The 138,411-nt window shown below is 41.2% G+C and overlaps 13 protein-coding genes, 3 long non-coding RNA genes and 1 other non-coding gene across 33 annotated transcripts in view; 9 read left to right on the top strand and 8 right to left on the bottom strand.

The window, feature by feature from the left end:
* Positions 1 to 904: 904 nt before the first annotated feature.
* unc119a2 (unc-119 lipid binding chaperone a2) lies at positions 905 to 21,371 on the bottom strand. Its single transcript, XM_010750068.3, has 5 exons — positions 20,773 to 21,371; positions 3,909 to 4,022; positions 3,114 to 3,213; positions 2,757 to 2,929; positions 905 to 1,793 (listed from the first exon to the last, which is right to left on the bottom strand). Exons 1-5 carry the CDS (start codon positions 21,029 to 21,031, stop codon positions 1,681 to 1,683), a joined length of 759 nt encoding a protein of 252 aa, XP_010748370.1. The 5' UTR covers positions 21,032 to 21,371; the 3' UTR covers positions 905 to 1,680.
* A 1,734-nt stretch (positions 21,372 to 23,105) lies between these two features.
* On the top strand, positions 23,106 to 27,502 carry LOC104934409 (beta-crystallin A1). Of its 3 annotated transcripts, XM_027273666.1 has the most exons (7): positions 23,115 to 23,136; positions 24,209 to 24,229; positions 25,842 to 25,903; positions 26,009 to 26,127; positions 26,284 to 26,425; positions 26,526 to 26,668; positions 26,845 to 27,502. In XM_027273666.1, exons 1-7 carry the CDS (start codon positions 23,115 to 23,117, stop codon positions 26,990 to 26,992), a joined length of 657 nt encoding a protein of 218 aa, XP_027129467.1. In that variant the 3' UTR covers positions 26,993 to 27,502. The 3 variants fall into 3 exon arrangements, with proteins under 3 accessions (XP_027129468.1, XP_027129467.1, XP_010748371.1); XM_027273667.1 differs by lacking the exon at positions 24,209 to 24,229 and having other exon boundaries at positions 23,106 to 23,136; XM_010750069.2 differs by lacking the exons at positions 23,115 to 23,136; positions 24,209 to 24,229 and adding an exon at positions 25,449 to 25,476.
* Positions 27,503 to 28,593: 1,091 nt separating this feature from the next.
* On the top strand, positions 28,594 to 49,701 carry LOC104934412 (Golgi SNAP receptor complex member 1). Of its 2 annotated transcripts, none has more exons than XM_010750070.3 (9): positions 28,594 to 28,719; positions 29,255 to 29,375; positions 29,836 to 29,911; positions 30,296 to 30,403; positions 30,971 to 31,062; positions 34,376 to 34,450; positions 48,700 to 48,729; positions 48,889 to 48,971; positions 49,255 to 49,701. In XM_010750070.3, the coding sequence occupies exons 1-9, from the start codon at positions 28,677 to 28,679 to the stop codon at positions 49,377 to 49,379; spliced, it is 753 nt and encodes a 250-aa protein (XP_010748372.1). In that variant the 5' UTR covers positions 28,594 to 28,676; the 3' UTR covers positions 49,380 to 49,701. The 2 variants fall into 2 exon arrangements, with proteins under 2 accessions (XP_010748372.1, XP_027129356.1); XM_027273555.1 differs by lacking the exon at positions 28,594 to 28,719 and adding an exon at positions 28,936 to 29,031.
* Positions 36,353 to 38,226, bottom strand: LOC109141652 (uncharacterized transmembrane protein DDB_G0289901-like). Of its 2 annotated transcripts, XM_019272887.2 has the most exons (7): positions 38,069 to 38,226; positions 37,779 to 37,886; positions 37,554 to 37,685; positions 37,311 to 37,409; positions 36,883 to 36,981; positions 36,681 to 36,782; positions 36,353 to 36,536 (listed from the first exon to the last, which is right to left on the bottom strand). In XM_019272887.2, coding segments are annotated over exons 2-7 (522 nt in total). In that variant the 5' UTR covers positions 37,867 to 37,886; positions 38,069 to 38,226; the 3' UTR covers positions 36,353 to 36,534. The 2 variants fall into 2 exon arrangements, with proteins under 2 accessions (XP_019128432.1, XP_019128433.1); XM_019272888.2 differs by lacking the exon at positions 37,311 to 37,409.
* LOC104934411 (uncharacterized) lies at positions 40,917 to 42,140 on the bottom strand. The gene is made up of 5 exons (XR_797526.3): positions 41,986 to 42,140; positions 41,665 to 41,764; positions 41,475 to 41,582; positions 41,244 to 41,345; positions 40,917 to 41,122 (listed from the first exon to the last, which is right to left on the bottom strand). It is a non-coding gene; the product is annotated as an uncharacterized LOC104934411 (long non-coding RNA).
* Positions 43,745 to 48,693, bottom strand: LOC104934410 (uncharacterized). Of its 2 annotated transcripts, none has more exons than XR_797524.3 (4): positions 46,324 to 48,693; positions 46,149 to 46,250; positions 45,948 to 46,049; positions 43,745 to 45,788 (listed from the first exon to the last, which is right to left on the bottom strand). It is a non-coding gene; the product is annotated as an uncharacterized LOC104934410 (long non-coding RNA). The 2 variants fall into 2 exon arrangements; XR_797525.3 differs by having other exon boundaries at positions 45,948 to 46,052.
* An 8-nt stretch (positions 49,702 to 49,709) lies between the features above and the next one.
* Positions 49,710 to 52,435, bottom strand: LOC109141651 (trafficking regulator of GLUT4 1-like). The gene is made up of 3 exons (XM_019272885.2): positions 51,018 to 52,435; positions 50,650 to 50,776; positions 49,710 to 50,554 (listed from the first exon to the last, which is right to left on the bottom strand). Exons 1-3 carry the CDS (start codon positions 51,417 to 51,419, stop codon positions 50,535 to 50,537), a joined length of 549 nt encoding a protein of 182 aa, XP_019128430.1. The 5' UTR covers positions 51,420 to 52,435; the 3' UTR covers positions 49,710 to 50,534.
* A 2,952-nt stretch (positions 52,436 to 55,387) lies between these two features.
* LOC109141647 (uncharacterized) lies at positions 55,388 to 62,225 on the bottom strand. Its single transcript, XR_002042798.2, has 2 exons — positions 61,934 to 62,225; positions 55,388 to 55,862 (listed from the first exon to the last, which is right to left on the bottom strand). It is a non-coding gene; the product is annotated as an uncharacterized LOC109141647 (long non-coding RNA).
* Positions 62,226 to 68,662: 6,437 nt separating this feature from the next.
* trnaw-cca (transfer RNA tryptophan (anticodon CCA)) lies at positions 68,663 to 68,734 on the top strand. The gene has a single exon. It is a non-coding gene; the product is annotated as a tRNA-Trp (tRNA).
* A 333-nt stretch (positions 68,735 to 69,067) lies between these two features.
* Positions 69,068 to 70,977, top strand: liat1 (ligand of ATE1). Of its 2 annotated transcripts, none has more exons than XM_027273239.1 (3): positions 69,068 to 69,241; positions 69,334 to 69,521; positions 70,510 to 70,977. In XM_027273239.1, exons 2-3 carry the CDS (start codon positions 69,410 to 69,412, stop codon positions 70,902 to 70,904), a joined length of 507 nt encoding a protein of 168 aa, XP_027129040.1. In that variant the 5' UTR covers positions 69,068 to 69,241; positions 69,334 to 69,409; the 3' UTR covers positions 70,905 to 70,977. The 2 variants fall into 2 exon arrangements, with proteins under 2 accessions (XP_027129040.1, XP_010748373.1); XM_010750071.3 differs by having other exon boundaries at positions 69,069 to 69,213.
* A 512-nt stretch (positions 70,978 to 71,489) lies between these two features.
* aifm5 (apoptosis inducing factor mitochondria associated 5) lies at positions 71,490 to 83,164 on the bottom strand. Of its 2 annotated transcripts, none has more exons than XM_027273238.1 (19): positions 82,581 to 83,164; positions 82,256 to 82,346; positions 81,280 to 81,389; positions 80,762 to 80,871; positions 80,600 to 80,644; positions 79,936 to 80,017; positions 79,394 to 79,506; positions 79,233 to 79,301; positions 78,992 to 79,083; positions 78,349 to 78,479; positions 77,925 to 78,040; positions 77,770 to 77,841; positions 77,608 to 77,671; positions 75,733 to 75,809; positions 75,308 to 75,425; positions 74,840 to 74,938; positions 74,658 to 74,733; positions 74,435 to 74,539; positions 71,490 to 73,738 (listed from the first exon to the last, which is right to left on the bottom strand). In XM_027273238.1, exons 1-19 carry the CDS (start codon positions 82,597 to 82,599, stop codon positions 73,705 to 73,707), a joined length of 1,623 nt encoding a protein of 540 aa, XP_027129039.1. In that variant the 5' UTR covers positions 82,600 to 83,164; the 3' UTR covers positions 71,490 to 73,704. The 2 variants fall into 2 exon arrangements, with proteins under 2 accessions (XP_027129039.1, XP_027129038.1); XM_027273237.1 differs by having other exon boundaries at positions 79,215 to 79,301.
* Positions 83,165 to 84,302: 1,138 nt separating this feature from the next.
* On the top strand, positions 84,303 to 87,825 carry LOC104934415 (TLC domain-containing protein 2). 2 transcript variants are annotated; one of them, XM_010750072.3, is made up of 5 exons: positions 84,303 to 84,737; positions 84,822 to 84,904; positions 85,108 to 85,190; positions 86,761 to 86,966; positions 87,403 to 87,825. In XM_010750072.3, the coding sequence occupies exons 1-5, from the start codon at positions 84,559 to 84,561 to the stop codon at positions 87,599 to 87,601; spliced, it is 750 nt and encodes a 249-aa protein (XP_010748374.1). In that variant the 5' UTR covers positions 84,303 to 84,558; the 3' UTR covers positions 87,602 to 87,825. The 2 variants fall into 2 exon arrangements, with proteins under 2 accessions (XP_010748374.1, XP_010748375.1); XM_010750073.3 differs by having other exon boundaries at positions 84,885 to 84,904.
* Positions 87,826 to 87,962: 137 nt separating this feature from the next.
* On the bottom strand, positions 87,963 to 94,355 carry LOC104934422 (F-box only protein 40). Of its 5 annotated transcripts, none has more exons than XM_019272896.2 (7): positions 94,301 to 94,355; positions 92,745 to 92,795; positions 91,167 to 92,354; positions 89,651 to 89,937; positions 89,388 to 89,519; positions 88,794 to 89,136; positions 87,963 to 88,398 (listed from the first exon to the last, which is right to left on the bottom strand). In XM_019272896.2, exons 2-7 carry the CDS (start codon positions 92,745 to 92,747, stop codon positions 88,180 to 88,182), a joined length of 2,172 nt encoding a protein of 723 aa, XP_019128441.1. In that variant the 5' UTR covers positions 92,748 to 92,795; positions 94,301 to 94,355; the 3' UTR covers positions 87,963 to 88,179. The 5 variants fall into 5 exon arrangements, with proteins under 5 accessions (XP_019128441.1, XP_019128440.1, XP_019128442.1 ...); XM_019272895.2 differs by lacking the exon at positions 94,301 to 94,355 and adding an exon at positions 92,957 to 93,042; XM_019272898.2 differs by lacking the exon at positions 94,301 to 94,355 and adding an exon at positions 92,957 to 93,042 and having other exon boundaries at positions 87,964 to 88,398; positions 91,167 to 92,324.
* Positions 93,533 to 99,953, top strand: LOC104934424 (F-box only protein 40). Its single transcript, XM_019272900.2, has 9 exons — positions 93,533 to 93,608; positions 94,180 to 94,216; positions 94,331 to 94,889; positions 95,206 to 95,675; positions 95,951 to 96,124; positions 97,128 to 97,369; positions 97,549 to 97,680; positions 98,593 to 98,914; positions 99,043 to 99,953. Exons 2-9 carry the CDS (start codon positions 94,214 to 94,216, stop codon positions 99,259 to 99,261), a joined length of 2,121 nt encoding a protein of 706 aa, XP_019128445.2. The 5' UTR covers positions 93,533 to 93,608; positions 94,180 to 94,213; the 3' UTR covers positions 99,262 to 99,953.
* A 1,012-nt stretch (positions 99,954 to 100,965) lies between these two features.
* On the top strand, positions 100,966 to 107,189 carry LOC104934425 (coiled-coil domain-containing protein 92). Of its 2 annotated transcripts, none has more exons than XM_019272872.2 (4): positions 100,966 to 101,254; positions 101,797 to 101,945; positions 102,088 to 102,135; positions 105,869 to 107,189. In XM_019272872.2, exons 2-4 carry the CDS (start codon positions 101,816 to 101,818, stop codon positions 106,591 to 106,593), a joined length of 903 nt encoding a protein of 300 aa, XP_019128417.2. In that variant the 5' UTR covers positions 100,966 to 101,254; positions 101,797 to 101,815; the 3' UTR covers positions 106,594 to 107,189. The 2 variants fall into 2 exon arrangements, with proteins under 2 accessions (XP_019128417.2, XP_019128418.1); XM_019272873.2 differs by having other exon boundaries at positions 100,968 to 101,392; positions 105,869 to 107,188.
* Positions 107,190 to 108,175: 986 nt separating this feature from the next.
* LOC104934426 (clustered mitochondria protein homolog) lies at positions 108,176 to 126,529 on the top strand. Of its 2 annotated transcripts, XM_019272867.2 has the most exons (30): positions 108,187 to 108,863; positions 109,097 to 109,173; positions 110,507 to 111,924; positions 112,355 to 112,515; positions 112,611 to 112,782; positions 113,203 to 113,343; positions 113,436 to 113,566; positions 113,659 to 113,813; positions 114,867 to 114,992; positions 115,084 to 115,231; positions 115,371 to 115,463; positions 115,575 to 115,793; positions 115,983 to 116,158; positions 116,243 to 116,551; positions 116,682 to 116,785; positions 117,338 to 117,439; positions 117,547 to 117,647; positions 117,780 to 117,932; positions 118,079 to 118,141; positions 118,242 to 118,489; positions 118,587 to 118,671; positions 118,968 to 119,121; positions 123,204 to 123,343; positions 123,533 to 123,613; positions 123,701 to 123,826; positions 124,230 to 124,351; positions 124,482 to 124,575; positions 124,675 to 124,809; positions 124,896 to 124,969; positions 125,121 to 126,529. In XM_019272867.2, exons 3-30 carry the CDS (start codon positions 110,550 to 110,552, stop codon positions 125,230 to 125,232), a joined length of 5,100 nt encoding a protein of 1,699 aa, XP_019128412.1. In that variant the 5' UTR covers positions 108,187 to 108,863; positions 109,097 to 109,173; positions 110,507 to 110,549; the 3' UTR covers positions 125,233 to 126,529. The 2 variants fall into 2 exon arrangements, 1 of the variants encoding a protein (XP_019128412.1); XR_003461426.1 differs by lacking the exons at positions 123,533 to 123,613; positions 123,701 to 123,826; positions 124,230 to 124,351; ... (2 more) ...; positions 124,896 to 124,969; positions 125,121 to 126,529 and having other exon boundaries at positions 108,176 to 108,863; positions 118,587 to 118,663; positions 123,204 to 123,306.
* Positions 126,530 to 126,742: 213 nt separating this feature from the next.
* The window catches only part of LOC104934416 (lissencephaly-1 homolog B), a 12,815-nt gene continuing 1,146 nt past the window's right edge, over positions 126,743 to 138,411 (top strand). The window contains exons 1-9 of one of the 3 annotated variants that reach the window (XM_027273497.1): positions 126,743 to 126,921; positions 129,237 to 129,326; positions 134,428 to 134,698; positions 136,120 to 136,204; positions 136,308 to 136,382; positions 136,478 to 136,684; positions 137,338 to 137,506; positions 137,643 to 137,745; positions 137,926 to 138,154. In XM_027273497.1, coding sequence (XP_027129298.1) covers positions 134,667 to 134,698; positions 136,120 to 136,204; positions 136,308 to 136,382; positions 136,478 to 136,684; positions 137,338 to 137,506; positions 137,643 to 137,745; positions 137,926 to 138,154 — 900 coding nt within the window. In that variant the 5' untranslated portion in view covers positions 126,743 to 126,921; positions 129,237 to 129,326; positions 134,428 to 134,666. Of the gene's footprint in view, positions 126,922 to 126,973; positions 127,115 to 129,236; positions 129,327 to 134,427; positions 134,699 to 136,119; positions 136,205 to 136,307; positions 136,383 to 136,477; positions 136,685 to 137,337; positions 137,507 to 137,642; positions 137,746 to 137,925; positions 138,155 to 138,411 lie in introns of those variants that run through there. The other 2 variants (XM_010750074.3, XM_019272884.2) reach the window with 2 other exon arrangements.

Consider the following 138,411-nt stretch of genomic DNA (forward strand, 5'->3'; position numbering starts at 1 on the left):
AAATCAAGTTTTCCTTTTCTTCTCTTATTTTTTCCAAACCAAAATTTTAACTCGGACACATGTGATAGGTACAACTTAAAGTTTTGAACAACTTTTTTATCACCTAAACGAAGCAACATGAGGCTGGAAAAGTACACTTGGTACCAAGATGACGAAGTACGTTTATGGTTGTATCAGATGAGCTCACCTTTACAAGTTTCTAAGTTGTTGTCTTTGTAGAGATGTGCTTTAAACAAAGACAACATGCAACACATATGCCCTACAGGTTAATACAGGCCTCACCACTCAGGAAGTAAATAATGAACAAAGAAATAAAGAAAACAGGAAAATGGTCTGATCTACGGAAGCCCTAAAGGGTCATACATACATACATTTTATTCCACACTTTTTCCTGTGATAACGAGATCATTTTCCTCCATTTTCCTGTGATAACGAGAAAATTAATTCGAGATCTCGAGAAAACAAAACGATAGTCTAGTGTATTTAATCATTGCAGGAAACATCATTTAGTGTAGCAATGTCAACTGCGGTCAAGTGAGCAGACGTTCGTCTTTTCCTGATTTCAAGTGCGCCCGTATTACAGAATGTATGGCAAATGCATGTAGTCCATAATACGGAGTGAGCAAACCTATTACGCCACTGTAAAATCCCTTTGATCCATAATTTCTGAAAAAAAGGCCAGTATAAAGCATATTTACTGTATCATTTTGGAGAAATTCAGCCTCAAAGTTCATTATTTTAAATTGAAAAGGGCATTATGTACAATATTTACTCTACTGTAAAATCTTTTTGATCCATAATTTCGGACAAAGGTTGATACACTTTGGCTAATCCTAACTCCAGTCCTGAGAGTCTGTTTTGTTTTCTCGAGATCTCGAATTAATGATCTCGTTATCACGGGAAAATGGAGGAAATTACCTCGTTATCACAGGAAAACGGATGAAATAAAATGTATGTATGTATGACTCGTTAGGGCTTCCGTACTGATTAACTCAAAATGACTAAACTGCCTACTGTGCTAACAGGTTTTGGAAATCTATTCTGCAAACCAGATCACCACATCACTAACATTTAATTATTATATTTTTACCAGACCAGTAATTATTCAAACTGAGACGGACAAAAAGTACAGAAACACACACACACTCTATAAAAGACACACACACACACACACACACACACACACACACGCTCACTAAATCTGAGAAATAATAACAGTTTTTTAAGTCCTAAAAACACATTTTCAAATGCAGGATGTGTTCCTAAAACCTAACATGTCCAGGAATAAAAAAACAAAAAAAATTTCTGGCATTATTTGAAGACATGATTTTCTTTTTTTTTCACTTTATAATTTGAGTTGCTGGTTTATCATGTTACAAACACACTTACAACGGCGCCACACCAACCCGTGAACCGTGTCTGTGTTTGTGTGTACCGTATGTGCGTTTCTTTTTGGCTTTGACAAACTTATAAATGATTACACACACAGACACACACACAGATTACAACTGACACCTGACACATCTGAACGGGTGTTTTGTTGGGTGGTGTCCTCACAGCTGGAGAAAGAGATAGAGAAAGAGAGAAATAAAGAGTGTGCTGGATGTTAACCACACCAGTGTGCTCTGATCGTCCCTCCGGTCCGTACATCCACCTGGCTCTAGGGTCAGTGTGCCGTCTCTACGTCCCACCGTTGTATGAGTAATCTGCCTTGTTGTGCATCACCAGCTTATTGTCCACAAAGTAGAAGCTGTCGGACTGTGTCTCATACGGGTGCAGGATCATCTCTCTGACTGTGAGAAGACACAAAACATCACCGCTGTTAGAGCACTAGTTCTGGGGTGGTCAGGCATCTCCCAAGAGGTCTTAGGATTATAACGGGTGAATAGACAAGAGAGAATAACTCCACACATACCTTTTATATTTGATTTTATGGCTATGTTAGTGGCTCCAGGCTGAAATAGCTTGATAACCATTGGTCAGATTGCCATGAAGGTTTGTTCATACAGTCTGGTCTAATGACTTCCTTCTAGTGCCACCATGAGATTGACATTTTTAGTTTTGAGCGAAATATCACAACAACCTTAGGACGGATTGACATGAAATTTGTCTCACAAATTGAAGTCTCCCTGTGATCACTGCTGATTCCATAACTTTTCATGTAGCGCCATCATCAGGTCAAACTTTCACTTTGCCTAGTACTTTGGTTCATGACTAAATACCAATGACAGTAAAAAGAACTGACAGCGCACGAGTGATGTGACCCACAGGTTTTCAAAGCGCTGTTTTGAAGCTAAAGATATGCGGTGCTGGCTGCCACCATGTTGCCTCTTCTGCCTCCAGGCTAATCTAAATATCAGCAAAGACGTGGTTCATCAGTGGACCTGAGGCAGGCTGAATGACGCCTGGGTACTCAAACAAACAACCTGTAAGCGGTCACACTGTTAATTATGTGTTTTATTTATTTATTTTAAATGAAGTCTTAGTTCTGAAGAAAAGATGTCTAATTTTCTCAGTTTCTAGCATCGGTTTGATGGTTTGTCAAACATGCAATTTACTGTACTGAGCATTTTCATTATTTTTGACTTTTTTTTGTCTACACCATTAATTGAATTGAAAAATAATCAGCAGATTACTTTGTGATAGCAAATTAGGAGTATGCAAAAATAACTTCTATGAAACAGAGGAGTATACGAGCATGCTTCCACAAGTCCTCTAGTGCGTGTGTGTGTGTGTGTATGTGTGTGTGGACTTACTGCTGTTCTCAGACAGAGGTGGGAATTCATAGATGTGTTCACACGTGTTCTTGCTGCTGGGCATGCAGAAGCCAAACTCAAAGTCAAAACTCTTCAGCAGCTTCTCTCTGAAATAATGTCTCTCGATCATCCTGAAGTTTTCTATTGGCATGTCTCCAACCGTGAACTCAACACTGGAAAGACGAAATCGAACAGACAGACAGACAGACAGACAGACAGACAGACAGAGACAGACAGACAGACAGACAGGAAAGGTCAGTAAGAGGAACTCACACGCACCAAAACAAAGAGAAAGAGAGAGAGAGAGACAGAGAAACTTCATCCATGTAAATAAAATTCACACACGTTCTCACTTACGTGGCTCCAACTTGCCGCAGTCGGAGGAAAGCGGGGGTGAACTGATAACGGACAAATCGTCCAGCGTTTGGGTCAACATCCTTCTTCTCCCCTGCTTTGTCTAATGTGATGATCAGTTTGTATGGGACAAGACAGAATACATTGAAATAATATATTTTTAGAGATGGAAATGTTCCCTTTCTCAACAAATATAATATCAAACTATCCAGAAAACTAGAACAGTTTTATTTTCCAGTTCATGTCTACTACAAAGAAATTCAAAAAAATATTATATTTCTTTGGTATAGAATACAAAAACACAGTTTTTTTCCTGACAGATCTTTTATTCATAAGACTAAATTAGTACAATTAAAAGTATGTTACTCAGGCTATGACCTAGACTTCCTGAAGAAAACTGAGTTTAAAATACCTCAACTGCCTCCATGAGCTGCTTGTCACAGCTGCAGGTCCAACAGCTGACGCTGATGGTAAGAGGACCAAACTACAGTAACAATAAACTACCAGCATGCAACTGCTTATAACAACAATACAGTTATTACATTGAATTATAGTATAAACCATTGATCAAATGCTAAAAGAGACTGTTAAAGAGTAACTGATACTTTAGTGTTGTTTCACTGCTTGTTAGAGTGATTAAGCAGTTTTTACATAAAGCTTCTTTTAAGGATGATTCTGCAGGTTAATAAATTTTTTTTTTAATCTTAGTGTGTGCAGCCAACATGTATGAAGCAGCTTTATATATATTTATATTTATTTATATATGTTTGTGTTGAAAGGTTAAATGAAGTGACTCACCTGTGGATGGAGGCTTGGTGATTTCAAACAGCACAGTGCCAGTCTCCATGTCTCTGATCTTGAACCTGGTGAAGTCAATGTTGTAAATGTTCTCGTCCGGGCTGCACAGATAATCTGTGAGGGAAAGTGAAAGAGGGTAGAGAGATTAGATATAAAGTTCATGTAACATCATAAATCAAACCTCAGTACTTTTTGAAGCTGGACAGACTTTTTTTTAAAAAAACGTATTCTTTGTTTAGATATTTTCTGCTCACATTTAGAATATACTATATCATGGCTAAGTTTTTCATTTTAACACTGAGCTCTATATGAGCATGCGATCCATGCATCTTTAGATTCGTTTTGAAATTAAATCTACGAAATCTGTTTCCTTGATTAATTTTGGAAATTATGCCTCTATAAACTTCTTGTCACAATTTAACAACTTTTCCACTGACAAATAACCTTTCTGAACTGTGTATTTATTTCTTCTGTATCTGAGTGTCTATTGTCAGTAGTTCCCAAACTGGCATCTGAATTGGGAAGCACTGCTCTTTGATTTGCTGAATATTTTAACTTATTTATAATAAACTTTTGTTTGAGGTTCATATAAAGAAAAAGTATTAATGCTGATGCTCATCTCACTGTTGTTAAGAAAAAGAATGATTGTATTATCAAAGATGTTGAGCACTGAGCAGTTTGGCATATTTTGTTGTAAGAAAAAACTTGTTAGTAATCTAAGAGACAGGTTCAGTTACATTCTTACAATATTAAAATCTAGTATATATGTGTATTATCTCTCTTAATTAAAGAGATAGAGATTATATTACTGAAAATATGACTGGAAATAAATAAAAAACAATAAAAAACAATACATTCAAATAAATACCAATATCAGTTCAATCCTGTTTAATGCAGTTTCAAATCATTTTCAACCTTGACCATTTTAAGTGAATTCCTGACATGAATTAATGACAAACTGTGTTAGAGGAGGCACACACACACACACACACACACACACACACACACACACAGGAAGAAAGAGAAGCTAAGAGAAACAGTTATTTTTATTTCTCTAATCCTTCTTGTCTTCACCAGGCAGTGTCACTGCTTGTTAGCGTTCCACAGCAGAGCAGACACTTCCTGTTTCCTGCCTGATCCAATGATACCACTGACTGGCAGGTGTAACTGCAACATCTCTCCAACATCTCCACTGAAGCTCCTTCAGACCACACCAGCTCATGAAGTTGGTGGTTGATAAATGAATTAAAAATGAATTTGGGATAACATTATTTCAGGTGTGTGAGAGTGAATGACAAAAACACAAAGTGTGTGTGATAACATGCCGTGTCTATTAGCTCAGTGTTCATTTGATGAGAAGTTTTTTCTGAATGTTCTCACACAGTGTGTGCGCTGACAGTAAGACAACCACATCTGTCTGCTCAGAGACGACAGCTGAGACATGGGCGCCTATCAGTACAGAGGGGATAATTTAATCGCTAATGACGGCAGCTCTGACTGGCCAATAAACCCACCAGCTGTTCTTTATGACACAGTGACAGCAGCAGCAGCTTCCCACTAAAAATATGACATGATATTTCCAGATGTTACCATCAGCACCCAGCTGTGAATTTACTGCATGTCTTTTTTTCAATGTTAAATTGAAGTTAGAGAGCTGATTTTTTATTGTCATGATTCATGATGTATTTTACTTAGTATGATATCACACTCAAGGGGAAAGGTCTGACTTGAAATTAGCTGCTGATCATGCATAACACCTGGACAGTACCAGGGGCCACATCCATATATTTATCTAGGTTTATGACTAAATATGCACAAAGATATGCATTTGTTTTTGTCAGATTTGTGCTAATGAATGAATTTATTTGAAAAAATATATGTGTGGAACCTTTGTGGAAGTTTTTAAAGCAAAGAAGACTCGCCAGAGCAGCTGTGTGGATTCACAGCGCTTGTATGATTAACTCATCACATGTACTTGTGAACCATGTTTGATGGTGACATCTCAGCCATAATTAATTAACACCAGGAAAATGATCAAGGATTCATTAATAACTAAGGACAAAATGAAAGCATCATTAACCCGACAGGGGCATAAAATGACATAAAATTCCAATGCGAATAAAAAGAATGATAAAATTGGTCAGAGAATGTGAGTGTGAATGGATAAGAGGTTACAGATAATAGATGGATGGAAATTGAAATGAATAAATGAATAAATATTTAGATCATAAATATTTCATCAAACTAATCAAATCATTTGAGTTTCAATGAACACAGACTCAGGAAATTATGTGATGTCTAGACATAAATCGGGTGTTGATGTACACCAATCATTGCAGGTCATCACTGGAAACTACAGAAACATGGTGGTATTTTAACAATCTCTATCAACCAAAATGACCAGAATAATAAATAAATAAATAATTAGACATTAGAAAACATTTCAATAAGTCATCTGAAGTTCCTTCCTGTATGTGAAATGTGACTAATATGTGGGTCAGGTCTGAGTCTGAGACCTCAGCCTCCACCTGCTTCAGCCGGCTGTTTTTTTTAACTTCCTGTGTGGTGTTTATTTCTACATTTGTTCCCCCTGGAGGATCAATTACAACACTCCCTGCATGTTATTTTTCATGTTTATGTGCTCATGCTGGAGCATGCCCAATGTAGAACCATAGCCTGAAGCCACAGCGTGTTGTCAGCACCCTTTACTGTATGAGCTGAGTGTTCCTGACAGAGCTGATCTGATTCATTGTGACACTCCAATGCCTTTGCTCCTCTGTCAGTCTGGATGCTGAGGTCAGCTCTTCTGAACACATCAACACATGAACAATCACACACATACACAAACGAAAGAAAGAAAGAAAGAAAGAAAGAAAGAAAGAAAGAAAGAAAGAAAGAAAGAAAGAAATATACCTTCAGCAGTCACATAATCTTAATTAATAACATACAAATCTATACCTGCAAGGAGTGGGATCAAATAATAACAGTTCTGCATTTGTGTGTGTGCAGAGGGTATGTGTGTAATATACTGTACCACAGCTGGTGTTGTGCTCGTTCTTTTACCAACCTAGTGCTAATAGTCACCTTTGAGCCCTTCTAATGAAGTCCCATGAGGACAATGAGTTTGAATGAGTTTGTGTGTGTGTGTGTGTGTGTGTGTGTGTGTGTGTGTGTGTGTGTGTGTGTGTGTGTGTGTGTGTGTGGTCGTCTGTGTGTCTGGGTCTATTTGTGTGTGTGCTGGCCCTAAATTCCTTTAGCCCCTCACAAATAGACCATCTTGTTGATAGTATTACAGGCTCATTACGGACAACTCTAGACTCTATTGCACCTCTGAAAAAGAAGACAATTAAACAAAGGAGGCTAGCACCATGGTATAGCCAGCAGACTCATAAATTAAAGCAAGAGGCACGTAAATCTGAACGCAAATGGCGTGCCACTAAACTGGAAGAATCTCATCTAGTCTGGCAAGATAATCTCAAAACATACAGGAAGGCTCTCCGTAATGCCAGAGCAGCCTATTACTCTTCTTTAATTGAGGAGAATAAGAACAACCCCAGGTTTCTCTTCAGCACTGTAGCCAGGCTAACAGAGAATCACAGCTCTACTGAACCATCTATTCCTTTAGGTCTAAGTAGCAATGACTTCATGAGCTTCTTTAATGATAAGATTATAACTATTAGAGACAAAATCCATCACCTCTTGCCCTCAACAGACATTGATCTGCATTCTGATACAGCAAGTTTTGAAACAGCTGTAAAACCTGATATGTATTTAGACTGTTTTTCCCCCATCGACCTTCATCAAATAACTTTAATCATTTCTGCAGCTAAGCCGTCATCCTGTCTCTTAGACTCCATCCCAACCAGGTTGCTCAAGGATGTTTTACCTGTAGTTAGTAATTCGTTATTGGATATGATTAATCTGTCTTTATTATCAGGATATGTACCACAGTCCTTTAAGGTAGCTGTAATTAAACCTCTTCTTAAAAAGCCCACTCTAGACCCAGAGGTCTTAGCCAACTACAGACCGATATCAAACCTTCCCTTTCTGTCTAAGATACTTGAGAAAGCTGTAGCTAATCAGCTGTGTGACTTTCTCCATAACAATAGTCTATTTGAGGATTTTCAGTCAGGATTTAGAGTGCATCATAGCACAGAGACCGCATTAGTCAAAGTTACAAATGACCTCCTAATGGCATCAGACAAAGGACTCATCTCTGTACTTGTCCTGTTAGATCTTAGTGCTGCATTTGACACCATTGACCATCAAATTCTTTTACAGAGACTGGAACATCGAATTGGCATCAAAGGAACCGCCCTAAGCTGGTTTAAATCGTATTTTTTAGATCGATCTCAGTTTGTTCACGTCAATGATGAATCCTCCATGCAGACCAAAGTTTGTCATGGAGTCCCACAAGGTTCTGTACTTGGACCACTTCTATTCAGTTTATATATGCTTCCTTTAGGGAACATTATTAGGAATCACTCTATCAATTTTCATTGTTATGCTGACGACACCCAATTATATTTATCGATCAAGCCTGATGCAACCAATCAGTTAACTAAACTCCAAGCATGCCTTAAGGATATAAAAAGTTGGATGACCTACAATTTTTTGATGTTAAATTCAGACAAAACTGAAGTTCTTGTAATTGGACCCAAACACCTCAGAAACTCTCTTTCTAGAGACTTAGTTACTTTAGATGGGATCACCCTGGCCTCCAGCTCCACTGTAAAGAATCTTGGAGTTGTTTTTGATCAGGATTTGTCCTTTAACGTCCACATAAAACAAATTTCGAGGACTGCATTCTTCCACTTACGTAACATCGCTAAAATCAGACGCATTGTCTCTCAAGCGGATGCAGAAAAACTAGTCCACGCATTTGTTACTTCAAGGCTGGACTATTGTAACTCTTTGTTATCAGGCTGCTCTAATAAGTCTCTTAGGACTTTGCAGTTAATTCAGAATGCTGCTGCATGTGTTCTGACAGGAACCAAGATCAGAGATCACATCTCTCCAATTTTGGCTTCCTTGCATTGGCTACCTATTAAATCTAGAATAGAATTTAAAATTCTTCTCCTTACTTACAAAGCTCTTCATGGTCAGGCACCATCATATCTAAAAGAGCTCATAATACCTTACTACCCCTCTAGAACACTGTGCTCTCAGGATGCTGGGTTCCTTGTGGTTCCTATAGTCTCCAAAAGTAGATTGGGAGCCAGAGCTTTCAGCTATCAGGCTCCTCTTCTGTGGAACAAACTACCATTCTGGGTTCAGGAGGCAGACATGGTCAACACTTTTAAGAATAGACTTAAGACTTTCCTTTTTGATAAAGGCTATAGTTAGGGCTGGCTCACGTCATCTCTTAGTTATGCTGGTATATGACTAGACTGCTGGGGGACTCCCCCCTCCCTTCTCTCTCTCTCTCTCTCTCTCTCGTAGTCACATCTCCCTTTACTTAAAATTCTACTCACACCTTCTCTCTTTCTCTCTCTCTTTCTCTCCCTCTCTCTCTTTCTCTCTCTCTCTCTCACCATCACCACCACCATCAGTAAACGTACATGTCTCATTAATGCATGTTACTAACTAAACTTCTTCGCCAGAGTTTCTGTGCTCTGTCGTCCAGCAGGTTCTCATGGATCGTGGCTGCTGCTGTGGTCCTGCATGACGTTCACTACATATATTACTACTGTCATTATTGTTACCATATCTCCATTACAGTTTATAGTTAGTTAATGTTTTGCTGCTGCTGTTCTCTATCTCCAGAGGTTTCTGCCTGTTAAAAGGAAGTTTTTCCTCACCACTGTCGCCAAGTGCTGGCTCATGGTGGAACTGTTGGGTCTCTGTAAATAATATTATAAAGAGTACGGTCTAATTACAGATTCTCCTACTAGTGACGAGGAAAATGATAACCCTGTGTTGGCTCAGACCTCTACCTCCCACCCTTCAACAATGGCAAGAGAGACTAAAGAATGTGTATTTGATGGAAAAGAGAACTGCAAAACTTCATGTACAAATGGATTTGTTTTTGGTTTTGTGGGCCCCTGTCATTTCCCACTTTGGATGGCCAGACAGTTAATTTGGTAACAGCTAGTCCTAAGAAGCTATTTCTGTATTGTGTTTTTTTGTTGTTTTGTGGAGGTCTCCTGCGGAGGGTACTTTCTCACCCTTATTCTGGTATTAGTTTGGTGGGATGTCCATCAAATCAAATCAAATCAAATCAATTTTATTTGTATAGCCCAAAGTCACAAAGTACATTTGCCTCAGAGGGCTTTACAATCTGTACAGGGAGTGACACCCTCTGTCCTTAGACCCTCGGTTCGAGTGAGGAAAAAACTTGCCACAAAAACCCTTTTAACAGGGAAAAATGTGGAAGAAACCAGGAAGAGCCACAGAGGAGGATCCCTCTCCCAGGACGGACAGACGTGCAATGGATGTCACGTGCAGGACAAATCAACACAAACATAATGTACAATGACTGATAAAATGACAATGAATTATAATGAATGATAAAAAATTACAGTACAGATATGGTAGTAAAATGACAGTAGTATATATGTAGTGGGCCATGCAGGATCACAGCAGCAGCCACGATCCACGAGAACCTGCTGGACGACAGAGCACAGAAACTCCGGGGAAGTTTGGTTAGTAACATGCATTAATGAGACATGTCCACAGATGGAGAGATATGGAGAGATATGGAGAGATATAGAGATATATATAATCTGTGTAGTTTGTCTTGATTTGGGATTGTAGGTTTGCTGAGACACTAATTGTTCCCGGGTTGTTTTGTTTTGTTTTGTTTTTAGTGTAATGTTTTGTGTTGTTCTTTATATACATAATTTTAAATAAAAGAATGTTCAAGAAAAAAAAAGAGTACAGTCTAGACTGCTCTGTATGAAAAGTGTCATGAGATAAGTTTTGTTATGATATGGTGCTGTATGAATAAAATTGAATTGAATTGAATTAAATTACATGCAGTCCATTACCTCAGGTCACACACACAAACTCACACACACACAGCCCTCTGAGGTTAACTTGCTGATAGAAGCTAATGAAGCCACGAACAGACTCCAGTTTATCACTGTCAGCTCTCCTGCTGGGCTGTGATATTGAACACATCCAGAGAGAACAAGTCTGTCTGTCTGTGTTTTTGTATTCTATACCAATTTTTATTTTATTTTATTTTTATTTCTTTGTAGTAGACATGAACTGGAAAATAAAACTGTTCTAGTTTTCTGGATAGTTTGATATTATATTTGTTGAGAAAGGGAACATTTCCATCTCTAAAAATATATTATTTCAATGTATTCTGTCTTGTCCCATACAAACTGATCATCACGTTAGACAAAGCAGGGGAGAAGAAGGATGTTGAACCAAACGCTGGACGATTTGTCCGTTATCAGTTCACCCCCGCTTTCCTCCGACTGCGGCAAGTTGGAGCCACGTAAGTTTTGTTTTGGTGCGTGTGAGTTCCTCTTACTGACCTTTCCTGTCTGTCTGTCTGTCTGTCTGTCTGTCTGTCTGTCCGTCTGACAGTGAAGTGTCTGACTAGAAACAGTTAACACTGAGCTGTGAGGGTTAACAGATCCAGAAAGCTCCAAAAACAGGAAGCTGCAAACCACTTCTTCTTCTTCAAACTTCATCAGCAGTTTTTAAAGAGTCATGTCCTCATCACTGAATTACATACATACTTATTACATCATATTTGTTTGTTTAAAGCATTTTTGATTTCTTCATAGTTTTACAGACATGTGTTTGTAATCATTTTATTTTCATTAGATAAAATGAATACAGACAAAGTTTTGATCAGATGCACCGGTCTGTGTGCAAGAACTTTCCAAGTCAGTGTGTGAATGAACACTCCTCCACTACTTTTTTTAAATAGAGGAATGGATCATCATAGAAGTGTCACAGGATGCAAAACATGGTTGTAGTTTATTATGATCGGGTATCTTGCATATTTTTGTTTGAATTGTTTTTTCGTGTGATGGACAATATTGATTTATTGCTGTGCGCCACAAAGGCGATTATTTTGTGTTTTGGTTTGCTGTGTGACAGACTTTCTACCCGCTCAAATGTAAACTGACACTTGTTGCTGCAGATGGGCACACCTGAACCTCATTACAGCCGTGATTACAATCACCGGTTGCTCCTCCCAGGCTTTTTAAAGAAACCACCAGATACCTGCTGAACGCTGCACGGAGCACGGGTTGCTGTCGCCTTCTCCTCTCTTACTCTCCTGTTGCTGGATCGGACCGGCCCCACCGTCACCCCCACGGAGCTGTCTCCCTGGCTTGGTGAAATGATCTTCGGATTATTGATCAACGCTCACAATCCTCTACAAAAAGGAAAGTAGCCTACTCAAACCTCCTCACTGTGTGTGGTTTTTCCTGTGAGCGTGTGGGTGCTGAGTCTCGTTGTTGTGTTAAGGGCATCGGACCTAGAAGGCAGAGGGCGGCGTGTTTAACTGATGGGCATTCACACAACATATTAAAGGGAAGTGTATGAATTAACGGCCAGATCGGCCGCTTGAATTTGCCGGCAGCGAGTCAAGCTGGGTGCTGATTTCCACTCTCTCTCTGGCAGCGGCAGACGGCGGCGGCGCGGGAATCCTGGCACTGGATTTGCGGAACGGACTGAAGAGTAGAGAGCCTGCTGGAGCGGCTCGCTCTCCCGGCTGGTAACCAGGGCGATCGAGGAAACCGCGGGGCGGCACGACAACACTTACTGGAACGGACTCTCTGGTATCTTGCCTGCAGAGTTCAGTAACTGCCTGACACTGGACAGCATTTTCTTGCCTTCATTGTTTTATCCTTTTTATAAAAGAGCAATTGCATTTTAACTTGATTATTTAAATAAAAGTATATTTTAACTCTTTCGTTCTCATTGTGTTGGTGTGGCCCGGGAATCCGAACTTAAATTAAAGAGTAACATCTTTTTTTAATCTGGTACAGAAGCAACACACACTTATATGGTAGTTGCCATTGGGAGGGGTTGAGTCCACCATTCCTACCAGGATTCAAACTGCATCTCAAAGAATGATACACAGAAAGGAATGATGCATACACGAAATATAGCATTACTGTTTTTTTATTTTATCGCACTGAGCCTCCCTGTTTTAAGTTAGGGCCAATGCACAAAGAGCATTTCCTACAGCTGATAGTTCACATTGAACCACAGGAGCAGCCACAATGAAGAGTTGCATGTGACAGGCTTTACATCTCCAACTCTTCAGCAAGGTATCCAACTTTGTCCTGATTTTGTGAAACTGCCCACACCACGTGCAGCGTGATTGTTGATCATTTGGCGGCACTGTAAACTGATTTACCAGCTGCTGCTCTGTTTTTCTGACAAAGTAGCTGCTCAGTGAGTCTTTGCTGTATTATTATACTGCGTTTCAACTGAAATCTGAAGGATTACAACTTCAAAGTGAAATCAAAGAGCAACTCACACAGACAGAGAACGCGACATTCTGTACACCACATATCAGAAGAGTTATGTTTTTATGCTCTTCTCCTGTCATCTTTCAGCTGACATCTTTCTGCACATGCGGCAGAAATCACCAGTTTACAAGCAGACTAGGTCAGGTCCACAGTTCAGCACATACTGTACCACATGACCTAGATTCAGCCAAAATAAACAGTTCTCAGCTCGTTTTAGCAGTTCACCCAGATAACGCTGGGACAGGACAGATCTTAGGATCCTTTCAGTATGATGCTTTAAGATCACTGCCACATGAAACAATATTAAAGGCTTATAAACACAACATGCATGCTGGCACAAATTACAGCTGACACTAATAATGGGATTTAGTTAGTCTATCCCACTTGCGCTGTGGGCTGGTGGGTCCATCCTCACTAGAAGTTTCCACAGTTGCTAGTTTTCACAATACTGCAAGTAGGACTCACATTTTTAATCATGACTACATCTGGGTTGTGTCACATTTAAATAAACCTGATCATGTGCAAAAGTCACATTAGTCATGTGACAGAGATAAGCATGGGACTGCGGTAGAGATGAGAACATTTAAGACAGTAGTCCTACTGTATAAGATCGATTGGGATTGATGCGTGTGACTGTTCTGGGAAAGAGGAGCCAAGAACCTCAGAACAGGTCTGTTCATCAGTACAAGCAATTAAAGAAAACTTGTCTCCACAAAGGGAACAATGCTCAAATGACTCTAGTGACTATATGAATGAATCTTTAACACTGAACCTTCACTGTTGTCACTGGCTGAATGTGGCTTTCAGCAGCAGAGCTCTTTTCACTGCTGTCTGAAAGCTCTGTTGGCATAACACACTGTATGTTGCAGTTTATTGAAAGACATTTGATACAATATGTCATTTAGTATGTCTATAATCAACATTATAGACATACATGGGGGGAGTTGGGTTAAGCAGCAATGGGAAGGAAGATGGGGTTGAAATCGGGGTAATGTTTTCTATACACGGTGACTGCCTAACATTCAGTTTATATGAAACGTGACAAATTGCCATAATTACTTTACAACTTTTTAATTAGTGTGTGATCCAGCTGTAGTATTTGCAAAACATCCTGCAGATGAATCCTGAAGCCTGATATTATGATTGGATGCTTATTACAAGAAGACTTGTCAGGGTTTGGTAAGCTAACTGACGATCACTCCCAAGACGGACTGGGCCTCCACTGGTTAACAGATGCACCCTTTTTGGTTTAAAATGCCGGCATAGATATTTTTTTTGACTGGTTTGTGGGTGTGTGATTGCCACAGTGTGCCCCCGTACGATGGATGGATGCCACTATCAAAGCCAAGTTACGCCAGTAACCAAAGTTTGTAAAATGTCCTATTGACGCTGATTAATCGTTCACCTCTAATTAACACTCAAAATGTTGTATTCATCATTTAGAAATGACTTTAGTCACCATGTCCTCATCTCATCTAATAAATATGCTAAGGTGTTAATATGATGCAAATGAGTATAATGTATAAGCATTCATGGTTACTGGATTTTGTGACATTCAGTTTAGATGAAACTTGTGTGACTCACTATAAAACAGGCTTGATGCGTAATGATTTCCTCTTCTGAGCAGTCTGTAAACTTTGATGAAGTTTGACAGCATGCATTTGTAGAGCAGTAACACATCGCTGCCTTACTGACCTGGATTCACCTGTTGATGACCACAGAGTCATGGCAACATGGCTGTGATAAAAATGTGGATGCGTTTTAAAAGGCTGATGGAGGTTTATTGTCGGACGCCGGATAGGAATACAGCTTACAGCAGTTTGCTTTTATTCAATCAGTCACATATAAAAGCAGCCTCTGAATTTTTTTTTTGTCTTTCTATAATGATAATATCTGTGTTGGAACCAAATTAAATGGCCCATTCGTATCATCTTGACAAGCAAATAACCCCTGGTTTCATTTCCTGTACTCCATTTAACTTCACAGTACAGAGTAACTACATCAGATCTGCACCAGCACGCTGTTAAAGGAGTACAGACTGACAGCCCTGAGCTTATTTTAAGTTATTTGCGTTCTGAATGCTTAACAGACCTTGTGGGTTTATTCTCACAGATCATCACTCGGTCATTTAGATTTAACACTGAAGACCTCACAGGTGACAGACTCACATAGTCATGTTTGCATGAGTACTTCTGACACACACAAAAACGTACCTCTTCTAAAGATACTCAGGAAATGTCATTTAAAGCTGTGGAACTACATCAGTGACCTCTCAGAGACACCAAAGTGAGCTCAACACTGACCAAAGTTCTGATCATGGGCTAAATTTCTTTAGCTTTTTTGTCATCTATTTTGGTCCCAACAGAAGCAATGTAAAAGAAACTGCTTATATAGACTGTGGCGACAAATACACTTGTTTCTTATTGGTTTGGACGTGCCTTTTAAAACACTTGAGATAAGACTTCTCTGAACCGTAGCAATAAATTGGATGCTATAAATTAAACTTGCTCAAGCTAACACATCAGTCCTCGGCCTCAACCATTATTTCCATATGTCAGAACAATTGATCACTCATGTGTGATGTAGCTGAATTTGAATTGTGTAGAATGCAAAAGAAATGATAAAATGCAAAAGACCCTGGATGCAGTCGACTAGTCATTTTTGCTTAGAAAGGTTCCTCACTGAATATTTGCGTAGCCGCCTTGACAAGAGCTGTTTGACTTCTCTAAAGGTTAAGAAAAAGAGCTTCGGTGCTTCCTTTCTTATCTCCTTTAGCAAAGGATACAACAGACCATTCCAATGACATCCTACTATTCCATATGGCAGCAACATAAAAATCAATGCATCATTTGAACATTCCAGTGTTCTTTGGAGGATCTTTGGGCATTGACAACCAGACATTAAAAAAGGCTGCATTTAATGAAAAACAGTCTGATATAGACTCACAGAACAGAAAGAGCACATAGGTACAAGTAAGAGAGAACATGCAAATATGGACAGACGTGTCCATATATACAGTTGTCAAATAAAAAGTTTGAACATGAAGTTGCTCTGTGAATCTCAGATGCACGTTTCCTCTATGAAACCTGCTGTGTGTCCTCACTCTGCTGTATTCTTATAAACTCTGATGAAATGATCGTGGCTCGTTCCTTTTCATCTCCTGCAGTTCTCTGTATTCATTCTGTTGACAGTGAAGCTGCTTTAGTGTTCAGGTTTTCAGGTCTGCTGTAGTGAAAAAACTTTCTCAAGCTGCTAGAAAATGTTATTCATAACAACACAGCCAAATTAACATATAAAACCTGATGGATTTCCAGCATTCTTGGAAGTTACTGTTGATTATCAAGGATTAACCTTTTGCTATGACAGATGGTCAATATTCCTTCAAAAACATAATGATTCTAATTTTCAGGTGATCATCATTAAGATCATTAAGATTAGATGAGATTAGATTAGATTCAACTTTATCGTCATTACACACGTACAAGTACAGGGTAACGAAATGCAGTTAGCATCTAACTAGAAGTGCAAACAAGCAGTAGAATATAAAGTGAGTATATGCAGAGTATTAATATATATATATATATATGTGTGTGTTTGATGTACAAATTTTTACAGTATATACAGTGTTGTTATGTTCAGGTAGTGCAAAAAAAAAAGTGCAACAAGTATACAGATGTATTGTACAGAATGTGCAGGTGTGGTGTACAGATTTTTACAGTATTTACAAATTAAGTAAGCATAGCGATGCAAACTATGTTCTATTTCTGCCACATCTGTAAATAGAGAACTCTAAATGTGTTACACTGAACCTTTAATCGACTGATTGTTGCAGCTCTAAATCTGAGGCTTGCAGTGAGAATTGTTTGTCACATTTTATAGCCTTCTAGAAAACAGTATATAAACAAAAATATTTCGACATGATGAAGAAAAACAGCTGATCCTCTCATCAAAGAATTTAGAATCAGTGAATATTTGGCATTTTTCACAATTTTTCTACTCATCTACTGATGAATTGACTTCATCTCTAAACAAAACAATTGATCCACTGGGAACAATAATCATACTGAAACAAACTGTTAGTTGCATCCCTGAAAGAGACAAGTGTCTGTAGGGGAGCCTCTCTGCAGCTCTCTCACAGAGGGATGTGATGGTTTCCACGTTGATACCACAGATTAAGATTCAGTTCTGAACAAGTTTGGATCAGATCAATCAGTCTGTGCACGTCTTTATCAATCTCTGCAGCTTGTTTTGATTACCAGATCGATGGTACACAAAATGATTACTGGCAACATTAAAAGTATCTGTTGCCACAAGTGAAAGATAATATTCAATAATATTCATAAGTATGTTTTCATTATTGAAGAAAGCTAAGAATGAGCCTTTTATATCTACAGAGAGCGACTCCTCTTTCATGGAGTGCACACAAAGCAAACACTGGCTCTAGATAGGAGCTTTTGTGTTTTTCACAACCACGATAGGCTCTCCAATATGCTTGGAAGGGAATATGAGGCGAGAGTGTTACAATTACTAACTAGACCACTAGATGCCACTAAATCCTACACTACACTGGACCTTTAACAAGAGCTGTCAGGGCAAGAGAGCTTCCCGCCTAAAAAAAAAAAAAAAAGATATGCAAATATTAGCTAAGTTGGACTGAACAGTTTCCATTTCCTGTCTGCTGGAAGCCACACGTGCATAACCATCTAAAGTCTCACTACAATTAAATGGAGCTGAATACTACGCACTGGACCTTTAAGATATTTGACTGAATTAAATCAAACAAAAAGTTTCCTTTTTTGATTAGAAGAAAAAAGAAAAAAAATGACTCAGGGTTGTCGAGTCTGGCTGTGCTAAGTATTGTCAATTGTGTATCAAGCCACTTAGAGAATCAATTTCAGCCCCTTGAGAATGTGCAGCAGTCGGAGGTAAAAACAGACAAGCCACAAAGCAGCTTCAGTGTCTTCTCAAGAGAGAGATCACTGGCTGTTTCCAGCTTTGTGTGACCACCTGAAACTGTATTAAACAAGTGAGTGTATGTGTGTACTTATGTCCATCTCTGTCTATGTGACAGCACACTGTTAAACGGGAGACAGTCAAGAGCAAAGGAAGAAGGGAAAGTAGAGGAGGAAGTGTGTGGGAGAACAGAGATGCACACCCCGCTGCCTGTAACCACGGGGACATGCTTCACATTGCCGTAGTGATTCAAGCGTGTATCCATGTTGCTGTGGTGATTCACACGTGCCTCCTCTTGCCTCCAGCGATGACGCTGCGAGGTAGGAAAGTGAGAATTTCCAAGACCATAATAGGGTCCAGCGTGGGAGACAGAGTCACAATGTTCCCACACACGCGTGGCTGTGCAGCTGGACCATGATTCCTCACTCAGGGGGGATCACCAACAACAAACTCACAGATAAAATCACAAAGATAGACACTCACATGCACAACACATAGTTGCAGATATTCTTCTGGTCCAAACAACTGACTAGTCAAAGGACAATTAAAAGAAATGACCAAACTACCAGGAAGGAAAGACAACAAAGAATGTTCCCAGAGCTCTTCCTCTTCTCAGTAAGCTGTGAATACTTTGGACTGGACAAGCAAGATCTCATTCCTCATCACAACATAAACTTCCTGTATTATCTATTATTTTATTAACAACATGAACAACACGGAGCAAAAGGAGAAGACAATAAAAGATATGATTTGAGCGGACGCATCTTTGCTGTACGACTAGCTTCAAGAGACTCCTGCGTGTGTTCAGTCAAGCTGTTCACAAAAGATGCACTACCATCAGTAACTCTGACACAGTGTTTGCATGTTATTACACTCAGTATGCATCGTAACAGCCGACGTAACTGTGTTGTGTAAGTTTGGTATTACACTGGCCTTTAAATAGTCAAGGGCCCTGCGAGGCCACCTGTTAGCTAACTGCTGGTGTAAGACCTGAGGTGTTGATAGATGTAGGTGTTCTTGTGCAGATAAAGAGCTTCTTGGCTATCTCTCCCTCTGTTTCTCTGGAGGAGGCTTATAAGAGATTTAGAGGTGTGATATAATTAAAAAGCATTAAGTAATGTGCTCTGTAATCAGCAGCTTTTTCATTAGGACATTATGAATAAGCAAAGTGGGCTATTCCAAGCTTGTTTTCAACAGCAATAATGGTAATCAGTATGTCACAAGTGGCAGAAAATACCCTTTTTATCAAATGAGTTTGTTTATGAGTGAAGCAGCTCTACTTGTGTTTACAGAGAGTACACCAAGACTAAACATCACTTTGTGAGACACATACTGTTCCTGTCGGACTGAGGTGTACACTAAATGTTTGTAACACTAGCAGAGCAGTGCTTCAGAAGAAGTTTGAATCTGCTAATCTTTTCTCTGACATAAAGCATAAAAGAATACAGTGGTGCAATGTGAAACAACATGTAGTCAAGTACTGTATTTCAATACCCAACAACACAATATAATAGAGTTCTAATGAGCTCCAGCTCCAAGCCGTAACTGCAGCAGTAACAATAACGCAATAATATAATATAACAATCACAGAGGCGGTTTGTTTGCATTCATGTGTATGCAGGGACACATGTGTTCTTTTGCTTGGGTCGTGTATGTGATGACTTTTATTGTGACACTGTGGTATTGCTACTTTAACTTACAGGCCCAGTGTGTGTGTGTGTAGGATTTAGTAGCATTTAGCCGTATAGTTACTGATTGCAACCACCTCGTCTCAACCATTCCTTCTTAGCATGGAATGAAATGCACGAAAGGAGCCAGTTTCAACCAAAGGAACAGTTTATGGAGCCAGTGTTTATTTGTCCATTCTGGGCTACCGTAGAACAACATGGTGGACTTCATGGAAGGAGACCTGCAGCACCTGTGGAATATGACCGTTTTGTTATGGATCGTGGCTGCTGCTGTGGTCCTGCATGACGTTCACTACATATATTACTACTGTCATTATTGTTACCATATCTCCATTACAGTTTATAGTTAGTTTATGATTTGCTGCTGCTGTTCTCTGTCTCCAGAGGTTTCTGCCTGTTAAAAGGAAGTTTCTCCTCACCACTGTCGCCAAGTGCTGGCTCATGGTGGAATTGTTGAGTCTCTGTAAATAATATTACACTCTGTATACTCTGTATGGAAAGTGTCATGAGATAACTTTAGTTATGATATGGCGCTATATGAATAAAACTGAACTGAATTTTGTCAGTGACTCAGCTCTGCGCTGAACTAAATGTGAACTTGTGAAGCATAAACAGGCTGTTCTCTGCACCTTCCCTGTCAAATAAAGTCACCTTGAAAGGAAGACGTGAAAGGAAGCTTGTACATAAGGGGACACGGTAATGACGTGATACAGGACTCATTCAGCACCTTTGTCCACCTTCATCACTCAACAACCGACACAGCAGCAGTGAACTTACTCTCTGTGATCTTCTGCAAGCCCAGCACATCCTCCGGAGTGATCACCGCGCTGGCGAGCAGGTCCTCCTCCGTGGTCACCGGGACTCCCACGTCGGTCGAGTTGCAGCCTTTCTTCACTTTCATCGCCGCCAGTTGCTTCGGGCTGCCGTTACCGCTGCCGTCTGTGCCCCCGGTGTCTCTGTCTGGATTATTACCGGCAGGCTTCTCAGCGCTTGATGGGTCCTGACTGTTGCCTCTGCTGGTACAAGAATAGCTCATTCTCCGCTCCGCCTCCCCCTCTCCTAACCCAGGGCTTCCAAGATACAAAACAGTTGCCTCCCTCCCGCTCCCCCTCCCTCCCTCCTTCACTGAATGATGCACAGTTGCTGTCTGTTATCAGCTGCTTAATTCAAATCCGCTCCGTCTGGATGGGGCTGCAGTCTGTCCTCCGCAGACAGGGCTGCGCGCAAATGGCCTCAATACGCGGAGAGGAGAGCGCGGTCTTTTCTGCGTAGCTGCCCCCCTGAGACGTTATTTCGGTTGTGGCAAGTGAAGCTGGAAGTCGGTGGAAATGATCTGCCTGGCTTGAAATTGAAAAAGAGGCGGCAGATGGTCGTTGCTGTCAGTAAGGAGGAGGGGGGGAAAAGGGGGGGGGGGCGTCTCAGCGGCGGCCCCTCAACAGCGCCCCTCCATCCTTTGGAGGAAAGAGGTCTTTTTGGCTTCATGTAATGAGTTTATTGGAAAACAAATTAATGATTACTTTGAAATTAACAACTCAAACATCAGCTTCTATACGGTGGGAAGCATTTAAAGCATTCCTGAGAGAACAGATGAAAGTTTCACAAGCTCTAAACTAATCTTGGAGATTGGAGATGGAAAAAATTGAGATCTGTAAATGAAGCAACCAAAAGCTTGCTGAAACTGAAGCAGTCTTTGAGCAAGGGGAAAAGGCTAGTAAGCTCTTGGCCTGGCGTATTAAGCAGAAACCAAACGAGCAATAAACACAATGCAACTAGTGACCCTAAAGAAATGAATAAAGCTTTCATGGGTTTTATAGAAATGTAAACAGCACAGTTGATTCAGTCTCAGCTTTGGAAAGACAAAAAGAATTTTTAGAATCTTTAAACATCATACTCGTTGAACAGGAATCCCGGGATGCCCTAGAAATTGATATTACTACTGAAGAATTGTCTGTGGCTATAAGCTGTATGAAAGAGGAGAAACCCCTGGGCCCGACGGGACTCCCATTGAAATTTTAAAAACTTTTTGAGACACACTAATACCACCTATGCTTGAAATATATAAAAAGGCTCTAGATACTGGGTCTCTTCCTCTCTAAATATGGTAGTAATCGCATTATTATTAAAACCTGTGATAATGTCTCTGTTGGATTCGATTTCTTTATGCTGATCCCCAGGCTGTAGTCTTAACAAATGGACTGTCATCAGCTTCACCTTTTAAATTACACAGGGGAACGAGGCAAGGCTGGCTTTGAGGTGCACAGTTGTTATTGGACAGTTGGCCAAAAAACAGAAGAAATATCTTAAAGTTACAAAGATAGATGTACACAAGTTCATGTGTATCCACCAGGTGTAATGAACTGAAGGAAACTTGACAAAATTTGGGCTCCACTGCATCATGAGTGTGAACATGCCCCCCTGCAGAGCAATGAGCTGATGTCTCCACCTGTGGGAAAGGCTGGATGACTTGGAGTTTTTCTGAGGTCTTCCACACACCAAACATACAGTAGATTAATGCTGCACCGTACAGTGCCAGAAGAATAAAGTCATATCATGTGTGTATACTGTATAAACAGACTTCATCAGATCAGGTGGAGAATCTGAGTAGAAAACAGGAAGAATGGAAACAACTCGGTGAGCTTTTAATTCCATTTCTGTCTCTGTTTCACTCTCCACTGATGCATGTAAAATATGTGTATGACTCAGTGGACAGCTCAGTCACACATGACTGTCCATTACAGCTCTGCAATGCCACAACAACAAAGCACCAATTAAGACACAGGCATAATAATATTAGTATATATAAGTTTATGGAGACATCAGGTCCATCAACATCTTCAAGGAGCCATTCTAAATCAGCTAAATTAATGTTTCCCAAATGGCTTTGCACTGATTGACCCCAGAAAGCTTGAGTGGTTGTTAAGAGCACGATGATTACCTCAATTAATCATGATGAAAGACCTCGAGAGTTCATGTGGAAATGTTGCACCCTAGAGGCGGTGTGCATTTACTGCAAACCCAGTACCTAATCTAGACTTTGGTTAGTCCTTTCCTGTGCAGTAAAAGAATAAATAAGAATGAATTCTGTTACCATACTGTAGCTGTGAGGGGTACCGCTGACCATGAGTGTGCAGTTTCATTCAGGTAGGATGAGAAGTGACTGTAGCTTTTACTTAATATAATATATTATATAATATCACCTGCCAAAGATGTTACAGGTTCTCCTGGCTCAGAAGTGGCACAAACATTCAACAGGGAGGAAGGGCCATGAAATTATTTAGAAACTTAGAATTAAAAAAATAACATTTAAAGTCTGCGTTTTGTAAACACTTTGCAACAGATTTGTAGTTTTAGCTTATTTTGTCCAGGTTTGTTCATCAGTGTGTGTCTGTGAGAGATACTATATGAGCAACAGAGAGGTCTGTGAAACACGTATAGAAGAAAGTGAGGTTCTGTTGTGTGTGACAGCTGTGTGTGCATACTGAGACTCGGCTATATGGTCACTGTGGGCTCTTCATATCGGCCTGCTGAGTTTGCTCGTCCCTTTGTCACGTCTGAGTTGCTGCTGCTACCATCAGCAGAAACACACACACACACACACACACACACACACACACACACACGGACGCACATGAAACGCAAACATATATGCCTCTCCTGATTCCCTTTCTGATCTGAACAAATCCAGTTTGATCAGGAATGAGCTCACAAACATATTTTTTATTGAGACATTTATCTGTTTCGTTTGTGATACATAAAACAATGTGTCTTTTGCAGCAGACACATTCAGGGAATTACATGCGCACACACACACACACATGCACACACACACACGCATAGAGTCTGGGCAATGTGCTGACCTCAGTAAGCCATTCCTAAATGTTTTTTGTTCAGTGCAGCTAGAGGAGAGAGCAGGGCACAGGCTCAGCTGCTTTCTCTGTTTTGTTCACTCTGTGCTTGATTACTTAAATGACTAAAATTATGTAAAACACACTTTTTAATACATTAGAGAACAATGCTTTAAAATGGCTACAACTGTAAACTTCAAAAAAATATAATTAGCACATAATTTTCCCTCTGTACTAATAATCTATTGGAGCTGCCAATTCCAGCTCATCAGTCGATGCCAAAGCGCCAGCGGTCCTGCCAAAGAGGTCTTTCATTTGGTGCCATTACCCCCTGCTAACCTTCATTGTTGATTTATTCACTTGTACAGGTTTTCCAAAAATAGCAACAGGTACGTTCATTCATAACTCACATCCAAATCACAACAACAACAGTGCCATGGTTTTAACTGTGTTTGTGATCACAGAGAGGGTCAATCATCTCTGTTCTCCCACTACACTCTCATGATACACAGCACTTTTATGACAGACCACTTACTCTATTTCCAACAATATTGTTCCTCTACACAGATTGCTGCATTTTTTAAATGATCAATAAAACAGCATGATTAGATTTACAACACAGCCACCTTGTTCCTATTTCAAATCTAGTGTTAATGTCATTGATCTGGTTTGCCTAGCCATCATTAAACTTGATCTTCAAGTTTCAGGAAATTAGATTACTGTTGAGATGAAATGAATCAACACAGGGTGGAGACCAACAATTGATGATGTCTGGAACACATGGTGCATATATTTTAAGTAGAGACACTGGAAGTCAGTCAGAGTTGAGGGTATTAAGACAAACTCACTCAATACAAATAAAACTTCTATCCTGGCACAGTCACCAGCGTACTGCAAAATACAACAAGGAGTAAAAGAAATATGTTCATTACAGACTGATGATCTTTAGAATTCCTTATAGAATTCCATGTTAATGGGTGGTTGAATACATATAATTAATTAATAGTTCAAAGAAGATATAACTTTGACTTACTGACTAATGATTGGTTATAATTGTGTATAGGTATATATTATTATTATTTCAACAAATGTCAGGAATGTCTTTCTAAGGGTGGCTTTGAGAGAATCAAATGTAACTAAGTTAATATAACCATCAATAGTTTCTCATCTCATAAATCTTAAAATTGCTTGAATACATACTGTGAGTGTGATTACTACAAAAGCTTTCAACAATCTTACATAAGATTAAAATGAAATCAGTTCTTTTAAAATAAATCAAATCAGCAACATAAAGTGTTTCACACTTATCTGCAGTTTCACATATAAGCCTATTTGATCAGAGATCTGGTGGAGAAAGCTGTTTTGTCCCAAACATATACATTTACCACAGAAGCATAGGTAATGCAGTATAGCCAGCCGTGTGCCCTCTTTGTATTTGCATGAATCGTTGTGTGTCTGTGTTAACCCCTCTGTGGCTCACACAACAAAACAATGGAGTCCAAAGCAAAATGCTGACATGAGTCCAGGCGTGCCTGCCCCCTGGCCCCTGGCACCCAGGGGTGTATATATAGTGCCATGCACACTGACTCTGCAGACCATTCAGTGGAACACTGCGACACACAGCTCACCAGTTTAGGTAGGTCAAACTAGTTACAAATACAGTACAGTTTCCCAATCTATGGACATGATGTAGTAAGACTCTAATGCTCAATGCTGGTTTTTGCTGCCTTACCTTTACTGCAAATAAAACAGTCATTTTAAAACAAAGAAGAAAAGGAAGAAAAGAAAATAGGAGGCTTGAGCTTATAGGCTAATACAGTGTGTATGTATATAGTGTGTATATACTATACAGTGCCAAGATAAAATGCCACCCAGTGTATCAGAAAGGATGAAGAATGGTTTGTTATTCAGATATGGGAGAGAAGACAGTGTGACATAATATACAGGTTTGTTCTTGTTTTCTTCCACCCCCACCGTGACTGTGTGTGTATTTCCCCACAGGTACTACTGAAAAAAACAACAAAATGGCTCAGATGAATCCTATGCCCATGGGACCATGGAAGGTAAGCATGTACCCTATATTGTTAAGACAGCATTACCCATCAGCATATTTAGTGTTTCCTTTGTTATGTGTCTGTTTGGACACTCATCCTTTTCGTGTTTTACAGATCACTGTGTACGATCAGGAGTACTTCCAGGGCAGGCGTATGGAGTTCACCGCCTGCTGCCAGAACATCATGGAGTGTGGCATGGAGAACATCCGTTCCCTGAAGGTTGAGTGTGGCGCGTATGTATCCTCAGAGCTTTTCTTCATTTTTTGAAAGGCTAAAGCTGATTAAAAAAATAAAATGTATTAGCTTCTCTTTAGAGTCTGAGACCCTTATACAGAGACTGCCGATTATGTACTCTGACTGACTTTATTATTTTCACTTTCTGTTTGTAGCTGGGTGGGCTACGAGCACTCCAGCTTCTGTGGCCAGCAGTTTGTCCTGGAGAAGGGAGACTACCCCCGTTTTGAGGCCTACAGTGGCAGCAACTCTTACCGCATTGAGAGGATGATCTCCTTCAGGCCCATCTGCTGTGCTGTAGGTTTAATATGCAACACAGTAACATCTGAACTTAGTTCACCTTAGGCTGAGATTCATCTCAAGTTGTGCTAAACCTCCTTTCTCCTCCTTTCTACAGAGCCACAAGGAGTCCCGCATGACCATCTTCGAGATGGAGAACATGATGGGTCGTCAGTTCGAGCTGTGTGACGATTACCCCTCTCTGCAGGCCATGGGATGGATGTGCAACGAGGTTGGATCCATGCACGTTCAGTGTGGAGCGTAAGTCCATCATTGTGATGTTTGATGTACACCAAAGCTTTACACACCTTCAACTGATCCTGAGCAACAGCTAAAAACACAGTGTTTGGAAATAGTGCACCTTCAGCTACTGAAATCAGCATTTGTTTACTCCGTTATTAAAGTGTATGAACTTCCTGCACTTTCTATTCCTGCAGCTTTGTGTGCTACCAGTACCCTGGATACCGTGGCTACCAGTACATCATGGAGTGTGACTGTCGCGGAGGAGAGTACAAGTGTTACCGCGAGTTTGGCTCCCACTCCCAGACTCCTCAGATTCAGTCCATCAGGAGGATCCAGCACTAAGAGGGGCGCTTCCTTCACACTTTCTTATCTCCTCCTCCACCCCCTCCTCCCCTCCCTGCTCCTGCACTTCCATCCCTCCTTTTCTTCCTCTTCTCCCCCAACCTCCATCTCCCAGGCTCCACTGGTCCGGCTAGTCTAAGTAGGATCCTGGGCTGGAGTTCTGGTGCTTACTGGTGTCGGTTGTTCACAGCACTTTTTTTTTAAGAAACATCACAAAAGAAAGGAAAGATGTAAGAAAGACAGAAAAAAGGAATGACAGAATTGAGAGAAGAAGCTAAATCAGTGTGAAAGAGAGGCCTCAGCTGCCGAGGTTGGCAGCAGAACGGTGAAAACTCCTCAAAGTTTTTGCTCTTTTTCATCACCACCATTGATGGCATCATCAGTATCATCATCATCGCCAAAGTCTTCTACATCAACACCATCGCCAGTCTTGCTATTACTGTGATACCCATGACTGCTTATGTTCAAGACAATGAATAAAGAGAATGAGCAAAGAAACAGAGAGCTTTACAATACGAGTGACATGTACCTCAATCACACCTGTGTCTCGTCTTCATCCATTGACATTTTGACATCACTGGTGAGAAGCAAACAGTTCAAATTATAATATTTATTATTTATTTTTGGGTTAAATATTCACACAAACTTCATTTGGGCCAGTTTCAACTGTGTTGTTACACTGTATGTGTGCTGAAAAGTAAACCACCTAAATCATCAGTTTCAAATTAATAAATTATTAGAGTTCAAGTTTCTGAAATACCGGCTAAAACTAAGTTTTAATAGGAATAAATTAAGATTGATAAATGAGCTAAAACTAAGAGAGATTAAAAGAGTCCTGAGCTCATATCTAAATCATCTTGAATCAATATGTAACAGGCTGACACAAGCTGTATGTACTGTATCAAAGTTATGTGGCTTTCTTGCAAAGTTTCAGTTTTTATCAGATATATTGTAGCTGCACAATGAATTTACTTTGACTGACTGAAAAATGAAATGCTGTAATAGTGGACAGTAAAGTAGAATAAAGTAAAGTAAAGTCAAGTCAAGTGTAGCAGCTGTTTGAGCCACTTCTCTGTACCTGAGTAGTTCCATTTAATGCTGCTAAGTGTCCTTCAGATATACTTTACAGATCAGGATTTTACATAAAAAACAACGTGATGAACTTTATCATTATCAGTTCAACTACAGGAGTGCCACCTGCTTCATTAAAATAGTGCTTTCACACTAATGCATTGTAATAGCCTATAAATAGCTATAACACTGTGATGAGTCATTCTGCCTAATGACTGAGTGCTTCTACGTTTGATGTTTTAGGTAAATTCAGCTGATAATATGTCAAATGTGAAATTTTGCTCCATAACTTCTAACGGGGTGTTTTGTGTTGGCATACACTAAAGAGGAGCCATCACCATGGAGCTACAGTACATCAGGGAACACTTGACAAGCCTTTGTGCAGCTCTGAGTGTGTTTCAATCATTGAGCAATAAGCCTGTTACTGCTCTGCTATCGTGTTTCACTCTGGACCCTCGGGATCATAATAATGATAATAATGAGCGCACGTGCCCGCCGAGAGCTATTGATCCGCTTCAGTCAGTGATGGCCTCCGCCGCCGGAAACCACTAGAGGCCGCTGTGACTCCAATGACAATCGCGACAGTTGTTTCGTCTTGACGACTGATGATGACATGTCAACAACAAACATGGCAGCCAGCAGCAACTATTGGGAAGGTAAACGCTGTTACACCGTCTCATTAAAGCCCCTGCGCGCGTCTGCGTGTGTTAGGCTCCTCCACTGACTCGTAACACGTCACACGGCGCGTTCATACACTTTATGTCCGCGGGGACGAGCTATATTTAGCACAGGCTAATCTGTTAGCCTGTTAGCATTTGAACACCAGGAAAAGTTGTGAGCAGTTATCAGTTATTAATGTTCCGCTCCTCTTCCAGGGGACTCAGCTGTCTGGAAACGTGTGTTTCCAGCCCACACTGACTGTACAGCTGCTAAAGCTGGGAAGACAAAATAAACACAATTATTAAAAAGTGAGAATTTCCCTCAACTAGTATTAATTCATATCTGGGCCAGATACACAGAAAAATCAGTCTTTCATGATGTGACGTCGATGTGATGCTGTACACACACACACACACACACACACAAACAGATGCTGTCATTAGTTTCCAGTATTATTCTTGGACAGATATAAGAATATCTGTTTTGATCATGAAATATTGGACCTGAGAATTTCTCTGTTGCTTCGCTCAGATTTGCGGAAACAGGCCAGACAGCTGGAGAACGAGCTGGACCTGAAGCTGGTGTCCTTCAGTAAACTCTGCACCAGCTACAGCAGCAGCAGCAGCCGGGACCAGAGGGCAAGAGACAGCAGGTCACGTATATAGAATTTAGATATGTATATTTGTGTACAGGTATATGTCTATAAGCTTCACTGGCTCGAATCTGTTTAAGAATTTATTTGTGGTTTCAGAATCTGTGGGAAGTAAATTTAATAGCAGTGCTTTATTGAATTTACTGTATTACTATTGCTGTCTACCATAAACACATAGTTTTATAATGAATAAAGCATTATTTTACATTTCTATGAAACACAATAGTAGTAATAGTAATATAATATTTTGTATTTTCCAACAATAGGGTGTTTAATTTATTCACCAGAATCTAGGCCACATTATAACATGAACACAGAGTTCACTATGCTGAGCACAGCCACTCAGATACATAATTTTTTTTTATCCTTTAGAAATGTAGAAAATGAAATTGTGTTGCACTAGTCTCTACACTTTTTGACATTAAGCTTTTTTATCCTTTCCCTCCCATCCTTAAATCAGGTCTGATTCTGGTGGATCGTCTCAAGACAATATGCTTGTTGCCATGACTACAGAGCTGGAGCAGCTCTTGGCCAATGTAAGTCAAGATTCACATAAATATGGTCGTTGATAGCTGTAATTGAAGGGATTTTAAGATTCCCTTCATGATCACTGTTGAAGCCTCAAGCTCAGGTGGTGGAGATGGTGTGATGAAAAAGTATAAACTGACCTGTAATTCACTCAGGAAGAAAGTGAACAGCCAATCAAAGCTCATCTTGTCATCTTGTATTTGCTTGGAGATCATCATCAAGAGAATATCTTGCAGCTTGTTCAGACTGTTAGAATTCCAGTGTATGCTCACGATAATACTAAAAAAAACTTAATGAAAACTATCATTTTGCTAAGTTATTCAAATTCTGAAAAGTTGTTTTAACATGAGTTATTTCGTGATGTCAGTGCTATCTTCTTTTCTTTTTTGCAGCTCACAGCAGTCAACAACAGAATGGCAGAATACACAAACACTCCGGGAACTTCATCTCAACATGCAGCATTGATGCACACCTTACAGAGACATAGAGACATTTTACAGGTACATAGAATTAATTCAGGTGCACTGGTTAACACTGTTGTCTCACAGCCTAAAGGTTCCCGGTTCATACCCCAGCTGGGCTTTTCTGTGTGGAGTTTACATGTTCCCCCCGTGTCTGTGTGGATTCTCCCTGGGTACTCCAGCTTCCTCAAACAGTCCGAAGACATGAACCTGAACAGGTTAATTAGTGACTCTAAGTTGTCTGTAAGTGTGAATGTGAATGTGAGTGTGAATGGTTGTTTGTCTCTTTGTGTCCTGTGATGAACTGGTGACTTGTCCAGGGTGTCCCCCGCGTCTTACCCAAAGTCAGCTGGGATAGACTCCAGCTCCACTGTGACCCTGATGAAGATAAGAGGTTATAGATGATGGACGTATATAATTAATTCACTTTCTTGTATTATTTCTCATACTGTGTTTCAGCTCCACATGTATGTTGTTTTAAGCATGTTTCATATATTGAAGAGACATTTATGAATTTATAACGTTTTGTCTTTATGAATCCCTCTATTGTCATTATGACAGTATGATCAGGTCTTGCTGATTCTTATTTTATGTTTTGTCCTGTAGGACTATACTCATGAGTTCCATAAAACCAAGAGCAACTTCTTGAGCTTGCGAGAGCGAGAGGACCTGCTGGGCTCCGTTCACAGAGACATTGAGTAAGCACTGTCATTTTTTACAAGAAAAGTTATTTTCTCCATTCAACAGTTTGGGTGACTTTTGCAAGACATGCATGTACAAAATAAGAACTGTTGACAATTCAAATGTACAGCTCCCTCACAGTATAACACCTGTCCTACAAGAAAGGGAGCCCTATTTCTCCTTCTAACCTATAATGCTATAAGTGGATTAGTCCTCCATCACATCTTTTGATGTTATTTGGGGTTAGATCTTTTCCCCATCAAGATACCCTTCTTTGAATAAACCTTAATCTTATGTTTAAGACCCATGCTCTGCTAACATTTGTGTGTCTGGCCTCTGATAATTTCACCTCCTGGGGAAAAAAAGATTGCATTTTATTTATTTATTGGCACAGCCAAACTTTCTTTGCTTCAGTCCTTCCATCCTTTCTCTATTCAGTTTCCTACATTGTAACCCCATCTCTCCCTCTTCATCTGTGGACCTTTGCTGTGTTATCCTTAACCAGTAGGGGGCAGAAATGTCCAGTCTGTTGCTGAATTCCTCCACCCTTTGATGGTCTTCATTCCTTCTATCATGTTTCATCCTTTAATAAGAGGCACCTCTTCTTATTAGCCAATCTCCTTCTCTCTCTCTCTCTCCATCGGCCTCTCTCTCTTTCTCTGGGGATATCTTTCCTAAGTGCCTTCTACAGTAAATCAAACCGCAAGGCTTTCATTCAACCAAAGCTGAGGGATAGTGCTTACATCTGGCCTGCCTGAAACACAGAAATGCTTTATCAGGGGAAGAGATGGAGAGCAAAACAGTCAGACAGAGAGCCAGAAGAATGCATTGTCCTGATCTCACATGTTGACACAAAGGATGAGAGTGGATTGTAATTATTCTCATAGAGATGAGAGGTGTGGATTCAGTGGAGGGGGGGGGGGCAGAAGGGGTAATGGTTGATGAATTGATTATCAGTCCAAATAGGGAAGGGATGGTGTAAATAAAAGATGGAGGACATAGCTGTCGGTAAAGCAGAGCTAATCACTTAAAAGCCTTAACGCAGGAAGTACATAATCAGCATCCAGGCATCAGTTAATAAGAGGCAGTCAAACTCCATACTCCTTTGATTGCAACAAAGACTTGTTTTGGGTGGAGGCTTCTTCTGTTTCTGTTTCTTCTTTTCTATTGGCTAGAACTGTTTTTGACAAAACAGTGAATTTATTGTGATATTTTTAGAAAATAGATCCTTCATTTGGGATGTGATGTGAAGACAGCTTTGGAGTGAGTTAGAAGTTGCAGACTAAATTGAGTGATTGATTCAGTGATTACTGTTTTTACAATGTTCTTATACATAAGGGTCTATGAAAAATTTGTTAATCTGTCGTCGGCTGTACATTGTTTACTTCTGTGTAGCGTTGTCATTATGAGCTAATGCTGAAATACAGCCGCAAAGCCCAGCTACTATGGCTGTAGACTCTTAGCTATTAGCTATTATTCTTAGTCTTAGTCATTTCCTGCCTGTGTTTCCTTAAAACACTCATAAATATTGTGTTTTAAATCTGATTGCCACAAGGCCTTATGATATCCTCCACACTATGCACTTGAACATATAAAAATGATGATCACCTCTTTCATTGAATTTTGAGTGTTTTAATCAACCTTGTTACATCTGTTGTGTTCCCGGTCAAAAGTGACCGCCATAGGAAATGAATGGGTATCCAGAATATATACATTCATCAGACCAAAAACATCCCCATACACACCACCCCAACTCACTCACTCACTCACTCACTCACTCACTCACTCACTCACTCACTCACACACACATTTCAGACTGAGCAATGTATTTTGCGGGTACACATCTCTTTCCCGTGCTTATGTGCCTATCCCCCACGTGAACCAACTTTCTGATGAAACATGTTGATACAACATATCTGTATCATATCTTCACACAGACTGAACAGGTGTCTGTTATGTGAACCCACACAGACCCCATATATATAGCTTGATGTTTGCCTTGCATTCCTTTTACTCTGAGCACAATGAGTAGGCGACTGACCAAGCAGTTCTCTGTCAAAGAGGTTCTGGTCCAGGTTAGTGGACATGATGAAGAGGGCACTGAAATCGAACCAGAGATAGAGGAGGATGTCTCAAAAGTGGAAGACAACACAGTTTTTGATCCAGACTTTGAGGAGACTGAGCAGGCACCTGAAGAACAGGCACCTGAGAAGACATTCCAGTTCAAGAGTGGACACTTGCTCTGGTCTTCATCCCCCCAGGACAGAAGAAGTAGAGTGAGAGTGGAAAACATCATAAAGTTGACGCCAGGGCCAACACGGTATGCAACATCTTGTGTGGATGACATCAAGTCCAGCTTCCAGCTCTTTTTACCAGAGTCCATTGAGGGAATTATACTGGAGAGTGTGTTTGGGGACACCTTGAGAGAAATTGACCTAGTAGGCCTCCAAGCCTACATAGGTCTGTTGATTTTAGCAGGAATATATCGCTCAAACAATGACACAACAAAAAGTCTGTGGGATGCAGAGTCTGGCAGGCTTATATTCCATCCTATACTATGTCCTTACAGCAGTATATCCATATCCTTTCAAGAATTATTTGATTTGATAACAGAGATACATGATCCGTCTGCTGATGAAATGACAAACTGGCTGCCATCAGGAACATTTGGGACAGGTGGGTGGAGGGACTAACAATTGGTCGCTGTTCCTTCAAGGTGTACATTCCAAGCAAACCAGGGAAATATGGAATAAATATCTGGAATATGCAGGTATACATGAGGAAACCCAGTACTGGAAAGACCGAAAAAAACCAGGGCATGCGTGTTGTGCTGGACATGACAACCAGTCTTCAAGGGCATAATATCACATGTGACAACTTCTTCACATCATATGCTCTTGGTCAGGAGCTGCTGAAAAGAAAGCTCACCATGGTAGGGACAATGAGGAAGAACAAGCCTGAACTTCCCCCTGCACTGGTATCGACCAGAGGAAGAGAGGCACTCTCATCAAAATTTGCTTCACTGACACACACACTCTTGTGTCATATGTTCCCAAGAAGAATAGAAATGTCATCCTGATGAGCATGCTACACAAAGACAGTGGACTGAAACAGTGGACAGTTTCAGTCCAGTCTGATGAGACAAATGTCATTTTACCTTAAGAGCAGTTACAGTAAAACAGACTGGTCAATTTTGACCGGGAACACTAAAGTAAGGGGCGGGAGGTGAACACAACCGGAGGGTTAAAGAAAGGCAAGAAATGTATCCTGTTCCTATTTGTCAATCCAATTCCAGATCATTTGATGTTTCTCTTGTGTTTTCTCATTCAGGTCCTACAAGAGCAGCTCAGGAGTGAATAACAGGAGGACTGAGCTCTTCCTGAAGGAACATGAACATCTCAGAAAGTAAGAGATTTCTTTAAAAATCTCTTATCACTTAAGAACAGAATGGTAGAACTTAATATTTTAGTTTTCACTCTCTGAAAGGGAGGACCCTGTTTACAGTTTGTTCTGTTTGAGTATGAAATTTAAGCTTCATGACATAGTGGCCTGAACAATTTCCACAATGTATATGTACACTACACAGCCCTAATCGAGTTATAGCTTCTATGTATTATTCTATTATATTCTATTATATCCTTTGTTATCTGAGTCCATTATGACAATGACTCCTCTGAAATCAGTGCACTGAAGGCAGAAGCAGCAGACTAACAGTGATTTACATAAATTCATGAACCTACAAGTTCTGAGAAAGCTCATTATCTAATACCTGTAATTAAACACTTTAGCAAAGAAAGTTTTTCTAGTGGGCAGTGTGGTGTAAAACATGACTATAGACATACTTCACACGCCAGTATTTGTACCTGATTATGTGTACATGCACATATGCAGGTAAGTGGATAACTGGACATGCTATTAATCATGTAACCTCGTGGCTGAATATATTTCTGATGCACTTTCTCGTGACTGCACTCAAACAGAGGATTTTTTTAAAACACAGAACAAAGGAGCAGTAAAACAAAATGTGGTGAGAAAAACATGTCAAAGCTGCTCTACATGAGGGATAGACATTAACACCGAAACATACCCATGTCATATGGTTTGATGATGGTGGTTAACACTCATTAACATCACGTTTCTTATGGCTGATAATCTATTTCTTCAGCAGTTTCACATGAGAACATTCAAACAGAGACAGAACAGAACAAATTGCAATTGATTGCAACAACGTGTTCCCAGTGAGTAGTGGAACCGATGAGCAAACTTGGTCATCAAGAGTCCAAAATATTGTAGTGGAGATGTTCCGATCAAATTCTTTTTGGTCCTGATCCAGAACCTAACATTAGGAGTCTGCCGATAGCACAGCTGGTCTGATATGAGTTGAATCAGAATACTCATGGAATAAAAGTTATTAACAACACCTGAACTGATCTGATGTCTGCTTTAGTGAATCTTTAGAGTCACTCATATCAGAGTCACTCTTTTTTTTTTTTTTTTTTTTTTTTTTTTTTTACTTTTACTGGTATATGAGAACTACAGAGCCCAGTCAATGTTAAGGATAGCAAAGCTAGCAGGGTGAGGTGAACATAGTTAGACCAAAGAGGTCTGTTTTTGTTTGTTTGTTTGTTTTAGCCTGGATTGGCTCAGGACATCTCTAGTCTTTGAATGTCTTAAGTTCTTGAGCCATCATGAACCTCCAAAACAAGCTCAGTGTTCCCCTTTCTTCAAAAATATATTCCTCCCTTTGGTAATCATGTTGGCAGTGACACAGGAGAGGACACCACGCTTCTAGTGATGTATCTTGGTGTTGATCTTGATGTTTAGTTAGGTTGAGATCCTTTTACTGTGAAGGTCACAACATAGTATGATTAACAGGTAGAAAGTCTACCACAGGCTGGATGATCTCTCTCAGGTATTGGATACATATAAGGAAAGTTTTACAGGCATTTCCCAGAGAATAAACCCTCATTACTTTGGTGATTCTGACTTTTCATCTTATGTAATCATATGCCATAATATTTGTTTTTTTAAACAAGTACCTGTAAAGTTTTCCCAGCAGCCTCAGTTGACTGTCACATTCACTGGCAGCGAGGTAACATTTGGACCGTCGGTGTAATTAAATACAATCCCTGAAACTGATTTCTTCTGCACGTGTCATTCATAAATAATTGTTTCCCCCATCTATACCTGTGTTTTATTATTAGGATTTATAACTAATTCACACCACAGTAATTATTCTTGAATACTCAGTTGTTATTGTTCAGAGGTGAAACTGTCCAAAATAGTTCAATAAAGACAATAAAACAGTTATCTCCAAAAAACTTTAATCGAGACAATCAGACAGACAAGTTTGAAAAAGTGCTTTTAAAAAAACTTTTTTTGAACATTAATCTGATCAATCAACATGTCCACAGATTTGAATGAATTAGCATTTATTTCTTTATGTTAGGACGTACTGTGCTGTGGTCAATGGTCTTTTGTTCTGCGATTTCTGGGGGGAAGAAGTGGAGACAAAGTGACGACAAATACACAAGAATGTTTTAGATAATGCCAACAGAAAGTTTAAAATGATGCATATATGCTTTCAAATAATGCAAGCCCACCTATGTGAACACATCCAAACTGTCTTACTCACATTGACTAATGTTAATATTGTTCCCTGCACCAATCCCTCCAGCATTGGACCCGAGCACTGTGTTTGTTGCATTGCCAATATTAATTTCTACTCCCTTTCCTCCTGTTTGTTTACAATGTAAAATACATAAAATCACATCACATTAGTCAGAAATCATGAAAGCTATAAGAACCTTTCCAGCCATATAAATTACAGGACTTACCATTCACATTGCAGTTGTTTCCTACACCAATGCCTCCTGCATTGTCTCCAGCTGTCATGTTACCTATGTTGCCAATGGCTATTTTGACTCCCTCACCTCCTGTTGACATACAGAGAATAATAAAAAAAAATCAGTGCTTATCAAAATACATCCATCAATATTTGCTGCAGTGCTGTGATAATTCCCAGAGTTCTAATATTGGCCAGAACAGTATTAACTTACTGCAGAAATATCCGTTTCGGTATTATATATCAAAGATACATTTGAGGTCATTTAAATAAGTGATGCCTTCATTATGTCCCAGCAGATCTTTAAATATCCGTATCAGTGTGCTATCTAAACACACCACCATCTCAGCCCCTTGTCTTTTTTGACTGCACTGAACACATCAGTAACAAAACAGAAATCATGTGAGACAGGTGATTCACCCATTATATTGCAGTTGTTCCCTGCACCAATGTCTCCTGTGTTGGATCCAGTATTCATGGTGCATATGTTACCAATACTGAGTTTGACACCTTTTCTGCCTGTTGAAATACAATGAATAATGAATAAATATAATCATACTTGCATCGTAAGTCTACAGGTTCTAATTTTATTACATGAGTAACCTATCAGAAACCATTAAAGCGCTCCTTTTTATGAACTCTAATATGAGATATAGTACTCACCACTGACATTGCAGTTGTTATTTGCACCGATGTCTCCTATGTTTTCTCCAATGGCCATATTAGTTATGTTACCAATATTGACTTCATTTCTTGTCGGTATTCCCTGAAGGAGTGGATCCAGAGCTGCCTTGTCTTTGTGTGTTACAGGATTATCATGTCAACATAAGCATATAATAATCATAATCATATCATCAACAACAACCTGTGTGCATAGGTTGAACTCACCGCTAATACTGATGGCATTATCTGCGCCAATCTTCCCTGAGTTGTCCCCGACAATGATCTTCTCGGTGTTACCAATTCTGTGTGCCATTGTTCCTGCTGAGATAAAAACTGTAACAAAAATAAAACATAGTTATGAAATCAGTGTTCAGACAAAAAGACAACATTGGCTAAGGATCGGCTGAATGTCTGAGATGTAAAAAAGATTTCAAACATAAAAACCTGTGTAGAAAGACAGAGTAATTGAAGCTGATTAACCAGAGATACAGACATGCATGCACTCATTATCTTACCTCTGTTCACAAATTTGTCTGTGCTTGTTGATATGACGAGAGAAGACTCGTGAGACTTGTAAGCTTTGTGATTGTCCCACACGTGTATAGATGATTTTGGGTGGGTGACTTTCTTGTAGTCAGCAGGAGGTTTTTACGGTCGGCTCAAATCTTCCCACAGAGTCTAAAGAGGAAATTTTGTCAGCTGAGTTTCATTCTGAGAACTGATTACTGAGCGAAAACATGTTAAATATGAGCATCAATATCAGTCATTTTGTGTTTGACTAACCAAAGACAACTTTTTAGCTTCAACTGCATGACTCTGTGAATTTGAAATGGTGCCATTATAACCAGAAAGAACTGTGCACATTATCATCTCATTAGATCGAGTAACTACATTTCAAACACACACAGACACAAGAAATGTTAAATGACATTCAGAAGATGCTTGAAATGTTTGCATGAATTGTCGGGCTCTTTCCACCTTCAGTGAAGATACGATCACCCAGTATATTAATATATTATTATAACATTAACATTAATATTTTTGAAGATCAGCACCAGGAAATGTTATGTAAAAAAAGTGTGTTTTACATACAGTGTATGCTAAGATGAGATTTATTTGTAATACATAACTGACATTGATTTTATGCCATTTTCTAAACATTTTCTGTACTGTGATACAGACTGTATCATATGTGCAATATATTATTTATATTGTGATATTTATTTGAATCTTACACTTAACATTTTCACTCCATCAGTTTTATATCCTCTATCTTTTAGGTCCTCTATGAAACATTTATCTGTACCTATTTATCTTCCATACCAGTAAATTTAACTGCGCAGTTCAAAGTTTAAAGACACTGAATATATTGACATAATCTCTTGTTTCATTTGCAAATGTTGGAGGTCATCTGAAGCACCGAGCACAGATATAAAGCTTCTTTGACCGACAGTCTCACTTACAGCAGCAGCTGTCTATTAGAAAAACAATCTGCCACGGAAGAGTTTGTTTTCTCTTTGCTGTATCTTTGCAACATAGAGCAAAGTCATATTCATTTCGACATTCGCTCACACTTGGCCTGTGTTCCCCAAAGTGAGGCTGAGCAATGAGAGCTGTTAGACAGGCTGCCAGAGGTATGGAGCAGGATGATATGACCCAACATTAAAATCTTAAAAGTATTTAACGATGGGGACTTTGAAAACAGCAACGTGCAGACAGCCCCATGAGAGAGATGCATACAAAAGCAGGCCTGTATCAAAAGACTTTTTTGTTTTGTTTTTTGCTAAGTTAAGTTTTTTGCTAATGCGTAGTCAAGACTTCAACTGTTCATCTTCTTCTACCTTTATTTCGTGTTTGCAGGATAAATTGTATAAAAATGAATGTACTTCTTAAGCGCCTTTATCTCTTGCAATGCATACCCCTTTTTATTCTGAAATGTTGGCACTCAAAGAAATGAGTTGTCCTGCACTGCCTAACTCCTTACATTACTACTGGGCTGCTGTTGTGCGGTCTGTTTTGCACTGGTGTTACACTGACAATCAACCTCCACCATGGCTCCAGATTGAGCTTGCCTAATGAAATGACTCTGTTGGCTCTTTTGTCCCTCCCTCTTACATCAGCTTCATTACGACACTCCAGTAACAGTGTTGTAAGGAACTGTCTCAAGATCTGGACTCAGTTGAAACGTCATTTTGGATTCCAGGCAGTTCCTCTTTTATCCCCTGTGCACTCTAACCCTCGGTTTCCTCCTTTTATTACTGATGAGGATTTCACAACCTGGGAGAACTGTGGAAGTGCACCTCTTAAACATCTCTAGATTGAAGCAGTATTGGCATCTGGCACATTCAGTGCAGCAGAAAACCCACTTCTTTAGATACTTAGAAGTCAGACTTTATTTGGCTTCCATAGCTTCCCTGCTGTCAATCCCTCTACAATAACTGAAACCATTTTAAATATTGACCCTTACCTCAAAGGTACCATTTCAGTGCTGTACAACACACTCCTGATACATCAGTGCTCAAATTCTAATACTTTACGCACTGCCTGGTGTGAGGAACTTAAGATAGAGATAAAACCGGATGTATGGCAGTCTGCTCTATGTGCATGTTGCCCAGTAGGTGGTCTTACCATACTCTTCTTCATTTTAGAAGTCTGTGTTTGACTCACTGTCCTGTAATTTTTAAAATGTATTTATTTATTTTCTTACTTCTTACGGTTATTTTTATTTGGTCATGGGTTTGTGAGTCCATATGTGTATCGCTAATTTTGCTCTCCTGTTTTTGGCAACTCGACTGCCTCTGTTTGCATTTACTTCATTTCGTTTAATAGACTTTTGAATCTTGTTTACCATGACATATGTTTGAGACCCTATGTCTAGAGCTCTTTTTCTTGTTGAAAATTCAGTAAATAAATCATATATAAAAAAACAAAAACATTTCAAACACGGCTATTTAAATCTCTGTAATACTTATAGATCTCAAATCCTGCTTGCAATTTCTTTATGACATTTATGATCCTTCTTATATTCCTATCCATTGCTGAGCTACTGCTTAAACAAACATGATTTGTATCCAACTGTACAATGAGTTTAGACCTATTAGAAAAATGCCATTTTCTTTTCTATTCAATTTCACAAACAACAAGAGTCTGCAGTGGTGGTCTTTGGATTATGGGAGGAAGCCGGAGTACCCGGTGAGCACTCACACAGACACAGGGAGAACATACAAACTCCACACAGAAAGAACCAGCTGAGGTTCAAACCAGGAGCCTGGATTGCTGTGAGCAGACGGTGCTAAACACTGCACCACAGTGTCACCCCAAATAAAAAAAAATAAAAAAAGTAAATATATCCAGACAAGACAGTAGAGCAGATGGACTCTTTTTATTTCTACTTTCTTTACATTAAGTCTTTACTAACCATTAAATCAGGAATTTAACATTTGTTTTTACTTACTACTAACAACAACAACTACTACTACTACTAAGACATTTCAATTGTATGAGAATAATGGTCACCGCTTAATAATCTTAAGAGTGGTCTTTTTGTCCATCTGTTGGAGGGCTGTTTCCTAAAAGGGAGAGAAACAAAGTGAGAACGAACAAATAAAAGGACTGATGTGAAAATGTACATGATATTTTCTCATGTCTGATACTGTGGGTTATGCAGCAAATCAGTCTTTGACTTCTTACCTTAGCTGAGCTTAATGCGATTGCCTGCACCAATTGATCCTGAGTTATTACCAACTTTAATATTGGTAGTGTTGCCAAGATGTGTTCCATCATCCAGTCCTCCTGTTGAAATATTAAAATTTAACAACAGTAACTCAGATTTCTACCTTAGAGGTGCTAATATCTAAATCATGAGAAATTAATCAGAAATAAATTGTTCACATGGTCCCAGCAATATCAGGAATAACTCACCGGTTACATCATAGCTGTTCTTTGCTCCAATCAATCCTGTGTCTGCATTTGTCCCTGTAACATCAATGTGAGCGGTGTTGCTCAGAGCAACATTTTTCCCAAGGCCACCTGTAAGAGTAGTGATGAGAGAAAGATTTAATGAAACTTTCAATACAACCTGACAGAAAAGTACAGTCGCGCTCATATTTACCTTCAACTGCAACTTCATTTTCAGCACCAACCTTCCCTTCGTTGTCTCCAATGTTAACATCATCGGTGTTGGCAATGTCTGACATTGTTCCTGTGAAAATCTGGACAGACAAAGAATCATGAGAGCACCATAAAAAAGGTTCAGACAAAATGTTATAAACTTGTTTCTCTGGATTATTTTACATAAGCACAAAGCCTAAGAGAGTCTGTCTTAACCTTGACATAAAAAGCACAATAACAGATAAGATTGAAGTACATTTGTTGTATTTAAAAGAGCCAGACATGAGACAAAGAAACAGTGCTCATGTGGACTTTGTCTTACCACTGGTCTCAGTAGTTTATCCTGTGTTAGGAAGTGAACTTGCTGAATTGAGGAGAATTGGTGCTTTTATAACTGCAAGTTCACGTCTTTGGGGGTTTAAGAGGAGGAACAGGTGTTTTGTTTGTTCAGCAAAAATCTTCATTCCCACACAGTCTAAAGGGGATCTGTGTCTTGCTGTGCTGCATCAGCTAAGCTTAATTTCAAGAACTTGAAATTGTTTTCAGAAATCATCACGTGTCTATAAAGGGGACAATGAACTAGTGTTACATTACTTATTACAAAGTCAGTGTGGAGCATGGACCCTCATAAGACTACCTCATATTGTGGGAATAATTACCTTCACACATGTTGTATTGTTCTTAACAGTATCCACAAAATGAACAGTTGTCATGAAGTTCACAGCAAACAATTCATCGCGTTTACATCCTTTAACAAAATATGTTTAGTCATGTGACTCTTGTATCTCTTATCTGTGTAAGTTGGCCCAATATTTTCTAGACCTGCTGGTTTATTTGTGATATTTCATAGCATGTCCTGATTTTCATTTGACATGTAACATTCAAACACAGTTATGACAGTCATGTTAAAAAAAGTTCCACACTGAAAACATAAAAGCACTGTGAGTCATGAGTTTGAGCTCTGACATTAACCTGACTGTTTGAGATGAAGCTTTAGTTTCAGTTTGACTTTTAGTGGTTATGAACTAAAGCCTGTGAATCAGCAATGTGGTGTCTGGGATTTTATTCTGTTTAAAGAATCGTAACGTTCAGAGGAACAAATAAATCGTGATTTACTGTTCAAGTTCCATATTGAGGTGACATTTTGTGACATTGAGGGGCATTCTTGCTGCTCTGTGCTTTTCCCTGCAGTTTCTTTTTCCTTTCTAGAGTATTAATGTATACACTTGTTTTAAAGTGAATCCAGTAATCAGTGTGTGTTTTTGTGAAGGTTACATTACACCGGTGAACACATTTTTTGTTGAGTTAGGTCTGACAGCTGTTTTGAACTCATTTTTGGATGCGGAATCAAAAACTGATCTCAGTTTTTCTTTATCACGTCAAGTTTATGAACTATAAGATCCCTGTTTTCTTAAAAAATATGAAAAATACTGCACTTAACAGATATGTGCTTGTTTGTTGAATCCTCATGAATTTCAAAATCTGCATCATTGCTGTCACTGCGTTCTTCAACATCACTCAGATCTTCTAGATGAGGTAGTTGTTCAAAAACTGGCACTGGAATTCAGCTGAATGAGGCATTGGTCTTATAGCTGACGGTAGATTAGGAGATTCTGTTTTACTTTTATTGTTCTTGTTAAATCCTGATGTTTTCACTAAACAAAAGTCTGTGCAATGATCTTTTTGCTCTCGCCAAACCATGGGGATACCAAATGCCAACTTTTCACGTGTCCCTTTGGTCCACTTCCGTAAACTCTCGACACACTGCTTGCACACTTTGTGAGGGGCCCATGGCTTGTCTTGATCATAGAGTTTTACTTTAAAATATGCAAAATATGCTTGTTTGACAAATGCACTGATGTTTGCCCTCTGACTTGGAATGGTGAAACTAGCACAGATATAGCAAAAGTAGTCAGGGTTGTTTAGGCATTTACGACAAGAAGTAGCAGGAGCAGACATGATCTGGAACAAAGGAAATATATACCTATGGAAATCAAACACTAAGATGGAATAGTTCCAAGCTTTGAAAACTACAAAAACAGCATCAAACCAAATAGAACAACGGTATGCCCGTGGTTACAAGGTTAAGAGAAAAGCCAGCGCAAATCCTCTTCATTCTACTATGCCAGCTTTCTGTGTGCAGATGTTGATAGTACTGACCTATTGGGAGCTGCACACACATCTCACCGCACTGTCGCAATTGTGACTGAACAAACAAGTTGCCACGTAGCTGTAGATGAGTCCAATCGTAATCAGCTGGCAAGTCTTACTACAGCTGATCAGTAGAATTTTGCTTATCTGGAGGGTAAACTGAGGAGAAAAAACTTGACGCAATTTTGGAAACAGCATGCCAATTTTAGTTTTAATCAGGAGAACAACAGATCAACAGAGTGAGACAATATTACGTTCTTTAGACTACTAGATCATTGGGCAGCAGTAGCTCAGTCAAGATAGAGAGGCTGTAGAGACTTGGCTTGGGAATCAGAGGGTGGCTGGTTCAAGTCCAGTATGGAGGGTGGAGTTGTAGGTGCCACTTCACCTCCTGGGCACTCTTGAGCAAGGTCCCGACAGCCTAACTGCTCCCAGGGCGCCGCTGCCCATCACTGCACATTTGCATGTCAATGAGCCCTTTATGTGTGTGTGGTTATATTTCGGGTGAAACATATGTAAAAACTTAAAATATCTATTCTATTCTATTCTGTTCTATTCAATAGCTTCAGAGCACCAATCACAGCTCTGTCCATAGATTTGGATATAGCCCCACCTTGCTGCCACTCAGTCATAATACACCAATTGGCTAGTCTGATAATGACGCTGTCATTTCCTTTCACTTTTTTATTAATTTAATATAATTCAATTTAATTCTATTCAAATCTCTGTAATACGTGAATATGGTGGCAGTGATTCACAGGTCTCAAATGTATGATGTTCTCCTAATCCTCCTAATAATCCTACTACTACTTAAATAAACATGATGTATCCAACTCTACAATAAGTCTAGGCCTATTAGAAAAATACCATTTTCTATTCTATTCCACAAGCTACAGCCATATTAGCAGCTCTGTCAGGCTGTTCGGCTGACAGTGGCGATTTGAGCTGAATGCGACCATTAGCATGTTAACATGTTCACAGTGACATTGCTGATATTTAGTAGTTGTAATGTTAACCATGATTGTACATGTTAACATTTATAGATAAAACCACGATGGGAACCCTCATCCAGGAAGTCAGTGAATCACACAAGTCAGTTAACTTCACCCTCCGGGTTCATGAATGTCAGCATTGCATAGCAATACATCATGATTAGTGTTGAGATATTTGGACTTAAAGGGGACATATTATTATATTATTCCACAAGTTCACACAGTTCTCAGGTGTCTTAATGACATGTCTGTGAAATTCTTTGGTCAAAATTCCCCATGGATCAAACACAGCAGCTCTCTCTGTACCCCGTCTGTAACTCTCAGTGCCCAGACAGCAGGTTTCAGTGTCTGCTCTAATGAACTGCTGGCTCATTCCGCCCGGAACCTGAGTTTGGTGTCAGGCTACCATGAGATCATGAGGTGAGATGGAGCACTGAGATAAATATGGTTCTGGTTCTAGTCTATTAGTGATGTCACTAGGGGCTCAAAATCTGACATGCCTGTTTTAAAAACAAGCCACAAGATTCAGATGCCATTTAGTTCATTAAGAATGTATCAACCATGTGTGTTAGATGTTTGTTCACAGAGGGCAGCATGGTGGCGCAGCAGTTAGCTGTCATTTCTTCAAACCCCAGCTGGGGCCTTTCTGTGTGGAGTTTGTGGGTTCTCTCCGTGTCCCACAGATTAATTGGTCACTCCAGCCCCCCGCCACTCTGATTTGAATTAGCAGTTAATAGATGGAGGTTCTTATAGAATGACATCCTTGTTGGAGTTGAACTTAGATAGTGAGCTGAGCTGATCTATCTGGGGCCAGTGGTACCAAGGGGCCAAAAGTCAAATCAGTGAAAAGAAATAAAGCAAAGACATTTTAACACAGCATATTGACTTTATTTTCATTTGTATTTGATACATAATCTGAAGAATCTTCATCTTTACTGATGTCAAAGAATAAAATGTAACATTTGTTATCACCAGTGAATTCCTAAGAGAGAAAATATTTGAGAAAAATGGAGAGTAAGAAAAGACAACAAATTATAAATAATTTATTATTAACAAACACAGACATAACACATGGTATATGCACACCCACACACATTCAACAGTGTCCAATGAGAGCAGTAAATTCGTGATTCTTTCTTACCTCAGCTGATGTTAATACGGTTCAATGAACCAATCGATCCTGAGTTGTTACCAACTGTAACATTACTGATGTTGCCAACATTGGACTTTGCTGGGATTCGTCCTGCTGAGATACCAGGAACATGAGAGATTAAAAGCAGTTCCTCATGCTCAGATATGACAATGACCTCTGAACATCACAGTCACAAGAGAGATAACCCACCTGTCACAGTGTAGTTGTTTTTTCCTCCAATGCATCCTTGGTTTGTTCCAGAAACATGAATGTTGGTGATGTTACCCACAGAAACATTTTTTCCAGTATCACCTGTCAGAGATGATGGTCTCATAAAACTCTCCAGGTGATCCCACAGGAAGTTACACTTCAGAGTTAGACTTACCTTTGACATTGTACTTGTTTTCAGCGCCTACCTTCCCATCATTGCAACTGATTAAAATGTTAAACACCGGTCGTGCTGAAATATGGAGAAAAAAAAGTGATGAAAGAAAAAATGCTGTGCTGTTAAATTCCATGTTCACACTCTGGCTGTCTGTTTGGCTGTCTGTCTGGCTGACTGGCTGGCTGGCTGGCTGGCTGGCTCTAATGTTATTGATCAGGACTGTTGAACATGATCACTGCGGACACCACGTCCGGTTAATGAGTAACATGTCAATGTAAACAAAAGCAGGACAGTGTGCTTGACCTGAACATGATGCAGGTGTGATCATCATTTCAAAGATCTTTTATTGATTCACTTTATGCCCTCATTTCCACTGAAACTAAAAGAGGGTGACAGTGTTACATCAGATTACAGATTACATCAGCGCATTTTTAATGCTCAAATCAAGAACTGATGATGAATAACACACTCAAAGAGGATTTTCATAAATAGGTCATGTGACTGCTACTCCCACCATGTAAGAAGGAGAGCTACCACAGGTCCTTCATTCGAGCAGCTGGCACACTCTTTAACACCATTTTGCTAAATCAACTAATTATAATTAATAAACATTTAGATATGAAAAATGAGTCATGATGTGCCTACATGAGGATTTCATGTCAGTACTTTATAATATAAATAAGAAATGACTAGTGAAAAGATTGAATTGTTGCATATTTGAATGTCAGTAAAGCATTTTGTAGCTTTGATGATGTTTTCCAGTTTTCACTGCATGACAAATAATTTCAGCAGTACACTCAGTATATGTCAACATATATAAATACAGTACATCAGTTAAGTGCTATCACCTCTTCGAAGCGCCGTTTAAAGACTCATATTTATTTCTTGGTGGTGGTTGTTTGCATCATGCTGAGATTCAGCTCAGTGGTTTGAACGTTAAAGCTGTTTAATGTGAGTGTGTTCTGAGAAACCAGTTTCACCATTTCTGTTTAAAATGAAGGAATTTGTGTATTTAATTATTCATGTGTACTTAGTTTGCTAATTATTTGAGTGACTACATGCTAATACGTGTAATGGCAGACAGGCCTGGTTCATGTCACAGTGAACCATTAGCTCTGTGACTTACTGTAAATAACCAAAGCCCTAACTAATTGTATATCAGCCTCTCAGCCACAACGAACCAGAAGTGTTTCCCTCAAATGGATCCTGCAAGTCTCAAAACATGCATGTCTCTCCAGCTCCAGCCGGCATCTCATTTGCAGCACACACAGCTGGCCTCACTTTGAAGTATGCACAAAAATATAATGTTGTATTCTTGCATAAAGCTGCATTTCATTTTTTGTGAGTTTTTTGTGGTGTTGCTCATTTGATAAAGTTTAGCTTTGCTCACTTGTGAAGTTTTTAAAATAAAATTGAGCAAACGTTCGAGCAAACATGGAGTCTGCTGTCATCTGCAGCACATGTAGCCTGTTTACTGTTGAAGCTTTAAACTGTTGCAATTATGTGATCATCAGGCCAAATAGGCCCATCCAAAATGTGTTCACAAACCAGTGATTAATCTACTTTGTGAGGTTTTCTAAGTACTGAAGAAGTTTCATGTAATAAGGTAGTAATTAAGTAAAGAAAGAAGAACATAAAGAAAAGCATGAAGCTGCCTCGCCCGTGGACTTTGTCAGCTAATGAAGAACTGAGAGAAAAAGCAGAGGACAGCAGTAGATAGATGGTGGGAGAGGTGGACGGATAGATGGAGGAAGTATAAAGCTTAGTATTGATTTCTGGTCTCCAGTGGAGTCTGCCAGGATGCACACTGCTGCCCTTATATGCTCTGCTCAGCTCCGGACTGAACACTTCATTTTTCTGTCCGTCACTTATCTTATCAGCTAATGGCAGCTGATGTACAGCTCGTCCGTGTGCTCTCAGGCTCAGCATCATACATCTGCGTGTCTGTTCTTCACCTAAAACAAATAACACAAGCATCAGTTTACCATCCTGAGATTTCTACCTCTGTGTTCAGAGTGGTTATATTAGAGATTAATTGGCTTGTGATATGATGGGATTTTGACCAATCAGATTCGGAATCTCCCCCCCAAAAAAGCCTCCTCCATTAACCAGCACTCTCTCCAGTCTCACAGGAATCATGGGAAGTGCTCCTTTTATGATTATAGACCCAAAGAGCTGTGTGGTTTCATGGCACAGGCTCCTGCACTGTACTGTACTTCATGACTCTTAATCCAGGAGAAACATATCCTGTATGTTTGAAATGTTTTTAACAGAGGTGCATGATGGGATGGATGAAGGATTCCAGGCTGACTCTGTAAATCAAAGTGTTTCAGTTGACTTCATCCGACCTCCCTCTTTTTTTTTTCCATTTCACAGCTCAGATAGTCTTATTGACAACGCAATAAGGTAAGCTTTATTGCTCTGTTCACTCTCACTCACTCATATCTATCTCTCTCTCACATACACACTTCCAAACATTCAAACCAACTTGGTGTGGAGCTGTGTAGAGAGATGCTATGTGCATCTTTTCCTGCCACTAATCCCTCGTGGTTTCTCTCGCTCCAGTATCGCCATGGCTACCAAAGAGAACATCATGTTTCAGCGTGGGATGCTCAAGTCCATTCAGACCAGGGTCACGACTTTGGCCAGTATCCTTTATCATTTAAATCTTTTGTCCTCCTTCTCTGCATTCACCATGTCAGAATTTCACTTGTACGGAGCTAACAACACAACCCGTCCACATGAGGCCAGAGTAACAAAACCTCACTTACAGTGAGAGCTGCTATGACAGTAAACTAAACTATTAGGCTCCATTTAGTATCTTTTTCCTGCTGATGTATTTTCCCTGCTGCTTTCTGTCTCTTACTTACTGCAAGGAAAGGAAAAACTCTTCTTAATTATTTTCCTTCACCACACTTCCCCACCCCTCAGATCGTTTCCCAGCCATCAACAATCTCATCCAGAAAATCAATTTGCGCAAGAGGCGGGACTCTTTAATTCTAGGCGGGGTGATTGGCGTCTGCACCATACTCCTGTTGCTATACACTTTCCACTGATGCACCGGTTGGCTGACCATGTTTTTAAAAATGTTTTTATATTTTCTTCCTTCTATTATCATTTACTTTCCTTAAAATAAAGGGTTAAAGAGTTAAGAAGGGATTTTATTTTGAAAATTAAAAAAGTCTTAATTTGGAAGTTTATTTATTTTCTGAATTCTAACATTTCCATCTTGCAATTTCTATCTTGCTGCTTATATCCTGTAGTAATTTTATCTCTGTAATTGTAAAAAGTTATATTTGACTGGGATTATGTAACGATGATGTCATACTTCTTTCCATAGTGTTGCTGTTGCCTTATAAAATAAAGGTGGTGAGCTCACTTTCAGCTTTGTCATGCTCATTCAAGTTTATTTCAGACATGCAGAACTATGGCACAGGAAACCAGTCATACAGTATAAATGTATAAACATCAACATCAGAGTGCCATGAACAGTGCATACAGGGAGAACAATCCCATTCATATCTTGCAGTATATCGTAAACATAATAAGGTGTAGAGATCCAGGCGGTTAAGTCAAGTCCAAACAGGAATCTGCTGAGTTTATCATAGTAGCACGCAAAGCAAGATATCACACTATGACGTAACGTACATGAGTTTAAACTTGTAAACAGTGTATGAAAGTTTATACATCTTCCCATAGCCACAAAAGTCCTGATAGAACAGAGAGAGAAACAGGGCAGGCAGCGGCGGCATTACAGACTAGAGGTGCACTGATGCCTTTACTTGACTTTATCTAATGATGACATGCCTTTTTTTTTTTTTAAAGAGCAAAATATAATGACATCCAATTTTCTGTGAGTAAATCAATGCACCACTAGTTTGGACTAAGAGTAGTTACACTTCCACAGAATGTGCTGTCTGATGATCCCACACTACAGCTGTGTGCAGCCTTCATCTTCCCTCCTTTGGTTCCTGAGTTTGTGGGCTTATTGGACATGAGCGTTACCAGAAAAAGAGAAACGGCCTGCGACTTCTTTTCTTTTTCTTTCTTTCGTCCATAGCAGAAAAAGCATTAAGTTGTATGTTAGAGTCTCTTTAGTTTGTTTTCAACTCAGGTTTTGTGCTTTTTCATCTTCAAAACAATTTTTTTCCTCCTCTGTCTTCTGTGCAAATTTTAAATCAGATGAAGTAAAAGGAGACTCCTTCCATCCTTCAGTTGGACTGCTGGTGCTCTGAGAGACGGAGAAAAAAAAAATCTAAATTAGGATGATACACAACTTTACAGTGAGCTTTGTGACTGTGTGTCTGCTTTGTCTTTCTTCCATACCAATTGTAAACACTATGAAGATGATGACAGCCACACCCAGCAGCATCGCCAGACAGCTGAGCAACATAGAGAGACGCCCATACTTTCTTGCTCCTACAACATCTCCTGTGTGAAGAACAGACCTCGACTAATGGGAAAGAAGGGGAAGGAGATTAATTATTAATTATTTAAATACAATGGAAGCAACAAAGCACCTGTGGTGTTTGAACAGACTGAGATTACAACTGTATTTAGAATTTAGCCAAGTATCTGAAGCACAGATAGAAAATAATAATAATAATAATAATAATAATAATAATAATAATAATAATAATAATCGACATTATGGGTTTAAGAAAGTTAAAGCTGTAAATAAATGCAACACTCACCACATATGAGTACCACAGGGCGCATATGTTGAGCGGCCAGGCCGGGCAGAAACAGGACAGCACGGCGAGCCAGAGGTAATTCCGGGGTGCGGACCCGGGCGGCACCGGGGAGGGCAGCGGACCCAGGCTCAGCCGAGATGAGGACTTGGGTGGGGCCGACAACTGCCCGATGGAGCCCGACTTTAACGGCGATCTGTGCCCGTTCTGGTGCGCGTCCAGGGACTGGACGCTCCCTCTAATGGTAAGGGAAAAGGAGTCGGACGGCTTGATGTTACTTTGCCCGGTGGGCTCACTGGTCGCGGTGCTCAGCAGCTTCTCCGTGTCGTGAAAGTCGGTGGGATTGGAAACTTCCCTCTCGCCGAGAGCGCTTTTCCCAAAGGCAGCATCAGTGTTGATAGCCATCACTGAAAGATAAGAAATCTCCAAGTGTTACTCTGTGTCTGACCGAGCCGCTGTCCTGTGGATAGAGATGCTGGAGAGTCTTCCTTCAGATGTTCTCCATTGGGGGTCATTAGATTAAATATTATAAATTCAGAGAGACTAATACCTTCAAGGCAACCTATTTAATTAAGCAGTCTAACTCCATCAAAATGTCTTATTGATGAGCGAGATGTTATTGATGTCTGAGTCCCTCTCGCGTTTAGTTGGCGGTGAGAGTCCGGGCGAACGACTTGCCCCCCCCCCTCCTATTATGTAGTGAGGTATTACCGCAACCCTTACATCTCCACAGCACATCCCCAGTGTCTGAGGCCTACTTACGCACCAGGCGAGGCGTGTGACAATGCAAAAACAACAATTAAACCTCTTCTGAAGTGAAAGCGCGCGGTGCGTAAAAGCTTTCCATTTACGCACGGGCCGCATCAGCTGGATCAGCAAGTAGGGCTCCGCACAGGGTGTGTGAGAAAGAGTGAAGAAGGTAGACACTATGAACCGCAAGCCTTTCAACGCATGCACGCCCTGCTGACTCAGGTCCTTCACTAAAGTCAGCGTTTAACAGGAACCTCACTGTGTCCCAGCTGTTCGAGTTTCGCTCCATGAAACATCTTAACCCCTTAAATCTCACCGGATAATCTGATAATATGAAAAAACAGAATAATAGCTGGAAGTAGCTCCACCTCAACCAGTTATAATATAGCCCATAGCTACAGATGATTGCTTAAGTAATAATAATATAACATCTAATAAACATTCAGTTTAATTTTGATACTTCACATGGCTGATCATACTTACATACTTTTACTAAAATCAGAATATAGAGATATTTCACTGTGTTGGTTTTAGTTTAGTTGATCAACTACACGATGAATGTTCATCTGTGTAATAATCTCAGTAAAGAATTTCTGATGTTTTGTTGCACACCTCCAGGATTATCGAACGAAAGTGACCTGGAACAAGGTGATGGGGACAGAGAGAAGATGCACACTGTCAGTCTCACTGGGTGAATTAGGAAACTTGTTTTGAGAGTTAGATATAATTTTTTTACCCACGGTATTACAGTTTTTCTCCATTGGTTTGGCTCATTTCTTGAAACTGAGATGACATTCTCATAACAACATAGACAAATCCCCAAACTATCTTGCAGTTTCTCACAACAGAATGGCATTTATCATTGCTTTCATCACATTTCCAAATGCTTTGTACATGTGTCAAGCCTTTAGTACATCCTTGCAAATAGCTATGTACAAGTATCCTACAGTTAACACAATCAGCCAACATTTAGTACATTTTTCAAATGAATGTATCTTGCTGATCTATCCCAATTGGTTGGTTTTCAGTGTCATGGTTATTGTCCTCAAAACATGTCAGCACATTTTCATTGTATAAGTCATCATATGCAGAATAGTCTGCTCAATTGTCAAAATAGTGTTAGGAAACTGGAATAGAATACAGTACATATTTTGGAAGATGTTATAGTAAATTTAGGATAATCAGGTTAGGTGAAATAAGTTTTTGACTAACGAAGGAGGCGTGTATAACCATGTGCGCGGCCATCTCAGAAAATGGTGTGGCCACCCACAATGCAAGTTTGGGCCCATACAACACAGATAAACTCCTCCGTTTCCTGGATCAACTGTATCTTGATCTGGTCCCAGAAAATGAGAGGGGTCTCGAAGGGCCCCACCTACCCCAGTTTGTAATTATATGGGACAACGTTAGTTTCCACCGGGGTCCACGCATCCGGGGATGGTTCAACATGCATCCAAGAATGCACAATGTGTTCTTGCCACCATACTCTCCATTCCTCAATCCTATCGAGGAGTTTTTCTCTGCTTGGAGATGGAGAGTGTATGAACACCATGCGGAAAACCAGAGGGCTCTCATGACTGCAATGGACGCTGCCTGTGAGGACATAACAGGGGATCAGTGTAGAGGATGGCTCAGGCATGCACGACGCTTCTTCCCGCGCTGTATCTCAAGAGACAACATCAGATGCGATGTGGATGAGAATCTGTGGCCGAACAGAGCACAGAGAATGGATGGCCAGGAAGATGAGGATGGTGACCAGGAGAGAGAGGGGAGTGACCGTGACTAAACAAAATGTCTTCATTTGTGACTCTTTGTATTTACAGTGCTGATTTGTTGATTTTTTTCTTTTTTGTGGGTTTTTGTATTTTGTGTACACAGTATATTTTCCTTTTTTACGGTTCCCTACCTACTGTAATGTGTACAATTTACGTTAGTTGAGAATAAAAATGAAAATTCCTCGGCAGAATGAGTGCAGTGTGTGTGTGTGGTGTGAAAATGTTATGCCTATAGTTAGAAATATGCCATGACAAAGCGTCTAAGCATTTTGACTTGCAGTACTTACACAATACCAAAGGGACAATGCATTTTGGAGGCACTGACTAGTTATATGAGAAGGGAATGTAGTTTTGACTGAAGGGTAAACTGTTTTGGGAGCTGTACAAACATTGCCAGGTGATCCATGTAGTTGTGCAGTACCATCCAAGTTATTTTGACAGAAGTACTGAATGAATCAAAATGTGCCAAAGCAATTGAGAAGGATCCATGCCATTTTTATGGTACTGACTATTTACATAGGAAAGGGATTTCATTTTGAAGCATGGATGAGTAGTTTTGGGAGACAAATTACATTTTGCTGGTTATCTGAAGTGTTGTGCAGAACTGCAAGTCTGTTTGGCCAAATTGCTTTATAGTTACAGTATGAGAATGTCATCTCAGTTTCAAGAAATGAGCCAAACCAATGGAGAAAAACTGTAACACACAGATGCAGATTTTATACCACGTTCATCCACACGAGGTGGCAGTAACCCCAAGTTTTGCAGAGATCATGATTCCATCTAGTGGTGATTTTTTGAAGAAACTGCATAAAGACCCTCAAATGGAGGCAGCAGCTCTCCAGTATTGCCTTCTCTCCTCCTCAGACATCTCTCCTGTAGTTTTTTTTTTATCAGTGTAAAAAAGAAACATCATTACAGTTTATTATATATTATTTGCTTTGCTAAACCTACAGAACTCAACCGGGTCTGTAAGTAAAATGCTGAATAGACTCTACATGCATTTGATTTGACAATTATGATGATTGGGCTGTTTTATAAATTGACTGATTTATGAACATTGGTTCTGTTCTGAAACCAGTTTAGCTTACATTCATAAAGTAATATTTGAACCTGCTGCTGAAGCTAAATAACTAATAAAAACTAAGAGACATTGCTGTGAATATTGGTCAGATATATAGAGACCAACCATATCAGTCGGCTGATTATCAACCAGTGTTAGTTTATTGCAGATATAAAGTATTGCTGTGAAAACTGTAGCATAAAATGATAAAACTTTCTAGTATATAATGAAGAAGAAAAACCTTTGTGATAATATAATGGAGTACATCAGAGTGATCTAATGATGATGTAAAACACTGTTCGAAGCAGCTCAAAGGGAGAGAGAGAGCAACTCACAGCAATGATTTAACATGTTGGTAATCAGCGAACTGAAAATCAGTATTGCTCTCAAACATGTCATATCAGTCAGACTCTAGTCAGTAACAGATTTTATTTGACATTCAGTAAAACTTCCCTCAGTTTGATAATGTGACCAGTGAACATGCTGTGAAAGTTTGTGGAGGAATCCTTCAAGCATCTGGTAACTTTTTCAGGTCCTGAAGATCACACATCTGGTTTTATCCTGACTAAATGTCAGCTTGTGGATTTGTTCATGTGGTGGTTAGCCTACCAGAGGACAAAGACTATAAAGTTTCTCTCTCTCTACACTGAAGGGACCCCCTTTAGACATTGAGTTAAATTGAATACATAACATATTTTTGCATACATATATTGTGTGTGAGCATTCGGTGCAGCTATGTGTTTTATTGTCCACAGTGTGCACTTGTCCATAACAATAAACCTTCACACTGAGAAAACATTTAGTTCTTTATTGTAAGACGATGCATCATTTCAGACTATTTGTCACCACAAACTAAACATTCTGTACAGCTTAAAGTCAGATATACATGTAATCAACACAGGAATTTGAACAATGGTGGCCTAAAACTGGCAGCTTATTAAAGTCCAGTTTGAGCGTGTGAAATGCTGCTTTCCTCAGTCTTCTTCCCACCAACCCCCATCCACTTCCTCTTCTTGAGTCATCCGGGGCAGGGCTGACCAGAACAGTTCTTCAGCTGGCAGCTTTAGCATGTGTACAGGAACATAAAGCTTGCCAGTGAAGAACTGCTGTGTGTCAGCCATTCAGGGCCAAGCGTGACAGAGTACTGGGAGTCAGCCAGTGAGCAAGAGAGTTCAAACCAGACAGCCTGGAGTGACGGACGGCCCTCTTTAAGTCCCAAATGGTCACTCCTTCTCTTCATTCATCAGCTTTAGGTGCACGTTCCTGCGGAAAGAGAAGAAGAGATAATTCAACTTCCTCTCTAAACTCCCTGTTCCACTAGCGTGGGTATGAGTTGGCCTGCAGCCAGTCACACACGTACAGTAAGTGGGTGAAATGAGATGATATGCAGGAATGACTGGGAGATGCACACAAGATCATGCGTCAGATTATCAGGAAGGATACATGCATCAGCAGCTCAACTCTGCCTCTGCATGTTGGACCGTGCCAACAAGAAATTCTTCAATATTCTCACAGTTCTGATACACAAATTCAAAAATAAGATAAAAAAGCACTTTTTTTTGTCGGTTACCGTGGTTACAACATATGAGCGAGAGGCGATGAAGAGGAGTAGACAGCCTCAATATAAAAGAAGAGATCTTGGAATCCTTTCAGAAGTCCAATAAAAAAACTATATGTGTTTGAAGTCTTCATTCTTCAGTGAACGTTAACGTTAAAAAATGTAGCTGCACCTGATCAACAGACCTCTATAGGCTGCTTTGAACACAGGTTCAGTCGTTACTAGTAAGCAGTTTTGGGGTGTGTTCAGTTATTTACAGTAGTGACATGTTCATACATGAGATTTAAAGGTCCAATGTGTAGGATTAGTGAATTCTAGACACTCTCACTAAACTTGTGAAGAAGATGAACAGCCAGTGTTTAATTTGTCCATTCTGGGCTACTGTAGAAACATGATGGACTCCATGCAAGAGGACCTACAGCTTCTGTAGATAAAAGGCAAATTTTAAGGTTACAAAAACATAATGATTTTATTTTCAGGTGATTAAACACTAATTAAAACATGGTTATGAATATTATATTCATTATTATATCATTTATGCTAAAAATGGTCCTAAATGTTACACACAGGTCCTCTAAATTATTAAAGTTAAATACCGATAATTAATGGTGTGAATTCAAGCCACTCTATGCATCATTTTGGCTCTTGGGGTTGTAATGTCAGTCTGTCCACAACTTTGGTCCAGACTGACATATCTCAACTATCACTTGACAGATTATCGTGAGGTTTTATACAAACATTCATGTTTCCTGGAAGCTGAAGCCTGCTGACTTTTCCTCTCGCGCCATCAGCAGTGTGGATTGCCGTAAATTGTGGTGCAGTTATTTATGTTCCCCTGAGGATGAAATGTTGCAGCTCCAGTGATCCATTAACTTTTCATCTGGTGCCATCATCAGGTCAAAATCTGAATTTGTAAATGACCGATAATGACATTCAAATCAGCCTCAGCTAACGATGCTAACACGCTAAACTAAGATGGCGAACATGATAAACATACCTGCTAAATGCTAATACAGCCTCAGAGTCTTTTTGTGCGAACACACCTAATTCTTACTTTAATAACACTCCAGCAATAGACCTAAAGTTATTGATATAGATACTGATGTGATAAAATAATTTCAACATGCACAGTGAGTTCAACACACTGTTTAAAAAAAGTTGAACAACTTCAAGACTAAGGCGCCTAAAGCAGATCTGTGCTTTTCTTGCCTTTAAAGAGATAATCTTGTGGTGATCTTGAGATATTGAGGACATGCTCCACTTCTCTGGTTGACGATGAGTAACACATGCTGTACATTCCTGCAGTAAGGACACCCAGAATAATCTCAGGTATTTGAGTGTCCTGTAGCCTGTAGACTGAGCACAGCGGGGGGGGGCAGGTCACAATCAACAGGATTAAACTTTTACAGACACTGCTGCAGGGAGAAATGATTCTGTTCCACACTTTGTTTGGATTTTACTTTGCGATTATTCTGAGAGGGTCTGCCGTTTCCACTCAGATAAACTGTGATCATTGTGGAAATTACATGGAAGACAACTATTGAGATTTTCTTCCACCACCTGCCAAATTTATCTACATGACAAATGTCAGAATCTTTTTGAAGTGGGTGAGTCAGCATGCAGACGCCTCGACTGCCTGTTCTGACTTGTGACTGATGTCCTCTGAAAAAAGTACCCACAGTCAGAACTACCACTCCTATCTTTTTTCAAAGCCACTAAAAGAAATGTACTGCTGCTGTGCCAGATGTATTCTTTTACAAATCCAATCGAAGTCATGAATCTTCTAAAATCAAGTGTTGATCTTCAGCCATGTAACCGACCACCCGACCACAGGACTACAAAATGGCGGCCATTAATTGTAGTTCTGAGGTGCCGTTATGTCGTTGCTGCTCTGCCTGCGGGAGTTTTACCTCTCCTCTCTTTCAGTAGTCTGCAGTCAGAGCTGACGCTCATTAGCCGAATGTGGTCGTACGTCCACCAGACACCACTCTCAGTCTTCAGTCTTGCTGCTTGATGCAGCTCACCTCCACACTCCATGCTTATCTTTTCGTCATACTTTAGTGTGTTTATTTAAAATGAATCATTCATAGGCACTTAATCCTGGCTGGTGTAACACATTTTGCTGCCCACCTACTGCATATTGCAAAAAGTTTTCACTCTTCCTAGTGTGCATCCATGTTGTTCAGTCCATTGACCCTTGAAAGTTTTTACAAATACTAAAATTCATAATACAAACAGTAAAGTGAGTTGCCACATCAGGTTTACAGATACCCTTTATATCATTTTGGGCTACAGAGGAGTTTTAATTGTTGCAGTACTGCTGTTAGCCACTAGCAGGATGCATACCATGCAATAACATTTTTTCAATCAGTCTCAGTACAGTTTTCATGAAGGGGAAATTAGCTACAGAGACCAAAACCGTTTTTTGTACCAGGCTGTAAACATGTTTATTTCTGCTGTGAACGTTGACATTTTGATACTGGCACTTATGGTGGTTGAAATGTTCTGTAGCCAGCCTCAAGTGGCCACTCGAGGAATTGCAGTATTTGGAACTTGGCTTGATTTCCCAGTCACAGAGGTTGTCGCTTGGTGCTAACATGCTCTTTAGCAAGTATAATGTTTACCATGTTCACCATCTTAACTTAGCATGCTAGCATGCTAACAGTTGCTGAATCACGCTGAACACAAAGAGCCTGATGGAGATTTTAGAGGTGTCTGATCGTAACACAAAGATGGCACAAGACGAAACATAGTGGACTGACAGACCACGACTGATCTTTTTTCATCAGGATCATGAAGTGAACCACCACCCTCCTCCCCCACAGGCCTGCCCAGTGTTAGTCTGAATGAAGTCAGGGAGAACGTACGGTACAAGACCTTGGGCCACACACAGGGCCACTGACAGCCTTAATGGCTGACTATGACTGCCACAACCTCCAACTGAAACTGAATTAGATATTTGTTCCATAGCGTGCCAGTCCGTCCACAAACAGGGACTCTTTATGTTCACAATGATAGCCAGTGTTGACTCTTTTACTGTGCCACTCTTTCCTCTATCTCTTCCTCTTCTTTTTGTTTTGTTTTGTTTTGTTTTTTGGTCTTTCCTGACTCGTCTGTCCTCTCCACCCTCTTTCTCGGTCAGATCAGACTGTCCTGCATTCCTCACATTCCAGCTGCGTATGTTAGAAATTCCATCCAGCTGCTGTGGGCTCGCACAGCCTTCTTTTCCAATCCCTCTATCCTTCACCCATCTCCTCTGCATCTACTCATCTACATCTGGTCTGTACCGGACCGGGACGGACGTGGCTTTACCGTCAGGATCACCTTCACCTCCACTCTGCCTTTGCCTTTTTTGTTTTGCACCTCATACCTCCCCCTCTCCTTCTCTTTCTTTCTTTCTTTCTTTCTTTCTTTCTTTCTTTCTTGACCTTATCTGGGTGAGGGAGTCAGACAGAGAGCCACATGACAGCTAGTGTGGAAGGCCTTGAGACAGGCTTTTATACATTCAACAGTGTAAAAAGAGATAACACACAGTCTAATACACAAAAGACTTATCCCAGACTGTGGTCATGAATTCTCTGCCACAGCAGGGAGGATAAGAAAAAGAAAGACACACAGGAGCCGAACTGGCAGGATGTGCAATAGGAATTATGGTGTGAAAACAGGAGCACAAGAAAACAAAGGACCTCTCTCTGTATTCTCATTTGACCTTTTCATGTGTGAGGTCATGAAATCAGACACCTCAATCATCAGTCTGACTGTCAGCGATGAAACTACATGAGAAAATATGTGAAGACGTGCATGAAATTGCAGACTTCCATGCAGCTCTATGAACTGTAAGCAGCAGTTCACAGAGCTGTAATGTTACATTACATACATCAATTCAGGTACATTCCTGTGCTGCGGGTGTGTCCCAGTGGGAGAGTGTTTACTGCCCCAGATTGTAGTCTGTAATATAGACTGATCATTTTAGACTGGGAATGGGGACAAAGACAGGGAAAGGGCGGTGGCTTTGGCAACGCACTGATCATAGTGCAGAGAGCCTCTTCTTATGCTCTGCTGCTTGCTGTTTGCTGGACTTTAAACCCAGAGATCACTCCAAACACAGGGGTTCAGGTTGTTTCACTCTAAGAGGAAGAGCTGAATGCCATTCTGAATTCACGACATCCTGATAATGTGCTGCACGAGGCCTGTAAACCTGTCTCCAGGCGCTGTGTGCCATTTTGTTTGAAAGAACTGGATTTTTTTTTCTTTTTTTCTAAATGAACCTACATAACACATCCCTTCTTGCCCCATCCTCCCTTGACAAGGCACGCAACAGGAATGAAGGGTGTAACCCAAGTTGAGCAAGATGGCTTCACTTCTGCAAATGCAGGCAGTGAAATCAGCAGCAGCAGAGGTTGCTTATTTTGACTGGATGCAGAGCAAACAGCACACGTAGACGAGACGAGCTGCTTTTTAACTGACACCCCGTCATTGCCATGTGATCCTCATTGACAGGATGGCTTATGTCACGCTCCGGGCTGCAATGGCACGAATGCATCTCGTGACACAGCCTATTGCGCATTCCTACCGGCACACTGAACTCTGGCAGTACAATTATGTAAGACTCCATCGCTGTAACATACACTACAGTGATCACCCTCTTCCTCCTCCTCCCTTAACCACTCATCCCAGAGAAAGACGACTTAGAAATCACTGCGCTTCTCTTTTAAACTGTTTTATATCAGTGTGACGATGATATACGTGTATATGAGCTGAGGAGGCTCGAGCCTGAAGCATGACAGGCGGAGAGGCCTAAATATTTTTGTTACGTCGACTGCTTAAAAATGTGTTCCTGCTCCACACATGTACAGTCATACACTGTTAATAAAGTCATCTTTGATTTGAAGAAAGATCTGCCAGGTGACTGCTGGTGTCACCACATTTCTGAGGAACGACTCGGCCCGAGTTATCTTCCAGACTTCACCTATCCCCTACTTGAGCTCAGGCTCTTTCCACGGCCTGTTATGAACTCAGCAAATTTGAAGGAGCTCTGAGTGCTGACACTTCCTCACATGTTTGGATTAGAGAAATTCAGACCTTGAAATCCGACATTCAACCGTGAAGTACGTATAAATACAGTTCTCTAGAGTAGTTTCCTGATTTTCTAAATGTCATGACACACAATGGATTTAAATACAATGTAAAAACAAACCTGTGAATCTGTGAGTGCTGTCAGTGAGCCTGTGCTGGCCTTCCTGTGTCATTTAGACAGAATTCGGACTTTTCAGCACATTTTAAGCAGCTCTTTAGCTGCTATCAGCCTTTGTAAAATAACTGCATGTGCAAATACTCCATGCAGCACTTTTAGCAAAGCCTCTGGCCACAATTTCACTGAGCCAAGCATCTGAATGTTGATTAAATGTTCGCAGGAGCTGGGAACTTGTGCTCAAATTTCTTGGGTGCCCATAATTCATATCAGCTCCCCTGTGTCAGTGGGCCCGGACCATATGATCTACATGACACACACACACACAGGCCTTCAGGCAGAACTCCTATAACATCAGCTGTACAGCCTCGACTATCTGACGACGTCAAAATGTGCAGAAAGCAGGAATCAGACCCGCGGAGGTGAATCGGACTCGTGTTTCCCAGGTAGCCGTTTCCACGCAAACTGGGTCATCAAGCCGCCACAGGCTAAATCAGGCTGACAGGAACAAGCGTCCAGCCAGCACACACACACACACACACACACACACACACTCACAGCCTCACAGTCAGTAATACGCCCCACCTTGACCACCGGCCGGGTCGCTCCTGCGCGGCCAACACATCTGAACGGTCCGCCGGAGTTCAGGCTGCCTCGCCCACCGCGCGGCGGAGTCCCGGACATTCAGCAGGGTGTGCCGCTGTCATCCACGGCAGAACGCGGAGATAGACGTGATATTCATGATATTCATGATTCGTGTCTGTGGAGGTGAGTTTGAGCGGAGCAGCAGGAGGAGGAGGACGCAGCGCAGGACTTCAGCCCCTTTTACACAACTCCAGCCCCAGTGCTCTCTCTCTCTCTCTCTCTCTCTCTCTCTCTCTCTCTCTCTCACACACACACACACACACACACACACACACACACACACACACACACACACACACACCCGGCTTTCCACTCCGATCAGCTGGCAACGTGATGACGTAGAAACCACGAGAGGCGGACGCGGAATCTGCACTGATCTGACGTCTGCACGCACGAGCCGAAAAAAGCTTTTCGTTTTACTTTTCTCACTAACAAGCGTTTTATTAACGTTTTGTTAACGTTTTATTAACGTTTTGTTAACGTTTTGTCCTGTAATATTGTTTTTTTTAGTTGTCTCATTGAATATTTGAATCCAAATCAACCTTTGGTCTGAATAAAGTTTATGATCATAAAGTATCTTGAAAAAAAGACTATTTCTATTTATTCGAGCTACCCCAGCTGTCACTTTCCCAGGAAGCTCCGCCCTTTTGATCCTGAGCAGACACAGCTGGAAACATCTGTCCATTAAGAGGAAACATACTCAGTCTCAGCCTGGAGGTCTGTGTCCAGGCCCAGGTGGTAAGTGAGAGAGTTCATCTCCTGGTGTTTTAAAGCTGACCCTGTTTTAACCTCCATGAACTTTATAAAGACTTTTTATTAATCTGTGGACTTTGTTTTACTGCAGGCATTTTAGGCATTTTCCATTGCCTAGAACACACTGGCTGAGTTTACACCATGGAGCCAGAGCGGGCTTACAAACATGGCATTGTGGGAGGTAAATGCTGTCATTATGTCATTAATGATGCTAATGCTTTATTTTCTCGTTTTTATCACACTTTTGAAGGTTGGTAGCAGACACACAGGGGTTGTGCTGCTGGTGCCCCTGTCCTGTCACTGCATGTTGGTGTGCTATTTGAACTGTTTGTTAACTCTCCTGTGTGTGGTGGTTCTCATAGCCCCCATAATGTCTCGTGCCTACACAGTCTGTCTCCCTTTTTAGCATCCTTGGCTGATTGGCATCAGCATTTGGTATGTTATAGACGATCTGTCTTTCATTGTGTTACAATTGATACATTCATGTAAAATGTCATTTTATCGTCACTTGTGGGGAACTTTGTAATCCCTCCATAAAGACATCTAACCACTAAGACTGAATTTTAACTAAGAATAAAGAATATGCCAACAATGAAACAGGTCCAAACATTAAAGTTTGGTCAAAGGAGTCTCAGTTGTAGCTCACTCATTAAAAGACGTCTGAGCATTTTTTGTTTATCTGTTTTAATGACTTCAAATAATCTAAAGAGGCAAGAGTCCTTGGAGTCAATATCTAACTAGAACCCCAGGGGCCACCTAAAGCCTGTCAGTAGTCTTACTGTGGCAACTGGTTTGACATAAACTGCCTTTAAGTGAATACGTGAAAGAAATCACATTCCTCCACTTACAAATGAAAAGATGGATTTCCAGTCATACACACTCCTCATTTTTGTTTTGCTGATGCTGCTTCACTATGTCTGGTATGACCCTAATGTATGGTGTCTAATTAGTGTTACCATATGTTAGACCTGCTTAGCTTAGCTGACTTTACAGTATTTCTTTACCTGAGCTGCAGCCACACAATATTTTAGCATGTCAGTATTTTAATATTTAAATGATTTGATCACAAAAGTAAGACAAGATTATTGAAATGATTCACTGACATGCTTCAGCCAGTCATAAGTTTGCTCACCATTAGCTAGGCCTGCCATCTACTTAACTGAGCAATCGTGTTTTTATTGAACAGAACGCTTCAAGGTGCATCTGTTTCATTCTGTGTTCAAATCTGCAGATCTACAGCCATGTTCAGAAATCTGAATCCCGTCAGCAATGCTTCATCTTTTACATGCTTTACGCGAGCAGCTTCTGCTTCTGGCTCAACTGTGTTCACAGTGTCAAGAAGAGAGAAGTCATGAAGTGTAAAGATCTGAGAGGCACAGGACGAGACAAAGCAGCTGTTAAGGTTTCAGTTGGAACCTGAAACAAACTGCATAAAAAATGTGCTGTGTTAAGACACTATGAGTCTGCAAATGGCCTCCAGAGACTTTAGCAGGACAAGATGAACTTGTTAGTCTCTCAACACTGACGCACACGACACTCCCACAGCAAGGACTGTAAGGCTGCTCTCCTTTTTCTTGCCTTTCTCTCTCTCTCTCTCCCTCCCTCCCTCCCTCCTCTGAACCTGGGCTTGTCACTCTGCAGCTTTAAGATTTGTGAACTTTAAGAAGCTGCTTCCTCACTGTCACCTGACACAGTGAGCACACACAGCATATCCTCATGAGACCAAATCCACTGTCTCATTCTCATGTCTCCTCCATCCTCCGCCTGTTTTCCACAGAACACAAAGGTAGATTTACTTTGCCTGTGATCAGATTTATAACATGAACCTCTCTGATTTTGACCTTGGTAATTTCCTGAATTCTCTGTGATTTATTGCACTTCCCACCAGACTCTTTTCTCCTCCTACTACTTATATTATTATTATTATTATTATGTTTCTGTGGAAAGGTTTATCACACCAGTTGCTCATTGCTTGATAGTAACCCGTAACCTGATTCAGCCTCAATGTCCATAAAAGGCATTTGTGGAGGTGAAATCATTATGAATCAGTGATCGTCATTACAGCACTAATCTCTTTGAACAGATATCTGCATATGAATGCAGAATCTGTAGGTGAGGGACCAAGACTTCTGCTTTCCATTTGAAGTCTGTTTGTAGTGACCAGTCATATTTGAGTGGGCTTAGGTTGCAACAGTCTGTGTGGTGAGCAAACGGGGCAGAGCACAAATCTAAACCTGGCTCTGACTATCTTCTGATGACAATCTAACTTTGCATTAGCTTTTTTAGTTATTTGCATTCATACGCAGATAAATGCAAAAATGAGTCATTCTCACATATGAAGTTGCTATTCAGATGCCAATGCGAAAGTGCCAAAAAAACTTGCAGTTCCTCAAATGTTCACTTGAGGCTGGCTACAGAACATTTCAGCCTCCATAAGTCCCCATGTTCAAATGTCCAACTTCACAGCAGAAATAAACATGTTTACAGCCTGGTACAAAAAAAAACTAAAAAACGTTTCACCAAACATTTCCCCGTTCATGACACCAGTACTGAGGGTGAATACTTATTGAACTCACAAATTATATTAAGTCTTAAAGTTATGCAGAATTAAGAGTGTGGCCGCTTTGATTGACAGGTGGGTGCCATTGAGGATGGCTTGTTTGAGCACCCAGGCTTCATTTAGCTCTACCGATAGTTTAAATATGGTGAATATGAATATAACATTTACTAGTTTCAGATACTAATTCAGCCCAAAGGATAAGCTGTACTATCTGTTACTAAACATTTCTGACACAGAATAACCTGCTTCCACATGTAAGATGATCTATTTGCTCTCTGAAAACTGTTATTCATATCAAGAGTGCCTGGAGGTATACCAAGACATACATCAGTAAAACATTCCCCATCATTAGATTGTAATTTTACTTCCAAACAAATTCTAATTTGGCGTGTTTGTTGTTGAATGATCTCAGACGCCAGAGCACTTACTGCAACTCAAGATGTGTTTGTATACTTGCCCACCGCTGTCGTGACAAGATCATTAGAACAAGACGTGAACAGGGGCATAGTTCACAACACATAAAAAATGATGTGGATTATGAGAATTGTGGGTCAAAGGTTGTGCAACGAATTCAGCCGTCAGTTCTTCTCTGTGTGGGCCACAAACCATCCACTCTGCCTGCACATGTGTGAAGTTTGATTTTGTGTGACAGCTAGCTCTGTCATGTTGAAGGCCCTTTAAAAAAGCACCTGTCTGCATCTCAATGTGAACTTTGTCACTCCGGCGTGGATAAATATTGCGTGTCCTCTCTGACTCAACATCACGATTCATCCTCGCTCTTCCTTCCTGTAGTTCTTACTGAAAGAGCTCAGATATGTGGGGGAATGCAGAAGCAGGACAGACTTGTTCGAGCTCTATTCATAGCACTGGTGGGTGTATGGTTTAATAGGAGGCAGAACATAGCAGTCAACTCTTTACCTAGTCATTATTAGAAAGGTTACACTTTACAAGGACATTAAATGGCCAAATGTATAAATGTCATAAATTCAGCATGTGTGTGTTTGTTTCTCTGTATGTGCATGTGATGTGTGCACAGTAATGAGGAACCAGTGTGTGTGCAGGAATAGGATGGAAACTCCCTGGGAAATACCACAGTGCATGCTGTGTATGTTGTCAGAGACAACATATGAAAATCCCCACGCAGGGATTTAAAAGGACACGTTTTCACAAATATAAGTTTCTTAAATGTAAAACGAGGCACTTTTTTCTTCTCTATCCTCTGTTTGTCTTTAAGCTCATTCTTGATACAGTTCACCAATAGGTCAAAATAAAGCAATAGTTTTAAAACCAGGGTGATTATTTACCTTGAAATTACATGACTGCTTACATGTGAAAAAAAGGTCACCCATAGTGACAAACCCACAGAGAATTAGCGCCCAACTCCTCAGCTCTTCTCAGCTGTATGGAGCATTATATAGACTTTCAGCTCCTTGTTTTGGGTTTCTAGCTGAAAACCTGTGCTGTTTAGTGTTCAACAGACAGATATTTTAGATATCTAAAAAAATGACTGTATGCCACGTGGCATACGGTCGAACACTAAAAAAACAGATATTTGTCTTCGGAGTTGGAGGAGTCCAAAACAGAGCTTAAAGGAGTGAATATAGGACTTAAATTCATCAGGTGGTCAGAAACATGATTCCAAAATGAATAGCTCTCCTCACGTGTAAAACAGGCACCTGTTAAAAGTTATAATATGGAAAAATGCAATAATAAACACAGAGGTGTCAAAAGTATTCACATTCATTACGCAAGTAGAAGTATAGATACTAGGGTTTAAAAAGACTTCTGTAGAAGTTGAAGTATCAACTCAAGCTTTTTACTCAAGTAGGAGTGTAAAAGTACTGGCTTCAAAAGTACTTAAAGTATAAAAGTAAAAGTAATGTAAAGGCATTAGGAATACTGTAAAGCCATCAAATGTTATAGGCCCTGCGCCTCAGTGACCTATAGTGCTCTACACGACCTCCCCCCAAAAAACATCAACATCAAGGCCATAATGACTATAATGTTATATTAAAATGTTAATATTGAAAAATCTGGGATGCACTAGGCTACCTGTTTCAGCCTCATATATGCCCAATGAAAATGAATGCATTTTAGTATAATGCAAATACATTAAAGAACCATACTTTATATGTGTGCTACTGAGCATGTGTTTCATGGAGCGAAAGATATGATGACTAGTTATAGGACTATAAGTAAATAAGTAAATAAATAGTGTAATGGTATACATGCTATGCTATGTATAACAGCACTATACAGTATAGTAATGTCAAATTAATGATTAATCCAAGTGATTCATCAAAAATAATAATAATAATTCTCATAAAAAACAACAACTCAGATTTCTCTTGAGTCTCTGCTACGAACATTTTCGCACTAGGCTACATAAATTCGGGGCGATGCATCACGTACAAACCGATAGTGTTTCGGAATGGTATATGTTTATACTTCTCATCCAATCACAATCAGATTCACTCTATAGTGGAAGTGTTTTGTGAAAGATGGTACAGGAAACTACTACTTACTTTACACGTGCTAAATAAGATGTACAGCTCCACTGCTCTCATAACATGTTCTCTAATGCAGACTGACCCACACAGTTCTACAGCAGGACGCTTTAAAGAGCTGTTCTGTTCACACTTTTCTTTAAGCTTGCCAAGCTTGTCTCAAGTTTTTCTCATCATCATTATTATTAATTATAATAATTAATAATAATGATGATGATGATTATTAGTAGTAGTATTGTTTCCAGTGAGCCTCAACACAATACATCAAACAAACAGCAGTAGGATTAAATAACAATCAGAGCAGCTTTTGCAGCCTTGTGACAGTTTCAGTGTGGTCACAGCAGCACAAATGGACCTCCGTATGATCATGTGAGCTCTACGTTTTTACTGCTGATGAGTTCAAATCTAAACATCTACGTGTTACAAAAATAAAGTTTGTAAACGTTATAATCTGTTTCGTGTGCACTGACAATCAGCTGTTCCTTGTTGTGTCATCATTGTGGCTTCAGCACAAGGCCAGCTCCGTGCAGCTTACTCAAAGAACTCATCAATGACTGAAGGACCATTGCCCACATTTATCCACCAGCTTAAAATAGTTTGGACCGACAGGTCTCACGCCGCTCTGGTTTCATCTGGCGACCACGTGTGCTTACTTGTGCTCACGTGTCCCTTAGAGTGTTAACAACTGGTCCACGCTGCAGCAAGACTGACATATGTTTTACAGATATTTATATTATTATATCATATCAATTCTGTGGTAATAATTCTAATAATGAATAAAAACTATAAAAGCTTGTCCTTCTGGTGCAGTCAGTTCTAACTCCATCACTGGTCATCGCTCGTGGCACAGACCTCGTGGCGCAACGGTAGCGCGTCTGACTCCAGATCAGAAGGTTGCGTGTTCAAATCACGTCGGGGTCAATCCTTTGCGTAAACGCACTTGAACTTATTTGAAGTGTCGCTGTTGCTGTCGTGTTAAATCACATTCTTTCCTAAGTCCTACCAGAACACATAATACACATCAGCTGTTTCCTGTGCGTCTCACGTGTTTTCTTCTCTTTTTGTTTTTCCGAATCTTTACTTGAAAATACACATGATACATATAAATACACTTATTTATACTCCTCTGACCTACTGTATACATAATCATACTGTGTACACATACAGTATGTGACGTATAGTGATCGTCCTGGCCTTCCGGTCGTGCTGCATTTTTGTGAATAGAGAGGGGCTTTAAAGCCACACAGGATGTGTCACGTTGCCATGGGGACGCGTCCCTGGGCAACGCGGCGGTGAAGCGTGATTTGGTAATGCGTGTCCCACAACACAGCTCGGACTCAGTTCATCTGGCTTCTGTTTCAAATGAAACAGCTCGTTTTAACGGTGAAGAACAACAACAGGTGCTGATCCACGAAGCTGCACTCCCACGTCTGTCTGTGTTAGTCCCGTTGTTGTGAATGTCTCAGTTTAATGCTCCCGCAGTGAGTGAGAGGATTCATGGGAGAATAATTTCTCCTCAGGCACCATCATCGTCTCCAGTGAACTTGTTCAGCCTGCACGGACATATTCAGTAGAACCGTGTGCCAAGACGACATCATGCCAGAAGAGAAGCAGCAGTCTCAGCCATGCAGGAGCACAGACAAGAAGAAGAAGGAGAGGAAGAAAAGCAAGAGGTCCACTGCTTCCTGCTCTCCTCCACAGAATTCAGGTAGATGCACGTCCTGCATCAGTGTGTGAAATCCGTATCAGCGTATAGTCAATGGTAAAATGACAAAGTGTTACATTATATGAGGGATTCTTGGAAGTCTGTAAATTGTAAATTTTGACTGCAGGAACATTATGTTCCATCATGTTTGAGTATTATTTTGACTTTTTGTGCATCATACTGCAGTAATTTTAGTAAAAGGTCTGCTTACTGTGCCATCGTGGTCAAAAACTGGCAGCCCTGATTTCCAGAACTTTACTGTAATAAATACAGTAGAACTTTTTCTAATATTACGGTAGAATGATTTTAGTACCGTTGATTTCACATTTAAAGTTGCCATTTTATTTCATACTTTACAGTTTTCCATCAAAAGAAATGGTTTGCCATATAATGGATGTGAAAAAATCATATGAATGCTGTATAAAATAAATATTTTGCCATTAAATATTACACAGTACAATTAACAGTCTCCAATATAAAAATGTATCAATGTAGGATGTGCAGGACAAAAAATGAATGAATATGCATTACATGTCAAGACAAGCCAGAAAATAAAATCCTCATGTACTCTCTTCACAAAAGTGCAGGACTGTTACAGTTCATTAAATGATTATGCCACATTTTTTTATTTAAAGCAGACTCTTTACAATGCCACATGATTCCCAAAAGCCTTAAAAATGTTTTGTGTCCCTCTGAAGAAAACATCCATTTGTATCATCGCTTTGTAAGTTCAAATGAAGGTCACTGTTAATGCATACAATGTAAACATAGTATGGGGATCATGTGGTGTGGTAGAGGATTCCCTGTAGGGTTGAATAGGTCATTAGAGAATAGGCCCCCAGTGTTACTTCCCATCACTGTCCTATTACAGCTCACAACTGTAAACTAAGCCATTATCCCCCCAACTCCAGAGGGAGTCATTAGTAATCGAAACCCTCAGCTTTGTTTGGCAGTCTATGTGTGCCTACATGTTTATGTTGCCTCCCCACAGAGAAACCTCAGGCGTCATCTTTGCCTCCTGAGACCTTGCCGATGTCCCTGCTGCCTCATCGGAGTCTTATCTCGGGTCAGTCTCAAAGCCAGCTGCCCAAGCCCAGAACTGCAAGTAAGAAAGACAGAGAACGGCCTGCCAGGAGTGGTCGGAAAAGCAAAAAACACACCAAGGATTTAACGTCCCTGCTGACAGTGACAAGCAAAACAAGTGAGAGCGAATCTCCAGTGCAGAGATTTGTGGCAGAGGTCAGCACCCAGGCCAGGGAGAGCCTGAGGTGGGAGGGAGTGCTGAAGGACCCTCAGGCTGAGGAGAGGAGACTGGAGGTGTACAGGGCTAACAGGCGGCAGCGTTACATCGCACACAGAGAGGCTCTGTTAAAAGAAATGCAGTGAGACAGACTTCTCATAAAAGGAGCAGAGAGAAAGAGCTTCGACTGGATCTGAATTAAAGAAGCTTATGCTCTTAGTCATCTCAGGCTCTTATTGTTCACAACTGAAAACAGCTCCTTGGGCGCTGTGAAGAAGTGAAGAGAAACTGTTTTGCAAACTCTAAACCCTGACAGAAATGCTTCTCTGTTAGGTACAAACAAAAAAGGATTTGCACTTTGTTTATCTGTTTCTGAATTATGTATCTCTTCCACAAGAGACCTGAAGTTGATCTTTCAGGACTGAAACCCAATCAGGATAATACCACTGAACCCTTCCCTCACATCTGCGTGTCCAAAGGTCAGAAGGTACAGGAGGGTTAAATGGATGGTGGGGGTCACATGACAGAAGTGTAAAATATAGGTTAGCAATTTTTTTTATTTAAACAAAACAAAAATACCCAGAAAGCCATTCACCAGAGAGGACGTGGAGCTGTTTGATCAAAACTGAGTTTGACTGTAACAATGTACTATACTGTCGCACTATCTAATAAAATGTGTGCCAAACTCTTCAGCATGTTGACTGATCTAATGTTCTAATGTGCAGGGTCCTCAGGGATAAGCCCCCTCCCTCTTTCACCTCAACCTGAACTGCCCACATGTCTTGCACATGTTTTGCAGCAGTTTTGGAGCTGGAACAGAGAGGAGAGGCTGACACTGACCGACCAGGAAAAGGCACATATGAGGTCACTGGAGTCAGCATCATCAGCTGAGGGCCCAAGGGTGGAGCAGGAAAAACATCTTCTACTGCAAGGCTGGTGGTACTGGTGAGCCAGGCCTGGCTGGGGTGGATGCAGCCCTCCCCTACTTCCTTTATAGAGTCTAGGAGGGCAGTCTAGGACAGAGCTGGCCCTCTTCGTCCTCCCCGACGCCTGCATAGAATATAACAGATGTCACCACAGAGTCATAGAAGGTTTTTCTGCAAACTCCAAAGGACTTCAGTCTCCTCAGTTAGTGGAGATGACTTTGACCCTTCTTGTACAGGACGTCTGTGTTGTTAGACCACTTCAGTTTGTTGTTGAGGTGATCACTCAGGTATTTGTACACTCCCACCATCTCCATATCCAATCCCTGTGGTCTGAGGCGTCTTCCTCCTGAAGTCCATCACCATCTGGCAGCAGCAGTGGTGTGAAAATATTTAATCTGAATGATATTTTCATGGTAAAGTTTTAAGCCTCATAAGGATATCTCTGTGGCAAACTTCTGAATCGTTGCTGCTGTCTCTGACCTGTACAGTGTGCACATGCAGATTATTTCATATGACTCCTGCATTTATAGAATTGAGTATACAAAGAAGGGACATGTAACAACAGAGGAGGGTTTATTGTCCCTGTCTGAGCCAGTCATTTTTAGAAACACTGCCGTTGTTGGACGACAGGTGGCAGAAAAGTCCTGAGTGAATCATGAGTTCAGTCACTGAACACAGAGGAGGCAGTGCTGTTGTGCCTGAGATTTTAATGCATGAACAAAGTGAAAAACAAGACAAAAGGTTTGAATGACAAGTACACTGCTGTTATTTCTTCCATTTTCTTCACTTTACATTGATGACAAAGCTGTTTCTAAAATGAGGACTGATATTCATTATTGGAACTTTTCAAACTTGTAAGAGGCAGATTAATCATTTTACTTAAAAAGTCATCAGGAGAACAAATCTGATATTTTTCCTACCTCAAGAACTCAAAATATGCTAAATGACTTGTATATTGATGAAATGTATTGATGTGTAAAATAAAGCTTAAAGGTGTTCCTGCTACATACAAGTTTAATTTGAAGCTGTCACCTACTGTTACTCTGAGCTCTCTGAGGGCTGTGAAGTTGCAGGAGTGTTGCTGTCATTGCCGACATTAACAATTGAATTTAAATGTATGAAGCTATACACCATGTATGTTGATTGTTCTGTTACCCAAATAAGAAAAATATGAGTTTTAAAGGATTATATCACTATTCTTCAATCCTAAATATCACAACAGGTACAGGCCTTGGAAAGTCTGGCACCCCTGTATACAGTGAACGGATGCTGTTGACAGGAAGTGTGCTGAGAGTGAAGCGAAGAATAAATGTGGAGGTGGAAAGAGAGGTGTGAGGTAAAGACAGTCATGAGCCAGTAGAGAGGGGGGTGGGGGGTGGGGGGTGGGGGGAGAGGAAAACACAGCATTTCTTTTGTCACCCTGTCTTTGTGTGCTGTTTGATGCAGGCCTATTGTTCCCTGTTGGTGTGTTTTGTTACCGTTGCCTATTTCAGCATCTCTGCTTCAAAGAGCTGAACACTCCCCTTCTGTTCTCCTAATCCCACCTCTGACTCACTGACCGGACCATGGTGGGCGTTAAGGTCACTTTTTTCCACCAGACCCATCCAGGTAAAAAGCAGTGTACACTGCCTTTAAAATATTACCAGCAGAGAACATACTGAGGCATCTTTAATGTGATGTCTCTGGACTGTTACTGAAATACTTTTTGGAGACATAAAGCCATAAAATCTAATAAAATTATTTAAAAAAGACTAAAAAAGAAAATCCCAAAGCTGCATTTATCTGAGGTATCTGTTGTTTGCATGGTGGAGTCCCCTTCACATGACTATATGATGTCCAGTTTCAATCCAATACATTGTAAATATAAAATGGTGTGACATAGAGCGGTGAAGTCTGTCTCTCCGGAATCACACATTTGAATCCAGCTCCCTAACAAATGACTGACAGATGTCTGATGTCTGGCTGTGTGTCGACATCATACAGGTGATGTGCTGAGCGGATGAGTGGAGGAAAGTATAGATCAGGACAACTTCAGCCAGCTCAGGTCATGTGATCTGTCAGGGAGAGGACAAAAGAAGGCATGCTTTCATATGGATTTATATCATCTGATCAGTCACACTTGGAGGAGGCGTAATGGTGAGAGGCACAAACTGGAGCTAACACTTAAATCAAACTCCTGTTTATCTGTGTTCAAATTTGCCATTCAGTCACGTTAAAGAGAGAACAAAACCATGTGAAGTGACACTGAAGTCGAGGTAACAAACATAAACCTTTGTGAGACAGGAAGCAACAGCATTTGTGAGAAATATATAATAAAGATCTGACTCTTATTTGTTTTCACACAAAAGTCTGTTGATTGTCTGGCAAAAAAAATGTAAAACATGGCACCTCAAAGCGAGAGACCTGTCAACAATTTCACCACGCTGCTATCTTAGTATGTATGATAAACTGAACTGATTCAAACTGTTGCTGACTACAGGCAAACTTTAGAAAATTGTTGATGAGTCATCCTTTTCCTCTGTAGTAAGTGACCATGGCCATGTGTAATAATGCACTTTTATTTCTGTATATCAAGTCACCTCACTGTGTATCATCACTTGGCTTAACAGGAAAATAAGTTGTATTTGCAATGCTCCTCTCTCTTCATTTGATGTTAGCTTTCTACTGTCTTCAGTCTGAAAATGCCCCTAAAGTATACTTCCTACACGTCATTCAGAAGAAAGCGACATTAAGTGACAGATCTGACATACTCAGCCTCTTTCTTCGTGATTGCTTTTCCCGCCACGAGCCGCTCAGCGACCGCAGACACTGCTGGGTCAAAGTTTAGGCTAGCTGCCGCTACGACCTCATCATCCCTGCAGGTCACATATAAGATTGTGTATACTTGGACATAAATGAATTAAAGGAGTTACATTTTTGCAGTTCGCATAACTTCTTGTTTGTTAAACAACAAAATCTTGATGTACAACTTACTTGATGTACAACGCCAGAAACTTCATGTCCTCAAACTTCCCTTTGATTACAATGTCAGTGTACCCCTCCCCACAGCCTGCACACAAGCAGAATAAAACATGAGGTACACTTCATAATAAAATGAGTGTGTATGTGTGTGTGTGTGTGTGTGTGTGTGTGTGTGTGTGCATGTGCGTGCCCACCTGCATATCGAATGGTTGCACCCAGTAGGATGGTCCAGTAAAAAGGGACTGAGTTGAGTTCAGTCTGTTTCTGCAGCATGTTCAGAGCTGCAATCCTCCCTGAATCATAAACAAACATTCATTTACATGTACAGGTAATATATTAGGAACAGATAACGAGGATTACTAAATCATAATATCTGCATTTGTTTTGTTAAAACACATCTCTGCCCAGATGTCTGCTACACATGCTACATCATTCTAAATGATTTATCCTTTGATATTATATTGCTGTTTGAGGTAGAGTCTGGGTCTGACTGGTATGCTGTGCTCAGATTTGCTCCTGAGTGTTTTTTGGATCATTACACACGCCACTGAATATTCCCACTAAATAAAAAAATAGATACAGATACTGTGCACGCTGCAGTCCTCGTCTATCTTAAAAACCAGTCCAGGACTGTGTGACTACATTTATTGTCACAACATTACCATGTGCTTGTGCCATCTGCCAGTGTCCAATGTTGACCATCCGGTCTTTGGCCATTGCCAAGGGGAAGGTGGCCACGTCGCCTGCACAGAACACACCGGGGACATTGGTGCGCATGTACTGCAGAAGAGAGGCAGAATATACTGATTAATGTGTGGAAGAACATGCTTATTAAGCCTAATGTTAGGCTGGGGCTCCTGGAAAACCTTGCCCTATTTTTAACTTCTCACAAAACATACTGAACATTGTATGGCGGGCTTTTCTTTTTTTTCTTCTAATCATTAATCATCAATCATAATCATTCCAATTATACCATTATCATTATTATTACTTATACACATAAAGCAATGGGGCCTGTGAGACTATGTGTTATGTGTTGGGAAGGCATAGCTCTACATCTTCAGGTGAACAGCAGTTACTTGCTGACCTTGTCGACTGTTACAAAGTTTTTTGGGTCCATCTGTATTTTACTGCCCCGCAGGAACTCTGAGTTAGGTTTGCTGCCTGGTGGAAGAAAGACAGAGGTGAACAGAGGTTTAGCAGGAGGAATATTTGTTATTGCTCTGAAACATCAAATCTATCAGTGCTATTTGTGTGCCATTAAGAAATATAATACAATTACAAAAGAATGCAGATACCACTTTGGTCTGTCCTGTAAATATGAAGCTACAGAAAGCAGCTGCTTAGCTTAGCTTAGCTTAGCTTAGCTTAGCTTAACACAAAGACTAGAAACATAGGGAAACAGCTAGCCTGGCTCTGACCAAAGGTAACTACCCCTAAAGCTCATTAATGAACACATATACCGATTTTGTTCAGTCTCTACAGTGTAGCGACAATTTGTTGTTTTATGGGTTGTTACTATCTATTTCTGGCCTCTGACCAGTTGCCAGGCAGCCAACAAAGACTCCAGAAGGTCACCATTAGCAGCCAAGAAATAGTTCTACAGAGTTCTTTACACACATTAACCAAAGAAGATATGCTGTGTTAGTTAGTGAGCCTTAGAGGCGTTGACAGGTGGATTTTGTTCCTTTTGGACAGAGCCATCAGTCTTATCATATAACTCTCTGAATGGGTGGATATATAGTATAATATAAAGTATATTTCTCAAAATGTCTAACCATTTAAGTAACCACCACCAAGTAATAGTCTGGAAGATTTGACTGTTAGGTCACTTTCTATCCCTAAATGTTTATGGATCACTGAACAAAGGTTACTGCTATCACATGAAGTTATCGTTAATGCAGACCAAACATTTTCTAGAGCTTAACAATAAACACTGGTGAAACACAAGTTGACTTTAATTATGAAGTAGTCACAGGAAATGCAATGTGTCAGCCAGCGAGATTAACACTCACTGTATTGTTCATCACAAATGCGTCTGCAGAGACGCACAACAGTCAATGTTGACATCTTTTGACAGTGAATCAGTGAAATATTGCCGGGAGTAATAGAACAAGAAGGAGCAGCCACAGTGAGCTGTTAAGTAGAGAGCTGCAAATTTCACAATTCCTCAGACGGCTAACCACTTTCACTGTCGCTGTACGCAGACTCGTGCTGTCTGCAGCATAAAGTTAGATCATGCTTGCTCACAGAATGATAGGAAAAGACCCATTATTAGCTGACCTCTTTATTTAAACTATGTTTTGTTTGCTGCTCCCAGAATTCTGGGACCTGTGGTTTTAAACCACACTTGCTGGTGGTACCAGTAACCACAGGGGTCGCCAGTTCACCCAGGAGTGAACTCTAAAGATTACAACAAGAATTACCACAAAAGCCGAGAAAGGCGGTGCTTGCATTTTTTTTTTTAATTCAGTTATCTAAATATCACAAGTTAATTATCTTATTATATATCATTTATCAATTTGTTAATTGCTGAAGTGCAGTCACCAACTAGGTGATGTTAAACTGAACAAAATGAAACTGTTGCCACATACAAAGCATTATTAATCTATTTATTTATAATCAGAGCATTCACAATAATCACTTAAACTCAACATAAACAGGTAAAAACAGACAGACAGACAGACAGACAGACAGACAGACAGACAGACAGACAGACACTGGATAGATTCATTCAGGTCAGTCCTCATCTTTTAAGAAGAAGACAATCGACTGAAACCTCTGCTGAAGTGCTGACTGCACTTCAGCGACAAAATACCTCATTATTTTGAGAAAACAAGCTTTGCTAAAAAAAAAAAAAAGATCAACATTGTGTGAAACTGAAAAATGTAAAAACAAGAGTAATGAAGGCAGGTTTATAGATAAAAAGATGTAGGTGTGTAAATGTTTGCATTGCTCTCACCAATACCAACAACCACAATATCTGCTGGGACAATTTTTCCACTTCGAAGCATGACCTCCTTCACCTTGAAAAAGAAACAGAGGACAGGAAGGACTGAACGTTCCAAAACAAAATGTCACTCATAGTTTGTTGAATTTGAAGTCTGTGTATTTCACACTTTACCTTTCCATCCACACCTTTGATCTCTGTCACATGATCACTCATGTGGAATTTCACGTTTTTCTCTAACAGTATCTGCAGGAACAACAGAGTTCAATAAACCACAGGCAACAGACCTGCGAAGAAAAGTTCTGTGAGGACATGACTCGTTCTCTTACCTTCATTATGGCTCTGCCAATTTCACTGCCCAGAGTGTTTTGGTATGGCAGCTCACTGCTGCCGATCACTGTGATGCTGGAGGCTTTGTCTATCAAATAAGAGGCAATTTCCATTCCTGGAAAAAAAAAAATACACTGATAAATAATATAATCTAAATATATTATTTTATCAACTGATTTGTAGCAAATGAAAGAATTAATTAAAGTTTAATAGAAAAATAGAAATGATATAATCTGACAGAGTTTTGTTGGTTTTGGGCTTCCATACAACTGATGAATGGACTTTTAATTAGAAAATTATAATAACTTGCTGTTTTATATAAATTTCAGAATCAAAGCATTGCAGTTCATTTGATGCTGTCATCTCCCTACAGTCTATTTCCTACACATCATCAGAAGACTGAATATTTTACAAACACAGTACCAACAAAAGAAGTTCCCACGAGGGCGACGTTGGTTCCCATACAAGCTTCATGGATTTTCCGGGCGTCCTCTGGCGTCTCCAACATCTTGACATTGTCCAAATTCATGCCGGGCACATCCAAAGGCTTTGCTCTAAAGGACCAGGCATGATTCTGTTTAGAAGCAATGAACTGCAGTGTAGTAATACTGCACAATGATCATTAAACTGATTCAAAGTTAGGATACGGTTATCACATCATATTCAACAGTCTGTATGAGCATTTATAAAGCATTTAAATCAAGCTTAACTGTAAACAGTCTAAAGTCTTCAGCTTGTTGCCCTTTATAATTTATGTTGTATGTGTGGTAGTCAGTTCAAGAAAATGTTGATTGATTCAGAGGAACATAATTCATAAACTTACATTTAACCTGAAGAACTGAATATGCACATTATATACTGTGAATGACAGTCAGACATCATTTTACCGAGAAGCATCCTTAAAACACTGCATTCATTCCACAGTGTGTGGAGATGCTCTTAGCCTCGCACAAGCCACAATGCTTTTGGGAAACACCTCTTAAGATCTCAAAAGCTCTCAATATACTTCTATACATTTGCTGGCTGCCCAGCACTCCAATAAGAGGTTGTGTGTATCTGTCTGTACCTGCAGCCCGTTGAGATGAGGAGCTGATCGTAGCTCTGGACTGAACCATCATCGAATGTGACTGTCTTCTTGTTTGTGTCCACTGACAGGGCCTGCAAACACAGTCCACTCAGTTTCACAGTGTGGCCTTTAAAATAGAACTAAACGTAGTCACAGGTGAGCTGAGGAATTATGCAACAAGACTAAAGATGTGTGGGATACAGCAAAAAGAAAATCAGCTCACTTCTTTCCTGAGCCACACCTCAATGTCGTACTGATGGTAGAACTCCCTCTTCCTCAGCAGAATAGTGTCACTCTCCACATTCATTACCTGCAACATGGTAGTCACTTAGAAACAACACACACACACATATCCTTCCCTTAAATGTGTATGTGTGTATCATGTCGGTCACGCTGTGGCACCTTGCTGAGTCGGGTTTTGTCATAAGGTAAAAGTTCATCTCTGGTGGCCAAGATGATTCTGCCGCCGAAGTTTTCCTGCCGTAGAATCTCAGCACAGATCAGCGACGCAGCTCCTGCACTTACACACAGTTAACACACCATCACACACTGACTCCTGAAGAACTCCTGACACACATGCTATGACATTCAGTATATTACTTATTTACCTCTGTTCATCTGTTCATCCAATAATGTTTCTGTCCATTCGGACTCAGAATACATGATACAGTATCTAGCAGCTACTTGTTGATGGTTCACTGTATAGGTGTTCCCAGTACTTCCAATAAGGCATCTCACTGTATCAATAATACTGTATTGATACAGTGAGGTGAGACAACACACAATATCTACCAGACCTGCACTTACAATATGTGATATATCCCCAAAACCTTTAAACACTTTCAAAATAAAACAGAGCTGTTAAAGATGTCATAATTATAATGTAGTCTTATCTTACCTTGTGTACATACTTAAACAAAGACACATAAAGTGGTCACACTCACCTCCTCCCAGCAGCAGAATAGTGTGAGTAACTCCGGGTACTGCAGCTCCCATCCTCTTTATTCTTGTTTTCTGCCAGAGAGTCTGAATCATGTACGAAACACAGCGTCAAGAATCAATTATTACAAATGTCCAACAGTAGAAAAGTTATGTTTCACAGCATCCCTATATTGATTAGATGATTACATTACAAAGTGTCTTCTGTTCTTTATTTTTGTACCATTTGTGGTTTTAACTGTTCCAGTAACTGTAACTTAACTCCTTACTGATTCATTTCTTGAATTAATCTTAAATGGTCCACACACACACACACACACACACACACGTGCAAACACACACACACACACACACACACACAGGTTTTCACTTGCTGCCTGATCAGATTGTCTCAGGACTCTGTGTGTACAGATTATGTTTGATTGACAGCTTCCTGACAACTTACAACTTTGTTAGAAGCATTTTCCACAGAAGACATTTTAACATGTCACAGAAAAGCACAAGAAAATTAATGAAGGCTGAGTTTTGGTCTCGTCTACTGGGACACTTGTAAAGACTACTAAATACTACTAAATGATTGAATATGAACAGAAAATATCTAAATAAAATACTACACAAACAATACTCCACACTAAACAGATGGTGTGACGATGGTGTGAACCTACTAACCTTTTTGTTTATGGACACGTACACTTTGCTGTTTTGAATTTTGACCTTCAAGAGAGAAAGACAAATTAAAATGACAGCAAATGTCCTGATAAGGTAAATATCTGTGTGTGTGTGTGTGTGTGTGTGTGTGTGTGTGTGTGTGTGTCTGTCTCTGGTTTGTACCTTGTGGCAGGGTAAACCATCTATGCCAGGGTACTCCTCCAGATCTCCTGTCAGGGCATTGAAACAGGCGCCGTGCCACGGGCAGCGTACTGTTTGGCCTGTAATAACCCCTGAACACACGCACACACACACACAGGTCATTTACAGATGGTGGTGGTACTTTTGTTAATAAAAGTAGCAATACACATGGAAAACATACTGGAACTGATTAAAGTGTCATTACTTATGTATTACGTATTTTTCAATATTTAAATGACCATGCTATGATGCACTTGACTGCTTTAATGTAAATTCATCTTTATACTGCAGCAGTTAATGATGAATCATGTGTTCATTGCTCTGCTGGTTCTGAATCAAGGTAAATGCAGTGTGTCCATATGCTCCATATCTTTCATAATGTGTACCAAGGCCTATGAGTATGGCTAATGAAAACATCCCATCCTCCAGAATGAGTCTCGTGGAGTTGTTCTGTTTTGCTCAGATGCTGAATGAAGGGGTGTCACTTCATGCCTTTTTACCTTTGCTGAGTGGGGCACCGTAGTGTGTACACTGGTTTCCAATGGCAGTGTATTTGCCCTCACTGCGTGTCAACAGCACGCTGTGATGTCTCACTTCAACCTCCATCATCCTGGGGTAACACACACATACACAGACATATTGCACTGGGCTTCAGGCGCTGTGGAGTTTCATATTATTCAACAAGGTGTGCTTGAAAATAGAGATTTTGTGCAACCATTGTTTTGTGGACTGATGTTTGTATCTGTGAACTCTGTGTTGTCACTCAGGCCTATGAGTGTAGGTTCATGTTTAAGCTTTGCCAACATCATGTCTCCAAGGAACTGCACAAAACTGTCAGTCTGTCAGCTGGTCCACCTCTTTGGTCCAGACTGAAATATCTTGACAACTATGAGATGGGCTGCCATTCATGTCCTCCAGAGGATGGCAGCCCTGACTTCTGTGATCCTCTGGCTTTTCCTTTAGTTTCAACATAAGGGCTCACATTCACGGTTCTTAGTGACACATCTGGACAACTATTGGATGGATTGCTATTTAATTTGGTGAGATACAGACACTCGTGTCCTGTTCAGGACGATTGTAATAACGTTGGTATTTCTTTCATTTTACATGTGGAACTTCAGTTTGTGTTCAAAATACCTGCAAATCTCATTCACCATCCAGCTTATGTTTGGTGTTAATTAACAAGTGTTAGCATCCTAAGCTAGAGAACATAATAAATATTATACATGCTAAACACTGGCATGTTAACATTGGCACTGCAAGCATGTTTCCACTCACAGAGCTGCTATGGCTGTTTTAATGATGATTCATAACGATTGATTTGTTTTAAAGGCTGTCAGCTTGTTGTTCCCTTTGTTTCTAAGAGATCCATGCTTTGACTACATGTCTGTGTGGCTGTCATTTGTTAATTAATTATTCTTTAATCGTCATAATCAGCTTTTTGGTTGCCAGGTTGTGAACATCCCCCCTCCTTACTGTCCATCCCGCAGGTCTGACTCCAGACAAACCATCTCTGTCAGCTCCTCTGATGTGTCCTCTGGATCAGAGTCCGGAAGCTCATGACAGGCTGAACACACACACACACACACACACACACACACACACATGCATGCACGCGCGCGCACACACACGCACACACATAAACACGAAAGCGCACGCGTGCACACACATTTTAATTAATTAAGTTTAATTAATGACAGCCAGGAAAAGAGCCAAAGACTAAATTGCTGTGAAGTTGAGTGACAGGTTGATAAAGTGTAGTTCTATCTGAGCTCTGCCATCAATCCAAAATGAAACTCACGTGGTTTGGTCCCAGACATCTCGGATTCAGCTGCAACACCACAAATACTCAAAGGCCTCCAGAAACATTCAAAGTTGCTCAGCTGCTCCGCTCGAAGTCGTTTTTTCCGTCACGTTTTCTGCTCATCAGCTCAACGACGGGATAGGAGTCCGTTTCCACGGCAACAGGTCCATCCCCAACCCTCATCCCTTGATCAGGGGAGACTGTGAGGAAGGTGTTTAATAAGACAAAAGGCAAAATCAAGCAAAAAGTTACTTTTGGTCTCGGGTGAATAAACGGTGTCTGTGATGTCACTGCTCATGTTCTGTCCCGGTATTGTTGAAGAGAAAGCCGGTGGCGGTCTTTTGTGTTTCACAGCGGCAGATGGAGAAAGGCTGACGAGGCAGTTAACCCTGAATAGACAGACGACAAAGCACAAAACCGGAGGTCCAGTCCAGTCACAGAGTTTCAAGTTTCAAGATTCATCAGGGCAAAGCTCAGGTTCACGGTGTCCATGTTAGGACACTAAACACACAGTAGGTGTGCTGCATTTGGAATGAGCACAACTTTTTTTACTCAAAGGAACTGGACAATATTTTTCTACTACTGCACCGTCAAGAGCGTCCTGACGAGGAGCAGAACAGAACAACCTGTCAATAAGGATTCTAACCATCCGGATAAGAACCTGTTCTCTCTGCTGTGAACAGAAACCAAGTTACCAGACCAGCTCAAACTATTATTATTATTATTGTTTTATTATTATTATTATGAGTATATTATTATTATTACTTATTTGGACGAAACAGTTTTTTTAAAGAGAATATAAACTTTGATTTATTTAGCTGAAAGGTCAGAGGTCCTCACAAACACACACACACACACACACACACACACACACACACACACACACAGAGTTCAGAGTCTGACAAAGACTAAAAGAAAGCCACACACATTTATACACTTCTTGACAAGGAGTCTTCACACACTGAGGAATGTAGGTCCTTATTCTAGCTTTGCAAGTTAAAGAAGTACTCCCCATAAAAGCCCATATGAATAATAGCCAGTTATAGCGGACATAATTTAACTACACAAACTCTTGTAACAAGTCACAGCTGTAAGATAAGAAAGACCGCACACTGTCATCACATTTCTCTGAAGAAGAGAATATAGCAAGACACAAAATAGTTATAAGTGTAACAATTTAATGAATACATTTTAGTATAAAAAGTATATGTTAAACTATATTTTTACATTTATATTTCATTTTTGACAGCAACAATGGCTACGATGACATTGATGATGCCCATAGGGTGAATCTTTAATGCTACCATGAGGTTTGTATCTGTAGTTTGGAGTGATATCTCAACAACACAACACAACGCAACACATTCATGTTCCACACAGGGTATATTATTATATATTGGTATATATCTGTATTGACTGTCCAAACTTCAAACTCACTTTGTAGGTCAGGTGGTTACTTGATGCATTTTCCATAAAAATAAGAATCAGCGTTTCATATGGCTTTCTTTGGCTGATGTTCCTATTTATTGAAAAGTTGCATGAATATTGTTACTTACATTTCTTGTACGTTTCTTATTCTATTGTTATAACCAGTGGTCTTAACAACTAGACACCTCTTTCTTATTCTTAGCATTTTCACTTATGTATAAAAATGTGAAGCTGGTTTCATGTTGGACAAAACAACACTAAATGAAACAAAGTACTGTGTGAGCAAGAAAACAATGTGTGGATTACCAGGATAGGAGTTATGCCATGATCATGTCATGACCATGACCCCACACCAGTTATCAGTGACCACTTTATCACCTGAAGTGAGGGGAAGAATGTGTGTTAAAGGGCAGGGATTGTAGACACATCCACTGCATGTTAAAGAAGCTTCAGCAGTTATCTTAGCTGATGCTCTCCAAGCTGAACACAGGAACACGTGGGATTTGAAGTGAACTCAGGGGACAAGGCTCTGTGCTGAAGGCTCGTTATGGATTTGAAGTCAACACTTCTGGTCACTGGAGGATCTGCGTGTTCTTTCAAACTGCTGAACACAATCGTCAGATTCCTGCCAACACCGGAGCCTGCGCACAAGAAAGCCTGGAAGTGGAGGAACATCATCACCTCTTTAGTTCACAGCTCGCTGACAGGGGCATGGGCTGTTCTATGGTGAGTAAAGACACAGTAATCTGGACTGGTACTGCCATTTATTTTTATTTTTACTCTTCCTGTTTGTCTCTTTTCACCATGCAGTTTGTACCATCAACCTCACATGTTGGAGGACCTGATCTCCTCTCATTCCTTGTTCTCCCACAGGCTTGTAGCTGTGTCTACAGGTAACGTAGTAACACTGCCACACACACAAGTTCACATGTCAGAATTACACTAGAGCAGCACAGGACTTTAAAGTGTGCAGGCTCCATTATTTCTGGATGGAATCTAGTAAAAGTTAATAATTGCAACTCACATCCTGGACATTCATTTAATAAAGAGTTTCTCCTGTTCCCTACATGCTTACATACAACTCTTTCTCCTTTAGGTTATTTTATCAATGACTTCTTGGACTTGGCCTTGAATCAGTCCATCAGACAATCCTGGGAGGTGCTCCTCCACCACTCTACGGTAATAAACGCCACACCTGTGTGTGTGTGTGTGTGTGTGTGTGTGTGTGTGTGTGCCTGAGTGTGCGTGTGTGCGTGCAGTGAGCTTAACGCACTGCAACTTGCGAAAACACACACATACATATGGCCCCTCCACAGGACAAAGATTCGATAGCAATGTAAGGGGCTCATCATAATTGATGCCTGTAGACCAAACCTGGGGCAGTGTGGTAGTTCTAGGGCAGTTGTCCCCTTTGCCCAGACAGCAGTCCAGCCTTGACCAAAAGTATTATAGTATAGAGTCGTTAAAATTAGCTTTAGTGTATTAGTATTTAGGGTGGCACAGTGGTGCAGTGGTTAGCACTGTAGCCTCAGAACAACGTTTTCGGTTTGAATCCCTCAGCCGGCTGCAGCCTTTCTATGTGTTGCAGTTTGTATGTTCTCCTCATGTCTGCGTGGCTTCTCTCGAGCTTCCTCCCACAGTCCAAAGACCTGCGGGTTAATTAGTGACTCTAACTTGTCCTCTATGTGCCCTGTGATGAACTAGCGATTTGTTCTGGATGTACCATGCCTCTCACGTCTCTCAAGTCAGCTCAGATTGTTTTCAACTCCCTGTGAGCCCGATAAGCGGTCATAGAAATGGATGGATGATTTTGGTATTTCATTATCTCAACCAACTGCAGCACTACAATTCTCCTTACGTGTTAATTAGTAGAAATAATTTGTAGTAATAATGTACAGCAGAATGAGTCATTTTGCGTTTGATTCTTTCAGTGAATTTTGCTGATAATTTTCTTGGCTTTTTATGATAGAACAGCTGAGGATAGACAGGAAGCAGAAAGAGGGGGAGTGACACGCAGTAAAGGGCCGCCCGATGCAGGATTTGAACCGGAGCCAGCTGCAGCGAGGACTGTAGCCTCTACACACGGGGCGGCCACTTAACCCACCACGCTACCGAGCGCCCTTTGCTGACAATTTTCATTAACTTTAGCTTGTCAAAATTTTGAGAGCATGGCGTGAAGTCCATAATGTCCAGAGTATGTGTCATAACACGGTGAGGTGTCCTTCATTTGTCCAGCCCTTACACCACTGTGTGTTGTGACACAGAGATCATTTTCACTTTTTGTCCCTGGATACCATTCAGCCTTGATCTGTGTGACACTTTAATCTCAGGCAGCAGAGGTCGTGACCCAATTCACTTCCAGCAGGGCATCAGCTTATTGCCTCAGTGTGTGCGTGTTCTTCAGTGTTACAACATTGTAAGATATGACACATTTTAGATTGTAGGTATAGAAAGTACAACATATATCTCAATGTGAAGGATCAGTGTCTCGCTGGCGTTGATGTGAAGGAGGTTGAGATCTGTGATGACCCCCCTGTACTCCTCCTATCCCTAACACATCCAATGATGGCAGTTACCAAATAAAAAAGTACAATATTGCCCTCTGAATTATATATTATATATATAGAATAGAAGTATAAAGTAGCAGAAAAACTACTCAAGTAACTACTCAAGTAAAGTACAAGTACAGTAACTCAAAATTGTACAGAACGTAATTATTTTCCATTTTCCATTTGAACTCTTTTCTCAGGTGATCTCCTGTTTCAGTTTGGCCGTAAAGTCGCGTCTCTATCTCGGTTTGGCTGTGGTGTCTTTGCTGATGGAGATCAACTCTGTTTTCCTCCATATCAGACAGCTTCTCCTCCTGTCAGGTCAGAAGAACAGGCCAGGGACTGAAATTACAGCCCCTCACCCCTCTGTGACCTACAGCGTGACCAGCTGGCTCAACCTGGGAACGTGGGTGACTCAGTGCTTCTCTTCTCCAGGTTTCACACATGTCAAATGTGGAAAAACAAAGTCACAGTCAGTTTTCATATTCTGCATGTATATTTATCTCTACATGAGAAACTAATGAATGTTGTTGAACACAACAGATGTAGAGCTGGAATGTGTGAGAATTTAGCTTCATTTTATGTGATGTTTAAAGCAATAATTAACATGGTTGGACATTTTGAGCACTAAGTTTTAGAGACTCCAGGAAAACCTCAAACATCACAAATCAGGTTTTCAAACACAGGGAATGTCACGTTTTTGGTGCATAACAACATACAGATAGAAGAAAAACAAGTGCAAAAGTCAAGAATGATGAATATGAAATAGAAATCTATATGCATTTACATAAGGTTTTCAGATATGCTCACAGTCTCTCTCTGATTCCCTGCGTTTCCTGCAGGTTCCTGGTGTTTCGTGTCTGTACGACGGGTTGGATGATCCACTGGCTCGCAACTCACAGTGAACTTGTGCCTCGCTACGTCCTGATGATGGGGACAGTAGGCCTGAGTCTCATCTCCACCATGAACATGGTGCTTTGTTACAGGCTGCTCAGAGCAGACATCCTCACCAGCACAGATAACACTGGCAAGAACCACTAGAGGGAGCCAGTGCTGTGTTTCTCTACCTCATGATGTGGCTGAACAGTGATTCAAAAAACTGAAGACTTTTGTAACTTGTAGCTGTGTTTGTTATAATCTAAAGGAAAGCTAAACACAGTCACACAAGGGAAGTTTTCAGCTCCAATGTACTGTGTTAATGTCAAAGATAATTTGGCTAATCTTCTGAAAAAAAAACCTCTCAATATTTTATTATTTATTATTTTTGTGAATTGATAAAGATATTATTATATAAAAACACTCATTTGTTTATGTTGTGTTCAGACAATTATTAACTGCATTTCAAAAGTATAAACACGTTTAATTCCATAAAGAAAAGAAAATCTGTAAGTGTGACATTTTTCATTTCTGCAACCTCACATTTGTTATTCTGGACAGAAACATCTGAATCAAAACATCAGATAACATGATGAACTATGTGTCTGACCTCTTGACTTCTATTCATTTTTTCTTGAAATAAAATTAGCTCCAGATTTGTGCGCTTTAAGAGTTATATCTCTCTCCAACTCTCACCATCCAACATACATTTCAGCAGTGGTTCAGTCAGTTCTTTCTTTACACTACATCATTATCCTCTTCTTCTGGAACAAGTTAACCAGAGTCGGACCATTGCAGCTTGTTTTGGTTTGGACTTCCTCCTTCCTGCGTGGCAGATCAATCTTCTCCGTCCTGGACTCTCTCTCATAGTAGGGACATATCTTCAGGTGCTCGGACATGGATGGCACGTCTTGGAAGCACCAGGTGTCCACAGGAGTGAACAAAGTGCTGAACTTCCATACCTGAAGTCAGAGAGTGAGACAGAGAACTAAATGTTCAGTCTTGATCACTTTTCACTTTTCCAAACTCTTTATAGTTTTATAGCTTCAGTTTCATTTACTGAGCTAAGCAGTGACTTTCCAGCTGCCAAGATCCAGATGAAAAACAAGAGAAAGTGGATAAAAATCATGAACCAATCATCTGAGTCACATTTGAAACATGACAAGGTGATAGAACTGCACACTGATGTGTTATGTAAAAGTAACCTTAGCTCCTCAGAAATGTACCATCTGAGCCTCATGCTGTATTATCACCTTCATTTTGACCATGTGTAGAACTTTCTCTTTCGTGTACTCTACATGCCCTGGTGACTGTCACTTCACATTCTTACTGTCCAGGCAGACACACAGGTTCTTACCCTGTGCTTCACTCTCCACTTGGCTGCTCCATGTGAGTAGGTCTTCTTCTCCCAGTGAAGGGTGACAATCCCTCTCTCCTGCAGTAGCGAGGAGCACACCTGCCTCATGAGCTGGGACACCAGAGCCAGCTGAGACAGGGACAGACTGTCCAGGAAACTGGCCATGTGGCACAGCACCTCAAAGGGCAGCGAGCTCAGTGAGTCCTTCCTTCCTCCTGCCTCACCTCTTTGTTTCCTCTGAGTGGTGGAGGCGGAGGTGTCCGTTGAGTTCCTGGGTGGCTGGGAGGCGTCACACAGAGAGACAGGGATGCTGTGATGCAGGCTAAAGCAGCCCAGATCCTCGCTGAAAGCCAAGTCAAAGCTGTGGTCTTTATAGGTGCATTACGGTAAATTTTCACTGCCCTGCATGACAGTAATTTATCTGAAGGGGATTAATGGGCTTGTTGAACAATATCAGCGAATCAATGATTGCAGCACTTGCTGAAATTTGATGGCTTTATTTTGAATTAATTTACTTTAGGTTACTGCTAGATCTAAATAAAGAAGTGCTTCAGTGCCATGTCGTAAAAAAGTCATTGATTAGTTTCATCTCACTTGTAGGTGACGTTGGCTTCATGTGTGGAGGGCTGAAACCTCTTCTGGCTGTAGGTGCAGCCCAGGTATGCCAGAGGGCATCTCTGCTCAAACCATCCATTCACACCCATCTGGATGTCACTGTGGATATTCCTGCAAAACATATTATATTAGAAAATGAAACATGTTGTTTGTACATTACTTTGGTCCAGTACATCCATGTAACATTAAGGTAGAGGGTACTATTGACCTGAGTGATAACATTTTTAGTATTATAAACCCACTTATAATGTTTGCCGTATTCTCTGCGCTGGAAAGTATGTCCACAGAGGAAAGTGAAGGCAGAGCTGGCCTTGTGATGTCGGCTGGTGACGCTTTCCACTTGCAGCTGAAGGTGCAACTCCAGCGGTTTTGCAGCGGTCAGGTCAGCCAGTGTAGTGTTTCCTCGGAAAGGAGCTGACAGGAAGTTGTAGGTCTGTGTGCCTTCATCTTGTAGCAGACCATCTGTGCATACGCTCTCTGCGATGAGGTGCCCTCTTTGTTCCTTCTCTAGGGAGCACAGCAGGGAGGCCTAAGAAGTCAATCAAACACATCATGTGATACATATTTAGTATATACTGTATCTGGATACTTGGTAACACCACTACTTAAGAAACCCTCTCTGAACCCTGCTCAGGTTGAGAACTATCGTTCAGTCTCACTTCTTCCCTTCCTATCCAAAGCTATTGAACAACTCTCAGAATTTTCTCTCACTGGCATCTCTGGTTCAGCTCTTTCTTGGTTTGAATCCTACCTCACAGGGCGATCATTCAATGTATCTCACCACCTCGCCACAGGGGAGCCCCAGGAATCTGTGCTGGGGCCCCTTCTCTTTGCTATTTACACCCCCTCTCTGGGTAAGATTATCCACTTGCATGGCTTCTCATATCACTGCTATGCAGATGACACACAGCTCTATCTGTCATTTCAACCCAATGACCCCTGTCTGTGTACGGATCTCTGAATGTTTTTCAGACATATCTACATGGATGAACGCACACCACCTTCAGCTGAACTTCTCAAAAACTGAACTGCTGCTCCTTCGGGTCAAACCTACTATGCACCATGACATCAACATCAAAACTGACTCCCTGTGTCTTGCCCCCTCAGGGTAACAAGAAACTTAGGAGTCATGATCGATGACCAACTAACTTTCTCTGATCACCTTGCCTGGATTGCCGGGTCGTGCCACTTTGCACTTCAAACAAAAAAAAATCAGGTCTTACTTGACTCAGCATGCTATCCAACTCATAATACAGTCTGTGGTTATCTTGCAACACGGATGCTAGAATGGGGGTGATGCAGTATTGTTTCTTGGATCTTGTTAGTAACCCGGCATGCAGCGCACTTTACAGCCATTCAGCTTATTGTTTTGCTTTTATAGTCTGCAATTTTCCTATTTACTGTACTCAACATGCTCAGCACCAAATGACATGACAAGTTGACATGTTACAATGTAACATTTAGCAGCTAAAGAGCCAGATATTGCCCCAGGAGATCAAAAACAGACTCACATTTACCAGGTAGCAGGAAACAAGACACTTAGCCCTATGTTTTCTGAGTGCCTGCTGGATGTGTAAATATGCAACTGTTTGCTAAGTCATTTCTGATCTTATAAGATGATGATATGTCAGTGCAACTGTATGTTCACAACTTGTTTGCACTGCCCCCAAGTGGCCAGAAACTCAGGTAAAACTTAGGCGGGTGTAAAAAGGGCCAAAATTGGATTGGAGAATAAATTTCTCTCTCTCTCTTTCTCACCTGAACTTCATCCCACACTGGCATCTCCACCATTGCCAGGTCACTGGTATCCACAGCTTGACTTGTCCTCTTGTGGAAACCAGGGTTGCGGATGCGGGCCTGCTTGGCAGAGAAGCTGGTTGGGATCTTAAATGTGCGCACGGTGATAATCTTCATCGGCTCCACGTGTCCATAAACAAACTTCTTCTTCTTCAGATTTCCAGCGAGACATGAGGAGGAGGATGTGGAGGAAACAATGGATGCACTGCTCACCTGTTGGCAGCTGTTTGATGCTGTTGCACCCACACAGGTATCTTCCTCTGTCAGAGTTTCTAGACCCTTTCTTCTCCCTTTAGCCAGACCCTGACTTCTGCCTGCCCCTTCAGTCTCTCTACAGCCACCTAGCTCCATACTGAACATGTGCTCCCAGATGTTGTAGTTTTCTAATAGATCAGGATTCACACCTGAGCTTCTGGCTAAAGCCTCTCTTTCTTCTTGGGTTAGCTCCTGCTCAACCTCAACCTCAACCTCATCTTCATCCTCATCATTTTTTTCATCTGAGGTATGGCGGTCATATAAGTTAAGAGGCTCCCAGGTGTGATTACTGGCTTCCTTTGCAGCAGCCCTTTCTGCTGCCGTTCTCTGCTTCTGCTTCTCATTCCTTCTTTCCTCCTTCCTCCTCTCCTGCTCTTTCTCCTCCTCTCCCACACTCTGGATCAGCTCTGGGAACAGTTTCTTCATCTTCATGGAGTGAAACAGGTGTTCCTGGTCCTTCAGGGCCATGGCCAGGTCCAGACATCCTCCATGCTCTCTTTCCCTGAGCAGGTTTTCATGCAGCTCTGTGTTCGGGTAGGAATGGGCATCGTTGGCCGGCCAGCGGTTCCACTCCATGGAGCAACACACCACACTGGCTGGACACAGCTGGAGGTGAGCTGCCTGCGAGGAGCGGGGCAAGTGGAGTGGGCAGCCAAACTCAGCATTGAGGCAGGGCACCCTCACGTTAGGGCAGAGCAGCATGTGATCCTCCTCTTTGCACAGGTGGAAGAGAGCTCCACAGAGCAGGCGGCAGGGGATGACAGCACAGCTCACAGAGACCTCCACCCGAGCCCTGCAGCGCCGGCTGTAGCAGGAGTCACAGTGGACATGCTGTTGCACCCTGGGGACTCGAGAACGATGACTCTGATTGGATTTATCAGAATGAAGAACAATCTGTGAACAGCGTTTTTTGTTTTTGAAGATTTAGTGAAACCATAGAATAGTTACATAACAAACAGCTTAAACAGAGTATTTATTAAGCAGTTCTGTTGCATCATTAGATTAACCCCACTGACCTGCAGGTGGAGGTCCTAAAGTCTCTAAAGATACCAAATATTTTACTGAATTTGAAGATTCTTTGTATAAAGTGATGCAAAATACATCTACAATACTTCAATTTGATGGGATTGTTTAGCAATAAAGAATAGATTTAAATCTTTCACCTGTGTAAACATCATATAGATTTAATCAAGAGCCAAAAACAAAACGTTGTATATAATGCTGTCAGATGACTTTAAGAACCATTAAGCTGCTTAAGGGGAATACACCAAAATGAAACCATACCATGCTTCAGATCCTCTGCCAGCAGTTTCAGTCTCAAGTTGTACGTCTGTCCTGCAAATGGAGAGAAAACAATGAATCTCTGATTTAGTACAACAAGTCTGACAGTACATCAGCTTGAAACAAAAACTGCATGTAAACACACAACAGCACAAAACCAACAGAGCCCTGTGGAATTAGTCAATGGGAAGAGCGAGTTAGAGACATTAGCCTACCACTGTAAAAGTTGGAAACACGCTCCTGCACTCCGTCTTGTGACCAAAGTGTCTGTGTGCGTCTGTACTATGTGTGTGTGTGTTTGTGTGTGTGTGTGTGTGTGTGTGTGTGTGTGTGTGTGTGTGTGTGTGTGTGTGTGTGTTATAAATAGTGCTGAGCACTGACTGAGAAATGTTACACAGGTGGTCAGAAACATGGTTTGGGTTACCAGCCTACTCTGCCATGTACATATCTCAAAAAAAATTCTCTCAGCTTCTTCCCTGTGATTCATATTGGCTTGCTGGGTTTAATTGATTTCAACCTGCAGAGAACAAAGTGAGACTCATATTCTTATTTAACACCCAAAGTGTCCTCCAGTGGATATTTAAGTGTAAGCATTGCATTCTTTTAAACAGAAACTTCCCTGTTTATTTTGTACTGAAAACAGATGCTGAGACACATTCATTCCCCCCAGAATGAAGAGATTTGGATAAAGTTTGGCTGTGGCTTCAATCCACTGCCGCAGAGTGAGAAATTGAGAGGGGAGTTATTTTTCCTGCTGAACCTGCATGTTCCTTCTTGGCTAATTTTAACTTAGCAGTTCAAAGAGCACAGGCTGAAAACAACGTTAGAAAACTGTGGAGGGAGCGAGGCGTCTGTGGTGGCACCTTGGTAAGCCTTTTCTAGTAACTGTGAATGTGTTGAAATACTTGATCTAGACTGCATACAGTATGCTGAAAGTATTCAGGCAAGTAATAAAAGGTAGTGCTCAACTAGTTTACTGTTACGATGTATACAGTTTACAGTTTTTACAAGACTCTGAACTGAAAGTGTTATTGTGTAGGCCCATAATTTACAATTTACTCTGAATATCAGCTCTTTATTTTCACAGTAAGATTATGGAATAAGTTTATTTTAATGCATTTGGCTGTTGATTTGTTTCCCACTGCGGATGATTTTTACTGTGACTGCAACAAGAGAACAGGATAGGAAAAAAAAACAAAAAACATTTTTGCTACCCAAACTAAATTCTATTCGACAATTTCACTGCTTCAGGCCTCTGAAAATAATTTAAATATCACTCTTTGGTTGAGCTAATAATAATAATCTGACATATGCACCCAGTGTTGATGTATCACAGGTTGACATTGGTTTGTTTTCAGCAGTCAAAGGTTTAGGACTGACTCGTCTGATACTTTAGAGGCTGATGTTACAAATTAAAGTATTTTTTATTCTCTTGCAGGATTAAAAGACGTCTTATTCAAAGTCCTGTTAACATGGTGAGCCACTGACTTTCCTGATTTAATTATTGATGTTAATATACTTTATCTCTCTGTCATATTTCTCCTTAATTATTCATTCACCTTCTTTTCTTTCTTTTCTCATCCAATCAGAGTCATCGTTCTCGAGTCCCCAGGGTGCAACAGCATGTCCACTGTGACTCCTGCTACAGCCGGCGCTGCAGGGCTCGGGTGGAGGTCTCTGTGAGCTGTGCTGTCATCCCCTGCCGCCTGCTCTGTGGAGCTCTCTTCCACCTGTGCAAAGAGGAGGATCACATGCTGCTCTGCCCTAACGTGAGGGTGCCCTGCCTCAACGCTGAGTTCGGCTGCCAGGTCCACCTGCCCCGCTCCTCGCAGGCAGCTCACCTCCAGCTGTGTCCAGCCAGTGTGGTGTGTTGCTCCATGGAGTGGATCCGCTGGCCAGCTGATGACACAAACCCACACAGTAACCTAGCCCTGCAAGAGAATGTGATGAAGGAAAATGACGTGCAGGAGGAGGCTCTGGATTTTGCCATGGCCCTGGTTGATCAGACAGAGCTTTTTGCCTGCCTGAAAATGAAGAACCTCTATCCAGAGCTGATGGAGGAAGAAGAGGAGGAAATAAAGGATCAGAAAGAGGATACGGCAGTGGAAGAGTTTGTGAATGTTGCTTCAAATAAAGACACCAATGAAGGTAAATAATGCTGCTTTGGTCCAACATGAGACTAACAGATGAGAAATGATGTCCATTATGGGTCATTGTTGGAGGTAGGAGTCACTTTAAAGGCCTGACATCAATTTATAATTCTTAAAAATAAAAATAAGAACAGATTTTGAGATTTCTGTATTTGTTTTGCTCTCAGAGCTCACCAACATTGTGATGTCACATAGGCAACGTTTGAGTCCAATTCTGATGAGTGTTACTGTCACTATTAATCAAACCTGCACAGTTCTGATGAAGCCGATTAACATTTAATAAATAATAATGTGTTTTTATCTTTTCCCTGTAGGTCTCCCCACATCTGCATGCGCAGGAAACAGCCTGTGTGAGAGTAATGCTGTTGGAGAGACTGTACCAGACAGTGTGGGGAAAGACTTCAGCATTAACATAAGGAACTACAACTTGTGTGAGATGATGTTCGGCATGGAGAGAGGTGCTTGTGCTGTCGCTGAGGAAAACAAAGACAAAAAACCTGGTGAGGAGGGTGGGACCCACAAAGACACAGAGAAAGATGGAGCAGCTGCAGCCAAAAACTGCCCTCAGCCAGACACAGGTCCGACAGGGCATGCCCCATGGCAGGAGGGGGTGCTGGAGCGTCTGGGGCAGGATCTCACTCCACGGGAGTACAACATGTATATGGTGCATCATGGGCGGATGCTGCTCACCTTTGGAAAAATCAAGGCCTGTACACCGAGGGAGGAAGATTTCGTCTACGGTAGTCTGGAGCCAATCCCAGTCCAGACTCTGCGCTCTTTCAAGGTGATGAGTTCAAAGTACATTTATCAAACTACACAGACAGAATACATTGTGTGAATTCACCAAAATGTTTCTCACTTTGGCAGAAAATGTATGTTCTTGTTGGATCCCATCACTCAGTCAGAAGCTGAAACATCCTTTAAATGTTTTGTGAATCTGCGCCTCGCTCCCTTTAAAAGAGAAAGTCCTGAGCTTTAAAAAATCATTTACAAAGGTTGTGTTCATTGTACCCTCCCGGCTGCCCAAAGTAGTATATTCTAATGTCTTGCTTTCATAAGGTCCCTGACAGCTATCACTACAGGCAGCGGGTGTATGACAAACCGGCTCGGGTTAAAACCGAGCCTCGCAGTGTGGACACATCAGACCTTGGTGCCACCGAAGAGGACTGGTTAAGTGACGAAGCAGAAGCCACGCTGCTGGGCTACGCTGAGAAGGAGGTCATGGGTCACAAGGTCAGTCAGATATTATGACAGTATAAATAAAAATACCTCTTAGACTATGTGTAATCCTTTATCTTGTATTTCCTTTAAGCATAATACCAGAGACCTATTTTTAACATTTTAGAGAAAGAAAGAAAGAAAGAAAGAAAGAAAGAAAGAAAGAAAGAAAGAAAGAAAGAAAGAAAGAAAGAGCAGTTAACAAGGAAGTGAGAACTCTAAGTTCATAGTATTACGGATGTGCATGTCATTTTTGGTGGTCCTGGTACCAATTAAAGGACCAAAATAAATACATGCACTTTTACTGTTGTGTACAATAAGAAATGTAGAAATGGCTGCATTATGACAACAGTTTTACAGATTTACTTGACAAGTAACATTTTATTTCCTCTGTTTTGTTGAGATCTCGAGTTATTTATGTCATTATGTTGAAATAACAAAAGTTGTTATCCCAAGATAACAGGTTAATTTTCTCAAGATCTTGAGATAACAAGACTTTGTTTGCCCGCTGTTAACCTGGCAGACATATCATTTAATTAATTATGTTGAGATCTTGAATTACTTATGTCGTCATCTCAGAAAAACAAGGTGTCATCATCTCAAGATATCGTTATCTCGGGATAGCAACATATGTTATTTCAACATAATGACATAAATAACTTGAGAAAACAGATGAACTCATTATCACAAGAAAACAGCAGAAGTAAAATGTATAAATGCATGACTGCTTAGGGCTTCCGTAGAGAAGTGTGCATTGTATGGAATTGTATGGAAGTGAAGTTATATGTAGATGTTCGCTGTGCAGGGAACACTTTAAGACATGTTTATTGTGTTCAACATAAATAAATGTACACAACTGTTGCTGTGACTATTTGGAGGTCATGTCCAAAATAAATAAATAAATAAAATCTTTAGGATTTAAATGAATTGCTATTGTTACATTTGCAGCTCCAGAGCTCTGGAACTGGAACCCATTTAGTTCTTGAATAGTTAGACATCTCAGCCTTTATTCATGCAGATCAGCGAGTTGAAGGGAGCTGATGGACTCTATGTTGACGAGGGAACGCAGACGTACTCGTTCCGCACGGCTCCGTTTAAACAAAAGACGACCCTGGCAGAGGTCATGGTGGACAGACCGCTGAAGCTTCATCTTCAGCTGCAGTCAGAGAGGGTGAGCACCAGACACCCCAGAGCTAGCTGTGTCTTCACCTTCCTCTGCGGTCACACCTTCCACCGCAAAGAGTTCGCCACACATTTCAGGTACCCCATGACCTCCTCACTCCTGTCACAGGTGATAGGGTTAGAGTACATAAATACTGTTCATGTAGCATTTTTTTATTTACCCCCCCACCTGCATAACAATTGGTTATGAGCACCCTTTTCCCTCCCTACCTGTGAGTGGAGTTTAATTAATGTATTAATCATCATGTCCTTTACAGGAATGTCCACAGTGACATCCAGACCTCTCTGAGCGGATGGTTCGAGCAGAGATGTCCCCTAGCATATCTGGGATGCACCTACAGTCAGAAGAGGTTTCAGCCCTCCACGCATAAAGCCACCGTCTCCTACGAGTGAGCACAACTCACAGTCATCAGTCCAGATTCCACTATTTATGTTTTCATTTTAAAGTTTGACACCTGCTATGAATATTATTTTTATATTAATCAAATGACAAGGTGAAATTATGTTATGTTTTGACCTGCATCACCAACTTTTACCAACCAACTTTTCAGAAAGCGTCCTACTTGTTTGGCTGGTGCACGAGTATTATAGTTTTTATCTTTGGATGAGCACTGACACAAACATACACCAATCAGCTAGAACATTATGCTCAGTGGACAGGGGTCAGCACAGACACCCTGGACTGGTCTGTTTCTACACAGCTCCATGCACAACAAACTCTGTTGGACTGTGTGTTCTGACACCTTTCTATCAGAACCACCATATCCACTTTTTCCGCAATCTGAGCTACAGTAGTACAGTCTGTTGGATCAGACTTCACTGGCCAGCCTTTGCTCATCATGTGCATGAATGAGCCTTGGCAACCCATGACTGTGTCATCGATTCACTTCTTTTCCTTCCTTGGACAACTATTGATAAGTACTGACCAGTGCAGACCGGGAACAGCCCACAAGAGCTGCAGTTTTGTTGTGACCCATGTTCTGACCCAGTCGTCGAGCCATCACAAGTTGACCGCTCTCAAAGTCACTCAAATTCTTACTTGCCCATTTTTCTGATTGTAACACGTCAACTTTGAGGACATGTTCACTTGCTGCTTAATATCCCACCCACTGACAGGTGCAATGATAATGAGATGATCAGTGTTATTCGATTCACCTGTAGTCTAAATGTTAATCAGTGGAGATTAAAACTGCATTAATAGACACTGTTGCTTTGATATATGTTGTACCTGCTCATGCTTCACAACACACTAAAGTAAAATAAAGCAAAACTTCCTCACCAGCATCTTTTCTTCCATGCAGTCGGCAGCTCAGGAGCTTCAAGTTGCATCCAACACTTGAGGACTCAGTGGGTGATGACTCCCAGCTGCCCAGAAACTCCACTGTTCAGAAGAAGAGGAGAGGTCAGGCGGGAGGAGGGGAGGACTCACTGAGCTCGCTGCCCTTTGAGGTGCTGTGCCACATGGCCAGTTTCCTGGACAGTCTGTCCCTGTCTCAGCTGGCTCTGGTGTCCCGGCTCATGAGGCAGGTGTGCTCCTCGCTACTGCAGGAGAGAGGGATTGTCACCCTTCACTGGGAGAAGAAGACCTACTCACATGGAGCAGCCAAGTGGAAGGCAAAACCTGTGAGATATTACTCAGTCATCCAGCCATCCATCAATCGTTTTCACTTCTTATAATGACAAATTCCATACTAGCTGTTATTCGTATTTTCCATTTCTTGCATCTTGACTCTCTTCTTGTTTCTCTCCAGGTATGGGAGTTTAGTCACCTCTTCTCAGCAGTAGATTCGTGGCATTTGGCAGACACTCCTCCGATATCTGCTCATCTAAATGTCTGTCCTTATTATGAGACTTCGCCACACAGTGAGCGTGTTGCCCTCCCCGGCATGACTGAGAAAAGAGGGGCCAGTGAGGAGAGGCTGAGTCTTATCAAACATTTCACAGGAAACAGAAACAGATGGCAACAGTGAAAAAAGAAGCATGACATAGCAGAAATAAAATCAGCTTTAATTTACTGCAACATTGTTTAATATGAAAATACTCTGGAGCATATGAACTGCAATCATTCACATCATGCATCTCTTCACTTGCCTGTCCGAATTGTCTTGTGTCTCACTGGTGAAGAGAAGAGCAGCAGTCTGATGGAAATGTTTGCATGCAACCAGTCATGTAGTGTTTGTGTTCTCAGTCAGGAGGTTTATGCTGCACTAAACCCACACGCATGCCACATAGTGAACACATACAGTATATATAAAATATTATTACAGTAGAGCACTGGTTCTCAAACTGTGATATCATACTACCAAAAGACTATGCTGGAATGTCATTTAGGATAGGTTTTTTTCTTTGCTGTAATATTTTGTTACAGTATCAGCCTGAGCTGTAATCATGTTCAGGCAGGTAGTGTATAGGACACATACATCCATGATTAGTTACCATGTGACAGCGAGATAGTAAGTGGAGGTAAAATGAACAGTTCAAAACCTCAATCACAGATTCAAACAGGAAATATTAGGAAGAGCAGTGCAGATCAGGGGTACCACCTTTTCCACCAAATGAACTCTGGTTCATGAACTGGTTCTGTGCAGGATTCAACAAAAGTCAACAATAAATCATCTTCTTATAATAAATAATAATAAACCTGCCTCCTGTGTCAGCTGTCTATAATTGAACAGAGTCAGAGTATGCTGCTGTATTTCATATTATGGTGTTACTTGGAGAGCTGAATATTTTTCTGAGGTTGAGAAACACAGTATTTATTAGTTCCAGCCTCTCTTATATGCATATGCATGCATGTATATTTAATTTTACAAAATGATTGTTTAGGAAAAAAAAATAGCAGTTAAATTGATAATGAAACTAATGAGAATATAAATCTTATTCATACGACTAATTTTTTTATACACTTGGTGCAGGGGTCTGGGAATAATGTAAGCAAACAATGTGACGCAACAGACTTTCTACACTAATGGGCAAGAAGAAAAGAGAGCTTGCAAAGGTATTTGACAAGCAGGTCTCCAGCACATGTACAGAAAGAAAATGAAGAACTCACAGTGTGATTAAGGGTATCATCCAGGGCACAGAGGTCTGTTTGTGCTTCGTCCAGATGAAACTCAAGAATCTTCCACTATACTCCAGAGGAGAAGTGTCACTTGTGTGATCTAGGAGAGGCTGAAAATGAAATGCACTGTTCTATTTATCATTATATCACAATGTCAGATACAAAAGCTTTTTCATAAGATGTCTGCAGAATGTCCTGATTTATTTCACTTTGCTCAGTTTGTATTAGATGCTGAGGGCGCTTCAGTCTATAGTCCAGTACGTCACAAGCTGTAATGTCCAAAGAGCAAGGCTGTGTTTTTATTTCTGTTCTGCGTTGTTTGATGTGTATTGCCTGTTCTTTTGCTCCTATGATGTTTATTGTCTTTGTTTGTGACAAGTCCATGCTGGCTGAACACCCTAAAATACATTTACAATAAGATTTACTCTTCATAACAAATATACTTCTGATACTTTGCTTTGCTGATCTATGCTTATAATAGGAATCCAGGATATTTAACTGTAACTGAGTAATTCTACTTTATTTTACACTATTGTAATGTAAAGAAATCAGCCCACACTTTGGATGAAAAGTAAATAGAAATACTTGCTGTGGCCCAGAGGATGAGACTTAATCTTACCACTAAAAAATAAAAAATCATATTCCCCTTTCTTTTGGCAGCAGCTCAGATCATCAGTTCCACGGAGCTCCTCCTCCTCCTCCTTCTGCATCGTGGCACTGATCACCCCTCATACCGGGCTGCTTTGTTGTGAATACAGCAGCGGCACCGTACTGCACGTACAACCAGAAGGTTATGAGGAGGTTATTCCGACTCTTGACTGCAGCAGGATCTATTCACAGTGAGAAAAAAAGCCCAGCTGCAGCAGTGAAACCGCTCATCTGACAGCGGGAAGAGAAGCGAGGAAAGTGGCGTTTTTGCGCACTGGACGTTTTTTGCATGCGTCTTTTGTTTTCTCCATCTGTGCTGCATCAAGGACAGAGATAACAGGGCGATACGAGGATCCATGAGACTTTGATTAGGATACCGCTTCAGTATCACGGTAGGCCACGGTCAGAGTGATGGGTGCACGGTTACAGGTAGCCGCTGAGCACCTAGTGACCAACGGTGCAGAGATCCAAAAGATTTATTGGGTTATGAGATTAAATTCGACATTTTGCAAACAAGCTTACAGGATAATTATCTAACAAACCTCTTGAATGCTGCAGAAAAACACAGTAATTCAATTAATTATAGAGTGACATCACAATAATATCTTATTATGGAACGGATGATGGTCTATCGCTCTAATATTCATATCATTATCATCATATCATATATATGTTTTCCATGGAACTCATTCGAGCTCTGTTCTATGTCAGAGCTCAAAGTGGGACACTGCTGTAATGTAAACAGACTGTCCAGGGAAATCCCTTTTCATCCAGCTGCCATCATCTGTGTGTGCAGGTTGTGTTTGGTTTCAGTTATGGATGCAGGGAGGCTGGAGCAGCAGGTGGCCAGTGTGGACAGAGGCATCGCCTTCCTGAAGCAGGAGCACCTGGCCATGCTGACTGGTCTGCAGCTGGAGATCACACACCTGAAGAGGCGCTGTCATGGTCAGTCTACTGGTGACCTGCTGCTCTCCATCTCTTAATGTGTGCACTGCGGTAACATTTTGACTACCTGTCTGTCACCCTGTCTAATCTTTTTTTTCATGTCTGTCTGCTGCTTGTTGTGTATCTCCTTCTCTGGCTTCAGAGCTAAGCTGTGAGCTGGACTCCAGGTTTCCTGACAGAAACACAGAAGGTAAGACATTACAACTCCTTGCTGACGAGAGGGAAAATGATACGTGGGAGATGCCGATATTGTATATCCTAATTATGGAGAGGAAAGCACAAAAGCTGTGCAGAGGAGAATTGGGAATTCACAAGGACCTCGTGATAGACAGGGGTGCAATGACGAGGCAGGATCCAACATTATCACAGAACAGTGAGATAAACATTTATATTTATATATTACTGAATGCTGACTGTTATACTGACTTTCATGTTTGGCAATGACATAATCTGTGCATGCTATGGAAATGGGAAACAATAGCTCAGTCTGTAGTGACTTAACATGGAAACCAGAGGGTGGCTGGTTAAAGTCCAGCACAGACCACTGTATGGAGCATGGAGTGGTAGCTGGAGAGGTCCCAGTTCACCTCCTGGGCACAGCTGAGGTGCCCTTGAGCAAGGTACTGAACCCAGTTACTGCTCCCAGGGCTGCCATCACTACACTATCACAAACACATACACACACACACACACACACATATATATATATAAACTTTTTTATTCAAAGCATTGTTTCGTCCTACAACATTGCACTTCTATTTTATCTTTTTCTGAATCACATATATTTAGTTCAATTAAATTTTATTTGTATAGCCCAAAGTCACAAAGTACATTTGCCTCTGAGGGCTTTACAATCTGTACAGGGAGTGACACCCTCTGTCCTTAGACCCTCGGTTCGAGTGAGGAAAAACTTGCCCACAAAAACCCTTTAACAGGGAAAAAATGTGGAAGAAACCTCAGGAAGAGCCACAGAGGAGGGATCCCTCTCCCAGGACGGACAGACGTGCAATGGATGTCACGTGTCAGGACAAACACACAACATATTGTACAATTACAATAACTGACAAAATGACAATGAATTACAATGAATGACCACAGTAGCAGATATGTGGACGTTAAAGGACAAATCCTGATCAAAAACAACTCCAAGATTCTTTACAGTGGAGCTGGAGGCCAGGGTGATCCCGTCTAAAGTAACTAAGTCTCTAGAAAGAGAGTTTCCGAGGTGTTTGGGTCCAATTACAAGAACTTCAGTTTTGTCTGAATTTAACATACAAAAAATTGTAGGTCATCCAACTTTTTATATCTTTAAGGCATGCTTGGAGTTTAGTTAACTGATTGGTTGCATCAGGCTTGATCGATAAATATAATTGGGTGTCGTCAGCATAACAATGAAAATTGATAGAGTGATTCCTAATAATGTTCCCTAAAGGAAGCATATATAAACTGAATAGAAGTGGTCCAAGTACAGAACCTTGTGGGACTCCATGACAAACTTTGGTCTGCATGGAGGATTCATCATTGACGTGAACAAACTGAGATCGATCTAAAAAGTACGATTTAAACCAGCTTAGGGCGGTTCCTTTGATGCCAATTCGATGTTCCAGTCTCTGTAAAAGAATTTGATGGTCAATGGTGTCAAATGCAGCACTAAGATCTAACAGGACAAGTACAGAGATGAGTCCTTTGTCTGATGCCATTAGGAGGTCATTTGTAACTTTGACTAATGCGGTCTCTGTGCTATGATGCACTCTAAATCCTGACTGAAAATCCTCAAATAGACTATTGTTATGGAGAAAGTCACACAGCTGATTAGCTACAGCTTTCTCAAGTATCTTAGACAGAAAGGGAAGGTTTGATATCGGTCTGTAGTTGGCTAAGACCTCTGGGTCTAGAGTGGGCTTTTTAAGAAGAGGTTTAATTACAGCTACCTTAAAGGACTGTGGTACATATCCTGATAATAAAGACAGATTAATCATATCCAATAACGAATTACTAACTACAGGTAAAACTTCCTTGAGCAACCTGGTTGGGATGGAGTCTAAGAGACAGGATGACGGCTTAGCTGCAGAAATGATTAAAGTTATTTGATGAAGGTCGATGGGGGAAAAACAGTCTAAATACATATCAGGTTTTACAGCTGTTTCAAAACTTGCTGTATCAGAATGCAGATCAATGCCTGTTGAGGGCAAGAGGTGATGGATTTTGTCTCTAATAGTTATAATCTTATCATTAAAGAAGCTCATGAAGTCATTGCTACTTAGACCTAAAGGAATAGATGGTTCAGTAGAGCTGTGATTCTCTGTTAGCCTGGCTACAGTGCTGAAGAGAAACCTGTGGTTGTTCTTATTCTCCTCAATTAAAGAAGAGTAATAGGCTGCTCTGGCATTACGGAGAGCCTTCCTGTATGTTTTGAGATTATCTTGCCAGGCTAGATGAAATTCTTCCAGTTTAGTGGCACGCCATTTGCGTTCAGATTTACGTGCCTCTTGCTTTAATTTACGAGTCTGCTGGCTATACCATGGTGCTAGCCTTCTTTGTTTAATTATCTTCTTTTTCAGAGGTGCAATAGAGTCTAGAGTTGTCCGTAATGAGCCTGTAATACTATCAACAAGATGGTCTATTTGTGGGTGGCTAAAGGAAGTAGACAAGTCCTCTGTTACAGTTAGACATGGATTGGATTCAATGCTGAAGGAATCACTTCCTTAAATTTGGCTACAGCACTATCAGATAAACATCTGCTGTAGAAGCTTCTACACAAAGGCTTATAGTCCGGTAGTATGAACTCAAAGGTTATTAAAAAATGGTCAGACAGAAGAGGATTCTGTGGGAAGACTATTATATTATCAATTTCAATGCCATATGAAAGAACAAGATCAAGAGTGTGGTTCAGACAATGAGTCGGTTTATTTACACTTTGACAGAAGCCGATTGAGTCTAATAGAGAGATAAAAGCAGTACTAAGACTATCATTGTGGTTGTCCACATGAATATTAAAATCACCTACAATAATTACTTTATCTGTTTTAAGGATCAAGCCTGATGCAAATTCTGCAAATTCAGATAAAAATTCAGAATAAGGACCAGGAGCTCGATATACTGTAACAAATAAAATTGGCTGCGATGTTTTCCAGGTTGGGTGAGTGAGGCTAAGAACAAGACTTTCAAATGAATTATAATTTAGTTTAGGTTGCAAACACTATTGTTTTATCCATGTATGTAGTGTTTTAGTAATAAAGTTATACATTGTAAATGTGTATTTATTTATATAGCGCCAAATCATAACAAAAGTTAACTGATGACACTTTTCATAAAGAGTAGATCTAGACTATTTATGATATTATCTACAGAGACCAAACAATTCCACCATGAGCATAAGCAGAACCGAGTCCGTTGGTGGACGGTTATCTGCCGCATTGGCGGAAATACAGTCCCTGAATCAACTGTCAATCATCTAACAACGTTTTTATTAGCTTTTTTAAAATCAGTTAGCCAGATATCTGTTGACTTTACTGGAGGTCCAAAAACACCGGGCATTCCTCAAATGGTTTAGTAAGTCTTTGTCAAGCGGCAACCAATCTGGAAGTACCAAAAGCTGCAGTTCCTCAGACTTGAGGCCAGCTACAGAACGAGTCAGTCTACAGATACCTGTGACTTTACCATAAGTCAACAAACATTGGCTAAGTTGTCATCAGATGATATCTAATGGGTTCTAAGATTAAGTAGAGGAGATGATTCCTTCATTAAAGCAGTGTGATCAAAACTCAATCTGCAACATCAACAACATAAAATGAATTCAAAACCATAGAGAAGTAAAATGACTCAATATTTATGTATAATTTGTTTTGAATAAGCATGTGAAGGAGCACATAAGGACAGAAGGAGCGTTTGTCCATACTGACTGTGTTTATGTCTGTTTCCAGAGGAGGAAGCAGAGTTGGCAGCACGCTGTGAGGCTGCAGAGCGTCTCCTAGAGGACCAGCAGTGCATGATGCTAGCTGCGCGTGGGGAGCTGCGGGCTGGCCGAGCACGTGCATCAGCACTTGGAAGAAGCCTCAGGGAAGAAGAGCGATGCTTCCTGGAGGAACTCAAACGCCGCAGCCACAAGATCACGCTGCTGAGTCGTGAACTGCAACGCCAAAATGTCATCACGACAAGCCTCTGCCATGAGCTCCACACTGCACGCTTAAAACTGTTCCAGCAACGGCAGAGCACAGAGTCTGCTGCAGAGGGAGAGGAGGAACCCAGAAGTGAGGAGGTAGAAGAAGGAGAGGAAGAAGAGGATGAAGATGAAGAAGAGGAGGAGGATGAAGACTATGAAGGGGAGAGCTCAGACTGGCTTCTGTCGCCCCCTCCTCCAGTCTCTCCCAGCCAACCAGAAGCAAGACATAAAAAGCGTGTCAGTGTGAGGGAGGAAAGGGTTAGAGCTTGCATCCCTCAGGAGAGAGTGACATCACCACAGAGGCCACACCCCATGCCTGACCCCGCCCTCTTCTTGGTGCCGCTCAGATATCGCCTTCTTCGCTTGAACCAACCAATCAGAACACAGGACGGAGAGGGGCTGGAGGACGAGTGGGAGGATATAGAGGACAGCAGGGTACACAGGAGGGTGGACATGGGAGCAGGAGAGGGAGAAACTGCTCTGTGATGAAGATAAAAGAGACAAAGTTGTCTTCCAGCAGGTCTCGGCCAAGATCACTCAACATCGGATGCAGTTATTCTAGAAAAAGCTTAATGAGAGAGATGTAACTTGTGATTGTTTGTAGATTTCAGGAAGTGAGTTAGATATTTAGAGTTAGGTGCACAAGAGTGTGTGATCAAACCCCAACACATAGACATATTAACTGAATTTACCACATTGATGGTAAACATGTACTTTGGGAGTGTGAAGAAATGAGTGGACTGATAATGCGACTGTTTCATATGAATGCCTTTTGATTTCAACACTGTCAATCACGGCTTTTGCCTGTAATTAGTAGCCTTGCCTCTGGGTGTATGAACTCTGACACCTTACTATTCAAAGTGGCAATCTGCTTTTGCACTGTACTAGCCGTATTCCAGGTTTGGAAAGTCACTCTCTACGGCTTAGGGACATTTTGTATGATTTGCACTTTATTAAATTCATGCAATGTGCCTAGTAAGCGCAGTGAAGTACTTCTGGTGTCATGTTGTCTGTTTTCATTGTTTACGTTTTTAGTAAGCCTTTGTGCGGCATCCATGGCTGTGAAGTGAAGCCAATGCAGAAGTACCAAAAACTGCAGTTCCACGAACATCCACCTGAGGGTGGCTACAGAACAAGTCGGTCTCCATATGCCCCTATGTTAAAATGCCCAACTTCACAGCATAAATAAACATGTTGACATGCAGTCACTACACTAGGACCGAGGACAGAAATACTGAATAGAATTCACCCATTGTTCATTACAGCAGACCTGTGCTTTTCCTGCTCTGACACACAAAAATCTTATAACCACTTACGCTCAGCTGTTTTTTTGTATCAAGATCTCAATTGTTTTCAGTTATTACTCAAATTGTACAAGAACTGAAACAATTTGTCAATTAATCGAGTAGTCAATCAACAGAAAAATCATGCATGATCAATGAATCAATTATCTAAGTCATTGAAGCTTCTCTAATATGAGGATTTGGCTCTTTTCTTTGTGGTTTTATTGTAAACTAAATCTTTGGAGTTTGGACTGTTGGTCAAAAGCATTTTTGACTATTTTTGATGTTTTTGAACGTAAGCTCCCTAGAACAATTCATTGATTAATTAAGAGAATAATCTTCCATATTCACCATAACAAATATGAGCATAACGCTCTCAGAATAGTTCAACACTCTCTTATGGATCTGGAACATTCAACTAACAGTTCAGAAACTTTTATATTAAATCCTACACTGGGTGGCAGTACAACCAAACCTTGACTGGGACTAAAGTGTGATCAGATTTGTCTCTGCAATACTGATGTTGCCAAAGAAGAAAAAGGAGGAGACTCCTACACAAACACCTGTATCACTTGAGTTTTCTCAGAGTTTACAGTTGATCGAAAGAGAGGAGGTGGAGAGTTCAGAGGAAGATTGTGAAGGCTGTCCTTCATCTGCTCTGTCTTTTCTACTGTACAACAGAAGGATACATAAGGACATTATGACTCTGATTCATTTATTGACAATCATCAGAAGATATTGACCAAGATACTGTATACTCAGCTGTAGTCGTTGTGGTAACATACAAATGCGTCTCCCAACAAACGTCCCATTCTAGAATGTTCCCACAGTTGTCATGGAGACCGTGCACAGAATGCTAATGTCTCTCTGCAGCGCTGCCATGGCAACCAGAGAGCTGCGTTCCAGCCAGCTCATGGCTGAAAGTGTGTGAAGAGAACGGAGACCGAAAACTGGAGGTTTGTCTCCAGGACTGTTTTTCTGTGCCTGAGGAGGGGTGTGCTGTGTCATGCCTTGTGTTGAAGGGAGGTGTGGGCAAAATGTGAAGAGGTGCCAGACCCCCTGCTGCTGCTATTTATACACCTTCACATGCTCACATTCAAGGTTGATAGAGAGTGCATGGGCTGGCGTGAAAAGAGGAAGTTACATCATGAACGGCAGAAAGGTTGCCCTCTTCTGGACTTGGAAGGGTACTAAGTGTGTGAATGTGTATGTGTGTGGGTGTGTGGGTGTATGTGTGTGTTTGAATAGAGGGCCTACATGCTCTCTCACAGCTCCTCTCCACCCATGAAGGGCAGACACACACATGCACTGGCATACAGTTTGGGTAACGTGGTTTCACAGCAAGGACAGGGGAGCTTCCTGCAGTAGAGGAAAAGCCTGAGGAACTGAGCTCTGTGATTTGAGCAGGATGATCAGCAGAGGAGTGTGGAGAAGATGACACAGACTGGCAGTCTCTCCTTCTCTCTCTGGCAGGTAGGGCCCATAGACTAATATGATATTGATGCTGTTCTGCTGTTTGACATATCTGCAAGTTTTCTGCTGCACCTTTGTATTCTTATGTTAATAATATGTTACTTTTATAAAAACATTCAAATTAAGTCTATTTAGGATTTGCTACTGTTCTGGTTTAGACATATATGGTACTGTAATTTAAAGACATTCTGTTTTACTCTATTGTGCTCAGTGTTCTCTTTCATGTATCCCAGGATTCCCACATATCCAACATCATTCCAGAGTTCATCTGATGAGATTTAGTCTCCAAAGTCTTCCAGTGCTTTCCACTGTAAGGTGACACCACTGCAGGAACACTTCATAATCTTCCTGTCATCAGCTGTTGTCTAAGGCTCTTAGCTGCTTGCATTGACACATGCCACAACAACAGACACACACACATGTGACAGTGACAAAGCCTTTTGCAGTACAGACTTTTATACTATAACTTTGATTGAAGAGAACTAAAAGATAATTTAACAGCAGGGTAAAAAACAGAAGAAAGTTTTGAGTTTCACCTCTGACTACCTGCAGCAGCAGGTAGGTGGTTAGCTATGGTCAGAAGTGTGGACCTATAGCAGCATAATTAAGAGATGACCTGAGCCAGGCCTAACTATAAGCTCTATCAAAAAGGAAAGTCTTAAGTCTACTCTTAAAAGTGTTGACCGTGTCTGCCTCCTGAACCCAGAATGGTAGTTTGTTCCACAGAAGAGGAGCCTGATAGCTAAAAGCTCTGGCTCCCAATCTACTTTTGGAGACTCTAGGAACCACAAGGAACCCAGCGTCCTGAGAGCGCAGTGTTCTAGAGGGGTAGTAAGGTACTATGAGCTCTTTTAGATATGATGGTGCCTGACAATGAAGAGCTTTGTATGTAAGAAGAATATTTTTTTCTGCATCTGCATCTGCAAATCCTGATCAAAGATAACTCCAAGATTCTTTACAGTGGAGCTGGAGGCCAGGGTGATCCCGTCTAAAGCAACAAAGTCTCTAGAAAGAGAGTTTCTGAGGTGTTTGGGTCCAATTACAAGAAGCTGTAACAGTGATGTCACATTGTACTAACGGTACGCTTTACATCACTGCAGCAGGCTGGGGAGTTAAACCACTGGAGGTCAGGAAAAACAAACAAAAAAAGATTTCCAGCAGGAAAACTTTAAATAGGTCTAGTAGGGGCAATCATTTTTAAGGATATATTTTTTTGGCCTTTTCAAGCTTTTTATTGGAAAGAGACAGATAAGTAGTGACAGGAATATGGGGAGAGAGAGATGGGGAATGACATGTAGCAAAGGGCCACAGGTTGGATTTGAACCCTGGGCCGCTGCAGCAAGGACTGAGCCTTTGTACGTGGGGCAGATGCTCTATCAACTGAGCTAAACAACACCCCAATAGGGGCAACAATTACATGTAGTCAGACGGTAACAGTAACATTAGCTCCTACCATACTTACCATAGTTAGATCTGAGGAATCATGTGAAAACTGTGGCTAATTTGGTTAAATTTATAATATTATCATAACCAATTCAATCACCGGCTGAAGCAACCAAAATAAAACCTATTTGTAATGTAAAGTTTGTCCGACTAGTTTATTGTCACTGAACCTATAAATACTGTGGTCTTTTCTCCTTTAGGCCACCTGCACAGTTGCATTGCTGTTTTATGCACTAGGGCACCATGGGAAACATAGTCCAGTGCTGTCACACACTCACAAACTACTTTAAGTGTAAGGATGCACTGGGCCAGGGTGGGCCAGAAAGATCCCCTCTGCTCTCCAGCGATGAGAGTGAATGTGACTCACCAAGCCTGCAGGACGACTTGGAGGACGATCTGCTGACCGTCTCCACCAGTGTGTCAAACCCAACCCTTGAACCAGAGAACTTCCTGTATCCTGATATCATCCTGAGTAGCAACCTCGGAGGGGACGTGACGCTGGTGGAGCCGATGGTGTGTCTGTTGGTGTCTGAGGAGGAAGAGGAAGTAAGGCTGGATGAGTGGGGAGATGGACAAGAGAGAAGCAACAGAGGGGCAAACAGGGGTTTTTCTGAGGTGGAGACACAAATTGGTATCGGGGTACAGACTCAGACAGAGTCACAAGCAGAAGTTCAGGCACAAATGAAAATACTTGTGTGCCATAATGAGACTGTGGGGAGACAGGAAAACACACTAACAAACACTGGTGCTACAGACAAGATGGTGGTGGATGTTTGGGAAGAACATGAAATACTGAAACAGGTGGATGTGCTCCTGGAGGCACCGACATCACAGGAGGGACACTCAGAAGCTGTCACTGGAATGGCATCAGAGAAACAACAGAAGGCGACAGACTCTGGAAACTGGTCTGACATCGACTCTTTTGTTGACTTAGAGGTGCCAGAGAAGACAGAGAGACAGACAGAGAAAAACAAACTGGCCTTCAAAGATATACACAAGGACACAGAACAAAAAGAAACACACATCCATGAGGGCCTGACCTCCTCTTTCGCAAAGCATGCATTCAAAACTAAACGAAATACAGAGTTCATGGAAGAGATAAACACGGATGAAGAGAATGTCTTTGAGTTGCACCACACTTTGCCCACACAAGAGAACGCTGAGGGCAGAGAACGAAAGTTTGAATCAGGGTGCACCTCAGTGACACTGTCTGAACACATTCTAAATAACATATATGAGAACATTGCTCCTGTGAAGTCACAGAAGAACATGGAACCAACAAAATACAACATCATCAACACTGAAATAGTGGAGGAGTGTGGTGTACACCTGACACGACAGAGCGATGAGGCTAATGAACAGACTGGACAGCTGACTGTGGAGACAGATCTAAATATAAAAGAAAAGGTTATCAACACAACATCAAACATCCATCTGCCCGAGGAGCACGCAGACCAAACAGCAGGTCAGTCATCAGATCATGGTCAAGAAAACATGAAGAGGGAAGAAGATGACAACAAGACTGGTCTGCAGCGTGTTGTGGAGGAGGTGGAGGGTGGGGCTGAGATTATGCTGTTTTCAGTTGACAGGCTGTTTCTGGCAGCACCACATGTTAAAGGTGTGTAATCTTATTTGATTTGATTTCTTTGTATTTTCTCCTGTGTGATTTTGTCTGTGATGTTCAAAGTGTGGCCTGTACACTGGATCATCCGTTTTACTTATTACTAGCTTAATTAATGGAAAATCAAAAGAGAAATTGGCTAATCAGGCAATAATTAAAGTAACCTGGAAAAGAAAATTGGATATATATATGATTATATTATATATATGAATGTTTAAATAGTCTGAAAAAGGCTAGACCAGAATTGTCCTTTTCTGGGTACCTTTTCCTTTCTAACATTTAATTACTGTCCGATTATCCTGTATTGAAATATAATAAAAGTTTATTTTTTTAATTTTCCCCTTAAGTTTCGATAAGAATATCCTCTATAAATCTTCCACACAGCCACACCCTCATACCTTTATTTTGTTCCTTCTGTTGTCAACAGCACTTCCAAGTCCAATTGAAGAGAGCCCCGAGGATGATCGTCCAGAGCAGTCTGATGTTGATAAAAGGAAACAACTTACTATCCGTGACATAGTTGATCTCCAGGAGACTGGCTTTACTGTCAGAATTCAATCTCCTGGAGCAGAAAGTTTTGAGCTTCAGGTTCTGTTGTATACCTGTTGTTATTTTCTTAAAGATACTTCACTGTATCATTATGTCATTCGAACCTAAATTCTCTGTCTCTCCTCCGCTCTCAGGTGTCAGGCCAGCTTTTGGTGGCAGAGCTGCACCAAGTCCTGATGGAGCACAAGATCACCTGCCACCGCACATGCTTTTCCCTCCAGCTGGGAGGCACAGCACTCGACAGCCTCACAGAGCTGTGCTCCATTGACGGCATCCAGGATGGAGCACTGATCAAAGTGGTGGAGGGTAACTGCCTCACCTTTTTTTTTCTTCCTTGTTGTCTTTTTAGTGAGTACAACATCGTCAGCACCATTCTTTTATTAGACTTCAGATGGACGAGTAAGATGTTGATCTCTCATCCAAACTGTTATTGACCTCTATGGCTGTCTGCTCCCACAGACCGCACATGCTCAGTGGCGCAAACATGGTGAAGATGCCTCATCTAGGAATGTTTTATCAGATCAAATCAAATCAAATTTTATTTGTATGGACCAATGTCATAAAACACATTTTGCCTGTGAGGGCTTTACAATCTGTGTGACACCCTCTGTCCTTAGACGCTCGGTTTAAGTGAGGAAAAACTTAAAAATGAATGAATAAATTGTGGTGTGATTTGCTTTCTATTTGCCATACACTTTAAAAGCAACTTTTCTGATCTTGTTGCAGATTCTTACTCAGTGCGTGATGCTCGTCTTCATCTCAGACATGTACGTGATCTTCTGAGGAGCCTCGACCCTGCAGATGCATACAACGGAGTGAACCGCAGCTCACTGTCTTATCTAACGCTTTACACCAGAGGAGACAAAAGTACTATTGTTTCCTTGTTACTTCCTCACTTTTGTCTGAGTATTTCTGTCAGTAATCCATCATCATTTTCACCTCCATATTCATCCTTTCAGATAGTGAAAGTGTGGGGAACAGGCAAGCTTCTGAAAAGGAGTCTGTTGACTTCAGGCCTCCAGAATACATCCTCCCTGGATGTAAAGACCGGCCACTCAGTCCACTGCAGCCTGTCAGAGATGACTGGAAGGTGAGAAATCAGCTTTTGGATGACGAGTTAAATGTATTCAGTATTCAGTTAGATTGAAGCAACAGTGGAATTTTATGAATGTATCTTTGCAGCCATTACAGTGCCTGCGGGTTCTGACCATGAGCAGCTGGAACCCCCCTCCAGGAAACAGGAAGATGCATGGTGACTTAATGTACCTCAATGTCTTGACGATGGAAGACAAGGAGCTCAATATTACTTCCTCTACACGTGGTTTCTACCTCAACCAGTGAGTGTTAAACTGATCTAACTCATCAGTTTGAATGTCATTACTTCTACTACTTTTGTCCAGAGCAAAATATCTCAACACGTATTGGATGGATTACCTTGAAATTTTGTACAGATATTAATGGTTACTAAAAAAAATCCTAATGACTTTGGGGTTCTCTTTGCTGTTTACACCACAAAGATATTTAATACTGAAACTTGATGCAACACGTTCCAAAAAAGTTCAGACACATTCAACACGTAAACAGGTTCATTGGTTCAGATTTTATCATGATTGGGTGTGAAAGGGGCATTCTGGAAAGGCTCAGTCATTCACAAGCAAGGATGGGGTGAGGTTCACCACTTTGAAAAATATTCCAACTGTTCAATTGCTAGAAATGTATGGATTTCACCATTTACAGCCACAATAGTCTCACAAAAAGCAAAAAAAATCTCTGCACATAATGGCAAGGCCAAACATTGAATTTATGTGACCTTTGACCCCTCAATCTACCATCCAAAGAGAAAGCTAGATATCATCCTGCCAACTTCTGTGAATCCAAGCTCATCTGAGATGGTTCCATGGAAAGTGCAAAAGTGTGCTGTGGTCTGATGAGTCCACATCACTTTGTTGATCCCTTAACCTTTTGAAAGGTAGAATCTTCTGGACCAAGAGGGAAACAGGTAGTTGATTACACACAACAGACAACAAGTTGAACTTCATTTGATGGTTTAATATCAGCACTGAGGAGACCACATTTAGTCTTGTTCAACATATAAGATACAGCCTTAATATACATTTGGCACATCTGGAAAGACTTTACATTTCTCTGGACCTCCTCCGTTGTATTTCTTATCAGCATTTAGGGTCCCATTCTGAACCTGATCCGTTACTCATCCTAGGGCTTCAGGACAACATCAATATATCTGTCTTGGGCCTCCAACAGGAGTTCTACCACATGTGTGAATGTCAAACTGATGAATGAATACAAACATACTCACATAAAACCTTTGACACAAATTCATCCTAACAATTTTCATGTACCTTGTACACCTCGTTCTCTGACTGCTCCAGGTCAACTGCCTTCAACTTCAACCCTAAACCTGCAGTTCCCAAAATCCTTTGCCACTCTCTAGTTGAGCTGTTGAGTCAAGTCAGCCCTGCTTTCAGGAAAACCTTCAGTGCCCTGCAGAAGAAGAGGTGAGCAAACTGCCTGTAATCAAGTTGGAAACGAAATTCTCACACCCAACGAACATTACTAATACAGCAATTTTCTGTTACTGTGAACCAGAGTCCAGCAACACCCTTATGAGCGGATCGCAACACCTTTCCAGTTATTCACCTGGATCGCCCATCAGGGAGACCACACCCTCGACTGTGTCAGAGCGGAGGAGACACACACCAGTTGCATGGGCCAAGATGAGCACACAGCTGGGCAGGTTGCAAACATATATAGAAATATAACCTTGCATTGAAATACAGAAGCTATGACACATGTATGTATGCAAATGAACACAAAACATTCATGATGCATTTGAGGCTAACCAATAGTGATGATGATGCTGATTATGACCACAGAGCCGGGACTGGAATGAAGAGCTGCAAGGATGCAGGGAACTCTCTAGGAACTCCCTTCAGGAGCGCCTGCACCGAGAGAGGAGCATATTCAGGGTGAGGCCACAGATCTTGGGAATGTCTGTGATTAGACTGTATCACTTTTTCTTTTTTTTTAACCAAAATCAAAGAAGAAAAACTAACAAAAAATTAAATTTCTCCATGCAGACCAACAGTGACTTTGTTGAAGCTGCTACAAGAGGTGCTGTAGCTGTTGTCGACGGTAATGTCATGCCGTTAAACCCAGCCGAAGCGCCTCATATGCAGATGTTCATCTGGAACAATCTCTTCTTCAGCCTGGGGTTTGACATATCTGAGCACTACCACCCACTAGGGGGCAACACTGCTGCTCATGCTGCTGCCATCTGTGACCTGAGAGGAGCACAGGTAGAGGTCCTGACAAGAATACCTGCATGACTAGTGAGGTGTTTGAGGTGTATGTTTGTATGTGTTTGATTATGTGGTTAAAAAAAGGAAAAACAATATTCACCAAGGTTATAATCTTCCTTGCAGTTGTATCTAATCTTATCCCTTCATGTTGTTGCCATTAAAACAAAAATATCCCCACTGCTGCAGGCATACACATCTGTCGACATAGAGGGGCTTTACACACTTGGGACAGCTGTGGTGGATTATCGTGGTGTTCGTGTTATCGCTCAGACAATTGTTCCTGGGATACTGGAGAAAAATCAGGAGCAGAGTGTAGTATATGGCTCTAATGACTATGGACAAACAGTTTTCACACACCCCAGGTAACACAAAAAAATCAACACATACACAGGTATTTACATTTCTAACATATCAGGCCACTTTTAATTTTCTCAACATCATTTCAGATTTTTGGAGCTTCTGGATAAAACAAGTAAACCACTAAGAATCCAGCGTCACCAGGTGCTCGACCACAGGAACAGCCCAGTGGAGCTTTGCTCTGGCATAGAGACCAAAGGCATCCTGGGTAACGATGGAAGACCCTACATCTTGGACCTTCTCCGGACCTTCCCCCCTGACCTTAACCACCAGTTCATAGAGACAGCAGAGAGCAGCGAGGTGCCAAAAGAGTGTCAGAGCTTTGGTTACCCGAGGCAACATCATCACAGCCTTGCCAGCCTGAGACCAGAGCTGATAGAGGCCTTTGTCCAGCACAGGTGAGGAAGAGGAGCTGTGGAACCACTTCCATGACATGAATGCAGCTACCATTTATTTTCCTGTTAAACCAGCAGGATGAACTGAGGTTTGGAAATGATCATTGCTATTATCTTGTGTTTCCTGTTACAGGTATGAACTTTATGTCAAGCTGGTGTCCCAGGGACTCATCCAACTGGAAGAACAGGAAAAATCCATGAGAACTGGAGATGCAGCCACAGATGGTGCTGACATGGGTGAATAAGCTGAATAAAATGAAATGATAAAGAGAAATTAGGCTCAGAAACACAGAGCGAGAAGGTACAAATCATACAAACAAATGATGTACAGTAATAATTCATTCCTGGAGTGTTCACATCACATCTTCAAAGCTGAGGTTAGAAATTTAGTCTTAGTATTGGAATGTAATGTATATTTACTCATCTACTGTGCTAAAGTACAGTTTTCTGTTACATTAATATAAGATAGAGTTTAATGATCCTATGCCAGGGAAATTCACTTGTCACAGCAGCTCATATACACAAGGATGATAAGAAATATGAAAAAGAAATATATTATAATATTAATTACTGCATACTATTTAATTTTCAAATAAGGATTTTACATATTAACTGAGTTCTTAAAATGAGATATATTTTTTAAAGATTAAACTACCCAACTGTGCAGAAAAGGTCATTCAAATTTCACCGCCTCAACTGACTAAATAGAACTGATATTCTAACTGATATTCTAAATAGAACTGACTGCTATTTTAATTAATTACGTTAATTTGTATTTTACTTTTGTAGAACTTCAGAGAAGAAATGTGATTATTAAGGCTTGTAAGGCTGCTGGATCAGTGTGTGACTCTGGCTTTGACATCTGCTTCAATCCTGATGTTTGCTCTCCAGGTACTGCACGCACACACACACACACACACACACACACACACACACACACACACACACACACACACATTTAAATCAGACAAAGATTGAAGTGTGTGTCTCTGCTGCAGGTGTTCGTTTCTCCTCTGAGTGTGTCGAGAAGATTCAGATGCAAAGACAGTTGTTATGGGACGCGGCTGCTTTTCTACTGTCCAAACAGATTCCAGCAGTGGTGAGTCATGTCATGTCATGTCATGTCATGTCATGTCATGTCTTGAACAATAATGTTCAAGTCTATAGTGTGCATTCAATTTAAGATGACATCTACATGCTACTACTGCGTGTGTGTTTGTGTGTATGGTAGCTGAGGGACTGCCTTGAACACGCAGCTGTGCCAATGGATGGAGCCACCCTGACTGCAGCTCTACATCAGCGGGGTGTGAATGTGCGCTATCTGGGCACCTTACTGAGGAAGCTGGACAAGATGGAGGAGAGAGGGAGACTCAGCCACATACAGGTACTTACCACGGCTAATATTAACCATAAAACATGGATGTAGAGTCATCATAGCTGCTTGCAGCAAGCTTTTGAGGTTATTTTTATACTGATAAAATTTTGCTGAAGTGTTCTTCATCAATTGACTTATCAAATGTTCCTTCACAGAGAATCTCTATCAGTGAGGTTATCATTAGAAGTGCAAAACACATCTTCAGGACCTATCTGCAGGTGAGGTGTTTCAATAATGTTGTCAAGTAAAATTTTAAAATGTATTATGGTAATTAAGCATTAACTTTCTAATATCAGCTTTTATCTGATTTTGTCTCAGGATGTGGAACCTGCAGCATATTCCGCTGCTGTCAGTCACTTCCTAAACTGCCTCCTGAGTTCCTCCTCCTGTCTCCCAGACTCCTGCTCAGATGAGCTACTCTTTCGCCGCAGGAGTCGACGTCGACGGAGCCACGGGAGTCGAGTCTCCTTGTTGACGGATAGTGCATGGGCTAGACTGACCCCCTGTGAGCTGTGGGTCAGGATCAGGGCTGAGGCTGGAGATTATTATCACTACACAATAGACTGGTGTGTGTGTGTGTGTGTGTGTGTGTGTGTGTGTGTTTGTGTGTGAGTATGGTTGTGCAACAGGATTTTACACTGATTTGACACTCTTTGTGTTCAGCGAAAGTATAGATGAAGAAATAGAAAAGCATGGCCTTCAGAAGATCTCCCTGCTGAGAGAGATTGCCATCAAGACAGGTATTCAGGTCAGACATCTATAATGCTTCTCTTCATCATATATTAAATTAATTTCTGTATGTTTATCTTGAGGCTACACAAGAAAATGAAACCATTGATATCATTACAAATCATATCTGGAGCTGCAATAAAGGGTTTTCTACTACCTTAGATCCTGCTTCATTTGAGTAGGCAGGGCATTTTTTTGGTTCAACTGTTACTCTAAGCAGCAAGTTCTATATTCAGGGCTGCCAGTGCAAAGTTATCTAGTGCAGATTACAAATTCAGCTCTTCCTCTTTCACACCTCCTTCCTTTAACCTGCAGGTGCAGCTGAGGGAGTATGTGTTCGAGTCTCGACACAGGCCGGCGTTCAGTGAAGAAGATGTTGTCAACATGTTCCCTGTTGTCAAACACCTCAAACCTACAGGAACAGATGCCACGCGACTGGTGCAACATGCACAGGTGGCAGTACAGCAGGGTGAGGAACATAGACACACATACAAATCAAATCGAATCAAGTTTTATTTGTATAGCCCAAAGTTACAAAGTACATTTTCCTCTGAGGGCTTTACAATCTGTACAGGGAGTGACACCCTCTGTCCTTAGCCCCTCGGTTCGAGTGAGGAAAAACTTGCCCACAAAAACCCTTTAACAGGGAAAAAATGTGGAAGAAACCTCAGGAAGAGCCACAGAGGAGGGATCCCTCTCCCAGGACGGACAGACGTGCAATGGATGTCACGTGTACAGAACAAATCAACACAAACATATTGTACAATTACAATGACTGATAAAATGACAATGAATTACAATGAATGATAAAATGACAATGAATTACAATGAATGATAAAATGATTACAGTAGCAGTGGAAACTGTGATAGAGATAGAGAGACACAGATACACAGCAGCAGCAAATCATAGCCTAATTATAAACTGTAATGGAGATATGGTAACAATAATGACAGTAGTAATATATGTAGTGGAGGTCATGCAGGACCACAGCAGCAGCCACGATCCATGAGAACCTGCTGGACGACAGAGCACAGAAACTCTGGGGAAGAAGTTTAGTTAGTAACATGCATTAATGAGACATGTAAGTTTACAGATGGTGGTGGTAATGGTGATGGAGGGAGAGGGAGAGAGAGAGAGAGAGAGAGAGAGAGAGAGAGAGAGAAGGAGAGAGAGAGTTTTCAGTAAAGCCCTAACTATAAGCTCTATGAAAAAGGAAAGTCTTAAGTCTACTCTTAAAGGTGTTGACCGTGTCTGCCTCCTGAACTCTGGCTCCCAATCTACTTTTGGAGACTATAGGAACCACAAGGAACCCAGCATCCTGAGAGCGCAGTGTTCTAGAGGGGTAGTAAGGTACTATGAGCTCTTTTAGATATGATGGTGCCTGACCATGAAGAGCTTTGTAAGTAAGGAGAAGAATTTTAAATTCTATTCTAGATTTAACAGGTAGCCAATGCAAGGAAGCCAAAATGGGAGAGATGTGATCTCTGATCTTGGTTCCTGTCAGAACACGTGCAGCAGCATTCTGAATTAACTGCAAAGTCCTAAGAGACTTATTGGAGCAGCCTGATAACAAAGAGTTACAATAGTCCAGCCTTGAAGTAACAAATGCGTGGACTAGTTTTTCTGCATCCGCCTGAGAGACAATGCGTCTGATTTTAGCGATGTTACGTAAGTGGAAGAATGCAGTCCTCGAAATTTGTTTTATGTGGACGTTAAAGGACAAATCCTGATCAAAAACAACTCCAAGATTCTTTACAGTGGAGCTGGAGGCCAGGGTGATCCCATCTAAAGTAACTAAGTCTCTAGAAAGAGAGTTTCTGAGGTGTTTGGGTCCAATTACAAGAACTTCAGTTTTGTCTGAATTTAACATCAAAAAATTGTAGGTCATCCAACTTTTTATATCCTTAAGGCATGCTTGGAGTTTAGTTAACTGATTGGTTGCATCAGGCTTGATCGATAAATATAATTGGGTGTCGTCAGCATAACAATGAAAATTGATAGAGTGATTCCTAATAATGTTCCCTAAAGGAAGCATATATAAACTGAATAGAAGTGGTCCAAGTACAGAACCTTGTGGGACTCCATGACAAACTTTGGTCTGCATGGAGGATTCATCATTGACGTGAACAAACTGAGATCGATCTAAAAAATACGATTTAAACCAGCTTAGGGCGGTTCCTTTGATGCCAATTTGATGTTCCAGTCTCTGTAAAAGAATTTGATGGTCAATGGTGTCAAATGCAGCACTAAGATCTAACAGGACAAGTACAGAGATGAGTCCTTTGTCTGATGCCATTAGGAGGTCATTTGTAACTTTGACTAATGCGGTCTCTGTGCTATGATGCACTCTAAATCCTGACTGAAAATCCTCAAATAGACTATTGTTATGGAGAAAGTCACACAGCTGATTAGCTATAGCTTTCTCAAGTATCTTAGACGGAAAGGGAAGGTTTGATATCGGTCTGTAGTTGGCTAAGACCTCTTGGTCTAGAGTGGGCTTTTTAAGAAGAGGTTTAATTACAGCTACCTTAAAGGACTATGGTACATATCCCGATAATAAAGACAGAATAATCGTATCCAATAAAGAATGGCTAACTAGAGGTAAAACATCCTTAAACAGCCTGGTTGGGATGGGGTCTAAGAGACAGGTTGACGGCTTAGCTGCAGAAATGATTAAAGTTATTTGATGAAGGTCGATGGGAGAAAAACAGTCTAAACATGTATCAGGTTTTACAGCTGTTTCCAAACTTGCTGTATCAGAATGCAGATCAATGCCTGTTGAGGGCAAGAGGTGATGGATTTTGTCTCTAATAGCTATAATCCTATCATTAAAGAAGCTCATGAAGTAATTACTAGTTAGACCTAAAGGAATAGATGGTTCAGTAGAGCTGTGATTCTCTGTTAGCCTGGCTACAGTGCTGAAGAGAAACCTGGGGTTGTTCTTATTCTCCTCAATTAATGAAGAGTAGTAGGCTGCTCTGGCATTACGGAGAGCCTTCCTGTATATTTTAAGATTATCTTGCCAGACTAAACAAGATTCTTCCAGTTTAGTGGCACGCCATTTGCGTTCAGATTTACGTGCCTCATGCTTTAAGTTACGAGTCTGCTGGCTATACCATGTGGCTCTTCCTGAGGTTTCTTCCACATTTTCTCCCTGTTAAAGGGTTTTTGTGGGCAAGTTTTTCCTCACTCGAACCGAGGGTCTAAGGACAGAGGGTGTCACTCCCTGTACAGATTGTAAAGCCCTCAGAGGCAAATGTACTTTGTGACTTTAGGCTATACAAATAAAATTGATTTGATTTGATTTGATTTAACCTCCTATGTTTAATTATCTTCTTTTTCAGAGGTGCAATAGAGTCTAGAGTTGTCTGTAATGAGCCTGTAGTACTATCAACAAGATGATCTATTTGTGATGGGAACAAACAAAATGCAGGATTATTTTTAGATTTAGGCTAGGATTGATGCTAGGATTAGTGGCTCCGCTTGGGTGCTTAATGTGACTGAGCATTATCTCAAGGCTCAATTGGGAAGTATCTGTCCTTCTGATGCTGTTGAGCAAGGCATTATATCCTTACTAGCTACCAGTGTTGTAGTACTTGACATCGGTCTTGGTCTAGAGACCAGTCTCAAGACCACTTTTTAAAGGCCTTGGTCTTGTCTCGGAATGGGCTGCATTTTTACTCTGTCTTGTTTCAGTCTCAGACAAAGAGGGCTCTGGATCTTAGTTCAAGACCAGTTAAGACCACAACTGTGGGATGTCACATAATTGCCTGTGCATTGTTTGATTTCTTTGTCAACTGTCTGGGAGGAGACATCAACCAAATCTACTGGAATCAAATTTGGTTTTCTACACGACAAAGAATTCATCTATAGAACAGCGTCTAAAAGAACACTTAAAGAGGTGACTCAATGTAACAACCATACTTAAACCAAAGAGTTTTCATGGTTATTAGCTACCTAAGTATCCTCTATACTGTCTAGTCTTGGTCTTGACTTGGTCTCAACTCCCCAAAGTCTTGTCTCAGTTGTGATACACTCTCTTGGTCTTGACTTGGCCTTGGTTTAGTTGGTCTTGATTACAACACTGCCAGCTATACAGTCCACTAATCAGATGATCCGGCTCCTCCAGTCTGCATGATGAAGTGTCCTTGAGCAAGATACTGAACCCCAAATTGCTCCAGATGCTGCGTCATCAGTGTGTGAATGTGTATGAATGGTTAGCTCTTCAAACTGATGAGCAGTTGGAGCTATATAGGTACAGTCCATTTACCATTTACCGTGTGAGTATTGTATGTATAGAGATACACTTAAAAATGTGATCCTATCCTTTATGTTAGATTATAAATACACTGAGATTAGATTATAAACCAGAGAGTCATTCAAATGGACCCTTGCACACAGTAAACATGACTCTATCTGAAGGCACCATAATATCACATGAACTACCCATTCTGTCATTCTGTGCCCTGACCTGGATTCAGATGAAGAGCAAATGTTATTAATTTCTGTACAGTCAAGGCTCATCAGCAGTGTTTTGTGTTTGCTTTCAGGGCTTCTCAAAGAGGGTCATGAATTGATTAGCCAGGCCTTGACTCTATTCAGCAGCGTATGCGGGGTCCTGCATGAGGATGTGTGCATGTGCCTGCGTCTCCTGGGACGGCTCAGCTACATCTTGGGGGAATTTGCGGATGTAAATATGCATTATGATTCATTTCTACCCATGACCTTTTACCTAGCCTGGTCCCAGACTGAATCATCACCCACATCTCTGGTTTTATTAAGTGATATATCACACACTCCTGCATTATGATATTAACAAACATAAAGATTTGTGAGCTCTCATAAAGTTTTGTCTCCCTTGTTTCCACACACCTCACAGGCCCTCAGCCACCAGGAGAAAGCTGTTCTGAGTAGTGAGAGAGTGCAAGGTATAGACCATCCACAGACCATACAAGACTATGTGAGTTCCTTTACCTTCTCATCGATCCACATAAGTTAACTTAACTCTATCATTGTAATATTTCACATTATCCTTTTTGTCATTCAGACTCATCTGGCCCTGTACTGCTTTGCTGGAGGCCGACTCTCAACTTCCCTACAGCTGCTATATCGCGCTCGGTATCTCACCCTGCTTGTGATTGGAGACGACCATCCACAAGTTGCACTGCTGGACGTAAGTGAGACTTCACTGCAACCTGTGCATACATTAATCTATCTGTTTAGAGCTACTTGAAAGGTATTTTATATACAATTTATTTTTAAACAGTGCATTATGATATTTTAACATTTGGTGAGTTTAGAAAGACAGAATAATCCAAAATAACGACAATGAGCATTTTAAGATTAGTAGATGTTCAGGACGACATGTGAAATAAAAATGTAAGGTAAAGGATGTAACGAAAAGGAGCTGGGAACCCTGACATCTAAAAAAGTTACTTTATAGGCTGTCGTCATCTGTGAACTTTCAGGCAGGACTTCTACATATTACCACTTTATTTGTGCTACAAGGTCTTATTACATCTCATGTGTGTTGGAAATCATCTGTTAATGTCCTGTTGTGTTATTATTATTATTAGAGTATGCTGGGTCTAGTGCTTCATGGACTAATGGAGTATGAGCTTTCCCAGAAGTTCCTGCAGAATGGCTTAATTTTAACCTCAAAATACCACGGTGCCATGTCCCTGAAGCATGCACACAGGTAAGACTCCTGCTCTGTAATGAAACAGCCAGAAAGACAAAAACACAGACAGCAACACATTATAAGTACAACTTGAGAAAACAAAATTGTTCTTAACCTCTCTGCCTCTCCATGTCTATCTTTCGTGTAGTCATCATCTGCTCGCCACAGTGTATGAGAGTAAAGGAGAGTTCCGATCAGCTCTGAAGCATGAGAAAGAGGCTTATTCACTATACAAGAGCCAGGTATGCTTTGAAATTCTGGACTCCCATGTTTGCTGGTACTTTGTTTGTGCTATAAACTCACAGTTTCAACTGAGAGACTTCTTTGTTGCACACGTGAAGGTTGGTGAGGACCATGACAGCACAAAGGAAAGCTCAGATTACCTGAAGAGTCTCACTCAGCAGGCTGTGATCCTCCAGAAAGCCATTAACCAGCTCTACAGTAACACACACAGTGCCTGTATTCCTCCTCCAAAGGTTTGTAGAGCTTTGTTAATACATGTATAATACCTGAAAGTATTTCTGGTTGTTTGATACTTTATCTTGCCCGTGCTTCTCTCCAGTTTTCAACACCGAGTCTTCCTGCAATTCTTCAGCAGCTCAACCTCGTGTGTGGAATCATTCTCATTCCCCTGAGGTGAACGTTGACACAGTCCAAGTTATGAAGTCATAAATAACTGCTAATGTGGTGGTTGTAATGCTCATCTCACCTAGTGACTATTCTGATGAAGGGTGGATGATGATTTCCTCACACATACTGTACGTATTATTATGTCTTCTCTCTCTAGTGCAAAAGAAATCGCAGACTTGAGGACTGAGTTGAAAGAAAGGGTTCAAATGGAAGAAATGGAGAAAAGACTTAAGAACTTCAGTCAACAGAAAACAACACTGGATGATTAAGGGGACATCTGTAAGAGAACATCTCTGTATTCAATCTGACTTGACAGTGGCAAATGACAACAGGTGCAGCTGTCTCTTTTTAGAAGAGAACTTTGTTCTGCTGTTGTCTGTGGAGGACTGGCTGTATCTAATGCAGACCTACCTGCACCAATGATATAGCTCTTGTTGAAATATATGGGATCAATAAATGCTGGCTGTAACTTTGACAGCAAATATGCAGAACTCTCTCATTTGTGTCAGAGAAATGCATAAAAACTACATAATGAATGTGCAATGTGTAGGATTTAGTGGCATCTAGTGGTAAAGTTGCAGATTGCAACCAACTAAATACTGCCTGCTTCACCCTCCGTTTCCAACCATACAGGTTAAACTAAAGTGGCTGCAACTTGCAAAAAACAGAAAAGGTCCTATCTAGAGCCAACATTTGGTTTGTCAGTTCTGGGTTTGCAGAAACATGCTGGTTCAACATGGTGGACTCGTGTGGTTTGTCAGTTCTGGGTTTGCAGAAACATGCTGGTTCAACATGGCGGACTCTAGCCAATAGATTCCCTTAAATGTTATACACTGGACCTTTAAATACAATGTACACTGCTGGGTGAAGGGACAAGCACAGTATTTCAGGCCTACTTCACCTGAGAAAAAGAAATATAGCAACAGTTTAATGATGTGCCACTGTATTGTACAAAAGGCCACCTGTAAAAAATGTATATGAGTTTAAAGTTAAAAAGTAAAAGAAACTCAACTGGCCCAAATCCTCTTGCAGTCCCCAGTGTGTCCACTGGGTTTCACACTTGTGCCACGTCTCAGAACATGATACAGCCAATGAGTTGTCTCTATCTGAATATTAAAATAATCTTCATGGTTGTTTTGGATGTCCATTATAATTGATCCATGTTGTCAGTAATATAGTGACTGCTAAAAAACAATAAACGTCTGAGCAGCTTATCATTCTCTTAGAACAAATCAAATTAGTCGTATCTGAACCTCAACTGAAATGAGAGCATTACACTTTGAACTGGCCTTGTTATAGAGTTGGTCCACTGACACTAAATGAGTGACTGACTGTGAATTTAGTGAATTTCATTTTAGTTATCAGCCCTAATAACTGATATTTCGATGTATTGCTTGCAACTGTTAACTAAAAATGTACCCATATAGTGTAAACTATTATATTTTCTGTTATACTTTACTGGAGTTGTGTCATTATTTACCATCTATTGAGCGGCTGCATGATTTGTGTCTAGGTGCCATCATCCCTGGTCGGTCCTGCTACTGCTCATTTCACTGAGAAACTTGTTTACGATAAACCAAAATATTATAATCCAAATTTGATTAAACATAACAATAAAAAATAACGGATATAACTTGTATTTATGGTGTGTTTTTGCTTTATTTAAACGATATATATATATATATATATAGTAATAATATAATTTAAAATTTATATATATCATTTATAATAATTTATGCACACGCTGCGCGCCCCCGCTCGTCTCAACGTGCGCGCGGCCGATATCCAATCGCGACCGTTAGCTGGGGCCGGGCGATTGCGGTGGTACCAAAGAGGAGGAAAAATCTGAGCGACCGTGCCGGGTGATGTGAAAAGTCACAATAGCACATCAAAAGCAGGCTTTCCCATCGCATGCTCAGACCATACGAGGAGATATGAGAATTAACTTTTGTCAGAGGGTAAGTTAGCAGTCTTTACGCCCGTCTGTGTTTTTGTTTTGGCACTTAGAAAGACTTGTTATTTGTGACGACGAACCGCCCGCAGTGTCTGCGCTCTCCCGTTCCGACCTCAAAATGGCGGAGAGGCCGAAAGCTAAGCTAAGTGGCAAAGTTGGCATTCACGGGAGCGTCGCTGTAGAGACGGAGCGTGAAGGTAACACAGCAGTGTGTGGGTCAGCTGTGCCGAATGCGTTCGCCGAATTCAAACCGTTTCTGTGTTCCTCGGTCTTGTTTGTTGTGAAGCCTGACTGCTCGCTCGGCTAACGTTAGCCGCGTCTATTTCTGTTCTGTTCTGTGGGGACGAGCTAACGTGGTACGTTAGCCGGCTAAGCTAAGTGAGGAGCTGTCAGCTCGCTGCCATATTCCCGCAGCCGGGCCAAAATACTCTGAAATGGATACATCAAATGCCACATTTCCAACTCGAGAAGTTGGCTTTATATATTGTGAAGAGCCAAATTCATGTCAATAACATGACACTATGACAGTTAGCTTAAACAGTGTTGTCTTGTACTGGGAAATATCAGCTAACAGCCCTGTGATCAAAGTTCCATTCCTCTGAACGTTTGAAGGGATATCACTGTTGTTTCCTAATCTGTTGACTAGCTGTGTGTCGGCGTAGACCAACGCCCTGTGTGTGTTGTGGTGTGGTGGTTGTGGCGGTGTAAATCCAGCCTGCTCACACTGACAGCTCCACTTTACATCTACGTTATCGTGCTATGCTAACGTTAGCTGGGAAGGGCGTTGCTGAGCCATTGCTGCAACTTTGCCCTTGTGGCCATCGAAGCCTGTGAAGACGTCACCCGAGCCACATTTTGAACTCCGTGAATCTGTTTCAGGCAGAAAAGAAAGCAGCCGTCAGGTGATCTGTGCTGTTCTCATGCGTGCTGAAGGTTTGAGGGATCAGCAGGGTGGAGACTAAAAAAAAAAATAGTGATAGTGAAATAGTGATATTCAAGAAGGCTGGACAAAACTGTGTCATAGCTGAATTTCACTGAGCTGATTGAATGCTCAGTAATTGTCCAGTAGCTGTAGAGCATTAAACGTCAGGGCCCATGACTGTGGAATATGAATGTTATAAACCTTAATATGTACTTAATCTGTCAAACTACATCGCCATCTTTTGTTTCTTAAATGTTTTTAAATATAATAAAATGTTTCATTCAGTATTCATAGCTGCATCATCCTCTGGATGGGAACAGCTACATGAATACAATAATGAAATCATCAAATCTGGATCAGCGTCATGTTTTGATATTCTGTCACGTTTGAAGTCTTGACTGTTGGCACTGATGGTGCATGGCATGTTTCAGATAAAGGAGAAGGAACTTTTGAACTCAGTGTTTTTATTATAGGGCAAGTAATGTCACGATAAACCCAGAGAGAGCTGCTTGATTAAGAAAATGTAATGATGTGCTGCCAGTTAAAGAAAAGAAAAGGATTTGCTTTGTGGTTCAGTTTGTGCCAGAAGGGACTTGTTTGGCCTGAAGGTCACCCATAAGGAGGGGCACTGTACAGCAGCTTGACACAAACCAGGCATGATGACTTGATATGCAGCCAGATTTGATGCCTGTGGCTGCTTTCATTACCAGGTTTGTTTTGTATTTGATTGACAGTTGAAATGGATAGATTAAGTAATAAAATGATTCTGTGGTTCCAGCTTCTCGAGTGTGAGGATCAGCTTTATTTGGGTCTAGAACTGACAAAACAAGAAAGAACACTGATGGATGTCGTTCTAGACTAATCAGTAAATTCATAAAATAAATGGATCCAATGGAAATAATTGTTAGCTGTGACTTGTCTGAATATTGCCATATCACAAATGAATGTTGCACTACTTGTTTATGCTGAACAATTAATCAAATCTAGAAATACATTACAGGAATATAAAACTGTAGCATATCAAATTAAGCGCTTCCTAAACTAGCAGTCAGCCACCAAGGGTGATCTATTAGGCTTCACTCGGGGAGCTGTCATGCATGTGCACCCTGCATGGCCCCGTGTAAAAATCCTGGATGTTGCAGCTGCAGTTGGGAGTAGAAAAGTAATATAGAGCAGAGAGCAGACGGGCTAAACGAAAATCAAATGCCTGGAGGAGAAGGTGTAGACCTACCCCCCTGAAACAGATCATCATCCGCTGTTTGGAAGTGTTTGGGATTTAGGGCAAGTTATGTAAGCAAGAACAAATCACAACTAACAGCCTGAAAAAACAGCACAAAGTGCAGCACGATGAACGCTTGAAGGCCAAGGAGAGTGACCCCGCTATCATCCTTTTCCAGTGTCATCTCAGACATCCATATGCGTGAAGCTGTACAGCATGTCAGCATATCTCTCCAGGGAGCGCAGTGCTCTGTTGATGTTCATTTAAGGTAATACTATGAATAAATATCATTCTTACTTTGATACACAGATTTGGACATTAGCAGAAATGTAGCACAATGTGAGGGGTATAAAATCACTAAAATCAATGACGGATCCTGATCCACCATCAGATTTTGGCCATAATTGTGCAGCTTACATAGTTTTATTAACAGCCAACAATGCCGAGTTTTACAGTTTATGATGATGATGTATATCTCAGGAAGGAGGTCTTCACAGTCCAAATCCTGAGGGAGAGCATTTCTGTACATGTTGTTAGAGAGGACAGCGTATCCATTCCAGGGTTGATAAGTGTTGTTCACGTGGAGAGGATGGGTACAGCTGAATGTGGCTCTGTGTTCAGACTAATGTTCAGCGCTCTGAGGAAGACAGATGAGGCATAATTGACGTCACAGTCTGTTATTGTATCCTAATGAGAGCTTAGTCACATCATGTTCATCTTTTTCTGTTTCACAGCTAAAAACCAAGAGCATGTGTTATGGTAACATGTTGTATTCCTTGAGAAAGAAGCAGGAATATAAGCTGTGATCTGTGTTGTGATTATGAGCGGATGCAGAGAGATGGGAGGGAAATGAAATGTGGTCGTCATGCTGCCTGCGTGTTTCATGGCCTCCTCATTGACACGTCACTGAGTCATGTTACATATTGTGGAGGGATTGTTTCTTCATCTTTCTCAGTTTTTGGATATGACCTGCTAGAGAGAGGACTGACAGTGACTGTGGTAGTTTCAGGTGACATGAACAATGATGTTAGAATATTTGAGTGAGACCCAATAACATTTGTGAGCTTTGACAAAAGGTTGTGTTAAACTTGTGTTTGATGTTTTATGGTGACCCACCATTTTTACAGACAAACTTGTGCATTCATTATTTCAAAGCCATGTTCTCCTCTCCTGGGTGCAGCTCTATTTGAATGAAAGTGAAAGTGTTGTCATTCCACCACCACACCAAATTCCATTCTTAAATTTAGCGCTTCAGAGTTTCTTCGCTTACATGCTGAACATGAACTGGCTAAAAAATATTTATTTTATAAATTCTAGAGATCCATCTGAAGCACTCTTTAGATCCACCACTCACTTATTAAATGAAAATCTGGAGCCTTTCCTTCTGTCTTCCTCGTCGTCAAACAGCGGTGAATAACACAAAAAGCTGCAATGATCATTTTCCATTCCAACACAATTGCAGCTTGTCACTGCTCTTTAGTACTAATGAATGATGATACTCTTTCAAAATAAATCTTTATCATTTCCTAACTGTAATGTCTTTATGTTTATCAGCATATCATTATTGTATCAGTGCTGTCTGTTTTGCTTATAGTCAGTGTGAACTGAAGGAGGAGGAAAAGGTTGAACTGAGGCTCTTCATTCACCTGTCGCCAATCCATCAGTGCCTATTATGTCTTATCAATTCTTTTTATTCAATGAAAAACTTCAAACTGAGCCCATCCTAAGGATCTATATTGGTGCTGAGCCGGGTGTATATAATGGATCAGTCAAAGCCGATGCAAAGGGTTGCTCTCTTTAACGACAGCTGGGCTCTATAACTTGAGCATTTCTAGTTGGGCTACGACATGGAGTTTTGAACAGATTGTGAAACGGTGAAGAAGATAAGCTATTTCTATCTTCTTAATGTCGGGCACTGAGTCTGGCTCCCCACAAAATCACACGAAATGTTTGACAGCACTTGGACTGGCTGAGCCTATGTTCACATTTTCTCAGGCAAAGTTTTGCAGAAAATCCTCTTATAGAATTTTATTTTTGCCATATGCTTTCATACATTTCGTGGTAATGGCTGGTACTGGTGCAGGATCAGCAAAGCCAAAAATAAAATAATTGACTGTCCCCTTTAGCTTTTTGTCGCTCTTCAGTGACAGAGCATGGGTGAAAACATGAGTCATCCCTGCGCGCTCATTCAACAGAATTCCTTTTTGTATTACAGTTTGACAGGTACATTACCTCTGCATCCTGCACAGAGCTGTGTGTTCTTTTTTGGGGGGGGCCTTTTCAAGCTTTTATGACAGAGACAGCTGAAGAGTGACAGGAATGTGGGGAGAGAGAGACGGGGAATGACATGCAGGTCGGAATCGAACCCTGGGCCGCAGTACATGGGGCGGATGCTCTACCAACTGAGCTAAACTACACCCAAGAGCTGTGTGTTGTGTTTAAGGCAGAAAAATAGTGTTAAATAGAAGTTGCTTCCACACATGAATGGATGCATATGAGTGGTAAAATGGTTCTAAAAACCGAGGCCAACATAGTGGACTAACATCATGTCAAACTGTGTGCTAATGTTGTTCATCTGGAGTCTGATCTGTCTGTGGAAACACTGCAAACACATGTACAGCAGCTTTGAATGTGTTGATTAGCAGAACAAGACGAGTCCCCACAGTGCTTCAGCAGCCTCTCACAGGATACAGGTCAAATGAATGACTGCTGATATAGGAGTGTTTATCTCTGAGGACATGTGGCCATACTCAGTCTGGAGAATAATGCTACAGCATGTTGTGCATGTTAGCCTGAGCTCAGCTCACAGTGAATGGAGGGTTTTTAGACTGGTCCTTGAGAACTTTCATTTATTTTGGTTTCTTTATTTTGTTATGTAAGGTTCCAAAAAGCACACAAACAAACCGTATTCACTATTTCCAACATTTGAATAAGCCTGATTCAATGACAGGACCTTGATCCCTTCTTCTTGATTAATGACTCTGACCATGTTCCCTCTGTTTAAGCACTGAGCCTAGATAATTGCACATTTGCCTTTCAGTGTGTTCACTGTGTGACTCCTGCAGACTGAACCCAGGCTTCATACTGTCACTGTCTGTGCGTTCTCCCTCCCAAATACACTTGCTGTTGAAGCTCAGGAGTCTCAGGCAGGTGCAGAAGCTACCGAGGTTGTCTTAGTTACGTAATAGTTTAGAGGTTGGTCTGTTTGGTCAAATAGCTATTTTTGAAGCACGCTGAGAGTGCTGCTAAGCTCTGTCCGGTCAGCTCAGAGCACTCATCATGTCTGCAGACAGAGAAAAGGAGTTCTCTCCAGGACACTTCTGGCACGTCCCTGGCTAAATGTTTTGTTCCTCTGCAGCTGAAATGTAATGCTCCAGCACTCAGACTGTAGCTGACTTGTCAGTGGAATGGAAACTTTTTATTCCTTTCTTTCTTTTCACACTAAATTTCTGTAGCAGCCTGCTCATACTGAAAATCCATGTGCACAATGGGGCGTCTTTTGACAGCGCTGTCAGCCAAAGACTCAATCACAGTGGACGGCAGATGAGCGTGTAACACTGTCTACTTCAAATGTGGCTCAGCTAACTTCACTGACGCTCATTGCCGGAGCAGAGAGCATCAGAGCAGCCAACAGATTGGGCTCACCCACCCCCCATTTGTGTCTGCTTCCATCAGTTAGTTTTCTGAGTCGTGGTCATTGTGTGACTCTGTTTGTTAAGTTGACAGCCCACCATGCTGTTGCTCAGCATTGCTCTGTGTATAGTGACGCAGCTAAAAAGAAAAATGCATTGATATGACTGACCAAGTCGATTCGGAGTCTTCTTGACTGATGACTTGAATCATTGACTTTTAAGGGGCTGTCATTTATTTTCTTAAAGTGTTTTTTTTGTGTTTAGAAGCAGCAACAAACAGTGAAACAGAGCGAGGCAGCAGACAGTACATGCAATGATGGCTTGTTGTTAAGGTCTTCTCTCCGTGTCTGGGGTTAATCCTGTTAGCTGTCCAGTCCCTTCTTTACATCGCGCTGTCAGCTGTATGGAGGACTTGTGGTCTCTATCTCACACACACACACACACACACACACACACACACACACACACACACACACAGACTCAGTCTGGTGTAGCTGCTAAGCAGCTTAGTGCTATTGTGGCCCCAGGTGCCTGCAATGTTGAAGCTCAGGAAGTGAATGTTCTTATTAGCTCACAATCTCTGAATGGTGTGTTTTGATTTGTCAGCATGTTCTGTTTGTTGATCTGTGCTCTTCTGTTAGGATGGTCACATTGTCCCAAAACTCAGATTTCAAAATAAGTTTGATACGACGAGTCACGCAGTTAGCCAAATAGACTGCTACTTTCTAAAATAAATCATTTGCTTGTGTAACATCCAGAGTCTAAGATCCAGTGTGCAGAAGGTTGAGTTGCTAGTCCAGTCTTTAGTTGTAAAATGAATCTCTGTTCTCAGTGTGTTTGGAAATGGATGTAATGGAGTAAACTTTGTGGCTGATATGTAGAGCCTAAGGATGTATGCATTAGAGTTGTCACGATACTAAAATGAGTAACCACGATACTATACATCAAAGTATCGCGGTTCCGGGTATTATCGCAATACTGCTGCCTTTTTTTATTATTATTATTTTTATAAACTGCAATGTATTTGTACAAGTTAGTTTGAAACAACGACGTTTGTTTTTTAAGCAAAATTAGTGTTGCCACTGACGAAGACGCCACGGCAGACTCGCTGCTCGGGCCCGGTGCTTCTGCCATGGTGAGTGTGTTGTCTCGTGTCTGGGCGAGACAGAACTTTAGCTTGTTGTTTGTTTTGAAGTTTCTATCGAAGCGGAGCTGTCTTCGCAGAGTTCGTTCTTGCCGGCAGAAACAATGAACAGCCAATCAGCTAACAGACGGGCGGACCCAGCGTGTGGAAACAGCCTATCATATCCCTGGACGTCACCAGTAACAGGCAAACAGCCAATCATTCAGCAGCTGTGTAGTTCGGTTGTGGTTCCATGTTGGTTTGTTTACAAAGGAGTAGCATGCAGTGAGAAGCCGGGAGGAGAGTAGAGGCGGCCGCTATGTAGCGGAGACTGGCACCGGTAGTATAGTAATCCACGGTAGTACCGTCGTGTAAAATTTCTAGTATAGTAGCGACGGTTATGATTTGGCACCGCGGGGTACCGTGTATACCGTGGGTATCGTGCAACTCTAGTATGCATCAGTGAACCAATAAATGAACAGGACTGCAAACTCCCCGACACTGTCATTAATCTTTTAACTGTCAACTGTACTCACTCATTTGTCTTTCAATCCTAGAATATATTTTTGCTGTCCATTAGCTGCATGACTTTTCCTGTTCTCTCTCTCCATCAGGTGATGGGCACGTCTGATCAGTGAGACATTTGGACCTGTGGATACTCGTCGAGTCTTGTTCCTCCAGTTAACTGACAGCAGTTCGCCTCCCTGCGCGTGGCACTCTTTTCGCCACCTCCCGAGTATCTGAAGGAAGATCACAGAGGGACTCGGACGCCTCCCAGCCGCACTCTTCCCCAGCCACACTCCCTCAGCACATCGCCTCACCCTCACCTCCCCAAGAGGGAGAGAACAGCAGCATGGTGCTGTCACAGAGACAAAGAGATGAACTGTGAGTGGCCAGATGTAAATATGCGGGTGTGCAGCCTCATTAGACATGCAAACAAGAAGAGACATGTTGTGTAGTGAAGAGGAGCGTCGAAATGTGTGTACATGTATGCCTTTTAGCAACAAGGCACAGATGTACATCAGGTTTACCTCTTCATCTATATGAGGTTCATACAGATGTTGTGAGTTATCCTTGTTGTGAGAGTAACTGGCACCGACCACTCAAAGCACTTTACAGTACATAACTCATTCACCCATTCATACACATTCACACACTGATGGCTCAGCCTTCAGGAGCAATTTGGGGTTCAGTATCTTGCCCAAGGACACTTCAACATGCAGACTGGAGGGGATCGAACCGAATTGGGATCTTCTGATTAGTGGACGACCCACCCTACCTCCAAGCCACAGCAAATGTGATGACATGAGGTCCATGGTGTTTCACTCGATAGCTACTTAGTGAATATTTCATAACCCCCATCACAGGAGCGAAGAAGTGAGGGGGATGGGGGAAGAGAAGGATGAACTTCAGATGATGGCTGGTTAATGTGAGCAGCTCTGTGCAGTGACTGCCCGCTGATCAGACGCTAGGCACAGTCCAGAGCAGATATCTGATCTTGTCGTTGAGGTGTAACTACACCTGGACTATTTATGTTCTTTTGATTGGGAGAATTTAGTGGAAATCCTGCTGCCAATGATGGCCTGATGTTCAAAGTCTGTAGCAGACTGTTGAATCAGGATTACAGTTATCAGCCGTTAAAAGGAGGCCCAGAGCTGCAGCCTAAATTTAGCACCGTTACTCATGAAATATTCACCCTTTAGCTCATAACGGAGCTTTTCCACTCTAACTGTGTGTGTGTGTGTGTGTGTGTGTGTGTGTGTGTGTGTGTGTGTGTGTGTGTGCGCGTGCGTGCGTGCGTGCGTGCGTGCGTGCGTGCGTGTTTGTCCTGTCCTGTCCTGTCCTTGCGGCATCCATTCTTCTACTCTTTGTGGTGAGTCTCCGGTTTCCATAGCAGCACCAAACACTTTCCCAGTGATGCGGTCCTTGATGTTTGTGTTCTTTCACTGAAGGGTTGTAATTTCTTATGGCACTCAGTCAGATTTGCTGGCATTTAAGGTGGAACTGTGAAACGTGAATTCCATTGCTCCCATCTGTTAGACAGGGTGTGGTCTCCTCTCTTTTAAGGAGGAACCAGCGTTTTTGTTAAGGTTGAGCTAATGTTTAATAAATGACCTCACTTTGACAGGTTATTAATTTAGCCTAATTATGGGCAGAATCATATATATATATATATATATATACATACACACACACACACACACACACACATACATATACATACACTGATACTTGGCAGTTGGCATATGCTAGTATCTGTGAGGAAGTTAACACCTTTTAAAAATGTATTTTTTTCCTTTCCACAGAAACCGGGCCATAGCCGATTATCTCCGTTCCAATGGATACGAGGAGGCCTATTCCACCTTTAAGAAAGAGGCAGAGTTAGACATGGTAAGGAGAGGCAGCTGCACAAAAACATGATCATAAATGACAAAGATGGTGTACATTCATGTCTGGATCCCTTCCTCAAAATCTGTCTTTTCTCCATTCATAGAATGAAGAGGTAGATAAAAAGTATGCAGGCCTTTTGGAAAAGAAATGGACCTCAGTCATCAGATTACAGAAGAAGGTAAGGAATGTGTGTGTGCTAACTGAGAGCTGGATTTAACTGATGTTAACGAGTCCTCTGACTCCTCTGCTCTTTGACTCACCACTCTGCCTCAGGTGATGGAGCTGGAGTCGAAGTTGAACGAGGCGAAGGAGGAGATGACACACGGAGGATCCGTGGGTCAGAAGAGGGACCCCAAGGAGTGGATCCCCCGTCCCCCAGAGCGATACGCCCTGAGCGGGCACCGCGCCCCCGTCACGCGGGTCATATTCCACCCTGTGTTCTCTGTCATGGTCACAGCCTCTGAGGATGCTACCATCAAGGTGTGTTAGACTCCCTTTGCTTTGGTCATATGCCGTTATATCTTTTCTAAAATGAACTGCTCTTAAAGCTCAGTGTCGGCTGCGTGCAGCAGCATTTATAAGCTAACCAGTGAGCGTTGCAGCACACCATAACACCAGCCTCTGCAGCCCTGACCCTTCAGATCAAAGCTGTATTGCAGATCTGAGCATGTTCTCTCTTTTCATCCTCAGTGCCCTCCCCTCACTCCCCTCACTTGCCTCCTCCCTTTATCCCCCTCCCTCCCCCCCCTGTTTCTCTTCCTTCCTCACTCACTTTCCTTTTTCTGCTTTGTCACTGCTCATCTATTCATCTATGTAGAGATGGGCTGATGCTCATGTTGTCAGAGGCAACGCCCCCCCCCCCCTAGTGTTTTTATTGATTAAACCGTGTCAGCAGATTGTTTGGTTTGTATAACCTGATTGTAGGTATAAGGACACTTTATAGACAAGTCTACTTGCTCAGCTTTGTAACTACGAAACCTGACCATCACTGATTTCTCATGCCTCAGTTATTGTTGTTAGACTTAGTTACACTTAGTTAGTTTGAATAATGTGAGTTCATAGTAGACTTCAAAGTAACGTTTGGTTTTTAGGGCAGTGTCTCGATGACTGACTGTCACTGTCTGTGCTTTTAGGTGTGGGACTACGAGGCAGGGGACTTTGAGCGGACCCTGAAGGGCCACACAGACTCAGTGCAGGACATCTGTTTTGACCAGACAGGAAAGCTGCTGGCTTCATGTTCAGCTGACATGAGCATCAAACTTTGGGACTTTCAGGGGTTCGAGTGCGTCCGAACAATGCATGGTAAGAGATGAAGTAACCATGACTAAAATGACCATGGTTACACTACAAAAAAAACACACACATTCTTAACTGTTTGATTCAAATTGTCTTACATTACTACATTAGTCGTTAAACTAAACTCGACTGTGTCTTCCAGGCCACGATCACAATGTGTCGTCTGTAGCCATCATGCCAAATGGTGACCACATAGTGTCTGCCTCCAGAGACAAGACCATCAAGATGTGGGAGGTGGCCACTGGGTAAGTAGGGGAGAGCCTTGTTTCAACTATCTTTATCACGAGTTCTAATAAAGACTTGGTAGTGTAGTTTTACATGGTTTTTATCCTTCTGTTCCATGATCCTGCTTTTATCCTTACTGTATTTGTTTCCAATGAATTGACACTAAAAGCTTAATAAAAGATTAATATTTCCTCCTGCAGGTACTGTGTGAAGACATTTACAGGCCACAGGGAGTGGGTGAGGATGGTGCGTCCCAACCAGGACGGCTCGTTGATTGCCAGTTGCTCCAATGACCAGACGGTGCGTGTCTGGGTGGTCGCCTCGAAGGAGTGCAAAGCTGAGCTGCGGGAGCACGAACACGTGGTCGAGTGTATCGCCTGGGCCCCAGACAGCGCTCACCCCACCATCCTGGAGGCCACAGGCTCAGAGGTATGTACAGCTGCTGCAGGAATGGACATTTACCTGCAGAGGGTGTTTATGTACGCTCACTTCAGCTGCAGGGTTTCCCACAAGTGTTTATAGTGAAGACAAACCATGTGCAACATTTAAACAACGTTTACCGGTAATTCACTTTTGACTTTCTCAGTACAATACATCCATTGGTTATAAATCCGATGTTTATATGTTTTCATATCTGCATCCATGTTTATAACCAGTCTACAGACATCCCAACAGCTCAGTGAGAC

The sequence above is a fragment of the Larimichthys crocea genome, chromosome XXII, assembly GCF_000972845.2.
Source record: "Larimichthys crocea isolate SSNF chromosome XXII, L_crocea_2.0, whole genome shotgun sequence".
NCBI classification, from domain to species: Eukaryota; Metazoa; Chordata; class Actinopteri; family Sciaenidae; genus Larimichthys; species Larimichthys crocea.

Bases quoted from the DNA above. Each gene is read 5' to 3' on its own strand.
- LOC104934409 (XM_027273666.1), top strand. From the start codon at position 23,115: ATGAGTGTGCAGTTTCATTCAG. The intron at 23,137-24,208 runs GTAGGATGAGAA...TCACTTGTACAG, and splicing joins GAGTGTGCAGTTTCATTCAG to GTTTTCCAAAAATAGCAACA. The intron at 26,128-26,283 runs GTATGTATCCTC...TTCTGTTTGTAG, and splicing joins CTGAAGGTTGAGTGTGGCGC to CTGGGTGGGCTACGAGCACT.
- LOC104934424 (XM_019272900.2), top strand. The intron at 96,125-97,127 runs GTCAGTCAGATA...TTATTCATGCAG, and splicing joins AGGAGGTCATGGGTCACAAG to ATCAGCGAGTTGAAGGGAGC. The intron at 97,681-98,592 runs GTGAGCACAACT...TCTTCCATGCAG, and splicing joins AAAGCCACCGTCTCCTACGA to TCGGCAGCTCAGGAGCTTCA.
- liat1 (XM_027273239.1), top strand. From the start codon at position 69,410: ATGCCAGAAGAGAAGCAGCAGTCTCAGCCATGCAGGAGCACAGACAAG. The intron at 69,522-70,509 runs GTAGATGCACGT...GCCTCCCCACAG, and splicing joins CTCTCCTCCACAGAATTCAG to AGAAACCTCAGGCGTCATCT.
- LOC104934415 (XM_010750072.3), top strand. From the start codon at position 84,559: ATGGATTTGAAGTCAACACTTCTGGTCACTGGAGGATCTGCGTGTTCT. The intron at 84,738-84,821 runs GTGAGTAAAGAC...TTCACCATGCAG, and splicing joins GGGGCATGGGCTGTTCTATG to TTTGTACCATCAACCTCACA. The intron at 84,905-85,107 runs GTAACGTAGTAA...TTTCTCCTTTAG, and splicing joins GCTTGTAGCTGTGTCTACAG to GTTATTTTATCAATGACTTC.
- LOC104934426 (XM_019272867.2), top strand. From the start codon at position 110,550: ATGGGAAACATAGTCCAGTGCTGTCACACACTCACAAACTACTTTAAG. The intron at 117,933-118,078 runs GTACTTACCACG...GTTCCTTCACAG, and splicing joins GGAGACTCAGCCACATACAG to AGAATCTCTATCAGTGAGGT. The intron at 124,352-124,481 runs GTAAGACTCCTG...TCTTTCGTGTAG, and splicing joins TCCCTGAAGCATGCACACAG to TCATCATCTGCTCGCCACAG.
- LOC109141652 (XM_019272887.2), bottom strand. From the start codon at position 37,866: ATGGCACACAGAATTGGTAACACCGAGAAGATCATTGTCGGGGACAAC. The intron at 37,686-37,778 runs GTGAGTTCAACC...TAACACACAAAG, and splicing joins TAATGCCATCAGTATTAGCG to ACAAGGCAGCTCTGGATCCA. The intron at 37,410-37,553 runs GTGAGTACTATA...GTATTTCAACAG, and splicing joins TAACAACTGCAATGTCAGTG to GCAGAAAAGGTGTCAAACTC.
- LOC104934422 (XM_019272896.2), bottom strand. The intron at 89,137-89,387 runs GTGAGATGAAAC...CTTGGCTTTCAG, and splicing joins GAAGCCAACGTCACCTACAA to CGAGGATCTGGGCTGCTTTA. The intron at 88,399-88,793 runs GTAAGAACCTGT...CTCTGACTTCAG, and splicing joins AGTGGAGAGTGAAGCACAGG to GTATGGAAGTTCAGCACTTT.
- LOC104934412 (XM_010750070.3), top strand. From the start codon at position 28,677: ATGTCAACAACAAACATGGCAGCCAGCAGCAACTATTGGGAAG. The intron at 29,912-30,295 runs GTAAGTCAAGAT...TCTTTTTTGCAG, and splicing joins TGGAGCAGCTCTTGGCCAAT to CTCACAGCAGTCAACAACAG. The intron at 48,972-49,254 runs GTATCCTTTATC...CCCACCCCTCAG, and splicing joins CAGGGTCACGACTTTGGCCA to ATCGTTTCCCAGCCATCAAC.
- LOC109141651 (XM_019272885.2), bottom strand. From the start codon at position 51,419: ATGGCTATCAACACTGATGCTGCCTTTGGGAAAAGCGCTCTCGGCGAG. The intron at 50,777-51,017 runs GTGAGTGTTGCA...CTTTCCCATTAG, and splicing joins CCCTGTGGTACTCATATGTG to TCGAGGTCTGTTCTTCACAC. The intron at 50,555-50,649 runs GTATGGAAGAAA...TCCGTCTCTCAG, and splicing joins CTTCATAGTGTTTACAATTG to AGCACCAGCAGTCCAACTGA.
- LOC104934425 (XM_019272872.2), top strand. From the start codon at position 101,816: ATGGATGCAGGGAGGCTGGAGCAGCAGGTGGCCAGTGTGGACAGAGGC. The intron at 101,946-102,087 runs GTCAGTCTACTG...CTCTGGCTTCAG, and splicing joins CCTGAAGAGGCGCTGTCATG to AGCTAAGCTGTGAGCTGGAC. The intron at 102,136-105,868 runs GTAAGACATTAC...GTCTGTTTCCAG, and splicing joins TCCTGACAGAAACACAGAAG to AGGAGGAAGCAGAGTTGGCA.
- unc119a2 (XM_010750068.3), bottom strand. From the start codon at position 21,031: ATGAGCTATTCTTGTACCAGCAGAGGCAACAGTCAGGACCCATCAAGC. The intron at 4,023-20,772 runs GTAAGTTCACTG...TTTCCCTCACAG, and splicing joins CTTGCAGAAGATCACAGAGA to ATTATCTGTGCAGCCCGGAC. The intron at 1,794-2,756 runs GTAAGTCCACAC...GTCTTCTCACAG, and splicing joins ACCTCTGTCTGAGAACAGCA to TCAGAGAGATGATCCTGCAC.
- aifm5 (XM_027273237.1), bottom strand. The intron at 78,480-78,991 runs GTACAGACAGAT...CTGGTCCTTTAG, and splicing joins CTCATCTCAACGGGCTGCAG to AGCAAAGCCTTTGGATGTGC. The intron at 77,672-77,769 runs GTAAAGTGTGAA...TTCTTTTTCAAG, and splicing joins TCAAAGGTGTGGATGGAAAG to GTGAAGGAGGTCATGCTTCG.